Here is a 144,179-nt window from a genome sequence, read left to right as displayed (position 1 = left end):
ACATCACCCCATAGCTATGTGCGTGACGGTGGATTGTCGGTGACGCTACCAAGGAAGTGCAGATGGCTTATTATTACTGTTAATATTTCTTTCCCTTCTCAGACATTATGTCTGGTTAAAAATGGAAAGTGACGCAGACCTTGATCAAGCGTGACTTCCTTTTAACTGTACGGTATATGTTACATTGCATTTAGGAACTTTTGGGTAATTTAACATGTATCAATAATTACAGATTTCTGTAGTTGTATATTTACGTTTGGATGTAGCCGTCTTTCGTTGATGTACTAGTCGATATTGTGTGGTCTGACTCCTACAATTAATAGTGTAATTGATATAATGTCAACTTTATGCTGATGCCACATGTCCTTGACTTCCTCAGCGAGTTGGATGTATTTTTCAATTTTTCACCTGTTATCTTCTGTATATCTGTTGTATTTGGTATGGATATTTCGATTAGATGTGTTAATTTCTTATTTTTATTGGTGAGTATGATGTCAGGTTTGTTATGTGGTGTTGTTTTATCTGTTACAATGGTTCTGTTCCAGCATAATTTGTATTTATCATTCACCAGTACATTTTGTGGTGCATCCTTGTATGTGGGAACGTGTTGTTCTATTACTTTATGTTGTATGGCAAGTTGTTGATGTGTTATTTTTGATACACTGTCATGTTTTTTGGTGTGTTCTGTATTTGCTAGTATTGTACATCCGCTTGTGATTTGATCTACTGTTTCTATTTGTTGTTTGCAAAGTCTGCATTTATCTGTTGTGGTATTGGGATCATTAATAATATGCTTGCTGTAATATCTGGTGTTTATTGTTTGATCCTGCATTGCAATCATGAATCCTTCCGTCTCACTGTATATATTGCCATTTCTTAGCCATGTGTTGGATGCGTCTTGACTGATGTGTGGCTGTGTTAGATGATATGGGTGCTTGCCATGTAGTGTTTTCTTTTTCCAATTTACTTTCTTTGTATCTGTTGATGTTATGTGATCTAAAGGGGTGGAGAAGTGGTTATGAAATTGCAATGGTATAGCCGATGTATTTATATGAGTGATTGCTAGGTTCTGCTCGTTCTATAAAGAATTCTCTTAAATTTTCTACCTGTACATAATGTAGGTTTTTTATGTCGATAAATCACCTTCCTCCGTCCTTTCTGCTTAATGTGACTCTTTCTGTTGCTGAATGCATGTGCTATATTCTGTATTTTTGGCACTGTGATCGTGTAAGTGTATTCAGTGCTTCTAGGTCTGTGTTACTCCATTTCACTACTCCAAATGAATAGGTCAATATTGGTATAGCATAAGTATTTATAGATTTTGTCTTGTTTCTTGCTGCCAATTCTGTTTTCAGTATTTTTGTTAGTCTTTGTCTATATTTTTCTTTTAGGTCTTCTTTAATATTTGTATTATCTATTCCTATTTTTGTCTGTATCCTAGATATTTATAGGCATCTGTTTTATCCATCGCCTCTATGCAGTCGCTGTAGTTATCCAGTACTATGTAATCTTCTTGTTTAGTGTGTTTTTCCTTGACTATGCTATTTTTCTTACATTTGTCTGTTCCAAAAGACATATTTATATCATTGCTGAATACTTCTGTTATCTTTAGTAATTGGTTGAGTTCTTGATTTGTTGCTGCCAGTAATTTTAGATCATTCATGTATAGCAAATGTGTGATTTTGTGTTGGTATGTTTCTGTAATATTATATCCTTAATTTGTATTATTTAGCACGCTGGATAGTGGGTTCAGAGCAAGGAAGAACCAGAAAGGATTTCATGAGTCTCCTTGGTATATTCCACGCTTAATCTGTATTGGCTGTGATGTGGTATTATTTGAATTTCTTTGGATATTAAATGTGGTTTTCCAATTTTTCATTACTATGTTTAGGAACTGTATCAATTTAGGATCTACTTTGTATATTTCTAATATTTGTAGTAACCATGAGGGGGATACACTATCAAAAGCTTTTTGGTAATCAATGTGTGCATAGTGTAGCGACCTTTGTTTAGTTTTGGCTTGATATGTCGCCTCTGCATCTATTATCAGTTGCTCTTTACATCCTTGTGCTCCTTTGCAGCAGCCTTTTTGTTCTTCATTTATAATATTGTTCTTTGTTGTATGTGTCATTAATTTCTGTGTAATGACTGAAGTTAATAGTTTGTATATTGTTGGGCTTGTTATGGGGCGATATTTAGCATCAGGGACTGTCTATGGGTCTGCAATGTAACTGTTAAATAATTTAGTTAGATGTGAATGTGTTGAGGTGAACTTCTTTGGCCAGAAATTTGCAATTTTTTCTTTTCCAGGGCCGCAGCTCGTGGTCTCGCGATAGCGTTCTGGCTTCTCGAGCACGGGGTCATGCGTTCGATTCCCAGCGGGATCTACATCTACATCTTCATCTACATCTACATCCATATTCCGCAAGCCACCTGGTGGAAAGAAGAATTGTCGGTATGCCTCTGTGTGGGCTCTAATCTCTCTGATTTTATCCTCATGGTCTCTTTGCGAGATATGCGTAGGAGGCAGCAATATACTCCTTGACTCCTCAGGGATTTTTACCTGCCTTGATATGACTGGGTGTTGTTGTGTCGTCTTCTTCATTATCATTCGTCCCCATTGCGGTCGGAGGAAAGCAATGGTAAACCACCTCCACTAGGACCTTGCCTAGTACGGCGGTGTGTCCAGCATGGGACTTCATTATCATTTATCTTTTCCAGGAGCTTTCCAGTTGTGCGTAGAATTAATTGCTCGGGTGACTTCATGTTGCAAAATTATCACTTCAGGCATTTGTGGTATCATCTTGTATGTGTCTGTTTCTGCTTGTATCCACCGTGCATGTCTGTTATGTTGTACCGTGTTTGACCATATGATGCTCCAGAAGTGTTCCATGTCTGTTATGTTTGGTGGATTGTTTATTTTAATGTGTATGTTATCTATTGTATGGTAAAATTTCTTTTGGTTTGTGTTGAATGTTTGGTTTTGTTTCCTTCTATTTTCACATTTTTTGTATCTTCTAAGTCGTTTGGACAATACTTGTAATTTCTGCTTCTTTTCATCTAATTGCTCTATCGCTACTTGTTGTGAGATTTTAATTAACCTTTTATCTTTTTTGTCTGATATTTCATTTCTTATAAATTGTGCTAGCTGTCCGAGGTCTTTTCTCAGTTTTTCTATTCTGATCTGTAGCCTGTGTTGCCATGCCCGTTTTGTGGGTTTCTTCCTGGTATTGGTTGGTTCTGATCTCTGCCTAGTGTGTATATTTAGTGTATTGAGTGCTCCTATATAAACCAGTAGTTGCAACTCTTCCATAGTCGCATTTTCATTTATTTTGTTGTGTAAGATTGTGTTGATAGTTGTTATTGTTGTTTCGACTTGTGGGTTATTTGGTGGTCTGTGCAAGAATGGTAAAATGTCTGTATTTGTGTCTTTGTATTCTATATGGGTCAGGTAAAATTTTTCTTCTATATCTGAGATGTGTATCACTTCGTGTTCTGTTTGTGCTTGTTCTGGTGGCTGTCTTAAGATTTCGTTTTCCTGTGATTGTGTAATTGATGCGTGTTGTTCTTTGTTTTATTATTATTATTATTACTATTATTATTTTGGAACTGAAGGATTTAGGTGATTAACAGTTTGAGTCCCTAGTTAGATCGGAGGTTCGAACAGGCTTTGTCTGAAGCCATGCAGTGCAAATGATCATTAATGAGTTCTGGGAGCTAATTCGTTTTAAATAATTTGCACGCCCACGCTGGACATGAGCTAACCAGCAGTTATAAATCACTGATGCATAGCCGTAGCCGTGGCCTCGCAATTAAATAGCCGCGTTGCTAACTGTGACGTCACTGGTGCTCTGTTCCAGTCCAAATAAGGCAATACATTTGAAGTACCGCACGCATCTGAAAGCCCAGGAAGATTTTATGAATTCACACCACTGCGAGACCATGCAGCCGTACTGCTAGAATGGTATATTAACAGAATCGAAGACATCGCTTGAAGCTTGTGTTTGGGTTTTAGCGAAGGTCAAACAGTTGAAAATATCTTTGAAAGGGAGCGACTAGTGACCACTTTGGAGTCCTGTTTTGTGACTAAGCATAAAGCTTATGTCAGTTAGAAGATTTAGTGCTTCGTATGCAGGGTATAAAGTATGCTCACCAAAAAATGGGAGGAACGTTATGGTTATAGTTAATAAAAAAACTTCAGATAATAAATGAAGCCGGAGGAGGCATGCTTCAATGATAAAATGTTTAAGTGTGTAGTGGGTGAACACATAGCAAGGGACTGTAAAAGCCAGGAAAGCTCTAGCGATAGCTGACGGTATATTAAGGGGATCACAAATCCCATTTTGCAGGATTATTGCTATTCCTAGTGGCCGAGTCCGCTTCACACATTTACATATAGTGCCTTTCTCGATGTCTAAATTCCTTTTCACTGATCATTGAAGAACGGGCCTCCACTTGTGATGAGTGGTACAAACTCGCGGAAATGTCAGGCAAGGTTGAGCTTTGTCTGCAGGCCAGTTCAGCAGAGATAACTCGGAGTTGGTGAACTATTAAAGTTAAGGCTCGAGTTGGTGATTTTACATGGGAATTCCGAGTTGAGGTGGCACAATTCTGTCGGTGTCGGCTTTTATAGGTTCTGACTTCATCCGTAAGTTTGGTTTACTTCCCAAGTGCAGACAGAGTTTTCAGTTTTGTATACATGTGATGAAAAGGAAGTCAGTTACTGACTCAGTCGATACCGATGTTCCAGCTAATGACTTTAAACATTTACCAGCAGACATAGGGAACTGATTGCGGATTTGTGTCCATAATTCAGGGATGTGCTTACTGACAGATTATGTGAGGTTCAAGTGACAAAGGGTCGTCCGCTAATTTACTTTTATATACTTGTATGGGGGATGCCTCACAAACTCTCCGCACCTAGAATGAGACAGTTAATGACGACTATAGATGAGATGTTTCCTGGGGGATTTGTTATTCCATCCAAATTCCCACACTTCTCCTACGTTTGTGACGTATAAAATACAGGGCGGCGTGAGACCGGCTGTTGTTTATCAGGCTGAGAATATGGAACTGATTCCCCTATCTACATCCCTCCCCATTTTGCACCTGCGCTCCTCATGGTTCCAATGGACAAAAGTCTTTATCACGTTTGTCCTAACTCAAGCCTACTATCACATTCCTCCGGCTGAGGAGTCTACGCCAGTCACTGCCTTCACAATGTATTGGTCACTGTGTGAAAATAATAGTGTGCCATTCAGGTTGTCTATACGCGTAACTGTGCTGTCCAATGCGTTTTATAGGTTAAAGTTAAAGCGATTACAGCCCACGGTCACAAAATTTAAGTCTTTTGACTAGTTTTTAACTCTTCTATGAGTGACTTCATCAGAAATTAAAAATTTAACTTGGCCTATAAGATAATCACACATTTGTGGGAAAATTTTTTTATACAAAAATGTAAGTGCTGACTAACAGTACAAGAAAGAAGCTGCACTTACATGTCACGTATAAGATAAATATCAAGCGAGAGAGGCTTTAGTCACAAAAATTTAAAAAAAATACATGGAAGGCGAGCTGCTATGGGGTGCTCATACTTCTAAAGCCACAGTTAGCAACAGACTGAGGCGCCCGCGCTAGCAAGTGCGCGCAGGTGAAGATTACACCAATAATGCCATCTAGCAGCCGTAAATATAAGTAGGCTACTTAGCATTTAAAATATAGACAGCTGGATGTTAAGATGAACAGCATTTAGTACTAAGAGGCAAATTGTTATTTGACAGCAGCAAACATGGGAACTTTTTGTTTAAGTAAAAGCTAAGTAATACATTTGAAGACTGAAAACTAATTAACAGTACAAAAAGAAGCAGTACTTACACGTCACTTATAAAATCAAAACTAGATTTAATTTCTGATGTAGGAACTCATAGAAGTGTTGACACCTGGTCAAAAGAGTTAAATTTTGTGATCGATGGCTGTCATTGCTTTAACTTTAATTTGTAAACGGTCACTGAACTACGTAGCCATGTTTAAAACTTTAAGTTTTATAGGGTTTTTCTGATAGCAGATTTGAGGGAGTTTGTTATCATCCTAATGATTTGATGACCTTCACTGAGCTATTATAGCAATATATACACCACTCTAGGGAGGTGCTTCAGCGGTTGTGTAGGTGCAGGTTTACGGCTAAACGTTCAAAAGTTGAGTTTGCTCAGCCTGAACTATCATTCATAAGCCATACTGTTTGTAATCAAGGTATTAGAATACATCAGAGTCGGATACAGGCTACTTATTCATGATGGATACTGAAAAATGTAAAAGCAGTGTCCTATTTCGTGGGATGATATACAACTTGAGTAAATTTATTTGTAATGTGGCACATCTAGCAGCACCTTGAAACTAGCTTCCGAAGAAACAAAGAAAATGAGTGGGGTCCTTCCTAACAAGCAGCCGTTGAGGCTTTATAGAAAACCCTAGTAAACACACCCATATTAGTCATGGTACACTTTAGCAAGGAATTTAGTGTTCAAACTGACGCCTCTATGTCAGGAGGCGCTTCCATCCTTTTGCTGCAACTGGTGGCCGGAAGAGAGCCTAGTGCGTATGTCTCGCATAACCTCCATCCACCTGAGGTAAATATTCCACATGCGGGCTGGAGGTGATGGCAGTTTTGTTTGCTCTCAGGTAGTTTAAATTACGTCTGGAACATCAACCATCTCTCTTAGAAATCCACTACCAGGCACACATTTGAGTACTAGCTAAACCAAGGGCTTAGGGGGTGAATCTATAGTTTGAGTTACGCATAATTGTGACACTGAAAATGTCGTGGCCGTCGACTTGAGTTGTAAGTTTAACCAAGAGGCGGATGAACACACTGATGAAGGCTTCCTGGGAAAGAGCTCATCAGAAGAATCATGTAATCAAAACTGTGTTACTATTAGCGGTTTTCTACTTCTCTTTAAAGATATTGTAGTGCAGTATCGTGTAGACCATGAGTAAAGTCCAGTTAAGTATAGGGTAAGGAAGGGGGAGACGGTTAAGCCTATTGTTTGAAGGGAAACGTATTGTAGTGGCGGGATCCGATGTGATACGGTCGTACTGTGGGCTGTTTGTTTTCCCTTAGTAATTAAGTATTGTAATGAAACACTAGTGGTCTGTCATCTGGTCTTTTTCAGAACGCGGATTTAGATTGGAGCGAATTTCATTTCAAATGGGGATGGAGTAACAGATTAAGTCATTGATACTGTGGTGTAGAACTGCGCTATTAGCAATTATGCATTAAATACGCTGCTAGTGGTCTATCGTGGGGCATGGTCAATGAGTAAGTCAGAAATTCCCAAAGAGGGTAGCTGGTACGTCGTCGGGTGTGTGTATGCATTTACACGCTTCTGCTGCTTGATACGTACCAGCAATATAACCCAGCAGGAGTGAATGAGCTGTTTGTCAGGGGTAGTTGGGATCTATGGCCTTCATGCGCTTTCGTTTCCCATAATGCAGGGGAGTTTACGTCTGATGCCTTTCACAGTTTCTGTTTTTAAGTGGTGGTGGCCCACAGTACCACTGGCACCACATTACCTGAACCATTCCTCTGCGGAACGTGTGAATTACTACTTGGGAGCAGCTTTGATTTGCTTCCGTCATAGCCACCATGCTACACAGGATAGTCCTTTTTTGTGGTTGGGGTATGTCTTTAATAGTGTGGTACACGAACACCACAAAGCAACACCTGGTAGCCTTGAGATTGCCTTTAAACCCATCTCCCCATCAGGCATTTATGGTCGTTAATCGACATGTTCGCGGATGAGAGGGATGCTGCTCTGATCTGTGCTGATTGGAATTGAGCCCAAAATAATTGTAAAGTAGCTCATGAAAGGATTGAGGTGCGTTGTATTGCTGTAAGAAGCCAAGTCTCCCTGAAACCAGCGAATGGGCATCGGATAAACAATTATGGCGCAGCGAGAGGAGGCGACGAGAAGCATATGGGAAAGCTCTTCCCCAGACTTTAAGAGCATGCTTATATTCTACGCTTCGTAACCACATTCACCATGATTGTAAGTAGTTCCCCAAACTAAAATAAAACACATGTTATATGTAGTGCAGTTCAGTAAATACTGTCACTCTATAAACCTAGCTCCATTGTCTCCGTAAACTACACAGGAGTAACATGAAATCTTGCCACACTTTCAGTAGCTAGTTAGTATTAAGGTTAGGCCGAAGTACTGAGAGCACGATATTTTAAATTTCTTAAGTTGAGTATTTAAGTATTTGGATACAGATGTTACATAGAGAAGATTATTACTAAATGAAATTGGGAAAATAATACCTTAAGTTTGGGCACAACTGAAAAGAGACATTATTGACACTGCAGAAGAAATTATCCCTTTTAAAAAGAAATGGAAACTTACTTGGTGATATTATGATAGTGATGAGGTAACTGCCAAGAGACAAGTAGCTGAATTTCTGGAAGGCAAGTAAAAGTAAGAGGAACAGGAAAAATTATATAGAAGCAAGGAAACATGCTTTATAAGGTCTCAAAAAGATCACAGTAAAATATATAAAAGAACAGCTAACGTCGACTGAGTCACACATTAAGCTGAACAATAAAACTAACTTTTGTAAAACATTGAAAAGCTGTTTAATGAAGTTCACATCACCAAGTTTACAGTTCATAGATACATAAACACAGGAAATTGTATATATAATGACACTGAGAACTGCAGGTTACTTGCAGACTACTTCAAAGAACTACACAACTGCGATCCACCAAAAGGTGAAATTCATTTTGATAGCGTAATCCAATCAGACTTAAGGCTACCATCATCTGAGGCAATCATAAGATCAAGTTATAGATAACGAAACATCGTGAGCAAACATTATAGTTGCTAATTTAAAGAAAAACACTACTGACAACATTATTCTATGCCTAACAGAAATCATTACTGAAATTTTAATAAACAGCTTACAATGAAATGGACGAAGGCATTAATACAGTCACTACTTAAAAATGAAAAGAGAACTGATTCTAACTATTGTAGAGGTGTCTTCCTCTTGCTACTGACATAGAAGATTTTGTCCATGGCACTTTTAAAAGGAGCTGATGGAATACCCGACACAAAGTTACGAAAGCGTCAAGTAGTATATAGGAATGGAAGGTTGTTTGCAGAGCAAATACTACGTCTAGAGAAGATAAAAGGAATGAGGCAAACGAAAAATTTTAAATACGTGATGATTCTTGTGGATTTTACGAAGGCACAGGGCTCAACTGAGAGAAATGCACTAATCAAGATTATATTAGAATTTTGACTCGACAGTAAAACAACAGAAATATTTAACGGAACTTTAAGAAATAAAAAAACAACAAAGAAAATTTAAGAGGGAACTTTCAAAACCTTCAGACATACAGTCAAGGGTAAGACATGGGAGATGGTTTACCGCTGTTAATTTTTAGCTGTGCTTTCGAGAGGGCTATGAGAGAATGGAGGCATGCGTCGTCACTAAGGGTCTTGAACTAAGAAGAATCCCAAGTAAAATCAGCATAGACAGTCTAGCTTTTGCAGATTACAAGGCACTAATTACTGACTCACTGGATAGTGGCAAAGAACATATCAGACAAACTACAGAGACAAGGATACACAATACGACGATAATATCGTTTGAAAATACTCTTTTCATAACAAATATCAATGAAATACTTCCAAATCTTAAAATGCGTTACCACACAATATCTAAAACTAACGGTTTTAATGCCCTGGAGAATGTATAACAAGCAATGCAAGGGACAATATAACAATAGCAAAATAGGATACATAAAACGGGAAGGGCATTCCAAATGGCAATACACATGCAAAACAAAACAAAAACTTCGTCCTGAAACAGGAAACTAAGGCACCACCAAACAGTGGTAAGGCTTGGAGCAGCGCATGCAACGAAAACATTTAAATTAACAAGATTTGGGGATTTCGAAACAATGGAGAGAGTTAAAAGAAGAATTATAACGTACTACTGGGACCTAGAGGTAAGAGAAATATAGAATAGAAATTGATATCAAACAGACAGCTCTGCATGAAAATGGAAATACCATCTGAGGCAATGTGGAAAAGAAGACTACAGATTTTCAATTTACTAAACAACTACAAATCCAAACCCACATGGTTCACTGAAATTGAGAAAGACGTGAAAAACACAGGAATTAGAAATGGTATAATAGATAACAGAATAATTTTAAGAGAACCAACACAAAAGCAGGATTTCAGGAAAGAACGAGGTCTGAGAAAGGAAGAAAATGGATCCAGGGACAAAAGGAACGACACACTCGATGGTTAATGGGACTCTGGGAGCAACGAAAATTAGACACAAAGAAGCAAGACCGAAGTTGATTGATCGAATCCTCCAAAAGGATTATTTGAATAAACATATAAGTAAAATACGTGGATTATAGGTTCTTATTTATTCTGTATTGTGGTGACAGCAGTTTGCATAGGGTACTATCTCCCCACATCCACCATCAGCGCTTACAGTTTAGGCGGTGTATTGGATGTCGACACAGAAGTCGCCACTGTTCCAATGCATTCGAACTCCAGCTACGTTCCCAGCTTCCTAGACGAAGTGGCCTGCCGTCTGCTGTGGCGTGACGTTTTCATCCGCCACTAGCTGTGAACGAGCAGCGCCCGTCCGCGGAGTCAACCCCGTAGAAGTCCTCGCTGGACGTATTTGTTTTTGTGGCCTCCGGATTGTCAACAGCGGTGCCTACCATGGAGTGACTCATTTTCCTAATTGTCGCCAGCTTGGGGTTGTTAACACCACTGTACTTCCACCTGTGCGTGGAAGTGCTGAGTGGATAATTTGTGATCTGGTGCCCTCCTTCTCATTCAGAAACCGTTGGTATGGGTGACAAGAGGGAAGTTCGTTGACTTAGGATGATGACTGCGGTGGCTACACTCATTTTGGTTGCCCAGTTTTGGAAGAAATTACAACAAAAAAATGGTTCAGATGGCTCTGAGCACTATGTGACTTAACTGCTAAGGTCATCAGTCGCCTAGAACTTAGAGCTACTTAAACCTAACTAACCTAAGTACAGCACACACAACCATGCCCGAAGTAGGATTCTAACCTGCGACCTTAGCGGTCGTTCGGTCCCTAGAACCGCACGGTCACACCGGCCGGCAAATTATAACAAATTTTGTAAACAGTGTTCTTTAATGTGGATAGTTGTTTATGTAAAAGATTTTTTTTATTTTCCTGGGGCTTAGTACTATTCATGTCACAGCAGTATTTTTAGATGCATCGATAATTGTGGATTATAAAATTGTTGTTTAGAATTTATGGTATTATCATGTTTTCTTTAAATTACTGTAGTTACATTTTGTAATTTTTGAGGAAGCTTAAGAGATGTATACTCTTGTTTTCCACTAAACGTAGTTTTTTAAATAAACTATTTATGTGGTTTGAAGAAAAGAATTACACTCATCTGAATTTGGACCTTCCACTCGCTTACAAAGTATCAAATTTTCAATTATTGCAAGTCTTACTAAACTTTAGAAAGAGTCTTTATGTTAATATGTGTTCCGCGATGGGCGGATGGATATTACCTCCACCTGCCCTGATTCATTTTCTTCGTTCACATTGTCAGACACGTAGATTTCTTATGCGTTTTCGAAGTTGCTTTCTTTATACTACCCATTAACATGCGGATAAAACTGGTTTGTACATTCCTTTCCTCTACCCTGTTGACCACATAGTACGAGAAGTGAATAAACAAAATTAAGCCATATGTTACAGCGACGAAAAACTTTACGGCATCAAGATTGTTTGGAAGAGAAAACGGCAAGTACGTAAGGTGAGACTGTAGATGTTCTTGGTGAATCTGCACAATAGCTGATAAGTATGAGTTACTAACCGATAAAACTGTCAGTATTTTATCCACTGTTCGCAAAACCACGTAAAACGTACTTCTGTTATGGCTGAGAGCACCACGTGTACTCTTTTGCGAGAGTCTGCTACTGAAGTCGTGGAGGACTGTATTATGTCATATACTGACATTCATGAAATATAATAATCAGCTATCTAATAAATTTAGGTCAACTATTTTCTGGGCCATTTTCACCTGTGTTTCAGGAACCCAAATGTCTACTTAATTAGATGTATAGGAGAAAGAAAACAGAAGATGAAATGGACGCTACGCCTGAGATTAGAGACCAATGTATTGGCTGCCAACAGGGAAGCCTTTCAAACATGACGCAGCAATTAAAACGATCACATGAAGAGCGTTCACGATGATATCTGTTAATAGGTGCAAAACTGTTCCAGAACTGCGAAAATGGCTTATGAGCTGTGTGCGGCTCGCGTTCTTGTCGTTCATAATTTGGCGTCTTGTAATAGCAGTAGTGACGTCTCGATTCCTTCTTGTGTTAATGGTGCCACTGCCTTTGCTAGTATTGTTTGTCTGTGAGTGGCAGCAGCAGCAGTTATCGATAGCCAGTAGTATCCTAGGTGCCACGGCTAGTATTTCTGGATCGTCTTGCGTGTCAGGCAGTTGGGCTTCAGATGGAGCAGCGAGGAGGTCTACAGCGCAAGGGCAGACCGGGACCACTGGCGGCGAGCAGGCACTGTCGGATTGACGGACTGTAGCCGATGACTGAACCCAGGACGTTTGTAGTTGAGTGAAACTTATCCAGTAGTGAAACCTCCACTGTTTGAGACCTTGCTGTTGTTTACACGTTGCTGCTCCCAGGGTCGGTGAGACCAACTGAAACGAGCGGAGTCTGTCAGGTTGGCGGAAGTTATTAGCCGCCTTCTACTGCGTGATGTTAGTTTGGATTTAGTGTTATTCTTGCTGAAGTGCAACCAGCGGTATCTCACTGCCCAGTTGCCGCTAACACCCCAGTTGCCTGCCCTGGAGGTTAGTGTATTTTCGGCAGTGTACTTTTCCTCGTCTTGCTGATGCTGTCCAGTATGGCGCGTAATTTAACAGCTTCCTTGATTGGGGTATGGATAATTGTTTTCCTTGTTTACTTGGGTTAAAGTGGTTCCTTCTGCCTTTTTGTGTTTTAAACACCGAATTTTGGAGACGCTCTCACCTGAATTATTCCATCGTTGTACTGGTTATCTGACGTTAGGTGGTTTTGTTAAGAAGGTTGATCGCTGTTTATACTGTCTCTAGTTTGAGTTGCCTTCCTTAGGTGAACATTACTCTTGGCTGCCTGTCTCACCGCTTACACAGCTGTAGCAGTAGTAGTAGAGTAGTAGAGAGGATTTTTGGGCGCACGACAGCAAGGTCTTCAGCGCCCGTTCAGTAACATAGTGAGACGGGTGTCAAGAAAAACCTCAAAACATTTATAAGAAACGGAACATAAAACACGGGGAACAATCATTGAAAAATATGTACTCACCTGCACCGAAGCGTGGGATGAAGCAGGGCGTCAGCAGTAAAACATGGACAACACAGGAAGAAAATGGTAGAGGGAGCTAAAACAATGTAGCAGATGGATGCGGCTGGCTGACCGCACGGAAAAAAATGGAGGAGTCAGCCACTCTGCAATACACTAAAACCTCCAGCCAAAAAGTTTAGGCCAGAGTCCAGACACATCACAAAACTTAAAAACCCTAGACACACACGTCTCATCGTTAGCTAAAACACAAGGCAGATCCCCATCAACTTGTGCTTCTGCCCTTGCATCACGGTATAAAATGCAGTCTGTTAAAATGTGCCGGACAGAGATGTGCACACCACAAGCATCACAAAACGGAGGAGTCTCCCGCCGTAATAAAAAGCTATGTGTGAGAGGACAGTGCCCGATCCGAAGACGTGTGAGGGCCACCTCTCCCCACCTGAGCAACCGGCAGGAGGAACGCCACGGCCGAATGGTTGACTTTACCGACCGCAGTTTATTGGCCGTCACCGCCAGCCATTCGTCCTCCCACAACTCCATGCACTTCCTGTGGAGTGCAGCGATGACTGACTGCAAGGGGAGAAGACACTGGACCACATCCTGCTCTCTGCAGGCCTCCTTCGCAGCCCGATCAGCCTGTTCATTGCCCCATATGCCGACATGACCAGGCACGCAGCAGACGGATACCTCTTTACCCCGCCGTTGGAGCAAGTACAGTTGGTCATATATCAGCTGGACCATCTCCACAGTCGGGTATAGGTTCTGCAGTGATTGTAAGGCACTAAGAGAATCGGAGCAAAGAAGAAATCTATTGCCCCGAACACGATTCATCTGCTCCAGTGCCTCCAGGATCGCGTGGAGCTCCGCTGCGAAAACCGTACATTCATCAGGGAGGCGAAGCCGTGTAACATGATCAGGGAACACCACAGAACAGCCAAGGAAATTCTCCTATTTGGAGCCATCAGTGTAAACGACAGTGAAACCGTGATGCACATCTAAAATGTTAAGAAACAGAGATTCGAATTTAAAATCTGGTGTGCTATCTTTCTTAAAATTAGTCAAATCTAAAATAAGTTTGGGTCTCCGGAGGAGCCAAGGTGGAGATCTGCTCCAACCGCGACGTAAAACACGAAGACCAGCCATAGACATCGCAGCGAGGCAATCCTGTGCGAGGAATCCCATAGGGCTGCGTCGCACGTTGCCTGTGATGAAATAGCCGTGACAGAGGAGGCTGAGCAACGGTATGGTATGCAGGTGTGTATGGCGTGGACAGAGTTTTATACGCCTGGCGCGCTCTAAGTAGCCGTCGCCGCAGATGAAGTGGCGGTTCACCAGCCTCCGCACAGAGGCTCGGTATGGGGCTAGTTCGGAATGCCCCAGTGGCCAACCGAAGCTCTTCATGGTGCACAACGTCCAGCATCTTTAAGTACGAAGGCCTCGCAGACCCATACACCGTGCATCCATAATCGAGCCGAGATCGCACAAACGCCCTGTAAAACTGGAGCAGACAAGTCCTGTCAGCTCCCCATGTACTGTGGCTAAGACATTTTTAAATACTTAAAGCCGTAAGTGACCGTAGTTTCAGGTCTTTAAGATGAGGTCACCATGTAAGCTTCGAGTCAAAAATGAGACCCAGAAATCTCACCGCGTCTTTAAAAATAAGAATAGTGTCCCTCATCCACCACTCAGGAAAGGTTAAAATCGAGCGAGAACGGTGAATAAGAACACATACACACTTCTCGGTGGAAAACTTAAAACCACTCTTCTGCACCCAGTTATCCAAACGTCTAAGAGTAATTTGCAACTGACGCTTTGTCGTTGCAAGGCTTGAAGAAGAGTAAAACAAAGAGAAATAATCCACAAACAAGGAACACTGGACAGGACTTTTCACTATGGACGTAATGTATTAACAGCGATGGCAAAGAGAGTCACACTTAAAACGCTACCCTGAGGGACCATGTTCTCCTGCTCAAAGCGATCAGATAGGTCGTCACCAATTCGGTATCTAAAATATCGTGGCGAGAGAAAAGACTGAATAAAAAGAGGAAGACAACCGCGAAAACCCCATTCGTGAAGCTGCTCCAGGATGAGACGCCTCCAAGTGGTATCGTAGGCATTCTCGATATCGAAAAATACACCTAGAAGATGATGACGGCGTAGGAAAACTTGTTGTATAGCCGCCTCGAGAAGGGCAAGGTTATGGAAGGTGGAACGAAACCTCCTGAACCCACACTAAAAGCGACTAAAGAGTTGCCGGGATTCTAACATCCAGACAATGCGGCGGTTGTTGCATTAATTTTGGTCACCAGTGTATTAAAGATATCTTGTTTCTCAATCAAGAACTTGTACATGTATTCACTGGTGGAAGATAAAAAGAAGACGTAATTCTCAGAAACATCTACTAAATCTGACAATAGTAAAGTTAAACATATTAGTAAAGTTGAACACATCAGTAAAACATCCTAACACACTACGATAATCTGTTACTAACACAATTGTAACGAAACTTCGTTTGTAACAAACGTGGCCATGTGATACGAAATGGTAGATAAGAATCTGGCTTAATAAATCTACGTGTCCGACACTGTCAATAGATACATCCAGTCAGAGGAAAGGTGTGTAGGACTCCATGCCAAATATGCAGAAGACTTGTGTTCACAGAGGCGTGTGCAAACCCTTCCGTAGGATCAGCGAGCGTGGGACTGCCTCGCCATCTCATGTGTTTAAAGCGGACTGACTGCCCGTAAAAACAGTGTGTCTAGTAAGCTTTTTCTTGCTCCTTTCGGCTCTTGTTTCAGTGGCCGATGCAGGTGTTGCAAGAAGCTGTCAAGCAAATCAAGAGACCATAAGAGTAGAATACTTCATTCGGTAACACATTTCATCTACCGTTGCACATGTGTGAACCAGCCGGATGGAGTGGCCGAGCGGTTCTAGGCGCTGCAGCTGGAACCCCGCGACCTCTACAGTCGCAGGTTCGAATCCTGCTTCGGGCATGGATGTGTGTGATGTCCTTAGGTTAGTTAGGTTAAAGTAGTTTTAAGTTCTAGGAGCCTGATGACCTCAGGTGTTAAGTCCCATAGCCCTCGAATGGAGAGACGAGGAGTGATGTTACGAACTATAATGTCGAAGCAAGATGTAAAATTCTGCACGTGATACAGAGTCGAATATACTAGTTCTCATATTTGCAGTACAATCTTGATTTCAGAATTTCTCTCTACTCTGGCTCTCATTGAAATGATTAACAACTTATATGAGGAAGTTACACGTGAAAGCTCTAAGTAATACGTCCTTGTGGAAAGTTTGACCCCTATGCAAGTGCCAAATACGAACATATCGCTATGGCCCATCATTATCGCAGCTGTGATTTTGTGTTATGTACTTGTTAAACTAGCTTGTAAAATTTTTCATTAACGTCATACTACTTTAACATGCTGTCTGGAAGCTAGTAATACAATACCTCACAACGAATTCTCTCAAACAACCGTAAAAATATGTTTTTTCTGGAATTTTAATTGTCAGTTTCGTATCGAAGCAAAAGTCGTTTTTGGTGAGGATACTTTACAGCATACATACGAAGCACAAAATTTTCTAAGACACGTAAGCTTTGTGGCTAATCACAAAACAGCACTCCAAATTAGTCACTAGGATTCCCTCTTACATAGGTATTTTCAGCTATTCGCCCTTCGCTAGAACACAAACTTCAAGCGATGTCTTTTATTCTATTAATATAACATTCAAGCTGTGCGGCTGCATGGTATCGCAGTGCTGTCAGTTTATAAAATCTTGCTTGGCTTCCAGATGCGTGAGGTACTTAAAATGTATTACCGTATTTGGACTGGAACAGAGGACCAGTGACGTCGCACATAGCAGTGCGGCTATTTAACGGTGAGGACAAGGCGGCACATTAATGATTCATAACTCCACAATGGCCGACAGAGCTAGGTTGAAAGCTCTTGGGAATTTAAGTACCTGACGTTGCTGGATGCCCAAGAAGAACTTGTTAATGCCATTCTAACTGTTCTTCATGTCGTTGCATCTCAAAATAGTCCTAGCCGGTTAGCCCATGTCCCGCATGGGCATGCAGATTATTTCGACGAATTAATTCCCAGAATTCATTAATGACAGTTTCCACCGCTTGGCCTCAGACAAAGCCTGCTGGAAAATACGATCTACCTAGGGACTCAACAAGTATTAACAGACTTCAGTTATTGATTCAAATAATTCGCCTACACCATTTAATTCCAAAATAATTGTTGTATAGCTAGAGAAGGCCGATATGCACGCGTTAAACTCAAGCAGGCTGGCGTGAGGTCTGAAACAGGATACGGAATGAATGCTATAAAGAAAAGTACGTAGCTGCTGGAATACTTATCTTTAATCCATCATTTGTATACATCGTTCTTGATGAGACATGCTTCATACGTTAATTATCAATTGCTATGGCGCCTTGCTAGGTCGTAGCCATTGACTTAGCTGAAGGCTATTCTATCTTCTCTCCAAATAAACGAGGCTTCGTCAGTGTTGCATCGCTAGCTAAGTCGTCCGTACAACTGGGGCGAGTGCTAGTAAGTCCCTCGAGACCTGCCGTGTGGTGGCGCTCGGTCTGCTATCACTGACAGTGGCGACACGCGGGTCCGACATGTACTAATGGACCGCGGCCGATTTAAAGCTACCACCTAGCAAGTGTGGTGTCTGGCGGTGACACCACAATAATAATAAGCCCTGTGCACTTCCTTCGTAGCGTCTACTGACAATATGTTTAGCTGTGGGGTTAGGTACTTTCCAAACACATCAGCAATAGCACACGACGAGTGTATGTTGACTTCAGAGTGTGCTTGATTTTACTTTGGACAACTTCTCCACTGGGTTCGTACCAGTACATTACTCAGCCGTTCAAATAGTAACTTACACTCAGAATCGAACTGATACTGCACATAACCGGAACCCTGATATCACAATGAAAAATGCGGGCTCTAATTGTATTAAACTCCATGTAATTTAGATTCTGTACTCTCCTCAAAGACAGCAGACCAACTCCTCTGAGGCATTCTTAATGCTGGAGATGACATCGTTCACCTCTGATTTCTGTTAAGTCTGGCAGACCCCTGGGAAGTGCAACATCACAGGGACAGCTACCACCTCGGGCACATAACCCAACATGTCACGTGTTAAATAAACTTGTCTCCACACCTCGTCGACACTGCGCACCTCCCAGCCTTCCATGTTGGAACAGAGCAGTAACAAGGAACTTACGCTATATGAAACACAAGTCTAAGTAGCCTGTATCAAACAGTAAAAAATTACTGCTTCCCCATGACCAAGTAATTTTTTTACTACCACACACACCTCGCCGCTCTCTAACTACGCTCTGCTACCACAAGATTATGAAAGAAGTGCATGGAATGGCTAGGCTGAGGTGTATGTGATACTTTCCTCCAGAAGATTTTACACTTTTGTTAAGAAAATACCATTAAAGGATAACAAAACATTCAACTCGACAACGTTCCCGGCAATTAAAAATGGAACTACATCAATTTATGAGACTTTATAATAGAATAAATGCAAGAAGAAAAATTTATGAATACTCAATCGTAGGTGAATGCTAAATACTGCTCTGACACGTATGATATTAAGCCTCAACACCACAAAAAATTCTTCTTTTACATAAACAGCGCTCCCCGATTATGAACACAGCTTAAAATACTTGCTATAACTTTTGAATAAAATTTCTGCCATTTGACAGTCGAGATCGTTTACGGTAGTGTACGGTAATGATTTTGGGCTCTGGTGATTTTCAAGTACCACAATATCGCAAGTGCTCATACCTCCATTAACAAAGTCATCTTGGAAATATATTGCTCATTGTTACATAACGTAGGTGTCAAAGAAAACGGGTTTAATGTACATTTCCCGTAATGCGTCGGTGTTTACGTCTGCTGCCTTTGGCACTTCCTGTTTGTAAGTGGTGGTTGCGCACAGTACCACTGCACCACATTACCTGAACCATTCCTTTGCGGAATGTGTGAGTTACAACTTCGGAGTAGCTTTGATTGCGTCCCATCATAGCGACCTTGCTATACTGGATACTCCATTTTCGTGATTGGGGTATGCCTTTAATAGTGTGGTACACTAAGAGCACAAGGCGACACCTGTTAGTCTTGTGATTGCCTTTAAACCTAACACCCCATCAGGCATTTGTGGTCGTTAATCGGCCTGCTCGAGGATGAGAGAGACGCTGTACGGATTTGTACTGATTGGAAATGCACTGAAATAATTTAAAACTAGCTCATGAAAGGATGAAGATACACTGTATTGCTGTAAGAAGGAAAATATGACTGAAACAAGGGAATGGGCATTGAGTAAACAAATATGGCGCAGTAAAAGGCGGTGACAAGGATATGCGAAAGCTCTTCCTCAGACTTTTAGGGCATGCTTAGATTCTACACGTAGTGACCTCATTCACCTTCATTGTAAGTAATTCCCCAAACTAAAATAATACACAGGTTAGATACAATGCAGGTCAGTAAGTATTGTCACTTTATAAACGTATCTCCAATGTCTCTGCAAACTACTCGGAAGTAACATAAATTCTTTCGACACTTTTGGTAGATAGGTAGTATTAAGATTAGGCCGAAGTACTGAGAATATCATATTTAAAATTTTTAAAGTTAATTATTTAAGTATGTGGATGCAGAAGTCATATAGTGAGGATTATTACTAAATGAAGTTGGGAAAAAGAACACCTAAATTTTGGGAACAACTGAAGAAAGACATTACTGAGCCTGCAGAAGAAATTATCCATTTTAAAAAGAAATGGAAACTTAAATGGTGATGTTATGATACTGATGAGCCAACTACGCGAGACAACAAGCTCTGAATGTCTGGAACGATAACGAAAGTCACAGGAAGAGGAAAAATTTCATAGAAGGAGCTAAACATGCGTTAGAAGGTCTCAGAAAGAACACAGTACAACATACAAACAATAAGCTAGCGTCGACTGAGTCACACTTTAAACTGAACAATAAAACGAACTTCTATAAAACAATGAAAAGCAATTTAATGAAGTACACATCACCAAATTTACAGTTCATAGAAACAAGGACACCGAAAATTGTATATACTGACACTGAGGACCGCAGGTTACTTCAAAGAACTAAACAACTGCGATCCACGGAAAGGAGATATTTATTTTGATAACGTAATCCAAATACAACGAGACTCGCAGCTACCAACATTACAGAAAATCAGAGAAATCATAGAAGCAAGGCAAAAATAACAAAACGTCAGGTGAAAACAGTATAGCTGTTGATTTACAGGAAACCTCTAGTGACAACATTATTCTATGTCTAACAGAAATCATTAATGAAATTTGGATAAACAGCTTACCATGAGAATCGACAACGGCATTAATACAAACACCACATAAAAATGGAAAGAAAACTGATCCCAACTATTATAGAAGTGTCTTCTTCTTGACACTGACATGTAAGTTCTTGACAAAGAACATACAAAACGAAAACTTCTTCCTGGAAGAGAAAACGAAGACACGACCAGCGAGTGGTGAGTCCTGAAACATTGCATGCATCAAAATCCCTTAAACTAACAAGATTTGGGGATCTCGATAAATTGGAGAAAGTTGAAAGAAGTTTCAAAGGAACTACTGGGACCTAGAAGTTGTGGCAATATTGAATGCAAATTAAGATCAAACAGACAGCTCCATATGAAAATGGAGAAGACATCTGATACAATGTGGAATAGAAGACTACAGATTTTCAATTTACTAAAAACCTACTAATTCAAACACACATGGTTCACCGAAATTGAGAAACACGTGAAAAACACACGGATTATAAATGACCTAATAAATAACAGAATACTTTTAAGAGAAGCAACATAAAATCTTGATTTTAGGAAAGAACGAGGTCAGAAATGGAAAGGAAGTGGATTCAGGGAGAAAAGAAACGACACTCTCTAAGGGTTATGGATCTCTGGGACCAAAGAAAATAAAGCACAAAGAAGCAAGACCGACGTTGACTTATCGTATCCTCCAAAATCATTATTCGAATAAATAAATAAGTAAAACATGTGGATTATAGCATCTTAGTTATTCTGTATTGTGGGGACAGCAGCTTGCATGGGGTACTCCCTCCGCAGACCCATAATCACCGCTTACAGTTTAGGTGGTGAAGGGGATGTCGACACAGAAGTCGCCACTGTTCCGATGCATTCCAACTCCAGTTAAGTCCCCAGCCTCCTAGACGAAGCCACCTGCCGTCTGCTGCGGAGGGACAACACGAGTTTTCATCCGCCACCAGCTGTGAACGAGCAGCGCCCATGTGCGGAGTCCACACCTAGAAGCCCTCCCTGAACATATTTGCTTTTGTTGCCTACGCAATGCAAACAGCGGTGCCTATCATCGAGTGACCTGGCTTGCTAACAGAATTATTGAATGTAATTGATATTGCTAGTGTTAAGGTTAGCGCAAGTGGACTTAAAACGATTCAGTTCCAAACACAGGATGACGATTGTTTTAATGGTGACAACACAGAAGAATAGTTTAGATTTCAACATGAGAACAGCCAGACTTTAAACTTTGCGCAGCTCTGGTAGCAAGATTTTTAATTCGAGTGCTCTCAGCAACAAATTTTTGAACTAAATATAATTGAATCTGAATCTTAATCTAAAATAACACGATTCCGACTCACAAAACTGAGGTCGAGATTTCGTTTTGTTTCAGAGAAATAGAGTATGAACGAGATTAAAGTGTTTAATTTCGCATAAATATGATGATTAGAAATTCTGTAGTGGGTAATGAAGTAGAAAACAAGTTAACTGTTTCATGCTAAATATTGATGTCATATCGCAGCAGGAAGTACATTACTTACACCTGATACATGTCCACTAAGTGGCCACTACGATACAGCTACGTAGCTGCAACTTGACTGATAATTTTTTTATTTTCCATGGTGGTTCATACGAAGTCTGCAAAGTTCACTGAAGGTCTTAGAAAAATAAAGGGAGCAAGAATTACAGGTCTAATGCCCTTCCTGGCCTTCAAAATTATCACCACTAGCTACAAGGCCAATCTCACGTCGTTTTTAATGCTGTTGGAAACTGTCCTTGCAGAATCGCTATAAGCACCATGGACACAAGTTTGTGAAAACTCGTGAATACATTGCTTACATTCTCTTTTCAAATCTTCAGCTCTCATTCTCAAGGATAGCGGCCGAACCTCTGTAAGCATCCATCGCACTCGTTCGATGTCATTTGGGATACTTCTTGTTAATTCACACGCGGCTCATCGTCGACACGGTCCTTTCAGTCTCTGATGCGTTTATACTACTCAGACACAAACTTTTCACTCACTGCTTCAACATCGTACATTTGTACAAACATTCCATGTCTCTGTTGACTCTTTCTCTAGTTTTAAAAGGCCGGCCCTAGTGGCCGTGCGGTTCTGGGCGCTACAGTCTGAAGCCGAGCGACCGCTACGGTTGCAGGGTCGAATCCTGCTTCGGGCATGGATGTGTGTGATGTCCTTAGGTTAGTTAGGCTTAATTAGTTCTAAGTCCTAGGCGACTGATGACCTCAGCAGCTAAGTTGCATAGTGCTCAGAGCCATTTGAACCATTTTCTAGTTATAAACACTACTTCAAGAGAATGTGTTGCTCCATTTTGCAGTGGTACGAATGCACGCGTTGTTTCGGATTATCTATGGCGGCGTTTTAGAATGAGAGCAGAATAGCTGAAGATAAGCAGATACAGTATATGCGCTATTGTTAACGAACATATGCAACACTGGCGGGTATCCATCAATGCCTGGGCTTGCGACTCCCAAAGATTCAACAAGAAGCATTTGGTGACAGTTTCCAACAGCGTGTATTGCAGCTAATGGTAGTAATTATGAAGGCCAGTAAAAGTACTTTGTCCGGCCCCGGTGGTCTAACGGTTCAAGGCGCTCAGTTCGGAACCGCGTGACTGCTACGGTCGCAGCTTCGAATCCTGCCTCGGGCATGGATGTGTGTGATGTCCTTAGGTTAGTTAGGTTTAAGTAGTTCTAAGTTCTATGGGACTGATGACCACAGATGTTAAGTCCCAGAGTGCTCAGAGGTATCTGAACCAAAGGTACTTTGTTTGTAACTCTTGACGCCTTCATTTTCTGCGACTATTTCCCGTGCTTCTCAGACCCAGCTCGTACATTTAGTCCAGACGATGTAATCCTTCGAATGTTTTCCCTGTCTGCAGTGCGCGAAGTTGTTAAGAGGTCTCCACACTATTTTTATGTAGAGTCATTTTCGTTACTGGAATATAAAGTTTCAGTTGACGTTGCTGTGTCTCAGAGTTAAGAATTCTTCGTTTCTTTCCCGCGTGACCGAAACAGAAGATGTGTTTCCCAGAATTATCGACGAACCCTGAAAGTTACTGTTGTAAATTAAAAATTGAAGCTACTAAAGGTATTAGTAAAACATGGTAATATACAGGGTGAAGGGTAACTCGCGCACTCGGGATTCGCAGCACGATTCCTCACATGACAGCGATAAAAAATGTCAGTCCTAAAATTTCGTGTGGCGAGTACATCGGGCAGATAAAGATGTTAAAGAGTGGGAATGTGGCAACACTGTAACCACATGTATGGTGACTACCTCTGGCAGCCCAAATCTGTTGTACTGTGCAGTTGGTGCAGTGTGTAACGTTCTTGGTTAGCACGCAATAGGTCGGGTTCCTTCCTTCGTTGGGGCGTATATATGTATGTCCATATTTATGAACACATGACCCTCACAACAAAATACATTGTCCTCAGAACAACAGGTGCTCAAACCGACCTCCCTCCACGTCCAAATATTCTTCAACTCACCACATCATACAGCTCTGGTCCCTTCGCACCAAAGGTGCACCCAAAGTAAAGAGAGAAGCATGAACACGCACTGCCAATTATTCCACATTCGTCGCCAGAGAAGAGTACATGTGCTGCTACAGGTGTCCGCACAGGAAGAAATCCAGGATATTTAGATTAGACGAAAGCGGTGGCCATACAGCTGGACCTCCACGTCCAAGCCACTTCCCTGGAAATGTTCTGTCCAAATACTGTCACACATTAATTCCAGAATATGGAGGTGCACGATCATCCTGGAACCTTATCCTCCGCTGAACATGCACTGGAAAATCTTCCAGCTCATCAGGCATATAGTTCGAGAAGAATGAATGATACCTTCGTGCAGCCAACCAGTTAGGAAACATGTAGGGGCCCAACCGCCTGTCGCCCAATGTTCTGGAACAGACGTTGATACCAAAGCGAACTTGATATCTTGATATCCACAGACGTGCGTGACGTGTGGGTTAACCTCACACCAATGGTGGGAATTGTGCATATTGAAGACACCCTCACGAGTAAAATCAGGTTCATCAAACCACATTACAGTGTTCACAAAGTCATAGTTGGCTTCCTGTTGTTGTTGGAACCATTCACAGAATTGCATCCAAATGGTCCAAATGTCTCGGAGCACTATGGGACTTAACATCTGAGGTCATCAGTCCCCTAGAACTAAGAACTACTTAAACCTAACTAACCTAACCCATGCTCGAGGCAGGATTCGAACCTGCAACCGTAGCGGTCACGCGGTTCCAGACTGAACCGCCTAGATCCGCTCCGCCACATCGGCTGGCGATTTGTATCCTCTGATGCCGATGTGCAGGATGCAAGTGTTGTGTGAAATCATAATGTTAGGGGTGTAGCCCATACTAGTGCAGCATGTTTACGACCGTGCTTTGTAAGACACGCAACTGCCTTTCTACGCTACGTGTACTTCACTGAGGTTCTTGGTGTATGACCTCTAGAATAGCTTCCTCAGTAGCTGGAGAACGTCGAGTCCGCGCAGACCTCTGTCACCCGATGGTGTAAGGAGAGAACCTGGCTCCCGAAGGCACACCTCCAGATGGCAAAACACATTTTTATCTGGATGGTGTCGACTGCGACCACAAATTCACGTGTGGCAACACCAGCCCGGTTATTAGATGCGCCAAAGATAAGAAGCGTATCTACATGTTCATCGTTTGTCTATGCCATATGTCTGCCACACAGATTTAGATGTTTACAATCAGACAATTAAATATGTTTATTCATATACACTGGAGTCTGTCACAAACGCGTTACACCGCTTGCAACTAGTCCCTGTCAGGTGGACAGCGCATACTGTATAAATACGCTGTCAGTCCTGTGCTCTACTCCACCTAATGCACAGTACCCCTCTGATGGCGGTGTCGGGATGAATCATGCAGAACTGTATGTAAGTGTGAAGTGTTCGGTTTCCAATTACACTGTTTCCCTAACGGTAATAGACGTGATGTTTCCACAATCCTGTGGATAGAACAATAATAATAATAATAATGCATTGAGGTACGTACTAAACAGCATGCGGTTACCAGACTAAATATTGGAAGGTATAATTAGTGTTACCATGGTGATTTCACATACAAATAGTAACCGAGTTCGGAGATTATTCACAAAGCACGTTGCTAGTCCTACTGGTAACGTAAGGCCCTAACGAAATGTGATGGACCTGAACGAGGCAAATAATAGGTGGTACTGATCTATGGCACCATTGGAGGAGGGCACAGAGAAAACGGGTTTCGCATCTAGTAGATGAAGTGGTGCAAATAAATTCACCCCCATTATCTGGAAAGGACTTCTTCCAAAGCTGACAAGTCTTCCATATCGACGATTGTAGTGTGTAAGTGTAAATGTTTTCTAGAGAGCCCACTGCAATCGCTGTTGACGATTAACATGCCAGATACCGTACCACCTGGACTACATTTACCAAATAAAGAACATATGCTTCAACTTAGGATCGAAACCACGACCCCCTGCATGCTAACCAAAAACACTATTTAATGCACCAACTTTACAGCGTAACTGATTTGTGATGGAAGAGTTTGTCGGCATACATGTGGTTACAGTGTTGCTAGATTGTCACTCCTCAACGTCCTTTTCCTGTCAGCTGAACTCGACAGACGAAATTTTGGGAAAGCCTTTTAATATCGCCGGCGTGTGTGGAGTCGCGCTGCGAAGCCAGAGTGCGCGAATTTCGCTTCTCCCTGAATAACTGCCAACTGTTCAGAAACACTTCATTCCTAACAATCCTGGTCGCTGCAGTATACAAAATACTTAATACTGGAGGAGAATATAACTTAAGAACTCTATGTGTCTCGCACTGTCAACAGAGTCAACGAATTAGAGGCAGCGTTCCTTAAACTCCATGTTCTGGCCAACAAATATAAGAGTTGTGTGCGTGGCACTGTGTGTCAAGCACTACAGCAGGATATCTGGCTCGCTGGCTATCTAGTCTCTTCCAAAAGGAAGGGCGTGTCCCGTAATTTCTTGCAGATTCACATGACGTAGATAAGTTTTTTTCGTTCATTTCGAAACTTGTTTCACAGGCAAGTGCAGGTGTCATACAAAGCAGTATATTTCTTTCAAGAATGCACTACATCCACAAATGGAGATGTGGCAACTGATTCACTTGTTTCTTTCTACATTTGAATACAATGATCATCACGAAATTGTCTTTCTTCCCTCCCATATTAATTTGTGAAATATCCCTATTGTATCCAAAATTATTCCTCATCTATGTCTGGCTCTTGTCACTAGTTACGCAATAGCTGACTGTTCAGCACGAGTGTGACAAAACAGTTCTTGTACAAGGAAACTAGAAATGTGAATGGGAATCGGAGGTACAGTAAAATCCAGACCGATTCCTTGGTTGCACAATATCAGTAACAGTCCACCACCACAACTGCGACACCACGAAGAAACCAATAGAGAACTGAGATAGTTGCATCACCCCGTCCCCCAAGACCTTCCAAGTTACACAGTCTTAAATAACCCTCATCCAGACAGTTACATATCACGCTCAGCTCTGTGGCGTAATGAAAGAAACAACGAAAAGTTTAACATTAAAGAAGAGCTGGGCAAGATACGAAATGCATCGACAATAAAAGAGCAAGATTTCGAGATCTGTGTGCCAGTCTGCCAGTATTTGACCTGAAGAGAAGTGAGTGAACAAGACTGAACAGAATAAGAACTGGTCACGCATAGTGCAATGCTATGTGGCACAAGTGTGAACTCCAAAATTCCAGCCTCTGTTTGGGGAGCCCAAGAACAAATCGTTCAGCATATTGTCAGAGACTGCGCTCTAAGAAGATTCCTAGGACCAATCAGTGACTATTAATCCTGCTTCCTCTGCTATCAACTGATTTCTTCACGAAACGCTGAATTCTGATTAAATGCATCAATTTTAATTCACAGTCTTAATTTTAAGTACAAATGATCTTCTTTTAGGTATTATTATAACGTCAGCTTCCAGAATTTGAACATTTTATCTTTGGGAGTCTAATTCCTTAAATGTAGAATCGCAAGTTATTTTTTAATACTTGCAGTTAATACTGTAAGATAAATAAGTAAATTGTATTAATTTACCTAATGAAGTCTTTGTATACAGCAACGTTCGTAGCTTCCAACTGCCGCATTGTTAAAAATAATGCATTACCACGAGAACGAATTCTAAACTGATAGAGTTGGATAAGCGAGCTAGAATGCCTCTCACATTTACAGCATCATTCCCATTTTAAAATACATTTTCTGTATTTTCTACATACGTCACAAAAGATTTCGATGGCCCCGATTCCCAGAGCTCCTGAAGACAGACCTTGGTTGTGGATATTGTATCACATACACAGTCCGTTTGACTGTTCAGAGATGGAACTACACCCGCCCAAACATATAAACAACTATGCATGAGCAGCGCCTATTACAAGGAAGGCGTCTGACAGCCGATCAGTTCCAGTCATTCCACCAGGAAGGAGGTACACGGCTCGTGTTGTCTGTAGTTAATTCATGTCTAGACGATCAATACCGCGGTTCGATCGCATCAGCATTGTTACTTTGTTCCAGGAAGGGCTCCCAACAAGCGAATTCTCCAAGTGTCTTGGAGTGAACCAAAGCGATATTGTTTGCACATGGAGGAGATACAGAGAGACAGGAACTGTCGATGACAAGTCCCGCTGAGGCCGCCCAGGGGATAGCAATGCCGTGGATGACCGCTAATTCCGGATTATGGCTCTGAGAAACCCTGACAGCAACGCCACCATGTTGAATGATACATTCAGTGCAGGCACAGGACGTCGTGTTACGACTCAAACTGTGCGCAATAGGCTGCATGATGTGCAAATTCACTCTCAACGTCCGTGGCGAGGTCCTTCTTTGCAATCACGACAACATGAAGCGTGGTCCAACAACATGCCTAATGGATTGCTCAGGATTGGCATCACGTTCTCCTCAACGAGACAATCGTCGGAGACGTGTTTGGAGACAATCCGGTCAGGTTGAACACCTTAGACACACCATCCACCGAGTGCAGCAAGGTGGAAGTTCTCTGATGTTTTGGGGTATCATTATGTGCGGCCGACGTACGCCGCTGGTGGTCATTGGAGGTGCTGTAACGGCTGTACGATACGTGAATGCCATCCTCCGATCGATACTGCAGACTTACCGGCAGCATATTGGCGAGGCATTCATCCTCATGGACGAAAATTCGCGCCGCCCATCGTGTACGTCTTGTGAAAGACTTCCGTCGAGATAACGACATCGTTCTACTAGAGTGGCCAGCATGTTCTCCAGACATGAGCCCTATCGAACATGCCTGGAATAGATTGAAAATGGCTATTTAAGGACGACGTGACGCACCAACCACTCTGAGGGATCTACGCCGAACTGCCCCCTAGGAGTGGGACAATCTTTGCTTATTGTGCCGTGATGAACTTATGGATAGTATGCCACGACGAATACAGACCTGCATTAATGCAAGAGTCAATGCTATTATGGGTACCCGCGTGTACAGCAATCGGGACCACCACCTCTGAAGGTCGAGCTTTACCGTGGTATAACATGCAATGATAGGTTTTCATGAGCAATAAAAAAGGCAGAAATGATGTTTATTTCGATCTATATTCCAATGTTCGGTGCAGGTTCCGTACCCAAGGTGACGCAAAACATTTTCTGATTTATGTATATCCGAATTTTTAGTAACTTATGTGAAGATACTGTACTGATCAGTTCACATCAGACAAATATGGTGTACCAACGTTTCGATACTGCCTATCATACTGCCATCTCAAATTATGTGCAGGGTCATAGAATACTTGGTAAACTACTTTGGATAACTTCGCAATTACTTCGCTAATTTCTATTTACTACATAACACTTTGTCTGATGGCTATACTTATCAGTAATATTACTCAGCTGAACATGGATTTATGTGTCATTCGCATTTTGTATGTATATTTACAATTACTGCATAGCTTCCTTCCCAGTTCCGTCACTACAGAAAGAGACAGTATGTGATTATATGTGTGCACTAAGGTGCAGATGGATCTTAGCTTCATCTAACCGTGGTTCATTTTCTCCATCGACATTGTCAGAAAAGTAGATCTGTTAAGTCAGATCACATCATTCGAATTTTCCAGAATGTTCTTTAAATCGATAGGAAAAAAATATGGCCCGGTGAAATGGCGCATTTTCATGGAAATATTAAGTCAACGATTGTCTGTAAATGGTCTCCGACTAGCCGAATATAAGCATTTCAAGTAAATGATCGGTTCAGCTCGACCAGAGGACCCAGTCAGTTCTCTGTAAACACAGCCCACAACATTATGTGGCTAAAACAAGCTTGTGGAAGGCCTTGTTGACAACTTAGTATCATCGCTTTGTGGAGTCTGAACTATACTCGATCCCTACCATAACCTCTTACCAACTGAAATCGGACGTATCTGAGTAACCCACGGTTTTCCAGTCTTCTAGGGTCCAACCGAAATGGTCACATGATAAGGAGAGGGCATGATAAGGAGAGGGCCGTAAACGATGTCGTGCTTTTGCAAAAGGCACTCCCGTCGGTCTCTGCTGTCATATCCCAAAAGCCACATTTCGCCTAACTGACGCGTTCGACGTGGGTCCCACATTGATTTCCGCGCTCGCTTCACGCCGTGTTGCGTGTGTATTACTACTGACAGCTCCAAATATAGGCGGCTATTATCCGTCGTTAAGTGCAGGCTGTCAGCCACTGCTTTGTCCGTGGTAAGACGTAATACGCCAAATTTAGTCTATTCGGCACATCCTTGACACCGTGGTTCTTGTAATATGGAATTCCATAACTATTTTCAAACACAATGTTCCATGTGGTAGCTCTATCATTCCGCGTTGAAAGTATGTTTATTAACGTCGCGCGGCTATAATTATGTCGGAAACATTTTCGCACGAATCACCTGAGTACACATGACAGCACCGCGAAGGCAGAGCAGTTATATGCCTTCTGTAAGCCATCTCTTTATATACTTATCAATGTCCCATCACTTCTCAATGTAGTGTGGCTAAGCATTCAAGCAAAATAAAGATTTATGCTACGCAGTCCAAAACAAGTTTACGATGCATGTTTCAGTATATGCGAGTTTTCAAGGACGTAAGAGGTAACTGTAGATATCATTTGATGACTCTGTTAAGTTTGAATTACTTTCCGCTCAAATTTTTAGTATTTTGGTGTATGTATTGCTTCTAAATAACCGTAAAATATACTTCTGTAATGGCTAAAATCACCGATTAAGCTCTACTAAGATTCTGTCATGGAAGTCATGTAGTAATATGTTAGGTCATACAGAGATGTTCAATAAATATTACAACCAGATTTGTAAGAATTTTAGTTCAGTTATTTTATGGGTCACATTTTTTGCGTCATTTCGCAACAGAAATGAACTATCAATCTTAGTCAACTGACATTCGAAAACAAAAAATAAAAGACTTGCCTTATATATGAAACTACTGACTTTTTTACCAATGGTTTATTCTGTCAAGCCCGATGCGCCTGTCATTATTATCGTACTCGATACATCGATGATAATAATTATAAACATGCCAATACTGCTTTGGCAATGTGAAATTCTTGGAAATTCTCTTTCATTGTTTAACGTTTTGTAGCTATTGAATTTACCGTCCCAAATAGCAACAACCAAGCACTGATTGTAACGTTTGCATTAAAAAGACCGTCTCTGCACTGCTGCCCATAGTCGACGAGCGACTACGCCAACAATAGGTATTTGTAGCAAACAGCGTGTGCCGTTGCCTAGAAACAGTCTGAGGCTAGCTAACGAAGAAAGCGGTTTGTTCGTAGCCAAGTTCTTCTTGCCTTGCCTGTGAAGACTCTTCTAGTGCGAGGTAAGCAACAAATATTTCTTGTTTATTTGACTGCCTAGACTGTCGATAGTTATTTTCACTGATAGACTTGATTTATGAAACAGTGTGATGAGAAGCGACATCAGTTCGTATTTCATAATACAGAACACGCAGTTCTGAAATCCTACTACATGTCGCTTGTAGATAATTTGCTATTTGCTTCTGAGCTATGAGGAAAAACTTACAATGCCCGCAAACAGATCTACGAAAATTTGACAAATGCTTACCTATCGCTTAAAATATTGTGGAGTGGTAGATAGTTGTTATGTTTTGCTAAAAGTTGGAGTAAGGTGCTACTGGCTCAGAAACTGACTTAACAGATCTGTTAGTTAAATGAGTGAATTTCAACGATTGTATTTTTGCCACACTGTACATTTTGTTCGGAAGAGAGACAGAAATTAGTGATCATGCTTTCCGGTAGAAAGGCATGTTTTGACTTATTTATCTGTTCCTTTCCGATTGTAAATGCTTGAAACTTTTTCCTGAGGCGGTTGGCCGGCCGGTGTGGCCAGGCGGTTAAAGGCGCTTCAGTCTGGAACCGCGCGACCGCTACGGTCGCAGGTTCGAATCCTGCCTCGGGCATGGATGTGTGTGATGTCCTTAGGTTTAAGTAGTTCTAAGTCTAGGGGACTGATGACCAAAGATGTTAAGTCCCATAGTGCTCAGAGCCAGCCATTTGAGGCGGGTGATAGACCAGTTTCAGTTACTATAACCTGATGTCATTAAGTGTGGTGACTTGTGTTAGCCGGCCGTTGTGACCGAGCGGTTGTAATCGCTTGAGTCTGGAACCGCGCGACAGCTACGGTCGCAGGTTCGAATCCTGCCTCGGGTATGGATGTACGTGATGTCCTTAGGTTAGTTGGGTTTAAGTTGTTCTAAGTTCTATGCGACTGATGATCTCAGTTGTTTAGTCCCATACTGCTCAGAGGCATTTGAACCATTTCAAACATTTGAACGGCTGTGTTTTCCTGATCACTCCAGGTACCTATGCGGACGTTCTTGGAAGCGGTCGTTCCGTCAGGATGTCGTCTGTGTGCTGTAATTACCTAAATTTTGCACATGTATACTGCGTTTACCACCATTTTCTTGCTTTCTATGGGTGTTTAATACGCAGGGCATTTCGTTTTGCTTTATCACGACGTCAGTGTTTTGCAACGCTAGGAAGTTAGTTCTTCAACGTTTGATATCGGACGCCATTCATTAACGTGTACATTCATATCGTGTAATTGCTGAAGTAAGAATTTCATTTTGGTATATTAACGCATCTCATTCAGTACCATAAACCTGTGTCCAAGCTGTACTAACAGTTTTGTATATTTGTTTCCGGACAGTCCACTAGCTCTTTGATCAAATTAATGAAAAGTAATTGACTGGCGTAAACCACATTGCTGCATTGTTTTCGCAAATTCGGAATTCAAAATGGGAAAATAATAGTCGAAGGTGCTGTAGAAATTTAACTACTTTTTCAGTTTTTGTAAGCACTTTCGTGTAACATTCAGATTCAGTATTGTGAGAAAGAACTGAGCTTGCTTACAATAAGCAACCCTAATTTTTTTATGGGTACGTATGTGCTTCAAAAATACATTTCTGACTTTGAATGTAACGCATTTCACATTAATGATACAAAATTTTGTTTTTACTGTGTGAGTAGGGATTCAAGAATATGAATTTTTCCTGTAAGCCTCAATTACACAGCCCGCGCGTAGAATGTGCCACAGCAATATATTTCCTTCAAATTCTATAAGGTATCATTCGAAGAGGCCAAAATTCCACATGGAAAATACGATGGCTTAGATACCACACAGCATTCAAATAATTATTTGGAAATTGTTTTCTCTGACACATAACGAAATAAATTATTTTAAATGGATGACTTAATTTTTTTGATCCAGTTCTCCACTACTTGAAGAGATTCAAGTATATGTGACTCGATGAACGGCTTAAGAATGTAACATCTATGGTAGTATTTCAATGAATCGAATAATTCCTAACTGCCAGAGGTCCGTATGTAGCTCCTACATATTTGAGCTCTCCGTTACAAAACAATGGGATTCTGTATGGCGACAAAAAATCTTCGGAAAACTGAAGAAAGTTGCAAAAACAGTTTGCAAACAATCCTTAGTGGTAGAATGAGTGGGAACTGAATAATCCAATATAACGCCTGTGAACAGATCTCATGCGCAATGTTCGTCTGCAGAACTGGTGACAAGTTGCAGAGCCGGCCGCGGTGGCCATGCGGTTCTAGGCGCTCTAGTCCGGAACCGCGCGACAGCTACGGTCGCAGGTTCGAATCCAGCATCGGCCATGGATGTGTGTGATGTCCTTAGGTTAGTAAGGTTTAAGTAGTTCTAAGTCTAGGGGACTGATGACCTCAGCAGTTAAGTCCCATAGTGCTCAGAGCCATTTTTGCTCAGAGCTGGATAAGGAAGAAAGCGATTTTCTCATAGCCAAGTTTTTCTTGCATTGCCTGTGAAGACTCTTCTGGTGCGAGGTAAGCATCAGATACCTCTCGATTTTTAATTGATTGCCCAGGCGGTTTGCAGATGTTTTCACTGATAGACCTGAGGTATTGAACGGTGTGACAAGAAACTGTTCCAGGTCGACTTGCGTGAAGCACGGCAAGCAGTTCTGAAAGCTCAGCTCCATATCGCACATAGATAAAATACTATTTACTTCTAAGTTATTAGTAGAAACCAACAATGCACGCTCATACGAATGTGCGAAAATTTAACAATTAATTACGTATCACTTAAAATACTACAGTCTTAATTATCCGTGATGTTAGAGTAAATTGTCGGCATGATTCAAGGGGCAAGTGAAGCATTCGTGTTGCATGTTTACACTCAGGACACATTTGGTATTTAGTGTAAGATATATCGGGTACCATAATTTCAGCTGCAAACTAAGGAAGTTAAGTATACAGATGTGTCAACTAGACGATGCTAATCCTGACACCAGCCCTTACGCCATCGTGAGTGTCTCTGACGTAAAATATATTAGTTACGATTCTGTATAAGAATTATTTTCATTTTTGTACTTCACTGCAATAAAAATTTGTTGTCATGTTTTATGAAAGAGGCAGTTATGGAGGAAGTGTGCCATTATTCTCGTATTACACATGTTTATAACGTCATTCTGAGGCTGTAGCTGCTTTACGATGTCACAGGTTTGCCCATCTAGAGGAAGTAAATATATAAAAATAGCTCAAACCATTACAATCCCTTCCTTAATAATCTCCCCTAACACATATGTTAGATAGGTATGTTATTTCCTTTTCCTCATTGTCACGTCATAGGGTTTTACCCACATTAAAATTTAATTCCGCCGTCTGTTATATTAGAGATACCTACACTCTGTGAACATTCAAATCGTGTTTTGAATTACTGAATTAATTACAATAAGTCAGAGATAAAGTGAAAACTGTATTTTAGGGCAGAAACGTAAGTCATGCAGTATCAAACCCTTTCCGGAGCCAAGCCGCCGTACCACCACTCCTCTAAAACAGGGGTTCAGATTTTTTTCATTGTTCCGAGCAAACTAATTAATAGGAATAGACTGATATAACTCACGATGTTGCGTTTTTATAGCAACTTCAGGAATGTAATACCTAAGAATTTGTCAAAAGGGGAAAATTAATTATTTAAATTTCTTCAGCGATTCAGTATATTACACCGATTCAACATTCTCAAAACTTAGTTCTCGTACTGACGAACATAATGCGTTTACACAAAAGACACCAAGTCTTTGTATGAATATAGATGTCCAAAAATAATGCATTTTTAATTCTGAATTTAAATGAAATATTATTTCATTCATATTAACAATACAAATTGTCTATATCCCTCCCGAGCAGAAATTGTAACACAAGAGCTCTAAAGCCTGTTTTCATCAACCTATGAGTATCACATGATTCCACAGTGAGCAAGTGGACCACGATTTTCAGATCTTTCAGTTAACAGAAAAGAGTCAAGTAAAACCAAATCGGTTTTAGAAACAAAATTGTACGGAAGTTGCTGACTGTTCATCATCTAGTGTATATTGGAGACAGTAAAATGAAGAATAATCGAACTCTAGAACAGTGTTAAAGGTTGTTCAAAACTACACACAGACTTTGACATACGGTAAACAAGCAAGAACACACATTATTTTACAGTAGACGAAATTCAACAAATGTAATCTTTTGCAACAATATCAAAGATAAACACTTCGTCGATACAAACTACAATAAATTTATCTCTGAACTAATTATACTAGAAAACTCATTCAGCATTTTAAATGAAACAGAAAAGAATGTTATCAGCTCCACGGGAATTGTGTAAGGAAACAAACCGTTACCGCACTGTGGACAAAACCTATTGTATTTCTCAGTCTGGGGTCGAACAAATAGCGTCATAACTGGTTTCTAGTTACAAACAAATATTCATCAGAAAATCTGTTTGGACGGAAAGACAAATGAGGTTGCTCAAGTACTAGTAAACTAAATTACAAACTCAGGTTGACATCCATCCACGAATATACGCATCTCGGTACGTCACACAGCAACGATCCGTTTCCGATGTACTTTGACGACTGACTACGCAACGCATTCGAGTTCAGGTAGCTTTATACGGGAGTTACTTTTATTTTGAGAATAGTTCATCGATATTCACTATTCCCATCTCACGTCTTATTAAAGAAATCATCTGATGACGATTTCACGAAACCGGTATTTATTTAATTTCTGTGATCCAAGGCTGAAAAAATGCAATGAATATAAAAAATGATATACTTTTGACACGATTTATAACAGGTGGCAATCTTTGTTTAGTATACAATCTTCGCAGGCATCAGGGAGGAGATTAGGAGCCATCATTCAATTTGTGAAAAAATTCCTGACACAGTCACAGACAATAATTGTATGTTCCAGACCTGTGATTAATAATTCCAGTTTCGCTCAACTTTAGATTGAAACGGTATGATTGCACGTATTCGCCATAAGGTACAGTTACTAGGGAGTCTGGATTTCCGTTACGCTCGTTTAATTACGCTCATTTTAGTTGAAGGGTGTCTTGTAATCTTTGCACCAAACTCTGATCACTTAAAATTTATCCAGACGTCATAACAATGTTCTAAGTACCCGCCCTCCATGCGTAATGCCATCGAACAAAAGAAACACTTATCACTTTTCTTACAACATGTACGTATGCCGTTGACAGTAATAACAGAATCACTTGAAGCAACTTAAATCTTACGTCCGCTACAGGTGACAATGACATCAAATCAATAGATGCAACACTAATTTTTTGTTAGGAAGCATCAGTTCTTGCACACAGATAGAAAATTTCTAGAGGAGGAGAGGCACGGTTTCTCTATGATCTGCACACTTCTTGGTATGCAAATTAACAATCGGAATGATCATTCAGTTATGACAGCCGACTGACCTGCATCACGATATTTTCTGTTACTGATTTCTAAGAGGCAAACAATGTCGCTCTCTCTAGTTATTTCTCAGAGACTCGGCACTCATCTCGCCTTCTTAGAAATGATATGAGCCAAAGTATTCTGCAGCATAATAGGACAAATCAATGTTTCACGCCATTACCCAGCTTGTGATACATACCTCTGATTTCACAGATGTTTCGGAGCTTGTTCCGGAGTTTGCTGTGCAAGAAGGGAGGATGCTGCCTCTGGGTGTTCCTCAGGCGTAGGCAGCCCTTCTATGAGGATGACGATGACGAGATGATCTGCGACCCGGGCATGAACATCGCGATGTCGCATTGGTGCGGTGCCTCGCTACCTGAAGAGGTATGTCGCAACGCTTGCGCAACAACAGTCATACCGCGGTAAAAGTGATTAATTATATACTACATCAAGTTAACGTTTGCTATACAGTGCAAAGTCGTATCTCCCTAACTCGTATATCTATATTAGGATCAAGAATTAAATACCGAAGTAAATTTTTGCTAGTAATAACTCTTGTATTACACTCTCATACTTGAATAGGCTAAAAGTGCAGGCGTGTGCACTCCCCACGTACGCGCACATCTTAGAGCTCTAAACAAACGGCAGGATGATCTTCCAGTAAAATTGTAGTAAGCAGAGCATACACGATGATAAACATCTTCACTGCGCTTCATTTGAATTATCTGACACCGCTCCGTCATTTTAACAGACAATCCATTGGAATATCAGGGGCATCTGAATCGTCTGTTTAAAAATTTGTAAGATTATGCTGCAATAAAGATTAATAGATTAACTTTCGGACCTTTTTGGACACATTATGACAGGTTGTATTACACGATACTGCATAGCAGAACAAAAATTAGCAAGAATTCTCTGCAATCTGGGCACACGCTTGCTTGTCACAGAACTCGGAACTGAGTTTTTGTGTTCTAATGGCCAAGCCGGTTTGTGTTGTCAATGACAGTCAGCAATTTTTCGAGGATCTAGAATTTATCTGGGTTATCACACTTGTAAATAGATGTTGATAAATTATCTGTTTTCCAGTGTTCGTTTTCCTTAATGACCATTTCTTTTTCAGGCACCCACTTGGTATGAGTGTACTCTTGGAGAAGTATATGAGCACATATCAACGATCAGTAGCGGCAGTGACGTCACAGCACAGATGTATGAGGACGCGGTCGCGAATATAGAAAAGTTAGTGACAGAAGAAAGGAGTACGTCCCGGCTATTGGCATGCAGGGATCTGTGCAACATTTATGGACGTGTTACTCCCACAGTAAGAGGTAATTAACCAAATTTGACGAATAGAATTTTTTAATTTAATCGAAAATTACACCTCTGTAGCCATCTATTATATAAAAATAAAGTTGTTTTCATGTTTCTTTCTTTTCCAGAACACCTAGGTCAAATATATCATCGCCTGTGTCTTGATGAGGATTTGCTAGTGCGAAGAATGGCACTATCTATGTTCACTGACATAGCTGAAGAAGCTGATGTCACATTCTATGCTACCCACCTTGTGCCTATTTTGGAGACGTTTCTGGAAGATAAGGTACATAACGATACTTTTTATCGACATACTTTCTTTAACTAACACACAAAGTAAATCAATTTCTACAACCTAAGTCAATTGTTACAGATTGGGCTTCGCTTGGAGGCGACAAAGCTTTTAATCGCCTTGTTTAAATCTAAGGAACTATCTGATGATGTATACTGGCACCTTCTTCCAGTGTTCTATAAATATGCGGTGGATCCGTATTGGCAAGTTCGGTTCTTAATTGCCAGCAGCATTAATGATGTAAGTATGTCAAACATTTGTTTTTATTAGCGTTGGATACGTACCTATAACCTATACAATACTTGTTTTGTATCACTAACACACTCATTACCACATTGTAAAATATCAAACATTCAAACTCAGCTCAAGAAGGCCTTCATAGGAATGTTAAGATGTGACGGTTGAATGGAAGTACTGTATTTCGATATTCTGATGCGAATCATTTTCGGGTGCCCGGAGACAGTATTTTGACATTACAATCAACAAAATAAATTATTGACTTACATTTTTTGCTTTAGGATGCAGCACTTACACTAGAAGTGCCACCTTATCCAACATATTATACAGGCTGACTATGGGACACGAGAGGAGTAAGGAAACACTCTTACAAATCAGTCTGTTTTTTTGAGAGACCAAAAAACTTCTCACTGTTACAAATCTGTACTATTAATGTTACGTAGTACCGATCTCTCAATGTCGATGACAAATAAGAATTCCGATTACGAGTGGGAATAGCTGCGGCGCTGGCGTAGTTTCTGCATTAAGTAACAAATGGACAATGTAGCTCATGCAACAAAACATTTTTAATATTATATTCCAACAATTTAATTTGTTAGTACTAAATAACACGTTCATCAAATTATATCATTATTACAATACTGTCTGTCTTCTTTCGTAGGTTCACAAATCGGTGAACACTCGAAGCTTGAAATCAAGCTTCATCCCATTGATCTCGAAATTCTTGAAGGACGCAGAACCCAGGGTGAGATCGGTGGCGGGTCGGCAGTTTCAAGATGTTTGAATTATTTGGCGACAAGAAGTGAGGTGTAGGTGTCCTGAACTTCATATTGGCACACTTCGAGAGAAATTCTCAGCAGTCACATTTCGGAAATAACGCCACATCACAGACTGTTATGTTGGGCCCAGTTTACTAAAGTACAAGTGAACAATCTAAAAAGTTTATTATGAAATTTTTGGCAATAAACTAAATTTTAAGTAAATTCTGAGGAATGTTTTATTGTAGAAAATAGCAGTAGTTTGCAAACCATATCGGAGTATGTGTTAAACATAATTCTCATATCCAGTTAATGGTATTCACTTTTAAAGATGTATTTACTGGAAAGTCAGTTACACTACTACTATACTGCATAAATTGTCCTCTTATTTTTCTTGGATTCTACCAAAAATGGTGACATACAAGCAAAACAAAAAAAAGAGCCAAAAAAACAAGCCAAAAAAAACGAGCCAAAGAAAACAGCAAAAAAAAAAAGCGAGCAAAAAAGCAAGCCAAACAAAAAGCGAGCCAAAAAAAGCGAGCCATAATAATAGCGAGACGAAAAAAATAGCAAGCCAAAAAAAAGCGAGCCAGACAAAAAGAAGTGAGCCAGACAAAATGAAGCGAGTCATACAAAAAGAAGCCAGCCAGACAAAAAGAAGCGAGACAGACAAAAAGAAGCGAGCCAGACATAAAATAGCGAGCCAAAAAAAAAAAAAAGCGCCAGACATAAAAAAAGCGCCCCAGACAAAAAAAAAGCGAGCCAGACAAAAAAAAACCAGCCAGACAAAAAAAACGAGCCAGACAAAAAAACGAGCCAGACAAAAAAACCAGACAGACAAAAAAACAAGCCAGACAAAAAAACAAGCCAGACAAAAAAACGAGCCAGACAAAAAAAACGAGCCACAGACAAAAAAAGCGAACCAGACAAAAAAAAGCATCCCAGACAAAAAAAAGCATCCCAGACAAAAAAAAGTGAGCCAGACAAAAAAAGCGAGCCAGACAAAAAAATGAGCCAGACAAAAAAAACGAGCCAGACAAAAAAACGAGCCAGACAAAAAAACGAGCCAGACAGAAAAACGAGCCAGACAGAAAAACGAGCAAGACAAAGGAAACGAGCCAGACAAATAAATGCGAGCCAGACAAGAAAAGCGAGCCAGACAAAAACAAGCGAGCCAGACAAAAACAAGCGAGCCAGACAAAAAAAAAAAGAGCCAGACAAGAAAAACGAGCCAGACAAAAAAAACGAGCCAGACAAAAAAAACGAGCCAGACAAAAAAAACGAGCCACACAAAAAGAAACAGCCAGACAAAAAAGCGAGCCAGACAAGAAGAACGAGCCAGACAAAGGAAACGAGCCAGACAAAAAAACCAGCCAGAGAAAAAAACGAGCCAGACAAAAAAGCGAGCGAGACGAAAAAAACGAGTCAGAGAAGAAAAACGAGCCAGACAACAAAAAACGAGCCAGACAACAAATAACGAGCCAGACAAAAAACGAGCCAGAATAAAATCGAGCCAGACAAAAAACCGAGCCAGACAAAAAACCGAGCCAGACAAAAAACCGAGCCAGACAGAAAAACTAGCCAGACAAAGGAAACGAGCCAGACAAAAAAATTTGAGCCAGACAAGAAAAGCGAGCCAGACAAAAACAAGCGAGCCAGACAAAAAAAAGTGAGCCAGACAAGAAAAACGAGCCAGTCAAGAAAAACGAGCCAGACAAGAAAAACGAGCCAGACAAAAAAACGAGCCAGACGAAAAAAACGAGCCACACAAAAAGAAACAGCCAGACAAAAAAGCGAGCCAGACAAAAAACGAGCCAGAATAAAAACGAGCCAGACAAAAAAACGAGCCAGACAAAAAAAACGAGCCACACAAAAAGAAACAGCCAGACAAAAAAGCGAGCCAGACAAGAAAAACGAGCCAGACAAAGGAAACCAGCCAGACAAAAAAACCAGCCAGAGAAAAAAACGAGCCAGACAAAAAAACGAACCAGACAAAAAAGTGAGCGAGACGAAAAAAACGAGTCAGACAAGAAAAACGAGCCAGACATCAAAAAACGAGCCAGGCAACAAAAAACGAGCCACACAACAAAAAACGAGCCAGACAAAAAACGAGCCAGAATAAAAACGAGCCAGAATAAAAACGAGCCAGAATAAAAACGAGCCAGACAAAAAACGAGCCAGACAAAAAGCGAGCCAGACAAAAAGCGAGCCAGACAAAAAGCGAGCCAGACAAAAAACGAGCCAGACAAATAACGAGCCAGACAAATAACGAGCCAGACAAATAACGAGCCAGACATGTACGTGACAGACATGAATGAACCAGACATAAACGAGCCAGACATAAACGAGCCAGAGAAACAAGCCAAACAAACATGCCAAACAAACGTCCCAAATCAAGCAACAACAAGCAAAAACAACCAAAAACAACCAAAAACAAAAAAACGAGCTCTAAACAAGCAAAAACAACCAAAAACAAGCCCAAAACAGGAAAATAAATATATCTGGTTAAGATAGTATTTGCATCAGCATTTACAGTTCTTGGAGACTTTAATGAATAAGGACACAGTCCAGTATATTATGTTAGTAATGAATGTAGTACTCATTAGGTTTCAGAGATACATATTGATACAGCTTCACCATCAACTACTGTCAGAGTCTTTCTAAGTTATGTCTACAGACAGGAAATGTGTATTAGTGATATGTATGATAACAAGTGTTTGTATATATGAGACATAATGGCAGAGAAGGAAATACTATAAATGCTGTGCCAGGACTATGTTCGCTTTTTAGCCGAAAACAAGGTAATTTAGTAAACCTTCTGACAGCTGCTGATGATAAAGCTATCTACATCATTTATTAAACGTATTGCAGCTGTGGAGTGCCAAATTAATAATATAAACTTACGTTCATAAATCATGACACACAAAGTTGGCTGTTCTTGGAATTCGATATTAGAACAAGGAAGAGATGGAAAAGTAGTACACGAATGTGGAGTGAGGGTGGGGAATGAAAGAGGTGGCCGCCTGGCAGAATTTTGCACAGAGCGTATCTCAGTCATAGCTAACACTTGGTTTAAGAATCATGACAGAAGTTTGTATACGTGGAAGGGACATGGAGACACTGGAATCTTTTAGATAGATCATATAATGTAAGACAGTCATATACGAACAAGGTTTTAAATTTTAAGACATTTCCAGGGGCAGATGTGGACGCTGAGTACAATTTATAGTTATGAATTAAATATTGAAACCGAAAAACTGGAAAAAGGTAGGAATTTGTGGATTTGGGACCTGGATAACCAGAGGTTGTGGGGACTTTCAGGGGGAGCATTAGGGAACGATTGACAAGTACAGGAAAAGAAACACAGTCGGAGAAGAATGGGTGGCTTTGAGAAATGGAATAGTGAAGGTAGTAGAGGATCAAAAATGGTTCAAACGGCACTGAGCGCTATGGGACTAAACATCTGAGGTCATCAGTCCCCTAGAACGTAGAACTACTGAAACCTAACTACTCAAAGAACATCACACACTTCCATGCCCGTTGCAGGTTTCTAACCTGCAACTAGCCACTGCGGTTGGCTAGTAGAGGATCAAGCAGTAAAAAGAGGGAGGTCAGTAGACATCCTTGAGTAACACAAGAGATATTGAATTTAGTTGATGAAAGGAGAAAATTAAAATGCAGTAAATGAAGCAGGTGCAAACGAATACAAACGACAGAAAAATTACCTCGACAGAAAGTGCAAAATGACTAAGCAAGTCAAGCTAGAGGCCAAATGTAACGTTGTAGAGGCATATATATTACTAAGGATAACACAGATACTGCCTACAGGAAAATTAAAAGAGTCGTTTGGAGAATAGAGACCCACCTGGATGAAAACCAGGAGTTCAGATGGGAAAGCAGTTCTAAGTAAAGGAGGGAAACCAGAAAGGTGGAAGGAATATGTAGATGGTATATGCAAGGGCGATGTACTTGAAGACGTATATGAAGATTAAATGGGCATATAATACTGCATGAAGAATTTGATGTAGCACTGGAAGAGGTAAGTCAAAACAAGAGCCCAGTAGTAGACAACATTCCATTTTTACTACTGATAGCCTTGGGAGAGCCAGCACTGACAAAACCCTTCCGTCTGGTGAGCGAGATGTATGAGACCGGCGAAATACACTCAGACTTCAAGAAGAATATAATAATTCCAATCCCAAAGAAGGAAGGTGGTGGCAGGTGTGGAAATTACCAAACTATCAGTTTAATAAATCACTGCTGCAAAATATTAACTTTGATTCTTTACAGACGAATGGAAAATCTGATTGAAGCCAACCTTGGGGATGATCAGTTTCGATTCCGTAGCAATGTTGGAACACGTGAGGAAATACTGGCGGTACGAAGTATCTAAGAATAAAAGTTAAGGAAATGCAAACCTACGATTCTAGCATTTGTGCACTTAAAGAATGCTTTTGACAATGTTGATTGGAATACTTACTTTAAAATTCCGAGGGTGGCAGGGTTAAAATACAGAGAGCGAGGGACCGATGACCATAGCAGTCTCGTCCCTTTAATCCCACAACCCAACCAAGCAACAGTGAGCGAGAGGCTATTTACAATTTGTACAGAAATCAGATGGCAGTTATAAGAGTCGAAGGGCATGAAAGGGAAGCATTGGTTGAGAAGGAAGTGTAAAACAGGGGTGTAGCTTATCCCCCATATTATTCAATTTGCATATTGAGCAAGTAATAAAGGAAACTGAAGAAAAATCAGGAATTAAGATCCATGGAGAAGGAATTAAAACTTCGACATTTGTTGATGCATTGTAATTTTGTGAGAGACTGGCAAAGTACCTGGAAGAACAGTGTTTTCAAAGGAGGATATAAAATGAGTATCAACAAACGCTAAACAAAGATAATGGAGTGCAGTCGAATTACGTCAGCTGATGCTGAGGGCATTAGATTAGGAAATGAGACACTTAAAATAATACATTAGGTTTGCTATTTTGGAAGCAAAATAACTGATGATGGTCGAAGTAGATAGGATACATAATGTAGACTGGCTAACACAAGGAATGCGTTTCTAAAGAAGAGAATATCGTGTATAGATTTAAGTGTTAGGAAGTCCTGTCTGAAAGTATTTGCATGGAGTGTGACCACGTTTGGAAGTGAAACATGGACGATAAACAGATTAGACAAGAAGAGAATAGAAGCTTTAGAAATGTGGTGTTACATCAGAATGCTGAAGATTAGATGGGTAGATCACGTAACTAATGAGAAAGCACTGAATAATATTTGGTATAAGAGGAATTTGTGGCACAACTTGACTTAAAGAAGCGATCGGTTGATAGGATACATTCTGAGGCACCAAGGGATCACCAATTTGATATTGGAGGGATGCGTGGAGGGCAACATGTTAGAGTGTAATCAAGATATGAATACACTAAGCAAATAAGAAGGATGCATTTAACAGTAGCTATTTGGAGGTGAAGTCTGCATAGAATAGAGTAGAATGGAGAGCTACATGAAATCAATCTGAGTACTGAAGACCGCTACAACAACAACACCTTATTAACAGCAGCGACCAACGGCCAGTTTTCAGCTTGACAAAAGTAAGTGTCCCAATACTATAAGTAACAACAGTATTGGTTACAGGCATATAGTAATGGATTACTGCTTCTGACATAGACAGTATTCAGTAGGTGAGCGCAACACAAAATAAACAAATTTGTGGCGTTCCACCCTTTGAAATGAATGAGACGCAACAAAAAGTTAATAAGTCTTGTGAAAGAAACTGTGCCTCAACACAAAGAAGTAATGACATGGACAGTGAACACATTCAATAATCATGATTGTGTGGCGCCTACGTATGATAACACAGCCCCGAATGGTAACACATGACACTCACACAAATCGGCTAGTGGCTTACCCCAAAACATACTAAGAACTAGCCTAAACATATACAATAAATTAATAGTAAATAGCAAACGAACATTCACCTTTTGAGATAGCGGTAGCCACGACAGATAAATAGCCCCCAGTGTACAATGAGAAAAACCATTCCTTTGTGCCACCCAAGGTTCTGATGGTTCAGAAACTTGATGCCGTTTATGTCTGAAACTTACGACACGAGTTACACACAAGAAAGAAGCTGAACAGTATTACAATAAGTGTTCTGTCCCACACAGTATCATCGCTACACACATACGAAAACAATATATCTGCTCACTACAATTATGAACATATTACAACAGCAAAACAAATTAATAATTCGTAAAATGCCACTAAAGCATACGCTCCTTCTATATCCAGTGTACACAAAAATGTTACCTGGTGAACGCTGAGTTATTAGACACTGACTAAAACACAGCTCCGTCAGTAAGCAGAAATCGCATTCGTGAACGAGTCCACAGCGCGTCTGCTCAAGGATCCTTAATTCAAACTTAAGAGTCACAAGAACGCAGTTCCCAGCCTCGGCTGCCGCTAGCGGCACTGCTCGGCCAAAAGGGTAAACATCCATTGCCACCGCATTATACCCGCGGTCATGCAGCGCCTCATGTGTTTACATTCACAGCGTACATCTGGTCCCACTCCAACCGTCGTCTGCCAATTGTCCTCACCTCAAGCGCCAGCCAACCTTCGCAGAAGATATTCCACACCGCCGCTATATTGACACTATTCTCTAAAGGTATCGATGTATATGGTACACAGCAATGAATGGCATAAATGCCATAATCAAGTCCAAATGCTACTCTAACATCGGTTTTTCATCCTCTGAAACATTACCACTGAATGTAAATTATCGCATATCGATTAATTTTTACTTTGAAATACCGTGGTCGTGAGAATTCTCTCGTCGCGCTCAGGGATAGCAACAAATGCTGAACCAAGATAAAGTGAAACATAAGTTTCACAACACCTGTCTTGCATTTTATGAAAACTGAAGGTTCAGAGGGAGAAAGGAACGAAAACAAAGGGAAGGAACAAATTATGATGAAGCAAGACAAAAGTTTTCAACACAATATTGGGCCGCGTATGTGAGTTGGAAAGTATTTGAGATGTAAGTACTATCCTCATTTCAAAGTATCTCTCTGCTTTGGTCCTTTCTGGAATGGCTTGTAACTTAAATAAAAGTTGCATACATTAACCTACAATCTAATATGATATAATCGATAGTTTGACACACAGGCAAGCACGAAATACTAACATTTCGCTAGCTGTTGTTTTCAGCTGTTTCTTGAACTGCTTGGCAATGTGGCCTGGGGACGTACACAAACTAAAGAAGATGGGAACTATTGGAACAGTGGGCTAAAAACAAGAAGCTCCATTTAATCCACGATCCAAAACAGCCTCCACCATTCAACAGCGTCAGATGGAAAAGAGGCTATAATCCAAATCTACGTTTCACTAGCAATACTCTTGCTAACGTAAGCCAAGAGTTCATATTGAATCCCATGCCAAAGTCCCAGCACCGGCCAGTACTCTGCAAAATCAACCCAGTGATACAACCAACAGTGTTTCTCATTCGAAATAGGTTTACTTTCCAAATAGCTAACTGGGAAGCTTCCTGAAAAGGAATGGACAACAAAGTTTTATTTCTTCAACCTCTACCAGAAACCTACAGTGAGTTTGCTATGGCTTTAAAATACTGTGTGCGACAGAGTACACAGAGAGGATGTAGAAAATCGTACATTCCAGGTTACAGCGAAGAGACAAAAGAGAAATCCGAAATGTATTGTGACCTCCCCAGAAACAATGGAGGCGGGCGAAGAAGACATAACCACAATGATTGAAAATAGAAGACAGAAGTGGCAACACACTGTAGAAATCATTAACATGACCCACAATAGTCGGAAAGTGTAGAGACTGCTCAAAAAAGTAGATAGTAAATGTGCAGGTACAACAGGCTGTTTTGGCATTACAGCAAATCAAATAGCCTGAGCAAAGGGTATACGAGAAAACTAAATGCCTCCCAGGAACAAATAAATGAAACACTCGATCAAACATTTACATCATCAGAACTGAACGAAGCAATCAAAAGTTTAAATATTGGGAAGGCACCAGGTATAGATGATTTGAAAAACGAACAGCTGATACATCTTGGTGTTCGCTCTAAATTGTAGCTGTTGGAGTTTATGAACTGCTGTTGGGCAACTGGACGTATCCCTAAAATATGGAAGCAGGCAAAAGTAATTGTAATTCTTAAGCCTGGTAAGGACCCATAAGATCCTAAGTGTTATCGGCCAATCTCTCTGTTGCACTAGCCACAGTGGTGGTGTTTATAGATTTGACGGTAGCATATAATGCTATCAATCTCAGAAATCTCAAAAAAAAAAGAAGAAGAACCCCTCAACTCACTGCTGTACTCAAATTGGTTCACTTCTATTTAACAGAAGATATTTTGTTGAGTTACAGGGTCACAAGAGCAGATGGCGTCTACAAAAATGGGCTTCGCAAGTCAGTCTTCTTATACAAATGCGCAGCCTATTAGTCTCCGGTCTAGATCTTTTATTTATGCAGATGATCGGGCAACAGCAGTTCAGGCATTAAACTACAAGGCTATTGAGGATATACTAGCTGAGAACCTGGAAAATCTCACCAACTATTACAATAAAAATCAGCTGAAACCCAATACAAGTAAGACCCAGACTTGCCTATGCCCCTGTGACACACAAAGGGGTACTAACTGAACAGCAGCGCAGAAATCATAATCATGACTGAAACTGTGGTGGCGGCGCTACAATTCCAGTCCCGTCGAGAAGCAGCTCATAAGAGACGGAGCAAAATCTCGAATCAGGGAAGGATGGAAAGGAAATCGGCCTTGCCGTTTCGAAGGAGTCATCCCGCCATTTGCCTGCAGCGGCTTAGGGAAATCAGGGGAAATCCAAATGAAGATGGCTAGAGACGGGTTTGAACCGTCGTCCTCCCGAATGCGAGTCCAGTGATCTAACCACTGAGCGCTAGAGCAGTCCTGCCGTCACCGGCTACGTGGGTATGAAGACGAACAGGCAGCAGAATTGTACTTACCATCACAGGTTCCCTCCCCGTCGGAAATCCAGCCACCACCAGACGATGGAAAACAAACGCTAAAAACTCCACAATATCACAACAGTGGAAAACACCAACCATGATAATTTGTGAAAGTAATCTAGGGAAACACTTCGAAAGGTCACAAAAGATTTTTCAAGTGAAGTACATGGAAACGTCTCCCTTTTTCCTCTCCAGGGTAGGAGCCGGGCAACAGCCTGCTCTTAGAACAACTGAGGAAAAGTAAAACCGCCACGTCAAGAAACAAACAGCCAGCTAGCACATCTCCTGGGGCCCGTCTACATCCGTGGGAACGTTACACTCCCTATTGCAGTATCACCAATCCATCCTACTGCCCAGCACTGCTGACTGAGACATAAAAGAAATTATCAGCGATCACCGTGGCTACCAATCGTACTCCACCAAGTATTTCCAATATGATCTGCCTACCTTCTTCAACAGCAAAAGAAACTTTCAAACCCGTTTACAGAAAGCAAAGTCCTAGATTGTAATCTAGTTATCTGAACAGAGTAGGCATCTCACTTTACAAAAAATTTTGCATTATTTCTGGCTCTAAGAGTCTCCTACACTTCTGTCAACTGCAATAGTCTGCACAACACCTGTCGAAGTCGCTTGGACAACACAGATCCATTGCTCCCACGGGCGATATCTCGAATAGATACCTCCAACGCCTTGCACAGCCACCCTGCGCTTGGTGGCTTTCTTGGAGTCATGTCTGCAACTCCAAGGAGGAAAGCAAGATAGTTTCTCGACAGCTATAGCTAAAGCTGCAAGCACCGTCCCGGCACAACGCAAAATCATTCTGTCTACCTATTGAAGCACAGGTTTTGGATAGAGTCGAACTTAGTTGGTTGGTTGGTTGGTTTGGGGAAGGAGACCAGACAGCGTGGTCATCGGTCTCATCGGATTAGGGAAGGATGGGGAAGGACGTCGGCCGTGCCCTTTCAGAGGAACCATCCCGGCATTTGCCTGGAGTGATTTAGGGAAATCACGGAAAACCTAAATCAGGATGGCCGGACGCGGGATTGAACCGTCGTCCTCCCGAATGCGAGTCCAGTGTCTAACCACTGCGCCACCTCGCTCGGTCGAACTTAGTGCTGACGCTTGCGCAGAGATGAGCTTTGTTTATTACAGTATTTATTGTACCACACAAATTTAACACTATATACAATTATGCAAAAGAAATTATTCACACTAATAAGAAATCAACACTATTTTGCCCACAAATCTTTCTGATCAAAGGAGTGGCGTCACACAATAATCAATAAAAAATAAAGAATTTATCGTAAACAATTATAATAGGTACAACTCATATTTAACTAGTCCCTGTGACACACAAGTGGAAATCATCTAAGAATAACAATATACATGTCACAAACTTCAACATTTCTGCCCAAAGAATGTCGCTTTCAGAGAATCATAATAAAACAGTCTAATAAAGGAATTAAACTAATAAAGTATACTACCAATTATCCTCAGCAGTAACTGACTAATGCTATAGACAACAGGTTTACATCACTGTATCTTGGCTACAGGAGCAAACAACAACATCGAATTCAGAAACCCTGTAGGTAGGTGCAATAGTTGTGTGGTGTCACCGCCAGACACCACACTTGCTAGGTGGTAGCTTTAAATCGGCCGCGGTCCATTAGTACATGTCGGACCCGCGTGTCGCCACTTTCAGTGATCGCAGACCGAGCGCCACTACACGGCAGGTGTAGAGAGACTAACTAGCGCCCGCCCCAGTTGTACGGACGACGTAGCTAGCGATGCACACTGACGAAGCCTCGCTCATTTGCAGAGCTGATAGTTAGAATAGCCTTCAGCTAAGTCAGTGGCTACGACCTAACAAGGTGCCATTAGCAGTATATTGCCTGAATCTACAGAGTCTCACTTGTATCATCAAGAACGCTATATACAAATGATGGATTAAAGTTAAGTATTCCAGAAGCTACGTACTTTTCTTTATAGCATTCATTACGTATCCTGTTTCAGACCTCACGCCATCCTGCGTGAGTTTAGCGTGTGCCTTTCGGCTTCCTCTCATTGCGTCTAGGCTGTCTTGTCTAGACACAACAAGTTGAACTGGCTTCAGCTTGACTACAAAACACGATCTAGAATCCCTCTTGTACACGATGTAACGTGTCTTTCAATGGCCAGAGCGAATTTGCGTAGCTCTTGAACATCACTGAATATCGAGCCGTAAAGTTCACAGCTGTCACCATTCGTCACTGAGTGGTTGGAATTGTCCAATTCTTGGACAGGGAAAATATGTTCACGGGTTGATTATGTGCCATCAGGGACGGCATATAGATATTGGGATTTAGCAGTCAGTCGGATTCTGTGTGTGACCAGTAATTCATGTTGTCCATATGGCGGCCCACTTGGATCACTTACACTATCTGGAGTGTGAGTTGTAAATAGTCAGTCGACATTGCCTTCCGCATAAAACGAAACGAACCAGGTGCTGTCTTGTGAGGTGTCACAGCAGGATGGACTGAATGTGTATATTGAATATAGCATCCATGATCGTTCGTTCCTTCTTACAATGTCGTTTCGCGCTCTCCCGACATTCTCTTCTAACGATCCACTAACATTAGTGGAACGTAATGATTCTACACTGGTGTCCAAAATTAAAGCAAAAAACCGCTTTTCTCCTGACCTGTGTCTATGTCACGCCGGCCGGTGTGGCCGTGCGGTTAAAGGCGCTTCAGTCTGGAACCGCGTGACCGCTACGGTCGCAGGTTCGAATCCTGCCTCGGGCATGGATGTGTGTGATGTCCTTAGGTTAGTTAGGTTTAATTAGTTCTAAGTTCTAGGCGACTGATGACCTCAGCAGTTGAGTCGCATAGTGCTCAGAGCCATTTTGTCTATGTCACGATATAATCATACAAAGTGTCAACCAGATTTCCGTACGATCGTGTTCTGCGCGGAAGATAGCATTTCGGTCAACGGACAACCATGCCAACGATGACATCAGGGCACGTGTGAAAAGAGGTAATGTTTTCCAGGCACCTCTCATCCAGAACCGCTGTGTACACAGTCACAGATGCTGTAGTATGACACAGAGAAGATGTCTGCAACACTCTCTGCGGTGAAGGACCATAGAAAGAAAGTAAGAATGACAGTCACAAACTGATTTGGCCCGATGGCTTAATGTGAATCGTTCCGTTGTTTCTCGGATGTGGCGACAATTTACAGAAATCGAAACTGTAACCCGAAGACCAGGGCAGGGCCGACCACATGTGACTTCAGAAGAGAAGAAAATTATTTGGCTGCAAAGAAACGCCTTTACCGCTTTAGTGTTCCTCGAAATTTGGCGTGTGGGCTCGCAGCATTTACTGGAAGTGTTGTGTCGAGGCGAACGGTTTGCAGAAGGCCTCAGCAGAGTGGCCTTTATTGTCAGAGATATGGTGTGTGTCTACCTCTGACGCGTCTTCACACAAGAGAACGCCTAGAGTGTAGTCATCAACATAACACCTGGACGGTCGAAAAGGCTGCCAATGTTGTTTTCACAAATGAGTCTCGATGTAGTCTGGAGATCGATTGTCGAAGGATTTGCATCTCGAAGAAACGTAAACACGATTTTGGGACCCAATATATTGTGGAAAGGGACCGAGATCGAGGAAGATCCATAATTGTGGGAACAGAGGTTACATTTACCACTCTAACACTTCTTCATAAAATTGTACGGGTGAATCGACAAGTTTGAAGTACTGTCAGGTATCGTGACGAGATCTTCCGACCTCGTGTGCGGTTGTTGCGAGGTGCTGTGGGCCCAGGCGTCTAATTGATGGGCTATATAATGGGCCTCATGTAGCACAGGTTTTTTTGGAAACGGAATATATTGCACTCATATCGTGGCCTGATCCCTCTCACAATTTGAATCCCGTACATCAAGTCTAAGAGGCATAATGTCTGAGAAGCATGCAGTAACCACTCTCCAAGACTGCAAGCAGATGTGCAGGAGGGATGTGCGTTATTGCTTCAATATGATGTCATCAGACTGATGACATCATTCACAGCATGCCCGGTCGTTGTCAGGCCTGTACTGCTGCCATGGGCGGTCACACCCCTTACCGAGCACATTAACCGTTTGTTGGAACATGCGTACAACTCCCTAAGTTCATGTAAGACAAAGAATATTTTCGTTCATCGTTATGTATGTTACAGCTATTTACGTTCTGTATTCTTTAGATTCCTTCTACTTCACTATAACCCCTTAATACTCTTTTGTGACAAAATAAACGAAACCCTGGTAATTCTGCTTTGTTGTTTTAGTTTTGGACACCAGTGTATTAACGATGTCTTGTTTCCCAATGAAAAACTTTGGTGTTTCTTCACTGGTGCAAAATAAAAAGAAGACGTACTTCTCAGAAACATCTATGAAAAGTGACAATAGTAATGTACGTTAAAACTGATGCAACTGAACACATTAGTAAAACATCGTAATACACTACGATAGACTGTTACTGACTCATCTACAACGTACCTTCGTGGTCATTGCAGTACATGTGATACGTAATGGTAAATAAGAATCTGACTTAATGAATCTATTTGTCTGTCAATAGATAAACCCAGTCAGGTGAAAGGTGCATTCTACTCCATGTCAAACATGCAGAAGGCTTGTGTACATAGAGTCGTGTGCAAGCCGTCTGGTAGGATCAGCGAACATTTGACTGGCTCACCACCTCATGTGTTTCAAGATGATTGACTACCCGTAGAAACAGTGTGTGTAGTACACGTTGAACCGTAGATTTACTTCCAAAATCTTTTCGTAAAGAATTTACTTTATTTAGTAGAGATCCAACAACAAAATTAACACATTTAATCACACTATTTGAGCGTGGAAGTAGTTGCCTGTGGTTAACTGATGAAAACAAATTTCTTCCAACAAATGGAAATTTTATTCCTAAAAACCCTTTCCTTTTTTTTAAAAAAAACAGATTTACAAATTATTATCAGAAAGCACCCTCCAAATATCAAGTTACAATTTATTCAGAGGCAGATATAACTTACTTTTTTACATTATGAGCTTTCGGGCTGAGAACCTTGCCACTCCCTTTTAACACTGCCGTAGTCACAACCGCTCGCAACAACCTCTGAAAGACTACATTGGTGGAAATCTGTAACACACAAGATTACTTTAAACTAAAAATTTTAACAAATCACACAAACACACAAACCATTCACCCCGTAGGAGGGACGAAAATGGTACAAAACACCAACATTAATGTGGTGTCACCGCCAGACACCACACTTGCTAGGTGGTAGCCTTTAAATCGGCCGCGGTCCGGTAGTATACGTCGGACCCGCGTGTCGCCACTGTCAGTGATTGCCGACCGAGCGCCGCCACACGGCAGGTCTAGAGAGACTTCCTAGCACTCGCCCCAGTTGTACAGCCGACTTTGCTAGCGATGATTCACTGACAAATTACGCTCTCATTTGCCGAGACGATAGTTAGCATAGCCTTCAGCTACGTCGTTTTCTACGACCTAGCAGGGCGCCATTATCAATTGCTATTTATCTTGTGATGCATGTACCGTCAGACCGATGTTCACCAATTATGGATTAAAGTTAAGTATTCCCGCAGCTACGTACGTTCTTTGCTACTATAACTTCCTTTACCTGTTCCAGACCTCACGCCAGCCTGCGTGAGCTTAAACGCATGCCTTTCGGCTACCCGTCGTTTTGGATTGGCTGTCTTACGAGTCCACAACAATTAAAAACATTACTTGCCACCGAAAGTGCAACTTGTTTTTAAAAGAAACTCTTACGGTCGAAGGGTGGCAATTTTATACACTAAAATGACAATTCAAATAAAAACCTATGAAATTCAGTCTTACATAAAATGTACTAACATTACATTACACATATACCGCCTCCAAAGGTGATAGGCAAGATAAAAACATACTTCAGGAATTCGGCTTTATACCTTAAGCAATAAATTCGTTAACACCGAACCCGACAAACATGACAGGGGCAGCTATTAACGTACGTCAGACCGAGAGACAGACAGACAGACAGACACCAACTACCTAAGAAATGCGGACGGGAGACAGACGAGCAAGCTGGGGACGAGAGACTGACCAAGAAAACAAGTAGGATTTAACAAGTAAATGAAACAACATATCACGAATCACTTAACTTCTAATAAACTGTGATGTCTTGCGAAGACCTGGCGCAGCACCCCCAAAACGCTCTCACGAACCGTCCGCCGCCAGCCGCTTCAACGGACGCAGGAAGGCGCGCCGATCTCCCGTCTCACGGCGTCGCAGCTCGCGCCGACCAGACCGATGTCGTGGGTTTACTCCTGTTGCTCTCGTGTCGGCCGCGAAGCCACCGCCCCTCGCTATACGGCGCGACCCACTGGACTGACGTGGCGACCTCACATGCGGCGACGCTCAAGACGGAGAAGTCATCCTGTGTCCCAGTGCGTGACCCACAAACCGATCGATTCGACCGCCAACGACCATTGCCTGAACAAATTCGAGCAGACTGGTGGCCCAACACATACTAGCACTCCGGACGACAGACAGACACTGACTGCCCCACACTGACCCGGCTGACGAACCACTCGACCCCTTAAATGCACGTGAACAGACAACCTTTCCCCTTTTCCACCAGAGGGAGACACCAATGCTGCGATTGCGACAGCGGCGCCACCGCCAGAAACGAAGGGGCCTGCTTTACATTACGCGCTGTTCAAAACAGAAAATTTTACCACGACTGACTCCTTTTTTTGCTCCTTTCGGCTCTTGCTTCAGTGGCCGATGCAGGTGTCGTAAGAAGCTGTCAATCAACTCAAGAGACCATTAAAGTAGAATACTTCCTTCGATAACACATTTCATCATTTCATCTACCTATGCAGATGTTTGAATCAAATGAATTGTTTCTATTTTTGAATTCTATGCCCGACACGAAAGTATCTTGCTTGTATCACATATCAAGTTATTTAACAAAGGCATGGAGTAGAGTAGCGAGGAGTGACGTTACGAACCCTAACGGCGAAGCAAGACGTAAAATTCTAAATGCAATACAGCAGGGCCGCAAAAGGTGCACGCACCGGTGCATCGCACAGTGCAGAGTGCATAAGACGGCTGCGCTATGTTGACGACGGTGCAGACCAGCCACTCCTTGGCTTTGCGCAACAGCGCTGCCTCTCACTTCCTTAGCTTGTGTCGCTCGCGCCGCCTGTCTCGACCTATTTCAAAGCTTTTACCCTGTTGTCTTCGTCATTGCCAAATAGTAATGTACACTAGGTGGAGAGCTTAGTTTGGTGTACCGGTACAAAAGAGATATATATATAATAACTGTAATGGTAACAATTTTAAATTTGGTTTCAACACAAATGTGTCTTCCTATGTGCTCTTTATTTTATTTGCAATTATGCTACTAAGATCTGGAACAAGAGATTGGCTGACAGCAATTCTGAGACAATTTTTTAAATTACAACTAGAAATACTCGCAAGCAATCTAGTTTTTGTACAAGGCAAAACAGAAAAAAACCTTTCACATACACAAGTGGAACCAAACATAGAAATAATCTTCGTTGCTTCTCTGTGTAACTTGGGAAATTCTGCCTTCGGCAAATACTGGTAGAATTGGAGCAAACCTTTTGTACCGTAAAACACATCCTTTCGGTGAACATCGCTTTGCAAATCAATTAGTTCTAAATGTTAAGTCTGAAGGCGCACTTTCAATATCCGTCGAAAAAGGTTTCACAAAAACATCGAGAATTGGCTGCAGGTAGGTAATTTCCTGAAACAATAACAAAGCAAATGTTAATAAATGAAAGTAATGTAAGCCGTTGTTTCGAAGTACTAAAATGCGACAGATTTTAATAAACATGTAATGTGTACTATTGGTTTTAATGTAATGTTACACTTGCATATGTAACGCAATCTCCTTTATTTAGCTGTATGTCATATACCGGCACATTACCTGGAATCGGTCGTTAAACGCATTTTCAAGGGATTGTAGCACCTCGACGTATTTTTCAAAGGGCGCTCCATCCTGCACAGATGCTGTCAAACAAAAACATAGTACCGTTTTGATTAGAGCGGTTATAAAAATCAGGCTGTTTTAATAAAGGTACTCCAACGTAATTTGAATCGCGCGCCAACACAAGACAACCAATCAGAGACTGTGCTCGACCTGCTTACCTAGTTCAGGAAAGTGTTGCGCATTTTTCTCTGATACTTTGTTTTTGAGGAGCTTCAGTTTATACTGGATATCGTTTATTTTGCTGATCATATCGTTGATGAGACTGTTTTATTTTTGGAGTTTCAGACTTAAATCATTTAGGAGAGCCATAATGTCTGCTAAAAATCCTAAATCAGCTATCCATTCAGGGTCATGAAAAAGTGGCTCTGGACGTCCTTTGCTCTCCAAAAACTGAGCCACAGTGTGACGTAGTCGAAAAATACGGGAAATCACTTTCCCTTTGCTCAGCGTGGTAGGGAATATCTGGATACTCCTCTTCAAAGCAAATCAAAAATTCTTTGAACTGACGATGAGTGAGTCCATGAGAACGAATGTAGTTCACGATACGCACCACAACCTTCATCACATCTTGAAGACCGATAACTTTAGCACAAAGAGCCTCTTGGTGTGCAAAACAATGAACGGATGGTAAACTCGACATTTTAAGTTTTTTCCGTAGTAAGCCAATAAACCCTTTTGCTATACCGCACATTGCTGGTGCCCCGTCTGTTGTTACGGAAAACAGCTATTCCCAAGGAAGTCCTATCCCTTCAGCTGCCATTTCAACAGCTGCTAAAATATCCGCCTTCAACGAAATCATATCCAGGAGCTCTTCCGTTGCATGTAGGTCGTCGTCCACGCCACGCAAAAATATTGCTAACTGAGCCGTGTCGTTAATATCCGTGGACTCATCAAGTGCGATGGAGTACGCTAGGATGTTTTCAATTTTGGCTACCAGTTGTTCATGTAAATTCTCAGCAATGTCGTTGATTCTCCGATGTATTGTCATTCTGGAAAGTGGTATTCTGCTGTACGCGGGAGTTAATGTGGGATTCATTGTCTCTACTACGTCCAACATAATGTTTTTTTATTAATGGTCGTTCCATAAATGGCCTCCCAGCTCTTGCTAAACGTAGAGCAACTTTGTAACTAGCTCTGAGAGTCCTTCCGCAACACCCCTCATCTTCTTCACCCTAAAGTAGACAAAAAAATATATGTTAGAAATAATTTATGCGGAAACGAAAACTAAGGAATCTAAACAAATGTTATTTCGTTTCGCATGACCTTGAACCAAAACTTACATGCTAAAGTACTTGCAACAAACCTCGTTTGTAGATACAGAATTCTCTTCTGCAAGAGTTTGCAACTTCCGTAATTCTTCCTCTCTGGCATCCCCTGTTGTATCACTATACTTTTCTGAATGCAATTTGCTGTAGTGCCTTTCAATACACGATTTTCTGTCACACGTAATTAGTGTACCGCAGATTAGACATTTGGCTTTATCGTCACAACGCACAAAAAAGTAGGAGAGTTCCCATTCCGGTTTAAATTAACTTTCGGGAATATTCCCTTTTTTTGGAGCAGATGGTTCCATTATTCCGGTAATTGTCTTGCGCTTACGTATTCCAATGTTGACTAAGCCGTCTGGCAGCGCATTCGGCAGCGCACAGCGTCGGCCTCACCTAGCAAGCCGAATTGAGGCGAAGTATGCCGAGTTGAACCGATGCACTGTGCAGGCACATCCGGATTTCAGAATCTCTCTCTCTCTACTATTCTGGGCCTCACTGAAATGATTAACAACTTATATGGAACAGTTATTCGCCAAAGCTCTAAGTAGTACGTGAACCTGGAAAGTTTGACCCATATGCTAGTGCCAAATACGAACATATCGCTATGGCTCATCATACTCCCAGCAGTAATTTTGTGTTGCGTACTTGGTAAACTAGTTTGGAATACTTTTCACTAACATCATACTACTTTAATATGATGTCTGAAAGCTAGTAAAACAATACCTCGCAACAAACTCGCTCAAACAACCGTAAAGTATGTTTTTCTGGTGTTTTAAATGTCAGTTTTGTGTCGAGGCAAAAGTCGCCACGGTTCCATTGCATTCGAGCACTTGTGCATGCCTCTTGGTCTTAGGGAAGTTGGATGGCGCTATGGGCAATGTGACAGTGGGGCCTCCTATGCGAAGCTGTCTACCGTCTGTTGTAGAGTGACAACGCGAGTTCCATTCCGTCACCAGCTTGGAACGCGCAGCTACTACCGGTGCAGTCAACACCGCTGGAACCCTGGCTGGACATATTTGTTTTTCCCAGCTCCGTGACGTCAAAGGTAGCGTCTACATTGGGTGATCCAATCTACCAATGGTAGCCTGCTTATTGTTGTGAGCTTTGTTGCACGTTGTTGCGTATACAAAAGCAATGGATGCTTTATTTGTTATCCAGAAATGCTTTGGTCGAGAATCAGGAAGGTTTTCGTGTCGGTGGTCAAAGGAAAGTCTACTGTATTAAGCTTATGACTGTAGTGTCTCTAGTCATATTGGTTGCTTATTTAGCAGAAGCTCAGTTCTGGGACAGGTAGTAATCACTGTATGGGATCACAGTCATTTTAAATGAAAGTTCCACCATTTGATTGTATATATCGTTTATGCAACTATACAGTTGGCCTATAGCCATTCTCAAGTACTACAATGTTGGGCATCATCGAACTTTCACGAACGACCTCATCGTCTAAGTATATTACACTTGTTTTCTTTTACACTTGCATTATATAGCAAGGTGTAAGATATTTTCAAGATGATTTTGTTAATAAAAGTCTGATCACTTGCAATATTGTGGTACTTAAAAATGGCCAAAGCCCAAAATCACGATTGTACAATAACGTCAACGATCTTGACAGTCAAATGGCAGAAATTTTATTCAAAATTATAGTAAGTATTATAAGCTGTGTTCGTAAATGGCGAGCGCTGTTTATGTAAAAGAAAATTTTTTTGTCCCGTTGAGGCTTAATGTCATTCATGTCACAGCAGTATTTTGCATTCACGTATAGTTGGGTATTTATAAATTTTTCCTCTTGAATTTATTCTGTTATAAAGTCTTTCATAAATTGTTGTAGTATCCTTTTTAATTGCCGAGAAAGTTGTAGAGTTTAATGTTGTTGTTGTTTTCCTTTAATGGTAGTTTTTGAAACAAACGTGTAAAATGTTTTGGAGGGAAGTACCACATACACCTCAGCCTAGACCTTCTTTCACTATACTGTGGTAGCAGCACGTGCTTAGAGAGTGGCGAGGTGTGTGCGGCACTAAAAAAATTATTTGGTCATGGGGAAGCAGTAATTATTTTGCTGTTTAATACAGGCTATTTAGACTTGTGTTTCATATACCGTAAATTCCTTGTTACTGCACTGCTGCAACATGGAAGGCAGGGGGGTGCCCAGTGACGAAGAGGTGTGACGAGGAGAGCTCACTTAACATATTAAAGATTATTGGCAATGACATGTCGGGCTGGGTGTCCAAGGTGGTAGCCGTCCCTGTAATGTTGGTGCACTTTTCATGGTCCTGCCACACTTGCAGGAAGCAGCGATGTGTGACGCCATCTCCACCATTAAGATTGTCTTAGTAGAGCTGGTTCACTAACTTTTAGGAGAGTACAGAATCTAAGCTACACTCAAGGTAATAGAATTAGAGCCCGCATTATTCATTGTGACATCAGGGTTCCGGATTTCTGCAGTGTCAGACTGTCCGACCCTCTGTGTAAATCACCGTCGGAATCGCTTGGCAATTTGCTGGTACGGACCCAGGGTATATTAGCTCAAGTGTGGAAGTTGCCCAAGGTGAAATTAAGCACACTCTGAAGTTAACGCATATGAGAGGAAACTCGTCATGTGTTCCACGCTATAGCTGTGGCTGATGTGGTTGGCAAGTACATCACCCCATAGCTATGTGCGTGACGGTGGATTGTCGGTGACGCTACCAAGGAAGTGCAGATGGCTTACTATTAGTGTTAATATTTCTTTCCCTTCTCAGACATTATGTCTGGTTAAAAATGGAAAGTGAATGGAAAGTGACGCAGACCTTGATCAAGCGTGACTTCCTTTTAACTGTACGGTATATGTTACATTGCATTTAGGAACTTTTGGGTAATTTACCATGTATCAATAATTACAGATTTCTGTAGTTGTATATTTACGTTTGGATGTAGCTGTATTTCGTTGATGTACTAGTCGATATTGTGTACTCTGACTCCTACAATTAATAGTATAATTGATATAATGTCAACTTTATGCTGATGCCACATGTCCTTGACTTCCTCAGCGAGTTGGATGAATTTTTCAATTTTTTCACCCGTTATCTTCTGTATATCTGTTGTATTTGGTATGGATATTTCGATTAGTTGTGTTAATTTCTTATTTTTATTGGTGAGTATGATGTCCAGTTTGTTATGTGGTGTTGTTTTATCTGTTATAATGGTTCTGTTCCAGCATAATTTGTATTTATCATTCACCAGTACATTTTGTGGTGCATACTTGTATGTGGGAACGTGTTGTTCTATTAGTTTATGTTGTATGGCAAGTTGTTGATGTGTTATTTTTGATACACTGTCATGTTTTTTGGTGTGTTCTGTATTTGCTAGTATTGTACATCCGCTTGTGATTTGATCTACTGTTTCTATTTGTTGTTTGCAAAGTCTGCATTTATCTGTTGTGGTATTGGGATCTTTAATAATATGCTTGCTGTAATATCTGGTGTTTATTGTTTGATCCTGCATTGCAATCATGAATCCTTCCATCTCACTGTATATATTGCCATTTCTTAGCCATGTGTTGGATGTGTCTTGACTGATGTGTGGCTGTGTTAGATGATATGGGTGCTTGCCATGTAGTGTTTTCTTTTTCCAATTTAATTCTTTGTATCTGTTGATGTTATGTGATCTAAAGGGGTGGAGAAGTGGTTATGAAATTGCAATGGTTTAGCCGATGTATTTATATGAGTGATTGCTTTGTGTATTTTGCTAGTTTCTGCTCGTTCTATAAAGAATTTTCTTAAATTGTCTACCTGTCCATAATGTAGGTTTTTTATGTCGATAAATCGCCTTCCTCCTTCCTTTCTGCTTAATGTGACTCTTTCTGTTGCTGAATGTATGTGCTATATTCTATATTTTTGGCACTGTGATCGTGTAAGTGTATTCAGTGCTTCTACGTCTGTGTTACTCCATTTTACTACTCCAAACGAGTAGGTCAATATTGGTATAGCATAAGTATTTATAGATTTTGTCTTGTTTCTTGCTGCCAATTCTGTTTTCAGTATTTTTGTTAGTCTTTGTCTATATTTTTCTTTTAGGTCTTCTTTAATATTTGTATTATCTATTCCTATTTTTGTCTGTATCCTAGATATTTATAGGCATCTGTTTTTTCCATCGCTTCTATGCAGTCGCTGTAGTTATCCAGTATGCAATCTTCTTGTTTAGTGTGTTTTTCTTTGACTATGCTATTTTTCTTACATTTGTCTGTTCCAAATGACATATTTATATCATTGCTGAATACTTCTGTTATCTTTAGTAACTGGTTGAGTTCTTGATTTGTTGCTGCCAGTAATTTTAGATCATTCATGTATAGCAAATGTGTGATTTTGTGTTGGTATGTTTCAGTAATATTATATCCTTAATTTGTATTATTTAGCACGTTGGATAGTGGGTTCAGAGCAAGGAAGAACCATAAAGGACTTAATGAGTCTCCTTGGTATATTCCACGCTTAATCTGTATTGGCGGTGATGTGATATTATTTGAATTTGTTTGGATATTAAGTGTGGTTTTCCAATTTTTCATTACTATGTTTAGGAACTGTATCAGTTTAGGATCTACTTTGTATATTTCTAATATTTGTAGTAACCATGAGGGGGATACACTATCAAAAGCTCTTTGGTAATCAATGTATGCATAGTGTAGCGACCTTTGTTTAGTTTTGGCTTGATATGTCTCCTCTGCATCTATTATCAGTTGCTCTTTACATCCTTGTGCTCCTTTGCAGCAGCCTTTTTGTTCTTCATTTATAATTTTGTTCTTTGTTGTATGTGTCGTTAATTTCTGTGTAATGACTGAAGTTAATAGTTTGTATATTGTTGGTTGGCATGTTATGGGGCGATATTTAGCTGGGTTTGCTGTGTCTGCTTGACCTTTAGGTTTCAGATAAGTTGTTCCTTGTGTAAGTGTATCAGGGACTGTCTATGGGTCTGCAATGTAACTGTTAAATAAGTTAGTTAGATGTGAATGTGCTGAGGTGAACTTCTTTGGCCAGAAATTCGCAATTTTATCTTTTCCAGGGCCGCAGCTCGTGGTCTCGTGATAGCGTTCTGGCTTCTCGAGCACGGGGTCCCGCGTTCGCTTCCCAGCGGGATCTACATCTACATCTTCATCTACATCTACATCCATATTCCGCAAGCCACCTGACGGTGTGTGGCGGAGGGTACCTTGAGTACCTCTATCGGTTCTCCCATCTATTCCAGTCTCGTATTGTTGGTGGAAAGAAGAATTGTCGGTATGCCTCTGTGTGGGCTCTAATCTCTCTGATTTTATCCTCATGGTCTCTTCGCGAGATATGCGTAGGAGGGAGCAATATACTCCTTGACTCCTCAGGGATTTTCACCTGCCTTGAGATGACTGGGTGTTGTTGTGTCGTCTTCTTCATTATCATTCGTCCCCATTGCGGTCGGAGGAAGGCAATGGTAAACCACCTCCACTAGGACTTTGCCTCGTACGGCGGTGCGTCCAGCATGGGACTTCATTATCATTTATCTTTTCCAGGGGCTTTCCAGTTGTTCATAGAATTAATTGCTCGGGTGACTTCATGTTGCAAAATTATCACTTCAGGCATTTGTGGTATCATCTTTTATGTGTATGTTTCTGCTTGTATCCACTGTGCATGTCTGTTATGTTCTACCGTGTTTGACCATATGTTGCTCCAGAAGTGTTCCATGTCTGTTATGTTTGGTGGATTGTATATTTTAATGTGTATGTTATCTATTGTATGGTAAAATTTCTTTTGGTTTGTGTTGAATGTTTAGTTTTGTTTCCTTCTATTTTCACATTTTTTGTATCTTCTAAGTCGTTTGGACAATACTTGTAATTTCTGCTTCTTTTCATCTAATTACTCTATCGCTTCGTGTTGTGAGATTTTAATTAACCTTTTATCTATTTTGTCTGATATTTCATTTCTTATAAATTGTGTTAGCTGTCCGAGGTCTTTTCTCAGTTTTTCTATTCTGATCTGTAGCCTGTGTTGCCATGCCGGTTTTGTGGGTTTCTTCCGGGTATTGGTTGGTTCTGATCTCTGCCTAGTGTGTATATTTAGTGTATTGAGTGCTCCTATATAAACCAGTAGTTGTAACTCTTCCATAGTCGCATTTTCATTTATTTTGTTGTGTAAGATTGTGTTGATAGTTGTTATTGTTGTTTCGACTTGTGGGTTATTTGGTGGTCTGTGCAAGAATGGTAAAATGTCTGTATTTGTGTCTTTGTATTCTATATGTGTCAGCTAAAATTTTTCTTCTATATCTGACTTGTGTATCACTTCGTGTTCTGTTTGTGCTTGTTCTGGTGGCTGTCTTAAGATTTCTTTTTCCTGTGATTGTGTAATTGATGCGTGTTGTTCTTTGTTTTATTATTATTATTATTACTATTATTATTTTGGAACTGAAGGATTTAGGTGAATTATGCGAATTAATCACTGAAGATTTTTTCAGTTTGAGTCCCTAGTTAGATCGGAGGTTCGAACAGGCTTTGTCTGAAGCCATGCAGTGCAAATGATCATTAATGAGTTCTGGGAGCTAATTCGTTTTAAATAATTTGCACGCCCACGCTGGACATGAGCTAACCAGCAGTTATAAATCACTGATGCGTAGCCGTGGCCGTGGCCTCGCCATTAAATAGCCGCGTTGCTAACTGTGACGTCACTGGTGCTCTGTTCCAGTCCAAATAAGGCAATACATTTGAAGTACCGCACGCATCTGAAAGCCCAGGAAGATTTTATGAATTCACACCACTGCGAGACCATGCAGCCGCACTGCTAGAATGGTATATTAACAGAATCGAAGACATCGCTTGAAGCTTGTGTTTGGGTTTTAGCGAAGGTCAAACAGTTGAAAATATCTTTGAAAGGGAGCGACTAGTGACCACTTTGGAGTCCTGTTTTGTGACTAACCATAAAGCTTATGTCAGTTAGAAGATTTACTGCTTCGTGTGCAGGCTGTAAAGTATGCTCACCAAAAGATGGGAGGAACGTTATGGTTATAGTTAATAGAAAACTTCAGATAATAAATGAAGCCGGAGGAGGCATGCTTCAATGATAAAATGTTTAAGTGTGTAGTGGGTGAACACATAGCAAGGGACTGTAAAAGCCAGGAAAGCTCTAGCGATAGCTGACGGTATATTAAGGGGATCACAAATCCCATTTTGCAGGATTATTGCTATTCCTAGTGGCCGAGTCCGCTTCACACATTTACATATAGTGCCTTTCTCGATGTCTAAATTCTTTTTCACTGATCATTGAAGAACGGGCCTCCACTTGTGATGAGTGGTACAAACTCGCGGAAATGTCAGGCAAGGTTGAGCTTTGTATGCAGGCCAGTTCAGCAGAGATAACTCGGAGTTGGTGAACTATTAAAGTTAAGGCTCGAATTGGTGATTTTACATGGGAATTCCGAGTTGAGGTGGCACAATTCTGTCGGTGTCGGCTATTATAGGTTTTGACTTCATCCGTAAATTTGGTTTACTTCCCAAGTGCAAACAGAGTTTTCAGTTTTGTATACATGTGATGAAAAGGAAGACAGTTACTGACTCAGTCGATACGGATGTTCCGGCTAATTACTTTAAACATTTACCAGCAGACATAGGGAACTGATTGCGGATTTGTGTCCATAATTTAGGGATGTGCTTACTGACAGATTATGTGAGGTTCAAGTGACAAAGGGTCGTCCGCTAATTTAGTTTTATATACTTGTATGGGGGATGCCTCACAAACTCTCCGCACCTAGAATGAGACAGTTAATGACGACTATAGATGAGATGTTTCCTGGGGGATTTGTTATTCCATCCAAATTCCCACACTTCTCCTACGTTTGTGACGTATAAAATACAGGGCGGTGTGAGACCGGTTGTTGTTTATCAGGCTGAGAATACGGAACTGATTCCCCTATCTACATCCCTCCCCATTTTGCCCTTGCGCTCCTCATGGTTCCAATGGACAAAAGTCTTTATCACGTTTGTCCTAACTCAAGCCTACTATCACATTCCTCCGGCTGAGGAGTCTACGCCAGTCACTGCCTTCACAATGTATTGGTCACTGTGTGAAAATAATAGTGTGCCATTCAGGTTGTCTATACGCGTAACTGTGCTGTCCAATGCGTTTTATAGGTTAAAGTTAAATCAATTACAGCCCTCGGTCACAAAATTTAAGTCTTTTGACTAGTTTTTAACTCTTCTATGAGTGACTTCATCAGAAATTAAAAATTTAACTTGGCCTATAAGATAATCACAAATTTATGGGAAAAATTTTTTATAAAAAAATGTAAGTGCTGACTAACAGTACAAGAAAGAAGCTGTACTTACATGTCACGTATAAGATAAATATCAAGCGAGAGAGGCTTTAGTCACAAAAATTTAAAAAGAATACATGGAAGGCGAGCTACTATGGGGTGCTCATACTTCTAAAGCCACAGTTAGCAACAGCCCGCGTTAGCAAGTGCGCGCAGGTGAAGATTACACCAATAATGCCATCTAGCAGCCGTAAATATAAGTAGGCTACTTAGCATTTAAAATATAGACAGCTGGATGTTAAGATGAACAGCATTTAGTACTAAGAGGCAAATTGTTATTTGACAGCAGCAAACATGGGAACTTTTTGTTTAAGTAAAAGCTAAGTAATACATTTGAAGACTGAAAACTAATTAACAGTACAAAAAGAAGCAGTACTTACACGTCACTTATAAAATCAAAACTAGATTTAATTTCTGATGAAGGAACTCATAGAAGTGTTGACACCTGGTCAAAAGAGTTAAATTTTGTGATCGATGGCTGTCATTGCTTTAACTTTAATTTGTAAACGGTCACTGAACTACGTAGCCATGTTTAAAACTTTAAGTTTTATAGGGTTTTTCTGATAGCAGATTTGAGGGAGTTTGTTATCATCCTAATGATTTGATGACCTTCACTGAGCTATTATAGCAATATATACACCACTCTAGGGAGGTGCTTCAGCGGTTGTGTAGGTGCAGGTTTACGGTTAAACGTTCAAAAGTTGAGTTTGCTCAGCCTGAACTATCATTCATAAGCCATACTGTTTGTAATCAAGGTATTAGAATACATCAGAGTCGGATACAGGCTACTTATTCATGCTGGATACTGAAAAATGTAAAAGCAGTTTCCTATTTCGTGGGATGATATACAACTTGAGTAAATTTATTTGTAATGTGGCACATCTAGCAGCACCTTGAAACTAGCTTCCGAAGAAACAAAGAAAATGAGTGGGGTCCTTCCTAACAAGCAGCCGTTGAGGCTTTATAGAAAACCCTAGTAAACACACCCATATTAGTCATGGTACACTTTAGCAAGGAATTCAGTGTTCAAACTGACGCCTGTATGTCAGGCGCTTCCATCCTTTTGCTGCAACTGGTGGCCGGTAGAGAGCCTAGTGCGTATGTCTCGCATAACCTCCATCCATCTGAGGTAAATATTCCACATGCGGGCTGGAGGTGATGGCAGTTTTGTTTACTCTCAGGTAGTTTAAATCACATCTGGAACATCAACCATCTCTCTTAGAAATCGACTAGCAGGCACACATTTGAGTACTAGCTAAACCAAGGGCTTAGAGGGTGAATCTATAGCTGGCAGTTTGTATTTCAGGGTTTCGATTTTGAGTTACGCATAATTGTGACACTGAAAATGTCGTGGCCGTCGATTTGGGTTGTAATTTTAACCAAGATGAAGGCTTCCTGGGAAAGAGCTCATCAGAAGAATCATGTAATCAAAACTGTGTTACTATTAGCGGTTTTCTACTTCTCTTTAAAGATATTGTGGTGCAGTATCGTGTAGACCATGAGTAAAGTCCAGTTAAGTATAGGGTAAGGAAGGGGGAGACGGTTAAGCCTATTGTTTGAAGGGAAACGTATTGTAGTGCGGGATCCAATGTGATAAGGTCGTCGTGTGGGCTGTTTGTTTTCCCTTAGTAATTAAGTATTGTAATGAAATTTCATTTCAAATGGGGATGGAGTAACAGATTAAGTCATTGATACTGTGGTGTAGAACTGCGCTATTAGCAATTATGCATTAAATACGCTGCTAGTGGTCTATCGTGGGGCATGGTCAATGAGTAAGTCAGAAATTCCCAAAGAGGGTAGCTGGTACGTCGTCGGGTGTGTGTATGCATTTACACGCTTCTGCTGCTTGATACCTACCAGCAATATTACCCAGCAGGAGTGAATGAGCTGTTTGTCAGGGGTAGTTGGGATCTATGGCCTTCATGCGCTTTCGTTTCCCATAATGCAGGGGAGTTTACGTCTGATGCCTTTCACAGTTTCTGTTTTTAAGTGGTGGTGGCCCACAGTACCACTGGCACCACATTACCTGAACCATTCCTCTGCGGAACGTGTGAATTACTACTTGGGAGCAGCTTTGATTTGTTTCCGTCATAGCCACCATGCTACACAGGATAGTCCTTTTTTGTGGTTGGGGTATGTCTTTAATAGTGTGGTACACGAACACCACAAAGCAACACCTGGTAGCCTTGAGATTGCCTTTAAACCCATCTCCCCATCAGGCATTTATGGTCGTTAATCGACATGTTCGCGGATGAGAGGGACGCTGCTCTGATCTGTGCTGATTGGAATTGAGCCCAAAATAATTGTAAAGTAGCTCATGAAAGGATTGAGCTGCGTTGTATTGCTGTAGGAAGCCAAGTCTCCCTGAAACCAGCGAATGGGCATCGGATAAACAATTATGGCGCAGCGAGAGGAGGCGACGAGAAGCATATGGGAAAGCTCTTCCCCAGACTTTAAGAGCATGCTTATATTCTACGCTTCGTAACCACATTCACCATGATTGTAAGTAGTTCCCCAAACTAAAATAAAACACATGTTATATGTAGTGCAGTTCAGTAAATACTGTCACTCTATAAACCTAGCTCCATTGTCTCCGTAAACTACACAGGAGTAACATGAAATCTTGCCACACTTTCAGTAGCTAGTTAGTATTAAGGTTAGGCCGAAGTACTGAGAGCACGATATTTTAAATTTCTTAAGTTGAGTATTTAAGTATTTGGATACAGATGTTACATAGAGAAGATTATTACTAAATGAAGTTGGGAAAATAATACCTTAAGTTTGGGCACAACTGAAAAGAGACATTATTGACACTGCAGAAGAAATTATCCCTTTTAAAAAGAAATGGAAACTTACTTGGTGATATTATGATAGTGATGAGGTAACTGCCAAGAGACAAGTAGCTGAATTTCTGGAAGGCAAGTAAAAGTAAGAGGAACAGGAAAAATTATATAGAAGCAAGGAAACATGCTTTATAAGGTCTCAAAAAGATCACAGTAAAATATATAAAAGAACAGCTAACGTCGACTGAGTCACACATTAAGCTGAACAATAAAACTAACTTTTGTAAAACATTGAAAAGCTGTTTAATGAAGTTCACATCACCAAGTTTACAGTTCATAGATACATAAACACAGGAAATTGTATATATAATGACACTGAGAACTGCAGGTTACTTGCAGACTACTTCAAAGAACTACACAACTGCGATCCACCAAAAGGTGAAATTCATTTTGATAGCGTAATCCAATCAGACTTAAGGCTACCATCATCTGAGGCAATCATAAGATCAAGTTATAGATAACGAAACATCGTGAGCAAACATTATAGTTGCTAATTTAAAGAAAAACACTACTGACAACATTATTCTATGCCTAACAGAAATCATTACTGAAATTTTAATAAACAGCTTACAATGAAATGGACGAAGGCATTAATACAGTCACTACTTAAAAATGAAAAGAGAACTGATTCTAACTATTGTAGAGGTGTCTTCCTCTTGCTACTGACATAGAAGATTTTGTCCATGGCACTTTTAAAAGGAGCTGATGGAATACCCGACACAAAGTTACGAAAGCGTCAAGTAGTATATAGGAATGGAAGGTTGTTTGCAGAGCAAATACTACGTCTAGAGAAGATAAAAGGAATGAGGCAAACGAAAAATTTTAAATACGTGATGATTCTTGTGGATTTTACGAAGGCACAGGGCTCAACTGAGAGAAATGCACTAATCAAGATTATATTAGAATTTTGACTCGACAGTAAAACAACAGAAATATTTAACGGAACTTTAAGAAATAAAAAAACAACAAAGAAAATTTAAGAGGGAACTTTCAAAACCTTCAGACATACAGTCAAGGGTAAGACATGGGAGATGGTTTACCGCTGTTAATTTTTAGCTGTGCTTTCGAGAGGGCTATGAGAGAATGGAGGCATGCGTCGTCACTAAGGGTCTTGAACTAAGAAGAATCCCAAGTAAAATCAGCATAGACAGTCTAGCTTTTGCAGATTACAAGGCACTAATTACTGACTCACTGGATAGTGGCAAAGAACATATCAGACAAACTACAGAGACAAGGATACACAATACGACGATAATATCGTTTGAAAATACTCTTTTCATAACAAATATCAATGAAATACTTCCAAATCTTAAAATGCGTTACCACACAATATCTAAAACTAACGGTTTTAATGCCCTGGAGAATGTATAACAAGCAATGCAAGGGACAATATAACAATAGCAAAATAGGATACATAAAACGGGAAGGGCATTCCAAATGGCAATACACATGCAAAACAAAACAAAAACTTCGTCCTGAAACAGGAAACTAAGGCACCACCAAACAGTGGTAAGGCTTGGAGCAGCGCATGCAACGAAAACATTTAAATTAACAAGATTTGGGGATTTCGAAACAATGGAGAGAGTTAAAAGAAGAATTATAACGTACTACTGGGACCTAGAGGTAAGAGAAATATAGAATAGAAATTGATATCAAACAGACAGCTCTGCATGAAAATGGAAATACCATCTGAGGCAATGTGGAAAAGAAGACTACAGATTTTCAATTTACTAAACAACTACAAATCCAAACCCACATGGTTCACTGAAATTGAGAAAGACGTGAAAAACACAGGAATTAGAAATGGTATAATAGATAACAGAATAATTTTAAGAGAACCAACACAAAAGCAGGATTTCAGGAAAGAACGAGGTCTGAGAAAGGAAGAAAATGGATCCAGGGACAAAAGGAACGACACACTCGATGGTTAATGGGACTCTGGGAGCAACGAAAATTAGACACAAAGAAGCAAGACCGAAGTTGATTGATCGAATCCTCCAAAAGGATTATTTGAATAAACATATAAGTAAAATACGTGGATTATAGGTTCTTATTTATTCTGTATTGTGGTGACAGCAGTTTGCATAGGGTACTATCTCCCCACATCCACCATCAGCGCTTACAGTTTAGGCGGTGTATTGGATGTCGACACAGAAGTCGCCACTGTTCCAATGCATTCGAACTCCAGCTACGTTCCCAGCTTCCTAGACGAAGTGGCCTGCCGTCTGCTGTGGCGTGACGTTTTCATCCGCCACTAGCTGTGAACGAGCAGCGCCCGTCCGCGGAGTCAACCCCGTAGAAGTCCTCGCTGGACGTATTTGTTTTTGTGGCCTCCGGATTGTCAACAGCGGTGCCTACCATGGAGTGACTCATTTTCCTAATTGTCGCCAGCTTGGGGTTGTTAACACCACTGTACTTCCACCTGTGCGTGGAAGTGCTGAGTGGATAATTTGTGATCTGGTGCCCTACTTCTCATTCAGAAACCGTTGGTATGGGTGACAAGAGGGACGTTCGTTCACTTAGGATGATGACTGCGGTGGCTACACTCATTTTGGTTGCCCAGTTTTGGAAGAAATTACAACAAAATAATGGTTCAGATGGCTCTGAGTACTATGTGACTTAACTGCCAAGGTCATCAGTTGCCTAGAACTTAGAGCTACTTAAACCTAACTAACCTAAGTACAGCACACACAACCATGCCCGAAGTAGGATTCTAACCTGCGACCTTAGCGGTCGTTCGGTCCCTAGAACCGCACGGTCACACCGGCCGGCAAATTATAACAAATTTTGTAAACAGTGTTCTTTAATGTGGATAGTTGTTTATGTAAAAGATTTTTTTTATTTTCCTGGGGCTTAGTACTATTCATGTCACAGCAGTATTTTTAGATGCATCGATAATTGTGGATTATAAAATTGTTGTTTAGAATTTATGGTATTATCATGTTTTCTTTAAATTACTGTAGTTACATTTTGTAATTTTTGAGGAAGCTTAAGAGATGTATACTCTTGTTTTCCACTAAACGTAGTTTTTTAAATAAACTATTTATGTGGTTTGAAGAAAAGAATTACACTCATCTGAATTTGGACCTTCCACTCGCTTACAAAGTATCAAATTTTCAATTATTGCAAGTCTTACTAAACTTTAGAAAGAGTCTTTATGTTAATATGTGTTCCGCGATGGGCGGATGGATATTACCTCCACCTGCCCTGATTCATTTTCTTCGTTCACATTGTCAGACACGTAGATTTCTTATGCGTTTTCGAAGTTGCTTTCTTTATACTACCCATTAACATGCGGATAAAACTGGTTTGTACATTCCTTTCCTCTACCCTGTTGACCACATAGTACGAGAAGTGAATAAACAAAATTAAGCCATATGTTACAGCGACGAAAAACTTTACGGCATCAAGATTGTTTGGAAGAGAAAACGGCAAGTACGTAAGGTGAGACTGTAGATGTTCTTGGTGAATCTGCACAATAGCTGATAAGTATGAGTTACTAACCGATAAAACTGTCAGTATTTTATCCACTGTTCGCAAAACCACGTAAAACGTACTTCTGTTATGGCTGAGAGCACCACGTGTACTCTTTTGCGAGAGTCTGCTACTGAAGTCGTGGAGGACTGTATTATGTCATATACTGACATTCATGAAATATAATAATCAGCTATCTAATAAATTTAGGTCAACTATTTTCTGGGCCATTTTCACCTGTGTTTCAGGAACCCAAATGTCTACTTAATTAGATGTATAGGAGAAAGAAAACAGAAGATGAAATGGACGCTACGCCTGAGATTAGAGACCAATGTATTGGCTGCCAACAGGGAAGCCTTTCAAACATGACGCAGCAATTAAAACGATCACATGAAGAGCGTTCACGATGATATCTGTTAATAGGTGCAAAACTGTTCCAGAACTGCGAAAATGGCTTATGAGCTGTGTGCGGCTCGCGTTCTTGTCGTTCATAATTTGGCGTCTTGTAATAGCAGTAGTGACGTCTCGATTCCTTCTTGTGTTAATGGTGCCACTGCCTTTGCTAGTATTGTTTGTCTGTGAGTGGCAGCAGCAGCAGTTATCGATTGCCAGTAGTATCCTAGGTGCCACGGCTAGTATTTCTGGATCGTCTTGCGTGTCAGGCAGTTGGGCTTCAGATGGAGCAGCGAGGAGGTCTACAGCGCAAGGGCAGACCGGGACCACTGGCGGCGAGCAGGCACTGTCGGATTGACGGACTGTAGCCGATGACTGAACCCAGGACGTTTGTAGTTGAGTGAAACTTATCCAGTAGTGAAACCTCCACTGTTTGAGACCTTGCTGTTGTTTACACGTTGCTGCTCCCAGGGTCGGTGAGACCAACTGAAACGAGCGGAGTCTGTCAGGTTGGCGGAAGTTATTAGCCGCCTTCTACTGCGTGATGTTAGTTTGGATTTAGTGTTATTCTTGCTGAAGTGCAACCAGCGGTATCTCACTGCCCAGTTGCCGCTAACACCCCAGTTGCCTGCCCTGGAGGTTAGTGTATTTTCGGCAGTGTACTTTTCCTCGTCTTGCTGATGCTGTCCAGTATGGCGCGTAATTTAACAGCTTCCTTGATTGGGGTATGGATAATTGTTTTCCTTGTTTACTTGGGTTAAAGTGGTTCCTTCTGCCTTTTTGTGTTTTAAACACGGAATTTTGGAGACGCTCTCACCTGAATTATTCCATCGTTGTACTGGTTATCTGACGTTAGGTGGTTTTGTTAAGAAGGTTGATCGCTGTTTATACTGTCTCTAGTTTGAGTTGCCTTCCTTAGGTGAACATTACTCTTGGCTGCCTGTCTCACCGCTTACACAGCTGTAGCAGTAGTAGTAGAGTAGTAGAGAGGATTTTTGGGCGCACGACAGCAAGGTCTTCAGCGCCCGTTCAGTAACATAGTGAGACGGGTGTCAAGAAAAAACTCAAAACATTTATAAGAAACGGAACATAAAACACGGGGAACAATCATTGAAAAATATGTACTCACCCGCACCGAAGCGTGGGATGAAGCAGGGCGTCAGCAGTAAAACATGGACAACACAGGAAGAAAATGGTAGAGGGAGCTAAAACAATGTAGCAGATGGATGCGGCTGGCTGACCGCACGGAAAAAAATGGAGGAGTCAGCCACTCTGCAATACACTAAAACCTCCAGCCAAAAAGTTTAGGCCAGAGTCCAGACACATCACAAAACTTAAAAACCCTAGACACACACGTCTCATCGTTAGCTAAAACACAAGGCAGATCCCCATCAACTTGTGCTTCTGCCCTTGCATCACGGTATAAAATGCAGTCTGTTAAAATGTGCCGGACAGAGATGTGCACACCACAAGCATCACAAAACGGAGGAGTCTCCCGCCGTAATAAAAAGCTATGTGTGAGAGGACAGTGCCCGATCCGAAGACGTGTGAGGGCCACCTCTTCCCGCCTGAGCAACCGGCAGGAGGAACGCCACGGCCGAATGGTTGACTTTACCGACCGCAGTTTATTGGCCGTCACCGCCAGCCATTCGTCCTCCCACAACTCCATGCACTTCCTGTGGAGTGCAGCGATGACTGACTGCAAGGGGTGAAGACACTGGACCACATCCTGCTCTCTGCAGGCCTCCTTCGCAGCCCGATCAGCCCGTTCATTGCCCCATATGCCGACATGACCAGGCACGCAGCAGACGGATACCTCTTTACCCCGCCGTTGGAGCAAGTACAGTTGGTCATATATCAGCTGGACCATCTCCTCAGTCGGGTACAGGTTCTGCAGTGATTGTAAGGCACTAAGAGAATCGGAGCAAAGAAGAAATCGATCGCCCCGAACACGATTCATCTGCTCCAGTGCCTCCAGGATCGCGTGGAGCTCCGCTGCGAAAACGGTACATTCATCAGGGGGGCGGAGCTGGGTAACATGATCAGGGAACACCACAGAACAGCCAAGGAAATTCTCCTATTTGGAGCCATCAGTGTAAACGACAGTGAAACCGTGATGCACATCTAACATGTTAAAAAACAGAGATTGTAGTGTAAAATCTGGTGTGCTATCTTTCTTAAAATTAGTCAAATCTAAAATAAGTTTGGGTCTCTGGAGGAGCCAAGGTGGAGATCTGCTCCAACCGCGACGTAAAACACGAAGACCAGCCATAGACATCGCAGCGAGGCAATCCTGTGCGAGGAATCCCATACGTCTACGTCGCACGTTGCCTGTGATGAAATAGCCGTGACAGAGGAGGCTGAGCAACGGTATGGTATGCAGGTGGGTATAGTGTGGACAAAGTTTCATACGCCTGGCGCGCTGTAAGTAGCCGTCGCCGCAGATGAAGTGGCGGTTCACCAGCCTCCGCACAGAGGCTCGGTATGGGGCTAGTTCGGAATGCCCCAGTGGCCAACCGAAGCTCTTCATGGTGCACAACGTCCAGCATCTTTAAGTACGAAGGCCTCGCAGACCCATACACCGTGCATCCATAATCGAGCCGAGATCGCACAAACGCCCTGTAAAACTGGAGCAGACAAGTCCTGTCAGCTCCCCATGTGCTGTGGCTAAGACATTTTTAAATACTTAAAGCCTTAAGTGACCGTAGTTTCAGGTCTTTAAGATGAGGTCACCATGTAAGCTTCGACTCAAAAATGAGCCCCAGAAATCTCACCGTGTCTTTAAAAGTAAGAATAGTGTCCCTCATCCACAACTCAGGAAAGGTTAAAATCGAGCGAGAACGGTGAAAAAGAACACATACACACTTCTCGGTGGAAAACTTAAAACCACTCTTCTGCGCCCAGTTATCCAAACGTCTAAGAGTAATTTGCAACTGACGCTTTGTCGTTGCAAGGCTTGAAGAAGAGTAAAACAAAGAGAAATAACCCACAAACAAGGAACACTGGACAGGACTTTTCACTATGGACGTAATGTATTAACAGCGATGGCAAAGAGAGTCACACTTAAAACGCTACCCTGAGGGACACCGGTCTCCTGCTCAAAGCGATCAGATAGGACGTCACCAATTCGGTATCTAAAATATCGTGGCGAGAGAAAAGACTGAATAAAAAGAGGAAGACAACCGCGAAAACCCCATTCGTGAAGCTGCTCCAGGATGAGACGCCTCCAAGTGGTATCGTAGGCCTTCTCGATATCGAAAAATACACCTAGAAGGTGATGACGGCGTAGGAAAACTCGTTGTATAGCCGCCTCGAGAAGGGCAAGGTTATGGAAGATGGAACGAAACCTCCTGAACCCACACTAAAGGCGACTAAGGAGGTGCCGGGATTCTAACATGCGGCGGTTGTTGCATTAATTTTGGTCACCAGTGTATTAAAGATATCTTGTTTCTCAATCAAGAACTTGTACATGTATTCACTGGTGGAAGATAAAAAGAAGACGTAATTCTCAGAAACATCTACTAAATCTGACAATAGTAAAGTTAAACATATTAGTAAAGTTGAACACATCAGTAAAACATCCTAACACACTACGATAATCTGTTACTAACACAATTATAACGAAACTTCGTTTGTAACAAACGTGGCCATGTGATACTAAATGGTAGATAAGAATCTGGCTTAATAAATCTACGTGTCCCACACTGTCAATAGATACATCCAGTCAGAGGAAAGGTGTGTAGGACTCCATGCCAAATATGCAGAAGACTTGTGTTCACAGAGGCGTGTGCAAACCCTTCCATAGGATCAGCGAACGTGGGACTGCCTCGCCATCTCATGTGTTTAAAGCGGACTGACTGCCCATAAAAACAGTGTGTATAGTACGCCTTTTCTTGCTCGTTTCGGCTCTTGTTTCAGTGGCCGATGCAGGTGTTGCAAGAAGCTGTCAAGCAAATCAAGAGACCATAAGAGTAGAATACTTCATTCGGTAACACATTTCATCTACCGTTGCACATGTGTGAACCAGCCGGATGGAGTGGCCGAGCGGTTCTAGGCGCTGCAGCTGGAACCCCGCGACCTCTACAGTCGCAGGTTCGAATCCTGCTTCGGGCATGGATGTGTGTGATGTCCTTAGGTTAGTTAGGTTTCAGTAGTTTTAAGTTCTAGGGACCTGATGACCTCAGGTGTTAAGTCCCATAGCCCTCGAATGGAGAGACGAGGAGTGATGTTACGAACTATAATGTCGAAGCAAGATGTAAAATTCTGCACGTGATACAGAGTCGAATATACTAGCTCTCAGATTTACAGTACAATCTTGATTTCAGAATTTCTCTCTACTCTGGCTCTCACTGAAATGATTAACAACTTATATGAAGAAGTTACACGTGAAAGCTCTAAGTAATACGTCCTTGTGGAAAGTTTGACCCCTATGCAAGTGTCAAATAGGAACATATCGCTATGGCCCATCATTATCGCAGCTGTGATTTTGTGTTATGTACTTGGTAAACTAGCTTGCAAAATTTTTCATTAACGTCATACTACTTTAACATGCTGTCTGGAAGCTAGTAATACAATACCCCACAACGAATTCTCTCAAACAACCGTAAAAATATGTTTTTTCTGGAATTTTAATTGTCAGTTTTGTATCGAAGCAAAAGTCGTTTTTGGTGAGGATACTTTACAGCGTACATACGAATCACAAAATTTTCTAAGAGACGTAAGCTTTATGGCTAGTCACAAAACAGCACTCCAAATTGGTCACTAGGATTCCCTCTTACATAGGTATTCTCAGCTATTTGCCCTTCACTAGAACACAAACTTCAAGGGATGTCTTTTATTCTTTGAATATAACATTCAAGCTGTGCGGCTGCATGGTATCGCAGTGCTGTCAGTTTATAAAATCTTGCTTGGCTTCCAGATGCGTGAGGTACTTAAAATGTATTACCGTATTTGGACTGGAACAGAGCACCAGTGACGTCTCACATAGCAGTGCGGCTATTTAACGGCGAGGACAAGGCGGCACATCAATGATTCATAACTCCACAATGGCCGACAGAGCTAGGTTGAGAGTTCTTGGGAATTTAACTACCTGACGTTGCTGGATGCCCAAGAAGAACTTGTTAATGCCATTCTAACTGTTCTTCATGTCGTTGCATCTCAAAATAGTCCTAGGCGGTTAGCCCATGTCCCGCATGGGCATGCAGATGATTTCGACGAATTAATTCCCAGAATTGATTAATGACAGTTTCCACCGCTTGGCGTCAGACAAAGCCTGCTGGAAAATACGATCTACCTAGGGACTCAACAAGTATTAACAGACTTCAGTTATTGATTCAAATAATTCGCCTACACCATTTAATTCCAAAATAGTTGTTGTATAGGTAGAGAAGGCCGATATGCACGCGTTAAACTCAAGCAGGCTGGCGTGAGGTCTGAAACAGGATACGGAATGAATGCTATAAAGAAAAGTACGTAGCTGCTGGAATACTTATCTTTAATCCATCATTTGTATACATCGTTCTTGATGAGACATGCTTCATACGATAATTATCAATTGCTATGGCGCCTTGCTAGGTCGTAGCCATTGACTTAGCTGAAGGCTATTCTAACTATCTTCCCTCCAAATAAACGAGGCTTCGTCAGTTTTGCATCGCTAGCTAAGTCGTCCGTACAACTGGGGCGAGTGCTAGTAAGTCTCTCGAGACCTGCCGTGTGGTGGAGCTCGGTCTGCTATCACTGACAGTGGCGACACGCGGGTCCGACATGTACTAATGGACCGCGGTCGATTTAAAGCTACCACCTAGCAAGTGTGGTGTCTGGCGGTGACACCACAATAATAATAAGCCCTGTGTACCTCCTTCGTAGCGTCTACCGACAATATGTCTAGCTGTGGGGTTAGGTACTTTCCAAACACATCAGCAATAGCACACGACGAGTGTATGTTGACTTCAGAGTGTGCTTAATTTTACTTTGGACAACTTCTCCACTGAGTTCGTACCGGTACATTACTCAGCCGTTCAAATAGTAACTTACACTCAGAATCGAACTGATACTGCACATAACCGGAACCCTGATATCACAATGAAAAATGCGGGCTCTAATTGTATTAAACTCCATGTAATTTAGATTCTGTACTCTCCTCAAAGCCAGCAAACCAACTCCTCTGAGGCATTCTTAATGCTGGAGATGACATCGTTCACCTCTGATTTCTGTTAAGTCTGGCAGAACCCTGGGAAGTGCAACATCACAGGGACAGCTACCACCTCGGGCACATAACCCAACACGTCACGTGTTAAATAAACTTGTCTCCACACCTCGTCGACACTGCGCACCTCCCAGCCTTCCATGTTGGAACAGAGCAGTAACAAGGAACTTACGCTATATGAAACACAAGTCTAAGTAGCCTGTATCAAACAGTAAAAAATTACTGCTTCCCCATGACCAAGTAATTTTTTTACTACCACACACACCTCGCCACTCTCTAACTACGGTCTGCTACCACAAGATTATGAAAGAAGTGCATGGAATGGCTAGGCTGAGGTGTATGTGATACTTTCCTCCAGAAGATTTTACACTTTTGTTAAAAAAATACCATTAAAGGATAACAAAACATTCAACTCGACAACGTTCCCGGCAATTAAAAATGGAACTACATCAATTTATGAGACTTTAATACAGAATAAATGCAAGAAGAAAAATTTATGAATACTCAATCGTAGGTGAATGCTAAATACTGCTCTGACACGTATGATATTAAACCTCAACACCACAAAAAATTCTTCTTTTACATAAACAGCGCTCCCCGTTTATGAACACAGCTTAAAATACTTGCTATAACTTTTGAATAAAATTTCTGCCATTTGACAGTCGAGATCGTTTACGGTAGTGTACGGTAATGATTTTGGGCTCTTGTGATTTTCAAGTACCACAATATCGCAAGTGCTCATATCTCCATTAACAAAGTCATTTGGGAAATATATTGCACATTGTTACATAACGTAGGTGTCAAAGAAAACAGGTATAATGTACATTTCCCGTAATGCGTCGGTGTTTACGTCTGCTGCCTTTGGCACTTCCTGTTTGTAAGTGGTGGTTGCGCACAGTACCACTGCACCACATTACCTGAACCATTCCTTTGCGGAATGTGTGAGTTACAACTTCGGAGTAGCATTGATTGCGTCCCATCATAGCGACCTTGCTATACTGGATACTCCATTTTCGTGGTTGGAGTGTGCCTTTAATAGTGTGGTACACTAAGAGCACAAGGCGACACCTGTTAGTCTTGTGATTGCCTTTAAACCTAACACCCCATCAGGCATTTGTGGTCGTTAATCGGCCTGCTCGAGGATGAGAGAGATGCTGTACGGATTTGTACTGATTGGAAATGCACTGAAATAATTTAAAACTAGCTCATGAAAGGATGGAGATACACTGTATTGCTGTAAGAAGGAAAATATGACTGAAACAAGGGAATGGGCATTGGGTGAACAATTATGGCGCAGTAAAAGGCGGTGACAAGGATATGCGAAAGCTCTTCCTCCGACTTTTAGGGCATGCTTAGATTCTACGCGTAGTGACCTCATTCGCCTTCATTGTAAGTAATTCCCCAAACTAAAATAATACACAAGTTAGATACAATGCAGGTCAGTAACTATTGTCACTCTATAAACGTATCTCCAATGTCTCTGCAAACTACTCAGAAGTAACATAAATTCTTTCCACACTTTTGGTAGATAGGTAGTATTAAGATTAGACCGAGGTACTGAGAACATTAAATTTAAAATTTTTTAAGTTAATTATTTAAGTATGTGGATGCAGATGTCATATAGTGAGGATTATTACTAAATGAAGTTGGGAAAAAGAATACCTAAATTTTGGGAACAACTGAAAAAAGACATTACTGAGCCTGCAGTAGAAATTATCCCTTTTAAAAGGAAATGGAAACTTATATGGTGATGTTAAGATAGTGATGAGCTAACTACGGGAGACAACAAGCTCTGTATCTCTGGAACGATAACGAAAGTCACAGGAAGAGGAAAAATTTCATAGAAGCAGCTAAATATGCGTTATAAGGTCTCAGAACGATCACAGTACAACATACAAAAAATAAGCTAGCGTCGACTGAGTCACACTTTAAACTAAACAATAAAACGAACTTCTATAAAACAATGAAAAGCAATTTAATGAAGTAGATATCACCAAATTTACAGTTCATAGAAACAAGGACACCGAAAATTGTATATACTGACACTGAGGACCGCAGGTTATTTCAAAGAACTAAACAACTGCGATCCACGGAAAGGAGATGTTTATTTTGATAACGTAATCCAAATACAACCAGACTCGTAGCTACCAACATTAGAGAAAATCAAAGAAATCATAAAAGCAAGGCAAAAATAACAAAACGTCAGGTGAAAACAGTATAGCTGTTGATTTACAGGAAACCTCTAGTGACAACATTATTCTATGTCTAACAGAAATCATTAATGAAATTTGGATAAACAGCTTACCATGAGAATCGACAACGGCATTAATACAAACACCACATAAAAATGGAAAGAAAACTGATCCCAACTATTATAGAGGTGTCTTCTTCTTGACACTGACATGTAAGTTCTTGACAAAGAACATACAAAACAAAAACTTCTTCCTGGAAGAGAAAACGAAGACACGACCAGCGAGTGGTGAGTCCTGAAATATTGCATGCAACAAAATCCCTTAAACTAACAAGATTTGGGGATCTCGATAAATTGGAGAAAGTTGAAAGAAGTTTCTAAGGGAACTACTGGGACCTAGAAGTTGTGGCAATATTGAATGCAAATTAAGATCAAACAGACAGCTCCATATGAAAATGGAGAAGACATCTGATACAATGTGGAATACAAGACTACGGATTTTCAATTTACTAAAAACCTACTAATTCAAACACACATGGTTCACCGAAATTGAGAAACACGTGAAAAAAACACGGATTATAAATGACCTAATAAATAACTGAATACTTTTTAGAGAAGCAACATAAAATCTTGATTTTAGGAAAGAACGAGGTTAGAAAAGGAAAGGAAGTGGATTCAGGGAGAAAAGAAACGACACTCTCTAAGGGTTATGGATCTCTGGGACCAAAGAAAATAAAACACAAAGAAGCAAGACCGACGTTGACTTATCGTATCCTCCAAAATCATTATTCGAATAAATAAATAAGTAAAACATGTGGATTATAGCTTCTTAGTTATTCTGTATTGTGGGGACAGCAGCTTGCATAGGGTACTCCCTCCGCACACCCACCAACACCGCTTACAGTTTAGGTGGTGAAGGGGATGTCGACACAGAAGTCGCCACTGTTCCGATGCATTCCAACTCCAGTTAAGTCCCCAGCCTCCTAGACGAAGCCACCTGCCGTCTGCTGCGGAGGGACAACACGAGTTTTCATCCGCCACCAGCTGTGAACGAGCAGCGCCCATCTGCGGAGTCCACCCCTAGAAGCCATCCCAGAACATATTTGCTTTTGTTGCCTACGCAATGCAAACAGCGGTGCCTTTCATCGAGTGACCTGGCTTGCTAACAGAATTATTGAATGTAATTGATATTGCTAGTGTTAAGGTTAGCGCAAGTGGACTTAAAACAATTCAGTTCCAAACACAGGATGACGATTGTTTTAATGGTGACAACACAGAAGAATAGTTTAGATTTCAACATGAGAACAGCCGGACTTTAAACTTTGCGCAGCTGTGGTAGCAAGATTTTTAATTCGAGTGCTCTCAGTAACAAATTTTTGAACTAAATATAATTGAATCTGAATCTTAATCTAAAATAACACGATTCTGACTCACAAAACTGAGGTCGAGAATTTCGTTTTGTTTCAGAGAAATAGAGTATGAACGAGATTAATGTGTTTAATTTCGCATAAATATGATGATTAGAAATTCTGTAGTGGGTAATGAAGTAGAAAACAAGTTAACTGTTTCATTCTAAATATTGATGTCATATCGCAGCAGGAAGTACATTCCTTACACCTGATACATGTCCACTAAGTGGCCACTACGATACAGCTACGTAGCTGCAACTTGACTGATATTTTTTTTTATTTTCCATGGTGGTTCATACGAAGTCTGGAAAGTTCACTGAAGGTCTTAGAAAAATAAAGGGAGCAAGAGTTACAGGTCTAATGCCCTTCCTGGCCTTCAAAATTATCACCACTAGCTACAAGGCCAATCTCACGTCGTTTTTAATGCTGTTGGAAACTGTCCTTGCAGAATCGCTATAAGCACCATGGACACAAGTTTGTGAAAACTCGTGAATACATTGCTTACATTCTCTTTTCAAATCTTCAGCTCTCATTCTCAAGGATAGCGGCCGAACCTCAGTAAGCATCCATCGCACTCGTTCGATGTCATTTGGGATACTTCTTGTTAATTCGCACGCGGCTCATCGTCGACACGGTCCTTTCAGTCTCTGATGCGTTTATACTACTCAGACACAAACTTTTCACTCACTGCTTCAACATCGTACATTTGTACAAACATTCCATGTCTCTGTTGACTCTTTCTCTAGTTTTAAAAGGCCGGCCGGAGTGGCCGTGCGGTTCTGGGCGCTACAGTCTGAAGCCGAGCGACCGCTACGGTTGCAGGTTCGAATCCTGCTTCGGGCATGGATGTGAGTGATGTCCTTACGTTAGTTAGGCTTAATTAGTTCTAAGTCCTAGGCGACTGATGACCTCAGCAGCTAAGCTGCATAGTGCTCAGAGCCATTTGAACCATTTTCTGGTTAATCAGACTAAGAGCAGCCGACCAGTTGCAAAGGATAAAGTAATCTTTACCTAGGTTTCAATAGATATAAATCTATCTTCTTCAGAAGACGGCCTAGGGACAATGAACATCGTAATATACACTCCTGGAAATGGAAAAAAGAACACATTGACACCGGTGTGTCAGACCCACCATACTTGCTCCGGACACTGCGAGAGGGCTGTACAAGCAATGATCACACGCACGGCACAGCGGACACACCAGGAACCGCGGTGTTGGCCGTCGAATGGCGCTAGCTGCGCAGCATTTGTGCACCGCCGCCGTCAGTGTCAGCCAGTTTGCCGTGGCATACGGAGCTCCATCGCAGTCTTTAACACTGGTAGCATGCCGCGACAGCGTGGACGTGAACCGTATGTGCAGTTGACGGACTTTGAGCGAGGGCGTATAGTGGGCATGCGGGAGGCCGGGTGGACGTACCGCCGAATTGCTCAACACGTGGGGCGTGAGGTCTCCACAGCACATCGATGTTGTCGCCAGTGGTCGGCGGAAGGTGCACGTGCCCGTCGACCTGGGACCGGACCGCAGCGACGCACGGATGCACGCCAAGACCGTAGGATCCTACGCAGTGGCGTAGGGGACCGCACCGCCACTTCCCAGCAAATTAGGGACACTGTTGCTCCTGGGGTATCGGCGAGGACCATTCGCAACCGTCTCCATGAAGCTGGGCTACGGTCCCGCACACCGTTAGGCCGTCTTCCGCTCACGCCCCAACATCGTGCAGCCCGCCTCCAGTGGTGTCGCGACAGGCGTGAATGGAGGGACGAATGGAGGCGTGTCGTCTTCAGCGATGAGAGTCGCTTCTGCCTTGGTGCCAATGATGGTCGTATGCGTGTTTGGCGCAGTGCAGGTGAGCGCCACAATCAGGACTGCATACGACCGAGGCACGCAGGGCCAACACCCGGCATCATGGTGTGGGGAGCGATCTCCTACACTGGCCGTACACCACTGGTGATCGTCGAGGGGACACTGAATAGTGCACGGTACATCCAAACCGTCATCGAACCCATCGTTCTACCATTCCTAGACCGGCAAGGGAACTTGCTGTTCCAACAGGACAATGCACGTCCGCATGTATCCCGTGTCACCCAACGTGCTCTAGAAGGTGTAAGTCAACTACCCTGGCCAACAAGATCTCCGGATCTGTCCCCCATTGAGCATGTTTGGGACTGGATGAAGCGTCGTCTCACGCGGTCTGCACGTCCAGCATGAACGCTGGTCCAACTGAGGCGCCAGGTGGAAATGGCATGGCAATCCGTTCCACAGGACTACATCCAGCATATCTACGATCGTCTCCATGGGAGAATAGCAGCCTGCATTGCTGCGAAAGGTGGATATACACTGTACTAGTGGCGACATTGTGCATGCTCTGTTGCCTGTGTCTAGGTGCCTGTGGTTCTGTCAGTGTGATCATGTGATGTATCTGACCCCAGGAATGTGTCAATAAAGTTTCCCCTTCCTGGGACAATGAATTCACGGTGTTCTTATTTCAATTTCCAGGAGTGTATATTAAGGTATGAAACATGAGTCAAGAATAAAGTTTAACATATATTAGGAAAATATTGTATTACAAGATGTGAGAAAGATTCCTGGTACTTACAGTATTATAACAACATGAAGTGATATGTCATTATCGTTTAGGCAAACATCTGCATAGTTACATTAATCATATAAAATATAGCCCTGAAAACAGGGTTTGTCAGACAAATAAAATATGTACATGGAAGTTGGAGAGCGCCTAAGCGACTGAGTAAAATCGGCCAGCGTAGTAGCACAGCGGCCAGGGCAGGTGGCGCTCATGTCGCGAACTATGTGCCGATAGGCGTACTGAAGTAACATTTGAAACATCAGTATTAAATGCGTTCTTAAATAGAGTGATAATAAATAAAATGGCAATCATTTAACACTCCCGTTATGACATTGTGGGAGGTGTAGGAACAATAACGTAGATACATACATCAAAAAGACAGGTGGCGCTTCCGCCGTGAGTTACATGCAGTGGTCTATATAGCCAGAATATAAAAGTTATATTACCATATTAGTGAAGCCCATAGAACGTATATAAGTCAAAACATCAAGAACAATCTGTAATGGCTCTTAAGAAAATTACGAGACCTGGTCCACAATCCAGTTACTACGTAATATAGAATAAGAGAAAATTACATGAGGGCCGCTGTAGTGGCAGCCATACATCGTGAGAAGAACACATTATATAAACGGTAGTAAACTGAAAGATTTGAAAGTGCATTATAGCTCCCTGAGGAAATAGACTACTGAGGTTACTAGCATTAATGTTATATATTAAACAGTACGGGTTTAAAGCCTTCAAAAAATTGTTTACAGGCAAGGTTCAACTGATCATTCAGTATATTGCCGTCTTTGAGCTCTAGATGTTTAAAAATAAATAGCTCTTCCCACAGATCTAGTCTCCGTCCTTTGACCTGTCTATGTAGGATAACCGTGTCTTCTAACTGTTTAGGCGTATGGCCGGTTATCAAGAGGTGTTCAGCAAAGGTAGAGTTGCGAATATTCGTTCCTTTTTTACCTAAAAGATGTTCTTTATATCGTGTTTTCACAGCTCTGCCGGTTTGACCAATATAATAAGAGGGGCAGTTATTACAGGTTAGCTTGTAAATACCTGAATTAGAAAACCAAACGCTGGCAATCTCTACTGACTGTACAAGATTTCTTTTTAAACTGTTATCTGTAGAAAAGGAGACGTTACAGTTATATTTTTTATTTAGAAGACGTTTAATCCTATACGATAAGTTACCCAGGAAAGGGATGGAAATAAATTTTTTAGTTTCTGTGGTATCCGTGGGGAGATTGTTTCTCAAAGTCGAACATTTCTGGGAGATTTTCTTATTGAGCAGGTAATCGATCATATTCTGGTTATACCCATTATTAACCGCAATCGCTTTGATGACATTCAATTCCTTTTTTTGATTCGCAGGTGATAAAGGAGTGGTTACCATTCGGTGAATGGCGGAATGAAAAAATGCCAATTTATGAGCTTCTGGATGGGTTGAGTCAGCAGGAATGACATTATCTGAATATGTTTCCTTGCGGAAGATATTAAAATGGAAGGAATTATCTTCTATAGAAATTGTTAAATCGAGAAAATTAAGTTCACGTTTATCATTTTGAAGTTCTTTTGTGAAGGAAATTTTTTCATGTAAACCGTTGAAAGCGTTAAAGAGATGCTCTAACTCATGATCAGTGCCATCAAAAGCAATGAAAATGTCATCAACATACCGTGCATAATAGCGGATTTTGTGGCGTAATTCTGAACTTGAATTGAAGAACGTTGTTTCCAGGGCGTTAATGAAAACCTCTGCTAGAATACCGGCGAGGGGGCTACCCATTGCTAGACCATCTGGCTGTACATACATTTTTCCGTTAAATGTGAAGTAATTGTATTTTAAAATGACCTTAAGCAAACCAATGAGTTCGGCAATCTGAGTTTCACTTAATTTTTTATGTTTAAGAAGATTCTCTTTTACAAGGTCTATGGAAGTGTGGCAACACTGTAACCACATGTATGGTGACTACTTCTGGCAGCACAAATCTGTTGTACTGTGCAATTGGTGCAGCGTGTAACGTTCTTGGTTAGCACGCAATAGGTCGGGTTCTTTCCTTCGTTGGGGCGTATATGTGTATATATATATATATATATATATATATATATATATATATATATATATTATTCGATAATTTCATTCTGCCACTTTACTCCACAATATACATCATTTCTTAGGTGATGAGTATCCTAAATTTACGACATTTTGTAACGCTGAACATAACAAATACATTGTTACACTAATAAGAAACAGACAGTTGGAGCAAATGATCTTTCATAGGGCAGAATAACTACAGAAACAATATCAGTTTCTAAATTCTAAAGGTAACAGCACAGTACAATAACACAAAATCTACTTGTCATTTACACTAGATGTAATATGAGCGCTCGACAATTAGCAACCAGTGACAATAATAATGTCCATATTTATGAACACCTGACCCTCACAACAAAATACATTGTCCTCAGAACAACAGGTGCTCAAACCGACCTCCCTCCACGTCCAAATATTCTTCAACTCACCACATCATACAGCTCTGGTCCCTTCGCACCAAAGGTGCACCCAAAGTAAAGAGAGAAGCATGAACACGCACTACCAATTATTCCACATTCGTCGCCAGAGAAGAGTACATGTGCTGCTACAGGTGTCCGCACAGGAAGAAATCCAGGAGATTTAGATTAGACGAAAGCGGTGGCCATACAGCTGGACCTCCACGTCCAAGCCACTTTCCTGGTAATGTTCTGTCCAAATACTGTCACACATTAAATCCAGAATATGGAGGTGCACGATCATCCTGGAACCTTATCCTCCGCTGAACATGCACTGGAAAATCTTCCAGCTCATCAGGCATATAGTTCGAGAAGAATGAATGATACCTTCGTGCAGACAACCAGTTAGGAAACATGTAGGAGCCCAACCGCCTGTCGCCCAATGTTCTGGAACAGACGTTGATACCAAAGCGAACTTGATATCTTGATACCCACAGACGTGCGTGACGTGTGGGTTAACCTCACACCAATGGTGGGAATTGTGCATATTGAAGACACCCTCACGAGTGAAATCAGGTTCATCAAACCACATTACAGTGTTCACAAAGTCATAGTTGGCTTCCTGTTGTTGTTGGAACCATTCACAGAATTGCATCCAAATGGTCCAAATGTCTCGGAGCACTATGGGACTTAACATCTGAGGTCATCAGTCCCCTAGAACTAAGAACTACTTAAACCTAACTAACCTAACCCATGCTCGAGGCAGGATTCGAACCTGCAACCGTAGCGGTCACGCGGTTCCAGACTGAAGCGCCTAGATACGCTACGCCATATCGGCTGGCGATTTGCATCCTCTGATGCCGATGTGCAGGATGAAAGTGTTGTGTGAAAGCATAATGTTAGGGGTGCAGCCCATACTAGTGCAGCATGTTAACGACCGTGCTTTGTAAGACACGCAACTGCCTTTCTGCGCTACGTGTACTTCAATGAAGTTCTTGGTGTATGACCTCCAGAATAGCTTCCTCAGTAGCTGGACAACGTCGAGTCCGCGCAGACCTCTGTCACCCGATGGTGTAAGGAGAGAACTTGGCTCCCGAAGGCACACCTCCAGATGCCAAAACACATTTCTATTTGGATGGTGTCGACTGCGACCGCAAATTCACGAGTGGCAACACCAGCCCGGTTATTAGATGCGCCAAGGATAAGAAGCATATCCACATGTTCATCCTTTGTCTATGCCATATGTCTGCCACACAGATTTAGATGTTTACAATGAAACAATTAAATATGTTTATTCATATACACTGGAGTCTGTCACAAACGTGTTACACCGCTCGCAACTAGTCCCTGTCAGGTGGACAGCGCATACAGTATAAATACGCTGTCAGTCCTGTGCTCTACTCCACCTAATGCACAGTACCCCTCTGATGGCGGTGTCGGGATGAATCATGCAGAACTGTATGTAAGTGTGAAGTGTTCGGTTTCCAGTTACACTGTTTCCCTAACGGTAATAGACGTGATGTTTCCACAATCCTGTGGATAGAACAATAATAATACTAATAATAATAATGCATTGAGGTACCTACTAAACTGCATGCGGTTACCAGACTAAATATTGAAAGGTATAATTAGTGGGACCATGGTGATTGCACATACAAATAGTAACCGAGTTCGGAGATTATTCACAAAGCACGTTGCTAGTCCTACTGGTAACGTAAGGCCCTTGCGAAATGTGATGGACCTAATCGAGGCAAATAATAGGTGGTACTGATCTATGGCACCACTGGAGGAGGGTACAGAGAAAACCGGTTTCGCATCTAGTAGATGAAGTGGTGCAAATAAATTCACGCCCATTATCTGGAAAGGACTTCTTCCAAAGCTGGCAAGTCTTCCATATCTACGATTGTAGTGTGTAAGTGTAAATGTTTTCTAGAGAGCCCACTGCAATCGCTGTTGACAATTAACATGCCAGATACCGTACCACCTGGACTACATTTACCAAATAAAGAACATATGCTTCAACTTAGGATCGAAACCTCGACCCCCTGCATGCTAACCAAAAACACTATTTAATGCACCAACTTTACAGCGTAACAGATTTGTGATGGAAGAGTTTGTCAGCATACATGTGGTTACAGTGTTGCTAGATTGTCACTCCTCAACGTCCTTTTCCTGTCAGCTGAACTCGACAGACGAAATTTTGGGAAAGCCTTTTAATATCGCCGGCGTGTGTGGAGTCGCGCTGCGAAGCCAGAGTGCGCGAATTTCGCTTCTCCCTGAATAACTGCCAACTGTTCAGAAACTCTTCATTCCTAACAATCCTGGTCGCTGCAGTATACAAAACACTTAATACTCGAGGAGAATATAACTTAAGAACTCTATGTGTCTCGCACTGTCAACAGAGTCAACGAATTAGAGGCAGCGTTCCTTAAACTCCATGTTCTGGCCAACAAATATAAGAGTTGTGTGCGTGGCTCTGTGTGTCAAGCACTACAGCAGGATATCTAGCTCGCTGGCTATCTAGTCTCTTCCAAAAGGAAGGGCGTGTCCCGTAATTTCTTGCAGATTCACATGACGAACATAAGTTTTTTTTCGTTCATTTCGAAACTTGTTTCACAGGCAAGTGCAGGTGTCATACGAAGCTGTATATTTCTTTCAAGAATGCACTACATCCACAAATGGAGATGTGGCAACTGATTCACTTGTTTCTTTCTACATTTGAATACAATGATCATCACGAAATTGTCTTTCTTCCCTCCCATATTAATTTGTGAAATATCCCTATTGTATACAAAATTATTCCTCATCTATGTCTGGCTCTTGTCACTAGTTACGCAATAGCTGACTGTTCAGCACGAGTGTGACAAAACAATTCTTGTACACGGAAACTAGAAAAGTGAATGTCTTTTCTACATCCGTCACAAAAGATTTGGATTGCCCCGATTCCCAGAGCTCCTGAAGATAGACCTTGATTGTGGATATTGTATCACATACACAGTCCGTTTGATTGTTCAGAGATGGAACTACAGCCGCCCAAACTTATAAACAACTATGCATGAGCAGCGCCTATTACAAGGAAGGCGTCTGACAGCCGATCAGTTCCAGTCATGCCACCAGGAAGGAGGTACACGGCTCGTGTTGTCTATAGTTAATTCATGTCTAGACGGTCAATACGGCGGTTCGATCGCGTCAGCATTGTTACTTTGTGCCAGGAAGGGCTCTCAACAAGCGAAGTCTTCAAGTGTCTTGCAGTGAACCAAAGCGATATTGCTTGCACATGGAGGAGATACAGAGAGATAGGAACTATCGATGACATGCCTCGCTCAGGCCGCCCAGGGTTAGCAATGCAGTGGATGACCGCTAATTCCGGATTATGGCTCTGAGAAACCCTGACAGCATCGCCATCATGTTGAATGATGCATTCGGTGCAGGTACAGGACGTCGTGTTACGACTAAAACTGTGCGCAATAGGCTGTATGATGTGCAAATTCACTCTCGACGTCCATGGCGAGGTCCTTCTTTGCAACCACGACAACATGAAGCGTGGTCCAACAACATGCCTAATGGATTGCTCAGGATTGGCATCACGCTGTCCTCAACGAGACAATCGTCGGAGGCGTGTTTGGCGACAATCCGGCCAGGTTGAACACCTTAGACACACTATCCAGCGAGTGCAGAAAGGTGGAAGTTCTCTGATGTTTTGGGGTAACATTACGTGCGGCCGACGTACGCCGCTGGTGGTCATGGGAGGTGCTGTAACGGCTGTACGATACGTGAATGCCATCCTCCGATCGATAGTGCAGACTTACCGGCAGCGTATTGGCGAGGCATTCGTCTTCATGGACGAAAATTCGCGCCACCCATCGTGTACGTCTTGTGAATGTCTTCCGTCGAGATAACGACATCGCTCTACTAGAGTGGCCAGCATGTTCTCCAGACATGAGCCCTATCGAACATGCCTGGAATAGATTGAAAATGGCTATTTAAGGACGTCGTGACGCACCAACCACTCTGAGGGATCTACGCTGAACTGCCCCCTAGGAGTGGGAGAATCTCTGCCAATAGTGCCGTGATGAACTTATGGATAGTATGCCACGACGAATACAAACCTGCATCAATGCAAGAGTCAGTGCTATTAGGGGAACCCGTGTGTACAGCAATCGGGACCACCACCTCTGAGGGTCGAGCTGTACGGTGGTATAACATGCAATGATAGGTTTTCATGAGCAATAAAAAATGGCAGAAATGATGTTTATTTCGATCTACATTCCAATTTTCGGTGCAGGTTCCGTACCCAAGGTGACGCAAAATATTTTCTGATTTATGTATATCTGAATGTTTAGTAACTTATGTGAAGATACTGTACTGACCAGTTCACATCAGACAAATATGGTGTACCAACGTTTCGATACTGCCTATCATACTGCCATCTCAAATTATGTGCAGGGTCATAGAATACTTGGTAAACTACTTTGGATAACTTCGCAATTACTTCGCTAATTTCTATTTACTACATAACACTTTGTCTGATGGCTATACTTATCAGTAATATTACTCAGCTGAACATGGATTTATGTGTCATTCGCATTTTGTATGTATATTTACAATTACTGCATAGCTTCCTTCCCAGTTCCGTCACTACAGAAAGAGACAGTATGTGATTATATGTGTGCACTAAGGTGCAGATGGATCTTAGCTTCATCTAACCGTGGTTCATTTTCTCCATCGACATTGTCAGAAAAGTAGATCTGTTAAGTCAGATCACATCATTCGAATTTTCCAGAATGTTCTTTAAATCATAGGAAAAAAATATGGCCCGGTGAAATGGCGAATTTTCATGGAAATATTAAGTCAACGATTGTCTGTAAATGGTCTCCGACTAGCCGAACATAAGCATTTCCAGTAAATGATTGGTTCAGCTCGACCAGAGGACCCAGTCAGTTCTCCGTAAACACAGCCCACAACATTATGTGGCTAAAACAAGCTTGTGGAAGGCTTTGTTGACAACTTAGTACCATCGCTTTGTGGAGTCTGAACTATACTCGATCCCTACCATAACCTCTTACCAACTGAAATCGGACGTATCTGAGTAACCCACGGTTTTCCAGTCTTCTAGGGTCCAACCGAAATGGTCACATGATAAGGAGAGGGCCGTAAACGATGTCGTGCTTTTGGAAAAGGCACTCCCGTCGGTCTCTGCTGTCATATCCCAACAGCCACATTTCGCCTAACTGACGCGTTCGACGTGGGTCCCACATTGATTTCCGCGCTCGCTTCACGCCGTGTTGCGTGTTTATTAGTACTGACAGCTCCAAATATAGGCGGCTATTATCCGTCGTTAAGTGCAGGCTGTCAGCCACTGCTTTGTCCGTGGTAAGACGTAATACGCCAAATTTAGTCTATTCGGCACACCCTTGACACCGTGGTTCTTGTAATATGGAATTCCATAACTATTTTCAAACAAAATGTTCCATGTGGTAGCTCTATCATTCCGCGTTGAAAGTATGTTTATTAACGTCGCGCGGCGATAATCATGTCGGAAACATTTTCGCACGAATCACCTGAGTACACATGACAGCACCGCCAAGGCAGAGCAGTTATATGCTTTCTGTAAGGCATCTCTTTATATACTTATCAATGTCCCATCACTTCTCAATGTAGTGTGGCTAAGCATTCAAGCAAAATAGAGATTTATGCTACGCAGTCCAAAACAAGTTTACGATGCATGTTTCAGTATATGCGAGTTTTCAAGGACGTAAGAGGTAACTGTAGATATCATTTGATGAATCTGTTAAGTTTGAATTACTTTCCGCTCAAATTTTTAGTATTTTTGTGTATGTATTGCTTCTAAATAACCGTAAAATATACTTCTGTAATGGCTAAAATCACCGATTAAGCTCTACTAAGATTCTGTCATGTAGTAATATGTTAGGTCATACAGAGATGTTCAATAAATATTACAACCAGTTTTGTAAGAATTTTAGTTCAGTTATTTTATGGGTCGCATTTTTTGCGTCATTTCGCAACAGAAATGAACTATCAGTCTTAGTCAACTGACATTGGAAAACAAAAGATAAAATGAAAGACTTGCCTTATGTATGAAACTACTGACTTTTTTACCAATGGTTTATTCTGTCAAGCCCGATGCGACTATCATTATTATCGTACTCGATGCATCGATGATAATAATCATAAACACGCCAATACTACTTTGGCAATGTGAAATTCTTGGAAATTCTCTTTCATTGTTTAACGTTTTGTAGCTATTGAATTTACCATCCCAAATAGCAACAACCAAGCACTGATTGTAACGTTTTCATTAAAAAGACCGTCTCTGCACTGCTGCCCATAGTCGACGAGCGACTACGCCAACAATAGGTATTTGTAGCAAACAGCGTGTGCCGTTGCCTAGAAACAGTCTGAGGCTAGCTAACGAAGAAAGCGGTTTGCTCGTAGCCAAGTTCTTCTTGCCTTGCCTGTGAAGACTCTTCTAGTGCGAGGTAAGCAACAAATATTTCTTGTTTATTTGACTGCCTAGACTGTCGATAGTTATTTTCACTGATAGACTTGAGTTATGAAACAGTGTGATGAGAAGCGACATCAGTTCGTATTTCATAATACAGAACACGCTGTTCTGAAATCCTACTACATGTCGCTTGTAGATAATTTGCTATTTGCTTCTGAGCTATGAGGAAAAACTTACAATGCCCGCAAACAGATCTACGAAAATTTGACAAATGCTTACCTATCGCTTAAAATATTGTGGAGTCGTAGATAGTTGTTATGTTTTGCTAAAAGTTGGAGTAAGATGCTACTGGCTCAGAAACTGAGTTAACAGGTCTGTTAGTTAAATGAGTGAATTTCAACGATTGTATTTTTGCCACACTGTACATTTTGTTCGGAAGAGAGACAGAAATTAGTCATCATGCTTTCCCGTAGAAAGGCAGGTTTTGACTTATTTATCTGTTCCTTTCCGATTGTAAATGCTTGAAACTTTTTCCTGAGGCGGTTGATAGACCAGTTTCAATTACTATAACCTGATGTTATTAAGTATGGTGACTTGTGTTAGCCGGCCGTTGTGACCGAGCGGTTGTAATCGCTTCAGTCTGGAACCGCGCGACAGCTACGGTCGCAGGTTCGAATCCTGCCTCGGGTATGGATGTGCGTGATGTCCTTAGGTTAGTTGGGTTTAAGTTGTTCTAAGTTCTATGCGACTGATGACCTCAGTTGTTTAGTCCCATACTGCTCAGAGGCATTTGAACCATTTCAAACATTTGAACGGCTGTGTTTTCCTGATCACTCCAGGTACCTATACGGACGTTCTTGGAAGCGGTCGTTCCGTCAGGATGTCGTCTGTGTGCTGTAATTACCTAAATTTTGCACATGTATACTGCGTTTACCACCATTTTCTTGCTTTCTATGGGTGTTTAATACGTAGGGCATTTCGTTTTGCTTAATCACAACGTCAGGGTTTTCCAACGCTAGGAAGTTAGTTCTTCAACGTTTGATATCAGACGCCATTCATTAACGTGTACATTCATATCGTGTAATTGCTGAAGTAAGAATTTCATTTTGGTATATTAACGCATCTGATTCAGTACCATAAACCTGTGTCCAAGCTGTACTAACAGTTTTGTAGATTGGTTTCCTGACAGTCCACTAGCTCTTTGATCAAACTAATGAAAAGTAATTGACTGGCGTAAACCACATTGCTGCATTGTTTTCGCAAATTCGGAATTCAAAATGGGAAAATAATAGTCGAAGGTGCTGTAGAAAGTTAACTACTTTTTCAGTTTTTGTAAGCACTTTCGTGTAACATTCAGATTCAGTATTGTGAGAAAGAACTGAACTTGCTTACAATAAGCAACCCTAATTTTTTTATGGGTACGTATGTGCTTCAAAAATACATTTCTGACCTTGAATGTAACGCATTTCACATTAATGATACAAAATTTTGTTTTTACTGTGTGAGTAGGGATTCAAGAAAATGAATTTTTCCTGTAAGCCTCAATTACACAGCCCGCGCGTAGAATGTGCCACAGCAATATATTTCCTTCAAATTCTATAAGGTATCATTCGAAGAGGCCAAAATTCCACATGGAAAAATACGATGGCTTAGATACCACACAGCATTCAAATAATTATTTGGAAATAGTTTTCTCTGACACATAACGAAACAAATTATTTTAAATGGATGACTTAATTTTCTTGATGCAGTTCTCCACTACTTGAAGAGATGCAAGTATATGTGACTCGATGAACGGCTTAAGAATGTAACATCTATGGTAGTATTTCAATGAATCGAATAGTTCCTAACTTCCAGAGGTCTGTATGTAGCTCCTACATATTTGAGCTCTCCGTTACAAAACAATGGGATTCTGTATGGCGACAAAAAATCTTCGGAAAACTGAAGAAAGTTGCAAAAACAGTTTGCAAACAATCCTTAGTGGTGGAATGAGTGGGAACTGAATAATCCAATATAACGCCTGTGAACAGATCTCATGCGCAATGTTCGTCTGCAGAACTGGTGACAAGTTGCAGAGCCGGCCGCGGTGGCCATGCGGTTCTAGGCGCTGTAGTCCGGAACCGCGCGACAGCTACGGTCGCAGGTTCGAATCCTGCATCGGCCATGGATGTGTGTGATGTCCTTAGGTTAGTTAGGTTTAAGTAGTTCTAAGTCTAGGGGACTGATGACCTCAGCAGTTAAGTCCCATAGTGCTCAGAGCCATTTTTGCTCAGAGCTGGATAAGGAAGAAAGCGATTTTCTCATAGCCAAGTTTTTCTTGCATTGCCTGTGAAGACTCTTCTGGTGCGAGGTAAGCATCAGATACCTCTCGATTTTTAATTGATTGCCCAGGCGGTTTGCAGATGTTTTCACTGATAGACCTGAGGTATTGAACGGTGTGACAAGAAACTGTTCCAGGTCGACTTGCGTGAAGCACGACAAGCAGTTCTGAAAGCTCAGCTCCATATCGCACATAGATAAAATACTATTTACTTCTAAGTTATTAGTAGAAACCAACAATGCACGCTCATACGAATGTGCGAAAATTTAACAATTAATTACGTATCACTTAAAATACTACAGTCTTAATTATCTGTGATGTTAGAGTAAATTGTCGGCTATGATTCAAGGGGCAAGTGAAGCATTCGTGTTGCATGTTTAGACTCAGGACACATTTGGTATTTAGTGTAAGATATATCGGGTACCATAATTTCAGCTGCAAACTAAGGAAGTTAAGTATACAGATGTGTCAACTAGACGATGCTAATCCCGACACCAGCCCTTACGCCATCGTGAGTGTCTCTGACGTAAAAAAAAATTAGTTACGATTCTGTATAAGAATTATTTTCATTTTTGTACTTAACTGCAATAAAAATTTGTCGTCATGTTTTGTGAAAGAGGCAGTTATGGGGGTAGTGTGACATTATTTTCGTATTACACATGTTTAAAACGTCATTCTGAGGCTGTAGCTGCTTTACGATGTCACAGGTTTGCTCATCTAGAGTATGTAAGTATATAAAAACAGCTCAAACTATTACAATCCCATCCTTAATAATCTCCCCTATCACATATGTTAGATAGGTATGTTAATTCCTTTTCCTCATCGTTACGTCATAGGGTTTTACCCACATTAAAACTTAATTCCGGCGTCTGTTATATTAGAGATACCTCAACTCTGTGAACATTCAAATCGTGTTTTGAATTACTGAATTAATTACAATAAGTTAGAGATAAAGTGAAAACTGTATTTTAGGGCAGAAACGTAAGTCATGCAGTATCAAACCCTTTCCGGAGCCATGCTGCCGTACCACCACTTCTCTAAAACAGGGGTTCAAATTTTTTTCATTGTTCCGAGCAAACTAATTAATAGGAATAGACTGATATAACTCACGATGTTGCGTTTTTATAGCAACTTCAGGAATACAATACCCAAGAATTTGTCAAAAGGGCAAAATTACTTATTTAAATTTCTTCAGCGTTTCAGTATATTACACCGATTCAATATTGTCAAAACTTAGTTCTCGTACTGAAGAACATAATGCGTTTACACAAAAGACACCAAGTCTTTGTATGAATATAGATGTCCAAAAATAATACATTTTTAATTCTGAAGTTAAATGAAATATTATTTCATTCATATTAACAATACAAATTGTCTATATCCCTCCCGAGCAGAAATTGTAACACAAGAGCTCTAAAGCCTGTTTTCATCAACCTATGAGTATCACATGATTCCACAGTGAGCAAGTGGACCACGATTTTCAGATCTTTCAGTTAACAGAAAAGAGTGAAGTAAAACCAAATCGGTTTTAGAAACAAAATTGTACGGAAGTTGCTGACTGTTCAACATCTAGTGTATATTGGAGACAGTAAAATGAAGGATAATCGAACTCTAGAACAGTGTTAAAGGTTGTTCAAAACTACACACAGACTTTGACATACGGTAAACAAGCAAGAACACACATGATTTTACAGTAGACGAAATTCAACAAATGTAATCTTTTGCAACAATATCAAAGATAAACACTTCGTCGATACAAACTACAATAAATTTATCTCTGAACTAATTATACTAGAAAACTCATTCAGCATTTTAAATGAAACAGAAAAGATTGTTAACAACTCTGTGGGAATTGTGTAAGGAAACAAACCGTTACCGTACTGTGGACAAAACCTATTGAATTTCTCAGTTTGGGGTCGAACAAACAGCGTCATAACTGGTTTCTAGTTACAAACAAATATTCATCAGAAAATCTGTTTGGACGGAAAGACAAATGAGGTTGCTCAAGTACTAGTAAACTAAATTACAAACTCAGGTTGACATCCATCCACGAATATACGCATCTCGGTACGTCACACAGCAACGATCCGTTTCCGATGTACTTTGACGACTGTCTACGCAACGCATTCAAGTAGCTTTATACTGGAGTTACTTTTAATTTGAGAATAGTTCATCGATATTCACTATTCCCATCTCACGTCTTATTAAAGAAATCATCTGATGACGATTTGGCGAAACCGGTATTTATTTAATTTGTGTGATCCAACGCTGAAAAATGCAATAAATGTAAAAAATGATATACTTTTGACACGATTTATAACAGGTGGCAATCTTTGTTTAGTATACAATCTTCGCAGGCGTCAGAAAGGTGATTAGGAAGCATTATTCAATTTATGAAAAAATTCCAAACACAGTCATACAAAATAATTTTATGTCTCAGACCTGTGTTTAATAATTCTAGTTTCGCTCAATTTTAGATGTAAACGGTATGATTGCACGTTTTCGCCATGAGGTACCGTTACCAGCGAGTCTGGATTTCCGTTACGCTCGTTTAATTACGCTCATCTTAGTTGAAAGGTGTCTTGCAATCTTTGCACCAAACTCTGATGACTAAAAATTTCTCCAAACGTCACAACAATGTTCTAAGTACCTGCCCTCCATGCGTAATGCCTTCGAACAAAAGAAACACGTATAATTTTTCTTACAACATGTACGTATGCCGTTGACAGTAATAACAGAATTACTTGAAGCAACTTAAATCTTACGTCCGCTACTGGTGACAATGACATCAAATTAATAGACATAACCCAAATTTTTTGTTAGGAAGCATCTATTCCTGCACACAGGTAGAAAATTTCTAGAGGAGGAGAGGCACGGTTTCTCTATGATCTGCACACTTCTTGGTATGCAAATTAACAATCAGAATGATCATGCAGTTATAACAGTCGACTGACCTACATCACGATATTTTCTGTTACTGATTTCTAAGAGGCAAACAATGTCGCTCTCTCTAGTTATTTCTCAGAGATTCGGCACTCATCTCGCCTGCTTAGTAATGACATGAGGCAAAGTATTCTGCAGCATAATAGGACAAATCAATGTTTTATGTCATTACCCAGCTTGTGATATATACCTCTGATTTCACAGATGTCTCGGAGTATGTTGCGGAGTTTGCTGTGCAAGAAAGGAGGATGCTGCCTCTGGGTGTTCCTCAGGCGTAGGCAGCCCTTCTATGAGGATGACGATGACGAGATGATCTGCGACCCGGGCATGAACATCGCGATGTCGCATTGGTGCGGTGCCTCGCTACCTGAAGAGGTATGTCGCAACGCTTGCGCATCAACAGTCATACTGCGGTAAAAGTGATTAATTATATACTACATCAAGTTCATGTTTGCTATACAGTGCAAAGTCATATCTCCCTAACTCGTATATCTATACTAGGATCAAGAATTAAATACCGAAGTAAATATTTGCTAGTAATAGCTCTCGTATTACACTCTCATACTTGAATAGGCTAAATGTGCAGGCGTGTGCACTCCCCACCTACGCGCACATCTTAGAGCTCTAAACAAACGGCAGGATGATCTTCCAGTAACATTGTAGTAAGCAGGGCATACACGATGATAAAGGTCTTCACAGCGCTTCATTTGAACTATCTGACACCGCTCCGTCACTTTAACAGACAAACCATAGGAATATCAGGGGCATCTGAATCGTCTGTTTAAAAATTTGTAAGATTATGCTGCAATAAAGATTAATAGATTAACTTTCGGACCTTTTTGGACACATTATGACAGGTTGTATTACACGTTACTGCTTAGCAGAACAAAAATTAGCAAAATTCTCTGCGATCTGGGCACACGCTAACTTGTCACAAAACTCGGAACTGAGTTTTTGTGTTCTAATGGCCAAGCCGGTTTGTGTTGTCAATGACAGTCAGCAATTTTTCGAGGATCTAGAATTTATCTGGGTTATCACACTTGTAAATAGATGTTGATAAACTATCTTTTTTTCAGTGTTCGTTTTTCTTAATGACCATTTTTTTTCAGGCACCGACTTGGTATGAGTGTGCTCTTGGAGAAGTATATGAGCACAAATCAACGATCAGTAACGGCAGTGACGTGACAGTGCAGATCTATGAGGACGCGGTCGCGAATATAGAAAAGTTAATGGCAGAAGAAAGGAGTACGTCCCGGCTATTGGCATGCAGGGATCTGTGCAACATTTATGGACGTGTTACTCCCACAGTAAGAGGTAATTAACCAAATTTGACGAACAGAAATTTTGAATCTAATCGAAAATTACACCTCTGTAGCCATCTATAATATAAAAATCAAGTTGTTTTCATGTTTCTTTCTTTTCCAGAACACCTAGGTGAAATATATCATCGCCTGTGTCTTGATGAGGATTTGCTAGTGCGAAGAATGGCACTATCTATGTTCACTGCCATAGCTGAAGAAGCTGATGTCACATTCTATGCTTCCCACCTTGTGCCTATTTTGGAGACGTTTCTGGAAGATAAGGTACATAACGATACTTTTTATCCACATACTTTCTATAACTAACACATACAGTAAATCAATTTCTACAACCTAAGTCAATTGTTACAGATTGGGCTTCGCTTGGAGGCGACAAAGCTTTTAATCGCCTTGTTTAAATCTAAGAAACTATCCGATGATGTATACTGGCACCTTCTTCCAGTGTTCTATAAATATGCGGTGGATCCGTATTGGCAAGTTCGGTTCTTAATTGCCAGCAGCATTAATGATGTAAGTATGTCAAACATTTGTTTTTATTAGCGTTGGATACGTACCTATAACCTATACAATACTTGTTTTGTATCACTAACACACTCATTACCACATTGTAAAATTACAAACATTCAAATTCAGCTCAGGAAGGCCTTCATAGAAATGTTAAGCTGTGACGGTTGAATGGAAGTACTGTATTTCGATATTCTGATGCGAATCATTTTCGGGTGCCCGGAGACAGTATTTCGACATTACAATTAACAAAATAAATTATTGACTTAAATTTTTTGCTGTCAAATGCAGCACTTACACTAGAAGTGCCACCTTATCCAACATCTTATACAGGTTGACTAAGGGGCATGAGAGGAGTAAGGAAACACTCTTACAAATCAGTCTGTATTTTGAGAGACCTAAAAACTTCTCACCGTTACAAATCTGTACTGTTAATGTTACGTAGTACCGATCTCTGAATGTAGATGACAACCAAGAATTCCGATTGCGAGTGTGAATAGCTGTGGCGCTGGCGTAGTTTCTGCATTAAGTAACAAAATAACAATGTAGCTCATGCAACAGAACACCTTTAATTTTATATTCCAAAAATTTAATTTGTTAGTACTAAATAACACGTTTATCAAATTATATAATTATTACAATACTGTTTGTCTTCTTTCGTAGGTTCACAAATCGGTGAACACTCGAAGCTTGAGATCAAGCTTCATCCCACTGATCTCGAAATTCTTGAAGGACGCAGAAACCAGGGTGAGATCGGCGGCGGGTCGGCAGTTTCAAGATGTTTGAATTATTTGGCGACATGAAGTGAGGTGTAGGTGTCCTGAACTTCATATTGGCCACATCGAGAGAAATTCTCAGCAGTCACATTTCGGAAATAACGCCACATCACAGCCTGTTATGTTGGGCCCAGTTTACTAAAGTACAAGTGAACAATCTAAAAAGTTTATTATGAAATTTTTGGCAATAAACCAAATTTTAAGTAAATTCTGAGGAATGTTTTATTCTAGAAAATAGCAGTAGTTTGCAAACCATATAGGAGTATGTGTTAAACATAATTCTCATATTCAGTTAATGGTATTCACTTTTAAAGAAGTATTTACTCGAAAGTCAGTTACACTACTACTATACTGCATGAATTGTCCTCATATTTTTCTTGGATTCTACCAAAAATGGTGACATACAAGTAAAACAAAAGAAACGAGCTAAGAAAACGAGCGAAAAAAACCGAGCCACAATGAACCGACCAAAAGAAACGAGCCAAAAAGCGAGGCAAAAAAATCGAGTCAAACAAAAAACGTGCCAAAAAATAGCCAGACAAAAAAACGAGCCAGACAAAAAGCGAGCCAGACAAAAAAACGAGCCAGACAAAAAAACGAACCAAACAAAAAAACGAACCATACAAAAAAAACGAGCCAGACCAACAAACGAGCAAAACAAAAACGAGCCAGAAAAAAATCGAACCAGACAAAAAACGAGCCAGACAAAAAAACAATCAAGACAAAAATATGAGCCAGACAAAAAAACGAGCCAGACAAAAAAACGAGCCAGACAAAAAAACGAGCCAGAGAAAAAAACGAGCCAGACAAAAAAATGAGCCAGACAAAAAAACGAGCCAGACAAAAAAACGAGCCAAACAAAAAACGAGCCAGACAAAAAAACGAGCCAGAAAAAAACAAGCCAGACAAAAACACGAGCCAGACAAAAAATCGAGCCAGACAAAAGAACGAGTCAGACAAAAAAACGAGCCAGAAAAGAAAACTAGCCAGACAAAAAAACGAGCCAGTCAAAAAATCGAACAAGACAAAAAACGAGCCAGACAAAAAAACGAGCCAGTAAAAAAACCAGCCAGACAAAAAACGAGCCAGCCAAAAAAACGAGCCAGACAAAAAATCGAACCAGACAAAAAGCGAGGCAGACAAAAAACGAGGCAGACAAAAAAACAACCCAAGCAAAAATATGTGCCAGACAAAAAAAAGGAGCCAGACAAAAAAAGGAGCCAGACAAAAAAACGAGCCAGACAAAAAAACGAGCCAGACAAAAAAACGAGCCAGACAAAAAACGAGCCAGACAAAAAACGAGCCAGACAAAAAACGAGCCAGACAAAAAGACGAGCCAGACAAAAAGACGAGCCAGACAAAAAGAGGACCCAGACAAAAAGAGGAGCCAGACAAAAAGACAAGCCAGTCAAAGAAACGAGCCAGACAAAAAACGAGCCAGACAAAAAAACGAGCCAGTAAAAAAACGAGCTAGACAAAAAAACGAGCCAAGCAAAAAAACGAGCCACACAAAAAAACGAACCAGACAAAAAACGAGCCAAACAAAAAAACGAGCCAGACAAAAAAACGAGCCGGACAAAGAAAGGAGCCAGACAAAAAAAGGAGCCAGACAAAAAAAGGAGCCAGACAAAAAAAGGAGCCAGACAAAAAAACGAGATTGCCAAAAAAACCAGCCAGACAAAAAAACGAGCCAGACAAACAAACGAGCCAGACAAAAAAAAACAACGAGTGAGACAAAAAACGAGCCAGGCAAAAAAACGAGCCAGGCAAAAAAACGAGCCAGGCAAAAAAACGAGCCAGGCAAAAAAACGAGCCAGGCAAAAAAACGAGCCAGACAAAAAAACAAGCCAGACAAAAAAACAAGCCAGACAAAAAAACAAGCCAGACAAAAAAAGCGAGTCAGACAAAAAACGAGCCAGACAAAAAACGAGCCAGACAAAAAACGAGCCAGACAAAAAGCGAGCCAGACAAAAAACGAGCCAGACAAAAAACGAGCCAGACAAAAAACGAGCCAGACAAAAAAAACGAGCCAGACAAAAAGACAGGTCAGATAAAAAAAAAACGAGCCAGACAAAAAAACGAGCCAGACAAAAAAACGAGCCAGACAAAAAAACGAGCCAGACAAAAAACGAGCCAGACAAAAAAACGAGCCAGACAAAAAAACGAGCCAGACAAGAAAACGAGCCAGACAAAGACTGAGCCAAACAAAAAACGACCCAGACAAAAACTGAGCCAGACAAAAAATGAGCCAGACAAAAAATGAGCCAGACAAATAACGAGCCAGACAAATAACGAGCCAGACAAATAACGAGCCAGACAAAAAACGAGCCGGACAAAAAAACGAGCCAGACAAAAAAACGAGCCAGACAAAAAACGAGCCAGACAAAAAACGAGCCAGACAAAAAACGAGCCAGACAAAAAACGAGCCAGACAAAAAACGAGCCAGACAAAAAACGAGCCAGACAAAAGACGAGCAAGACATAAACGAGTCAGACATAAACGAGCCAGACATAAACGAGCCAGACATAAACGAGCCAGACATAAACGAGCCAGACATAAACGAACCAGACATAAACGACCCAGACATAAACGACCCAGACATAAACGAGCCAGACATAAACGAGCCAGACAAACAAGCCAGAAAAACAAGCCAAACAAACGTGCAAAAACAACCAAAAACAACCAAAAACAACCAAAAAAAACAAGCCCAAAACAAGCAAAAACAACCAAAAACAAGCCCAAAATAGGAAAATAAATAATATCTGGTTAAGATAGTATTTGCATCAGCATTTCCAGTTCTTGGAAACGATAATGAATAAGGACACAGTCCAGTATATTATGTTAGTAATGCATGTAGTACTCATTAGGTTTCAGAGATACATATTGATACAGCTTCACCATCAACTACTGTCAGAGTCTTTCTAAGTTATGTCTCCAGTCAGGAAATGTGCATTTGTGCTATGTATAATAACAAGACTTAAGTGTTTGTATATATGAGACATAATGGCAGAGAAAGAAATGCTATAAATGCAGTGCTAGGACTATGTTCACCTTTTGCCGAAAACAAGGTAATTTAGTAAAACTTCTGACAGCTGCTGATGATAAACCTATCTACATCTTTCATTAAACGTATTGCAGCTGTGGAGTGCCAAATTAATAAAATGAACTTACGTTCATAAATCACGATGCACAAAGTTGGCTGTTCTTGGAATTCGATGTTAGAACAAGGAAGAGATGGATAAGTAGTACGTGAATGTGGAGTGAGGGTGGGGAATGGAAGCGGAGGCTGCCTGGAAGAATTTTGCACAGAGCGGATCTCAGTCATAGCTAACACTTTGTTTAAGAATCATGACAGAAGTTTGTGTACGTGGAAGAGACATGGAGACACTGGAATCTTTCAGATAGATCGTATAATGTAAGACATTCATATACGAACAAGGTTTTAAATTTTAAGACATTTCCAGGGGCAGATGTGTACGCTGACCACAATTTATTGTTATGAATTGGATATTGAAACAGAAAAACTGTAAAAAGGTAGGAATTTGTGGATATGAGACCTGGATAACCTGAGGTTGTGAGGACTTTCAGAGGGAGCATTAGGGAACGATTGACAAGTACAGGAAAAGAATCCCAGTCGGAGAAGAATGGGTAGCTTTGAGAAATGGATTAGTGAATGTAGTAGAGGATTAAAATGTTTCAAACGGCTCTGAGCACTATGGGACTTAACATCTGAGGTCATCAATCCCCTAGAACGTAGAACTACTAAAAACCTGACTACTCTAAGGACATCACACACCTCCATGACCGAAGCAGGATTCTAACCTGCAACTGGCCACTGCGGTTGGCTAGTAGAGGATCAAGAAGTAAAAAGAGGAAGGTCAGTAGACATCCTTGAGTAACAGAAGAGATATTGAATTTCATTGATGAAAGGAGAAAATGAAAATGCAGTAAATGAAGCAGGTGCAAACGAATACAAACGACAGAAAAACTACTTCGACAAAACGTGCAAAATGTAAGGTTGTATAGGCATATATTACTACGGATAACACAGATACTGCCTACAGGAAAATTAAAGAGACGTTTGGAGAAAAGAGACCCACCTGCATGAAAATCAAGAGTTCAGATGGTAAAGCAGTTCTAAGTAAAGAAAGCAAACCAGAAAGGTGGAAGGGATATGTAGATGGTATAAGCAAGGGCGATGTACTTGAGGACGTACATGAAGATGAAATGGGCATACAATACTACATGAAGAATTTGATGTACCACTGGAAGAGGTAAGTCGAAACAAGAGCCCGGGAGTAGACAACTTTCCATTTGTACTACTGATAGCCTTGGGAGAGCCAGCACTGTCAAAACCCTTCCGTCTGGTGAGCGAGATGTATGAGACCGGCGAAATACCCTCAGATTTCAAGAAGAATATAATAATTTCAATCCCAAAGAAGGAAGGTGGTGGCAGGAGTGAAAATTACCGAACTATCAGTTTAATAAATCACGGCTGCAAAATATTAACTTTGATTCTTTACAGACGAATGGAAAAACTGATAGAATCAGTTTGGATTCCTTAGCAATGTTGGAACACGTGAGGCAATACTGGCCGGACGACGTATCTAAGAAGAAAAGTTTGTGGACTTAGAGAAAGCTTTTGACAATGTTGATTGGAATACTTTCTTTCAAATTCCGAGGGTGGCAAGGTTAAAATACAGTGAGCGACGGACCGATGACCATAGCAGTCTGGTCCCTTTAATCCCACAAACCAACCAACCAACAGTGAGCGAAAGGCTATTTACAATTTGTACAGAAACCAGATGGCAGTTATAAGAGTCGAAGGGCATGAAAGGGAAGCATTGGTTGAGAAGGAAGTGTAAAACAGGGGAGTAGCTTATCCCCCATATTATTCAATCTGCATATTGAGCAAGTAATAAAAGAATCTGAAGAAAAATCAGGAATTAAAATCCATGGAGAAAGAATTAAAACTTTGACATTTGTTGATGCACTGTAATTTTGTGAGAGACTGGCAAAGTACCTGGAAGAACAGTGTTTTCAAATGAGATATAAAATGAGTATCAACAAAAGATAACAAAGATAATAGAGTGCAGTCGAATTACGTCAGCTGATGCTGAGGGCATTAGATTAGGAAATTAGACACTTCGAATAATACATTAGTTTTGTTGTTTGGCAAGCAAAAATAACTGATCGAAGTAGATAGGATACATAATGTAGAGTGGCTAACGCAAGGAATACGTTTCTAAAGAAGAGAATATCGTGTATAGATTTAAGTGTTAGGAAGTCCTATCTGAAAGTATTTGTACGGAGGGGTGGCCACGTATGGAAGTGAAACATGGACGACAAACAGATATTAGACAAGAAGAGAATAGAAGCTTTCGAAATGTGGTGCTACAGCAGAATGCTGAAGATTAGATGGGTAGATCACGTAACTAATAGTAGTAGTGGTTGCAGAGGGGTTTTTGGGCGCACGACAGCAAGTTCTTCAGCGCCTGTTCAGTAACATAGTGAGACGGGTGTCAAGAAGAATCCCAGAACAGGAATATAAAATGGAACATAAAACACGGGGAACAATCGTTGAAAAATATGTGCTCACCCACACCGAAGCGTGGGATGAAGCAGGGTGTCAGCAGTAAAACATGGACAACACAGGAAGAAAATGGTAGAGGAAGCTAAAACAATGTAGCAGATGGCAGTGGCTAGCTGACTGCAAGGGAAAAAGGGGAGGAGTCAACCACTCTGCAATACAATAAAACCTCCAGCCTAAAAGTTTAGGCCAGATTCCAGACACATCACAAAACTTAAAAACCCTAGACACACACGTCTCATCGTTAGCTAAAACACAATGCAGATCCCCATCAACTTGTGCTTCTGCCCTTGCATCACGGTATAAAATGCATTCTGTTAAAATGTGCCGGACAGAGATGTGCACACCACAAGCATCGCAAAACGGAGGATCCTCCCGCCGTAATAAAAAGCTATGTGTGAGAGGACAGTGCCCGATCCGAAGACGTGTGAGGGCCACCTCTTCCCGCCTGAGCAACCGGCAGGAGGAACGCCACGGCCGAGTGGTTGACTTTACCAACCGCAGTTTATTGGCAGTCACCGCTAGCCGTTCGTCCTTCCACAACTCCATGCACTTCCTGTGGAGTGCAGAGATGACTGACTGCAAGGGGAGAGGACACTGGACCACATCCTGCTCTCTGCAGGCCTCCTTGGTAGCCCGATCGGCGTGTTCATTGCCCCATATGCCGACATGACCAGGCACCCAGCAGAAGGACACCTCCTTACCTCGCTGTTGGAGCAAGTACAGTTGGCCATATATCAGCTGGACCATCTCCACAGTCGGGTACAGGTTCTGCAGTGATTGTAAGGCACTAAGAGAATCGGAGCAAAGAAGAAATCGATTGCCCCGAACACGATTCATCTGTTCCAGTGCCTCCAGGGTCGCGTGGAGCTCCGCTGTGAAAACGGGACATTCATCAGGGGGGCGGAGCTGGGTAACATGATCAGGGAACACCACAGAACAGCCAAGCAAATTCTCCTGTTTGGAGCCATCAGTGTAAACGACAGTGAAACCGTGATGCACATCTAAAATGTTAAAAAACAGAGATGGGAATCTAAAATTTGGTGTTCTGTCTTTCTTAAAATTAGCCAAATCTAAAATAAGTTTGGGTCTCCGGAGGAGCCAAGGTGGAGATCTGCTCCAACCGCGACGTAAAACAGGAAGACCAGCAATGGACATCGCAGCGAGGCAATCCTGTGCGCGAATCCCATAGCGCTGCGTCGCACGTTGCCGGTTATGAAATAACCGTGCCAGAGGAAGCTGAGCAACGGTATGGTATGCAGGTGTGTATGGCGTGGACAAAGTTTCATACGCCTGGTGTACCGTAAGTAGACGTAGCCGCATATGAAGTGGCGGTTCACCAGCCTCTGCACAGAGGCTTGGTATGGGGCTAGTTCGGAATGCCCCAGTGGCCAACCGAAGCCCTTCATGGTGCACAACGTCCAACATCTAAGTAAGAAGGCCTCGCAGACCCATACACCGTGCACCCATAATCGAGCAGAGATCGCACAAACGCCCTATAAAACTGGAGCATACAAGTCCTGTCAGCTCCCCATGTACTGCGGCTAAGACATTTTAAAATACTTAAAGCCTGAAGTGACCGCCATTTCAGGTCTTTAAGATGAGGTACCCACGTAAGCTCCGAGTCAAAAATGAGCCCCAGAAATCTCACCGTATCTTTAAAAGTAAGAATAGTGTCCCTCATCCTCAACTCAGGAAAGGTTGAAATCGAACGAGAACGGTGAAAAAGAACACATACAGACTTCTCGGTGGAAAACTTAAAACCACTCTTCTGCGTCTAATCATCCAAACGTCTAAGAGTAACTTGCAACAGACGCTTTGTCGTTGCAAGACTTGAAGAAGAGCAAAACAAAGAGAAATTATCCACAAACAAGGAACACTGGACAGGATTTTTCACTATGGACGTAATGCTATTAACAGCGATGGCAAAGAGAGTCACACTTAAAACGCTACCCTGAGGGACACCGTTCTGCTGCTCAAAGCTATCAGATAGGACGTCACCAATTCGGCGAGAGAAAAGACTGAATAAAAAGAGGAAGACAACCGCGAAAACCCCATTCGTGAAGCTGTTCCAGCATGAGACGCTTCCAAGTGGTATCGTAGGCCTTCTCGATATCGAAAAATACACCTAGAAGGTGATGATGGCGTAGGAAAACTTGTTGTATATCCGCCTCCAGAAGGGCAAGGTTATAGAAGGTGGAATGAAACCTCCTGAACCCACACTAAAAGCGACTAAAGAGTTGCCGGGATTCTAACATCCAGACAATGCGGCGGTTGTTGCATTAATTTTGGTCACCAGTGTATTAACGATATCTTGTTTCTCAACCAAGAACTTGTACATTTATTCACTGGTGGAAAATAAAAAGAAGACGGAATTCTCAGAAACATCTACAAAATCTGACAATAGTAAAGTTAAACGTATTATTAAAGTTGAACACATCAGTAAAACATCTTAACACACTACGATAATCTGTTACTAACACAATTATAACGATACTTCGTTTGTAACAAACGTGGCCATGTGATACGAAATGGTAGATAAGAATCTGGCTTAACAAATCTACATGTCCGACACTCTTAATAGATACATGCAGTCAGAGGAAAGATGTGTAGGACTCCATGCCAAATATGCAGAAGACTTGTGTTCACAGACGCGTGTGCAAACACTTCCGTAGGATCAGCGAACGTAGGACTGCCTCGCCTTCTCATGTGTTTAAAGCGGACTGACTGCCCGTAAAAACAGTGTGTCTAGTACGCCTTTTCTTGCTCGTTTCGGCTCTTGTTTCAGTGGCCGATGCAGGTGTCGCAAGAAGATGTCAAGCAAATAAAGAGTAGAATACTTCATTCGGTAACACATTTCATCTACCGTTGCACATGTGTGAACCAGCCGGATGGAGTGGCCGAGTGGTTCTAGGCGCTGCAGCTGGAACCCCGCGACCTCTGCGGTCGCATGTTCGAATCCTGCTTCGGGCATGGATGTGTGTGATGTCCTTAGGTTAGCTAGGTTCAGTAGTTTTAAGTTCTAGGGGCCTGATGACCTCAGGTGTTAAGTCCCATAGCCCTCGAATAGAGAGACGAGGAGTGATGTTACGAACTATAATGTCGAAGCAAGATGTAAAATTCTGCACGTGATACAGAGTCGAATATACTAGTTCTCATATTTACAGTACAATCTTGATTTCAGAATTTCCTTCTACTCTGGCTCTCACTGAAATGATTAACAACTTATATCAAGAAGTTACACGTGAAAGCTCTAAGTAATACGTCCTTGTGGAAAGTTTGACCCCTATGCAAGTGCCAAATACGAACATATCGCTATGGCCCACCATTATCGCAGCTGTAATTTTGTGTTATGTACTTGGTAAACTAGCTTGCAAAATTTTTCATTAACGTCATACTACTTTAACATGCTGTCTGGAAGCTAGTAATACAATACCTCAGAACGAATTCTCTCAAACAACCGTAAAAATATGTTTTTTCTGGAATTTTAATTGTCAGTTTCGTATTGAAGCAAAAGTCGTATTTGGTGAGGATACTTTACAGCGTACATACGAAGCACAAAATTTTCTGAGAGACGTGAGCTTTGTGGCTAGTCACAAAACAGCACTCCAAATTGGTCACTTGGATGCCCTCTTACATAGGTATTCTCAGCTATTTGCCCTTCGCTAGAACACAAACTTCAAGCGATGTCTTTTATTCTTTTAATATAACATTCAAGCTGTGCGGCTGCGTGGTATCGCAGTGCTGTCAGTTTATAAAATCTTGCTTGGCTTCCAGATGCGTGAGGTACTTAAAATGTATTACCGTATTTGGACTGGAACAGATGACCAGTGACGTCTCACATAGCAGTGCGGCTATTTAACGGCGAGGACAAGGCGGCACATCAATGATTCATAACTCCACAATGGCCGACAGAGCTAGGTCGAAAGCTCGTGGGAATTTAACGACCTGACGTTGCTGGATGCCCAAGAAGAACTTGTTAATGCCATTCTAACTGTTCTTCATGTCGTTGCATCTCAAAATTGTCCTAGCCGGTTAGCCCCTGCCCCGCATGGGCACGCAGATTATTTCGACGAATTAATTCCCAGAATTCATTAATGATAGTTTCCACCGCTTGGCCTCAGACAAAGCCTGCTGGAAAATACGATCCACCTAGGGACTCAACACTTATTAACAGACTTCAGTTATTGAGTCAAATAATTCGCCTACACCATTTAATTCCAAAATAATAATAAGCCCTGTGCACTTCCTTCGTAGCGTCTACCGACAACATGTCTAGCTGTGGGGTTAGGTACTTTCCAAACACATCAGCAATAACTATGGCACGAAACACACGACGAGTGTATGTTGACTTCAGAGTGTGCTTAATTTTACTTTGGACAACTTCTCCACTGGGTTCGTACCAGTACAATACTCAGCCATTCAAATAGTAACTTACACTCAGAATCGAACTGATACTGCACATAACCGGAACCCTGATATCACAATGAAAAATGTGGGCTCTAATTGTATTAAACTGCGTGTCATTTAGATTCTGTACTCTCCTCAAAGCCAGCAAACCAACTCCTCTGAGGCATTCTTAATGCTGGAGATGACATCGTTCACCTCTGATTTCTGTTAAGTCTGGCAGAACCCTGGGAGGTGCAACATCACATGGACAGCTACCACCTCGGGCACATAGCCCAACATGTCACGTGTTAAATAAACTTCTTTCCACACCTCGTCGACACTGGAACCTCCCAGCCTTCCCTGTTGGAACAGCGCAGTAACAAGGAATTTACGCTATATGAAACACAAGTCTAAGTAGCCTGTATCAAACAGTAAAAAATTACTGCTTTCCCATGACCAAGTAATTTTTTTACTACCACACACACCTCGCCACTCTCTAACTACGCTCTGCTCCCACAAGATAATGAAAGAAGTGCATGGAATGGCTAGGCTGAGGTGCATGTGACACTTTCCTATAAAAGATTTTACACTTCTGTTCCAAAAAAACCATTAAAGGATAACAAAACATTCAACTCAACAACTTTCTCGGCAATTAAAAATGAAACTACATCAATTTATGAGACTTTATAACAAAATAAATCCAAGAAGAAAAATTTATGAATACTCAATCGTAGGTGAATGCAAAATACTGATGTGACATGTATGATATTAAACCTCAACACCACAAAAAATTCTTCTTTTACATAAACAGCGCTCCCCATTTATGAACACAACTTAAAATACTTGCTGTAACTTTTGAATAAAATTTCTGCCACTTGACAGTCGAGATCGTTTACGGTAGTGTACGGTCATGATTTTAGGCTTTGGTGATTTTCAAGTACCACAATATTGCAAGTGATCATACCTCCATTAACAAAGTCATCTTGGAAATACACTCCTGGAAATTGAAATAAGAACACCGTGAATTCATTGTCCCAGGAAGGGGAAACTTTATTGACACATTCCTGGGGGCAGATACATCACATGATCACACTGACAGAACCACAGGCACATAGACACAGGCAACAGAGCATGCACAATGTCGGCACTAGTACAGTGTATATCCACCTTTCGCAGCAATGCAGGCTGCTATTCTCCCATGGACACGATCGTAGAGATGCTGGATGTAGTCCTGTGGAACGGCTTGCCATGCCATTTCCACCTGGCGCCTCAGTTGGACCAGCGTTCGTGCTGGACGTGCAGACCGCGTGAGACGACGCTTCATCCAGTCCCAAACATGCTCAATGGGGGACAGATCCGGAGATCTTGCTGGCCAGGGTAGTTGACTTACACCTTCTAGAGCACGTTGGGTGGCACGGGATACATGCGGACGTGCACTGTCCTGTTGGAACAGCAAGTTCCCTTGCCGGTCTAGGAATGGTAGAACGATGGGTTCGATGACGGTGGGGATGTACCGTGCACTATTCAGTGTCCCCTCGACGATCACCAGTGGTGTACGGCCAGTGTAGGAGATCGCTCCCCACACCATGATGCCGGGTGTTGGCCCTGTGTGCCTCGGTCGTATGCAGTCCTGATTGTGGCGCTCACCTGCACGGCGCCAAACACGCATACGACCATCATTGGCACCAAGGCAGAAGCGACTCTCATCGCTGAAGACGACACGTCTCCATTCGCCCTTCCATTCACGCCTGTCGCGACACCACTGGAGGCGGGCTGCACGATGTTGGGGCGTAAGCGGAAGACGGCCTAACGGTGTGCGGGACCGTAGCCCAGCTTCATGGAGACGGTTGCGAATGGTCCTCGCCGATACCCCAGGAGCAATAGTGTCCCTAATTTGCTGGGAAGTGGCGGTGCGGTCCCCTACGGCACTGCGTAGGATCCTACGGTCTTGGCGTGCATCCGTGCGTCGCTGCGGTCCGGTCCCAGGTCGACGGGCACGTGCACCTTCCGCCGACCACTGGCGACAACATCGATGTACTGTGGAGACCTCACGCCCCACGTGTTGAGCAATTCGGCGGTACGTCCACCCGGCCTCCCGCATGCCCACTATACGCCCTCGCTCAAAGTCCGTCAACTGCACATATGGTTCACGTCCACGCTGTCGCGGCATGCTACCAGTGTTAAAGACTGCGATGGAGCTCCGTATGCCACGGCAAACTGGCTGACACTGACGGCGGCGGTGCACAAATGCTGCGCAGCTAGCGCCATTCGACGGCCAACACCGCGGTTCCTGGTGTGTCCGCTGTGCCGTGCGTGTGATCATTGCTTGTACAGCCCTCTCGCAGTGTCCGGAGCAAGTATGGTGGGTCTGACACACCGGTGTCAATGTGTTCTTTTTTCCATTTCCAGGAGTGTATATTACACATTGTTATATAACGTAGGTGTCAAAGAAAACAGGTTTAACGTACATTTCCCGTAATGCATCGGTGTTTACGTCTGCTGCCTTTGGCACTTCCTGTTTGTAAGTGGTGGTTGCGCACAGTACCACTGCACCACATTACCTGAACCTTTCCTTTGCGGAATGTGTGAATTACAACTTCGGAGTAACTTTCATTGCGTCCCTTCATAGCGACCTTGCTGTACTGGACACTCCATTTTCATGGTTGGAGTATGCCTTTAGTAGTGTAGTACACGAAGAGCACAAGGCACACCTGTTAGTCCTGTGATTGCCTTTAAACCTAACACCCCATCAGGCATTTGTGGTCGTTAATCGGCCTGCTCGAGGATGAGAGAGACGCGGTACGTATTTGTACTGATTGGAAATACAATGAAATAATTTAAAACTACCTCATGAAAGGATGGAGCTACACTGCATTGCTGTAAGAAGGAAAATATGACTGAAACAAGGGAATGGGCAGTGGGTAAACAAATATGGCGCAGTAAAAGGCGGTGACAAGGATATGCGAAAGCTCTTCCTCAGACTTTTAGGGCATGCTTAGATTCTACGCTTAGTGACCTCATTCACCTTGATTGTAAGTAATTCCCCAAATTAAAATAATACACAGGTTAGATGCAATGCAGTTCAGTAAGTAATGTCACTCCATAAACCTATCTCCAGTGTCTCTTCAAACTACTCAGAAGTAACATGAATTCTTTCCACACTTTTAGTAGATAGGTAGTATTTAGATTAGGCCGAAGTACTGAGAATATGATATTCAAAATTTTTAAAGTTAATTATTTAAGTATGTGGATACAGAAGTCATAGTGAAGATTATGACTAAATGAATTTGGGAAAAAGAATACCTAAATTTTGAGAACAACTGAAAAAAGACATAACTGAGCCTGCAGAAGAAATTATCCCTTTTAAAAAGAAATGGAAACTTAAATGGTGATGTTATGATAGTGATGAGCTAACTACGGAGAGACAACAAGCTCTGAATGTCTGGAACGGTAGGGAAAGTTACATGAAGAGGAAAAATTTCATAGAAGCAGCTAAACATGCGTTATAATGTCTCAGAAAGATCACAGTACAACATACAAAAAATAAGCTAGCGTCGACTGAGGCACACTTTAAACTGAACAACAAAACGAACTTTTATAAAACAATGAAAAGCAATTTAATGAAGTACACATCACCAAATTCACAGTTCATAGAAACAAGAACACCGAAAATTGTATATACTGACACTGAGGACCGCCGGTTACTTCAAAGAACTAAACAACTGCGATCCACGGATAGGAGATATTTATTTTGATAACGTAATCCAAATACAACCAGACTCGTAGCTACCAACATTAGAGAAAATCAGAGGAATCATAAAAGCAAGGCAAAAATAACAAAACGTCAGGTGAAAACAGTATAGCTGTTGATTTACAGGAAACCTCTAGTGACAACATTATTCTATGTCTAACAGCAATCATTAATGAAATTTGGATAAACAGCTTACCATGAGAATCGACAACGGCATTAATACAGACACCACATAAAAATGGAAGGAAAACTGATCCCAACTATTATAGAGGTGTCTTCTTCTTGACACTGACATGTAAGTTCTTAACAAAGAACATACAAAACAAAAACTTCTTCCTGGAAGAGAAAACGAAGACACGACCAGCGAGTGGTGAGTTCTGAAACATTGCGTGCATCAAAATCCCTTAAACTAACAAGATTTATGGATCTCGATAAATTGGAGAAAGTTGAAAGAAGTTGCTAAGGGAGCTACTGGGACCTAGAAGTAGCTGCAATATTGAATGCAAATTAAGATCAAACAGACAGCTCCATATGAAAATGGAGAAGACATCTGATACAATGTGGAATAGAAGACTACAGATTTTCAATTTACTAAAAAACTACAAATTCAATCACACATGGTTCAGCGAAATTGAGAAACACGTGGAAATCACACAGATTGTAAATGACCTAATAAATAACAGAATATTTTTAAGACAAGCAACATAAAATCTTGATTTTAGAAAAGAACGAGGTCGCAAATGGAAAGGAAGTGGATTCAGGGAGAAAAGAAACGACACTCTCTAAGGGTTATGGATCTCTGAGACCAAAGAAAATAAAACACAAAGAAGCAACACCGACGTTGACTTATCGTATCCTCCAAAATCATTATTCGAATAAATAAGTAAAACATGTGGATTATAGCATCTTAGTTATTCTGTATTGTGGAGACATCAGCTTGCATAGGGTACTCCCTCCGCACACCCACCATCACCGCTTACAGTTTAGGTGGTGAATGGGATGTCGACATAGAAGTCGCCACTGTTCCGATGCATTCCAACTCTAGTTAAGTCCCCAGCCTCCTAGACGAAGCCACCTGCCGTCTGCTGCGGAGGGACAACACGAGTTTTCATCTGCCACTAGCTGTGAACGAGCAGCACCCATCTGCGGAGTCCACCCGTAGAAGCCCTCCCTGGACATATTTGCTTTTGTTGCCTACGCAGTGTCAACAGCGGTGCCTATCATTGAGTGACCTGGCTTGCTAACAGAATTATTGAATCTAATTGATATGGTTAGCGCAAGTGGACTTTTTTTTTGTTTTTTTTTTGGGGAGCTTAAGGGCGCTTAACTACTGAGGTCATTAGCGCCCAGTCACAATTGTTAGAGCACATAGAATCTAGTAAAACTCAAAGGGGGGGGAGGACCCCAGAAAGTTCTTACAAAGATGCAGATAAAATAAGTGAAGGAGTTAGATGCCTTTGGACAATCCAGTGAAAGTAATGAAACGAAGATCACGAGCAGCTGCTCGAGCGTCATCAGTTAAAATATCCTCTAAAGTAGGTGGCACAGACAGGGCAACACGAGATTGACTAAAACGGGGACACGACAATAAAACATGGCGCACTGTTAATGCATGACCACAAGGGCACTGCGGGTCTGGGTCACCGGAGGGCAGGTAGCGGTGGCTAAACCGGCAATGACCAATCCGCAACCTGGTCAGAAGGAACTCTTCTCGCCGAGATGGTCGGGAGGAGGTCGTCCAAGCAGTTGGGAATGGTTTTACTGCCCAGAGCTTGTTTCCTTGAAGTGATAACCAAGTAGCCCACCACAAAGACACAAGCCGCTTACAAACAACCCCACTAATGTCAGATGATGGGACACAATGGGAGGTTGGCCGAGGCAGGAGGACTGCAGCCTTAGCTGCAGCATCAGCAGCCTCATTCCCAAGTACTCCTACATGGCCAGGAACCCACAGAAAGCTGATAGGAGGGCCATCAGCAGCAGAAGAATGGAGGGACTGCTGGATCCGTTGCACCAAGGGATGGACCGGATATGGAGCTCCAAGGCTCTGAAGAGCACTGAGTGAATCAGAGCAGAGTACATACGATGAATGGCGGTGGGGGCGGGCATAATGAACGGCCTGATGGAGAGCAAAAATCTCGGCTGTGAAGCTGGAACACTGGTCGAGGAGCCGGTATTTAAAGGTGCCGGCCCCGACGACAAAGGCACAGCCGACACCATCGTCGGTTTTGGAGCCATCAGTGTAAATAAAGGTGTGACTGGGAAGTCGCGCACGAAGTTCGACAAACCGTGAGCAATACACTGCAGCCAGAGTACCCTCCTTTGGGAGCGAGCTGAGGTCGAGATAAATATGAACCGGAGCCTGGAGCCACGGAGGTGTCGGGCTCTCACCCTCTCTGAAGGTGGTAGGGAGGGCAAAATCCAATTGTCGAAGCAGGCGACGAAAGCGGACTCCAGGGGGCAGCAGGGCAGACACATACAACCCATACTGACGGTCGATGGAATCGGCGAAGAAGGACTGATAAGAGGGGTGGTCGGGCATTGACGACAGCCTGCAGGCATACCGACAAAGCAGTATGTCTCGCCGTTAGGTCAATGGTAATTCGGCAGCTTCAGCATAAAGGCTCTCAACGGGACTAGTGTAGAATGCTCCAGTCGCAAGACGTAACCCCCAATGGTGGATGGAGTTGAGACGGCGTAAGGAGGACGGCTGAGCAGACGAGTAGACGAAGCTCCCATAATCCAGCGTTGATCGGACTATGGACCGATACAAGCGAAGCAGGACAGTGCGATCCGCTCCCCAAAATGAACCACTAAGAACTCTGAGGACATTAAGGGAATGTGCACAATGGGCAGCCAAATAAGAGACGTGCGGAGACCAACAAAGTTTCCTGTCCAGTGTGAGCCCTAGAAACTTAGTTGTGTCCACGAATGGGAGAACAACGGGACCGAGATGTAAGGATGGGGGAAGGAACGCTTAATATCGCCAAAAGTTGATGCAAACCGTCTTCTCTTGAGAGAACCGGAAGCCATTTGCCACACTCCATGAGTATAGGCTCTCTAGACAACGCTGAAGGCAGCGCTCCAGGAGGCATGTTCTCTGGGCACTGCAGTAGATCGCGAAGTCATCGACAAAAGGAGAGCCTGAGACAATAGGTGGAATGCAATCCATAATTGGATTGATCGCTATGGCAAAAAAGGCTACGCTCAATACGGAGCGCTGAGGCACTCCGTTCTCCTGGAGGAAGATGTCGGACAATACGGAACTCACACGTACCCTAGACTTTCGATCTGTTAAAAAGGAATCAATAAAAAGGGGCAGGCGACCGCGTAGACCCCACCGGTGCATAGTGCGGAGGATACCTCCTCTCCAACAGGTATCATAAGCCTTCCCCAAATCGAAGAACACGGCTACCGTTTGGCACTTTCGCAAAAAGTTGTTCATGATGAATGTCGACAAGGTCACAAGGTGGTCAACAGCGGAGCGGAGTCGACGAAAGCCGTATTGAACATTGGTAAGTAGCTGTCGAGATTCAAGAATCCAAACTAACCGAGCGTTAACCATGCGCTCCAGCGCCTTACAGACACAGCTTGTAAGAGGAATGGGGCAGTAACTAGAAGGAAGGTGTCTATCCCTCCCGGGTTTGGGTATCGGAACAACGACGGCGTCACGCCAACGCATGGGGACTGGACCTTCGGTCCAGACGCGATTGTAGGTACGAAGAAGGAAGCTTTTGCCTGCCAGAGAAAGGTGGGCCAGCATCTGAACGTGAATGGCATCTGGGCCCGGAGCAGAGGACCGGGACAGTACTAGTGCACGTTCGAGTTCCCACATAGTAAAGGGGGCACTATAATTTTCCAGATTCAGCGAGTGGAAGGAAGGTCGCCGAGCCTCTTCTGCCTCTTTCCTGGGAAGGAAGGCAGGGTGGTAATGGACGGAGCTTGAAACCTCCGCATAAAAGCGGCCGAAGGCGTTGGAGACATCCACAGGATCAACAAGGACCTCATTACCTGAAGCCAGGCCAGGTACCGAGGAGTGGGCCTTAATGCCCGACAGCCGGCGCAGGCCACCCCAGATGACAGAAGAGGGAGTAAAACAATTAAAGGAGCTGGTGAAAGAGGCCCAACAAGCTTTTTTACTGTCTTTGATGACTCTACGGCATTGCGCTCGGAGTCGTTTGTATCCAATACAATTCGGCAACGTAGGATGGCGGCGAAAGGCGCGTACAGCACGCGTCGAGCACAGATAGCGTCTCTACAAGCCTCATTCCACCAGGGGACGGAAACGCGACGTGAAGAAGAGGTAGTATGAGGAATGGAACGTTCGGCAGCATGGATGATAACAGCTGTGAGGTATTCGACCTGACTGTCACAACTGAGAAAATCGTGGTCCGAAAAGGTCGCCAGGGAGGAGTAAAGTCCCCAGTCAGCTTTCGGTATGTTCCAGCTCGAGGGACGTGGGGATGGGGTGTGGTGCAGGAGACGAACGACACAGAGGAAGTGGTCGCTCCAATAGGTGTCAGAAAGGACATACGACTCGAACCGATGGGCAAGAGTGGTAGAACAGATCGAGAGGTCCAAGTAGGAGTGGGTATGAGTAGAGTCCGAGAGGAAAGTCAGGGGGCCAGTATTGAGGCAGACAAGACTGAGATGGTTGAAGACATCCGCCAAGAGGGAGGCTCTCTGACAGTATGCAGGAGAGCCCCAAAGGGGATAATGGGCATTGAAGTCGACAAACAATAAAAACGGCGGAGGAAGCTGAACAATCAGGTGCATCATGTCAGCCCGACTAATTGCGGATGACGATGGAGTGTAGACGGTACAAATGGAAAAAAGTAAAGGCAGAAAGACTAACACAGACAGCTATTGCTTGGAGTGGGGTGGTCAATGGGATGGGATGGTAATAGACATCGTCCCAAACGAGCAACCTGACCCCACCATGAGCTGGAATACCGTCCACAGGGGTGAGGTCAGACCGCTCCGAGGTATAGTGGGGAAAAGCAATACGGTCAGTTGGGCGCAACTTCGTTTCCTGGAGACCCAGGACGAGCGGACAGCACAGGCGGAGGAGCAGTTGTAATTCCTCCCAATTAGATCGAATACCTCGTATGTTCCAATGTAACAAAGCCATCGCTAGTCAGAAAAAAGGGGGAAAGAAACGGGTGAAGAGCTGGTCACCTCGACGGCCGCGGAGGACCAGGTTTCGAGGGAACAACGCTACAACCGGCGGGAGGCGGATCCTGTTCCATCGAGTCGTCGCCAGCTGCGGCCGCTTTCCCGGGTTGCGTAGGAGGGGCAGCATCATTCGCCGACGAGAGACCAGCTGAGCGCCTGACAGCAGAGCGTCCCGGCGAAACTGAGGACGGCCGGGAGCAGCGACTCACGGATGGAGCGGCAGACGAAACGCGCCGGAGTGGAGAGGGGGATAAAGACTTCTTCTTGGAGGCCTTCTGGGAAGTCCGATGAGGCACGGGGATGGTGGGCTGGGCCCAAAGTAGGTCCTCACGCGCGGGGTCCGCTTTGGAACGCCAGACCTCGGAAGCCGGGATCCGGAACGTTTCCCCGATGGACGCCTGAGAAGAGGATCGCTTCTCAGGCGGCGGAGGGGGAGGAGGAGGAAGGGTGGCCCCTAGGGCAGAGGTGGCAGGGGCTGTGAGGGAGGAGGATTTGGAAGGGAGGGATTTGGGAGGCGGAGGCATAGACCCCGGATGGGATGAGGAGGTGGAGGGGGGACAGGATAGGGGTGAGGATACTGTGGAAGGAGTGGACACGACTGAGGCAATCGAAGTTGTCAACGTCACGGGATGGAGGCGGTCATACTTCTTCCTGGCCTCAGAATAAGAGAGGCGATCCAAAGTTTTTAATTCTTGAATCTTCTTCTCCATCTGATACGCGGGGCAGTCTAAAGATCTAGGCGAGTGGATGCCAGGACAATTGACGCACTGAGGTGGTGGGGTGCATGTATGTTCCTCACGAAGAGGACGTCCACAATCGCCACAAAAGGGCTCAGCCTCACACTGTGACGACATGTCCCCAAAGCGCAAACACCGAAAGCAGCGCTTAGGAGGCGGGACATAAGGTCGCACGTCGCACTGGTAGCACATCACCTTTACCTTCTCTGGGAGAACGTCCCCCTCGAAGGCGAGGATAAAGGCCCCGGTGTCTTTGGGGCCACGCTGGACTCGCCGGACGAAACGCACCCCTCGGCGCCCCAGGTTGGCCCTGAGCTCCTCATCTGATTGCAGCAGGAGGTCCTGATGAAAAATAACCCCCTGCATCCTATTCAGTGCCAGATGCGGGACAATGGACACTGGGATGTCCCCTAGTCAGTCGCACGCCTGGAGTGCCGCCGACTGAATGGCGGAGGTGGTCTTTATAAGAACGGACCCCGAACGCATTTTACTGAGAGCCTCGGTTTCACTGAAGATGTCCTCGATGTGCTGGACAAAGAACATGGGCTTGGATGTGGCGAACGTCCCCCCATCGGTCCGAGAACAGACTAAATAGCGGGGGAAGTACTTCGCCCCAAGCCGGCGGGCCTCTCCTTCCTCCCAGGGAGTGGCCAAGGGGGAAAGGGCAGGAGAACCAGAACCAGAGACAGTACCTTTCTTTTTAAAAGACTCGGCCGCAGAGCGACCCGATACATGTTGACGTTTCATCTGCGAAACGTGCGCCCCGATACCACCCACTCCGACCAGGGGCTCTCCCCTCGGGCGCCACCCAGCCTCAGCAAGGGCCACCTGACAGGATGACCGTTGCCGGGAGTCCTGATGCCCCAAGGGGACGGGCATCTACTCCTTGGCTGATGTGGGGAGGGTGCAGCTCAGGTATCGGCAGTACGATCCCTGTGTTGTCAGGGGGCTACAACCTAGAGGGTACATGACGACCCCACCACAACGGGCTGGGTACCGTGCTGGATTTCGGGTGCCATGGAAAGTCCATCATGATCGTAGGTGCAGATGGGGACGCACTATGGGCGTAACTTGTGCAACCCATCAGGCGTTTAGGCCCAATTTAAGGAATAGTGGGTGTGGTTACAACGCTGGTACAATGCCGAGTGCCAAGGTCTTAGTGCACTGAGGACCAGTGAGACACCACGTAAGGCGTCCTTCCCCCAAAAGCCTCATACTTCTGTAGAATTTTGAAAAATGGAGGTCAAACCCCAAGGTGGACCATCACATGGAAGGCCGAAACGGTTGAAACTCCTCTTAGTCGCCTCTTACGACAGGAAGGAATACCTCGGGCCTATTCTTACCCCGGACCTGCAGGGGGGCAAGTGGACTTAAAACGATTCAGTTCCAAACACAAGATGACGATTGTTTTAATGGTGACAACACAGAAGAATAGTTTAGATTTCAACATGACAGCAGCCAGACTTTAAACTTTGCGCAGCTGTGGTAGCAAGATTTTTAAATTCGAGTGCCATCAGTAACAAATTTTTGAACTGAATATTATTAAATCTGAAATAACACGATTCGGATCACATATGTGAGATTTCCTTTCTTTTTTTTATGTTTCATCATTTTAAACTTAGTACACAACCATGTATGCTGGGCCAGTATACATTAGGAGCACCATCTTGGATTCGGCTTCAGCATGTTTGTAAGTAGCACACTGAAAAGTAAACCAGGGCCACATAAAACTGAAGTCGACAATTTCGTTTTCTTTCAGAGAAATAGAGTTTGAACGAGATTAAAGTGTTTAATTTCTCATAAAATGATAATTAGAAATTTTGTACTGGGTAATGAAGTAGAAAACAAATTAACTGTTTCATGCAAAATATTGATGTCATATCGCAGCAGTAAGTACATTCCTTACACCTGATACACGTCCACTAAGTGACCACTACGATACAGGTACGTAGCTGCAACTTGACTGATAATTTTTTATTTTCGATGGTGGTTCATACGAAGTCTGGAAAGTTCACTGAAGGTCTTAGTAAAATAAAGGGAACACGAGTTACAGGTCTAATGCCCTTCCTGGCCTTCAAAATTATCACCACTAGTTACAACGCCTGTCTGACGTCGTTTTTAATGCTGTTGGAAACTGTCCTTGCAGAATCGCTATAAGCACCATGGTCACAAGTTTGTGAACACTCGTGAATACATTGCTTACTTTCTCTTTTCATATCTTCAGCTCTCATTCTCAAGGATAGCGGCCGAACCTCAGTAAGCATCCATCGCACTCGTTCGATGTCATTTGAAATACTTCTTGTTAATTCGCACGCGGCTCATAGTCGACACGGTCCTTTCAGTCTCTGATGCGTTTAGACTACTCAGACACAAACTTTTCACTCACTGCTTCAACATCGTACATTTGTACAAACATTCCATGTCTCTGTTGACTCTTTCTCTAGTTTTAAAATGCCGGCCGGAGTGGCCGTGGGGTTCTGGGCGCTACAGTCTGGAGCCGAGCGACCGCTACGGTTGCAGGTTCGAATCCTGCTTCGGGTATGGATGTGTGTGATGTCCTAAGGTTAGTTAGGTTTAATCAGTTCTAAGACCTAGGCGAGTGATGACCTCAGAAGCGAAGTCGCATAGTGCTCAGAGCCATTTGAATCATTTTCTAGTTTCACTACTTCACTACTTCAATTGAATGTGTTGCTCGATTTTGAAGTGGTACGAATGCACGGGTGCTTTCGGATTATCTGTGGCTGCATTTTAGAATGAGAGCAGAGGAGCTGAAGATAAGCAAATACAATATATGAGCTATTGTTAACGAATATATGCAACAGTGGCGGGTATCCATCAATGCCTGGGCTTGCGACTCCCAAAGATTCAACAAGAAGCGTTTGGTGACAGTTTCCAACAGCGTGGATTGCAGCTGATGGTAGTAATTATGAAGGCCAGTAAAGGTACTTTGGCCGGCCGCGGTGGTCTAGCGGTTCTAGGCGCTCACTCCGAAGCCGCGCGACTGCTACGGTCGCAAATTCGAATCCTACCTCGGGCATGGATGTGTGTGATGTCCTTAGGTTAGTTAGGTTTAAGTAGTTCTAAGCTATAGGGGACGGATGACCACAGATGCTAAGTCCCATAGTGCTCAGAGCCCTTTGAACCATAGGTCCTTTGTTTGTAACTCTTGACGCCTTCATTTTCTGCGACTGTTTCCTGTGCTTCTCAGACCCAGCTCGTACATTTAGTCCAGACGGTGTAATCCTTCGAATGTTTTCCCTGTTTGCAGTGCGCGAAGTTGTTAAGAGGTCTCCATACTATTTTTATGTAGAATCACTTTCATTACTGGAATATAAAGTTTCAGTTGACATTGCTGTGTCTCAGAATTAAGAATACTTCGATTCTTTCCCGCGTGACGGAAACAGAGGATGTGTTTCCCGGAATTACCGACGAACCCTGAGAGATACTGTTCTAAATTAAAAATCGAAGCTACTAAACGTATTAGTAAATCATCGTAATATACTGGGTGAAGGGTAACTCGCGCACTCGGGATTCGCAGCACGACTCCTCACATGCCAGCTATAAAAAATGTCTGTCCCAAAATTTCGTGTGGCGAGTACATCGGGCAGATAAAGATGTTAAAGAGTGGGAATGTGGCAACTCTGTAACCACATGTATGGTGACTACTTCTGGCAGCACAAATCTGTTGTACTGTGCAGTTGGTGCAGTGTGTTACGTTCTTGGTTAGCACGCAATAGGTCGGGTTCTTTCCTCGGTTGGGGCGTAATATATATATATATATATATATATATATATATATATATATATATATATATATATATATATTATTTGATAATTTCATTCTGCCACTTTACTCCATAATATACATCATTTCTCAGGTGATGAGTATCCTAAATTTACGACATTTTGTAAGGCTGAACATAACAAATACATTGTTAGACAAATAAGAAACAGACAGTTGGAGCAAAAGATCTTTCATAGGACAGAATAACTACAGAAACAATATCAGTTTCTAAATTCTAAAGGTAACGGCACAGTACAATAACACAAAATCTACTTATCATTTATACTAGATGTAATATGAGCGCTCGACAATTAGCAACCAGTGACAATAATAATGTCCATATTTATGAACACATGACCCTCACAACAAAATACATTGTCCTCAGAACAACAGGTGCTCAAACCGACCTCCCTCCACGTCCAAATATTCTGCAACTCGCCACATCATACAGCTTTGGTCGCTTCACACCAAAGGTGCATCCAAAGTAACAAAAGAAGCATGAACACGCACTACCAATTATTCCACATTCGTCGGCAGAGTACAGTACATGTGCTGCTACAGGTGACACCTCAGGAAGAAATCCAGGAGATTTAGGTTAGACGAAAGCGGTGGCCATACAGCTGGACCTCCACGTCCAAGCCACTTCCCTGGAAACGTTCTGTCCAAATACTGTCACACATTAATTCCAGAATGTAGAGGTGCACGATCATCCTGGAACCTTATCCTCCGCTGAACATGCACTGGAAAATCTTCCATCTCATCAGGCATATAGTTCGAGAAGAATGAATGATACCTTCGTGCAGCCAACCAGTTAGGAAACATGTAGGGGCCCAACCGCCTGTCGCCCAATATTCTGGAACAGACGTTGATACCAAAGCGAACTTGATATCTTGATATCCACAGACGTGCGTGACGTGTGGGTTAACCTCACACCAATGATGGGAAATGTGCATGTTGCAGACACCCCCACGAGAGAATGCTGATTCATCAAACCACATTACAGTGTTCACAAAGTCATAGTTGGCTTCCTGTTGTTGTTGGAACCATTCACAGAATTGCATCCAAATGATACAAATGTCTCGGAGCACTATGGGACTTATCATCTGAGGTCATCAGTCCCCTAGAACTAAGAACTACTTAAACATATCTAACCTAACCCATACTCGAGGCAGAATTCGAACCTGCAACCGTAGCCGTCACGCGGTTAAAGACTGAAGCGCCTAAATCCGCTCCGCAACATCGGCTGGCGATTTGCATCCTCTGATGCCGATGTGCAGGATGCAAGTGTTGTGTGAAAGCATAATGTTAAGGGTGCCGCCCATACTAGTGCAACATGTTAACGACCGTGCTTTGTAAGACACGCAAATCCCTTGCTACGCTACGTGTACTTCGCTGAGGATCTTGGTGTATGACCTCCAGAATAGCTTACTCAGTAGCTGGAGAACGTAGAGTCCGCGCACACCTCTGTCACCCGATGGTGGAAGGAGAGAACCTGGCTCCCGAAGGCACACCTCCAGATGGCAAAACACATTTTTATCTGGATGGTATCGACTGCGACATCTAGCCGCAAATTCACGAGTGGCAACACCAGCCCGGTTATCAGATGCACCAAAGATCAGAAGCATATCCACATGTTCATCGTTTGTCTATGCCATATGTCTGCCACACAGATTTAGAGGTTTACAATGAGACAATTAAATATGTTTATTCATATACATTGGAATCTGTCACGAACGCGTTACACCGCTCGCAACTAGTCCCTGTCAGGTGGACAGCGCATACAGTATAAATACGCTGTCAGTCTTGTGCTCTACTCCACCTAATGCACAGTACCCCTCTGATAGCGGTGTCGAGATGAATCATGCAGAACTGTATGTAAGTGTGAAGTGTTCGGCTTCCAATTACACTGCTTCCCTAATGGTAATAGACGTGATGTTTCCACAATCCTGTGGATAGAACAGTAATAATGATAATAATAATAATGCATTGAGGTACGTACTAAAGAGTATGTGGTTACCAGACTAAATATTGAAAGGTATAATTAGTGGGACCATGGTGATTGCACATACAAATAGTAACAGAGTTCGGAGATTATTCACAAAGCACGTTGCTAGTTCTACTGGTAACGTAAGGCCCTAACGAAATGTGATGGACCTGAACGAGGCAATTAATAGGTGGTACTGATCTATGGCACCATTGGAGGAGGGTACAGAGAAAACCGGTTTCGCATCTAGTAAATGAAGTGGTGCAAATAAATTCACGCCCATTATGTGGAAAGGACTTCCTCCAAAACTGACAAGTCTTCCATATCTACGATTGTAGTGTGTAAGTGTAAATGTTCCCTAGAGAGCCCACTGCAATCGCTGTTGACGATTAACATGCCAGATACCGTACCACCTGGACTACATTTACCAAATAAAGAACATATGATTCAACTTAACATCGAAACCTCGACCCCCTGCATGCTAACCAAAAACACTATTTAATGCACCAACTTTACAGCGTAACTGATTTGTGATGGAAGAGTTTGTCAGCATACATGTGGTTACAGTGTTGGTAGATTGTCACTCCTTAGCGTCCTTTTCCTGTCACATGTACTCGACAGACGAAATTTTGGAAAAGACTTTTATTGTTGCTGGCGTGTGCGGAGTCGCGCTGCGAAGCCAGAGTGCGCCAATTTCGCTTCTCCCTGTATAACTTCCAACTGTTTCTGACTCATTTATAGCACACCTCATTCCTAACCATCTTGGTCGCTGCAGTATACAAAATACTTAATACTGGAGGAGAAAATAACTTAAGATCTTGCTTCCTTGCAGCTTCACATGAAGTACATATGTTTTTTTCGTTCATTTCGAAACTTGCTTCACAGGCAAGTGCAGGTGTCCTACGAAGCTGTATATTTCTTTCAAGATCGCACTACATCCACAAATGGAGATATGGCAACTGATTCACTTGTTTCTTTCTACATTTGAATACAATGACCATCACGAAATTGTCTTTCATCCCTCCCATATTAATTTGTGAAATATCGATATTGTATCCAAAATTATTCCGCATCTATGTCTGACTCTTGTCACTAGTTACGCAACAGCTGACTGTTCAGCACGAGTGTGACAAAACAGTTCTTGTACAAGGAAACTAGAAATGTGAATGGGAATCGGAGGTACAGTAAAATCCAGACCGACTCCTTGGTTGCACAATATCAGTAACAGTCCACCACCACAACTGCGACACCACGAAGAAACCAATACAGAACTGAGATAGTTGCATCACCCCGTCCCCCAAGACCTTCCAAGTTACACAGTCTTAAATAACCCTCATCCAGACAGTTACATATCACACTCAACACTGCGGCGTAATGAAAGGAACAACGATAAGTTTAGCATTAAAGAAGAACTGGGCAAGATACGAAAAGCATCAACAATAAAAGAGCAAGGTTTCGAGATCTGTGTGCCAGTCTGCCAGTATTTGATCTGAAGAGAAGTGAGTGAACAAGACTGAACAGAATAAGAACTGGTCACGCATAGTGCAATGCTATGTTGCACAAGTGTGGACTCCGAAATTCCAGGCTCCGTTTGGGGAGCCCAAGAACAAATCGTTCAGCATATTGTCAGAAACTGCGCTCTAAGAAGATTCCTAGGACCAATCACTGACTATTAATCCTGCTTCCTCTGCTATCAACTGATTTCTTCACGAAACGCTGAATTCTGATTAAATGCATCAATTTTAATTCACAGTCTTATTTTTAAAGTGCAAATGTCCTCCTTTAGGTATTATTATAACGTCAACTTCCAGAATTTGAACATTTTAGCTTTGAGTCTAATTCCTTAAATGTATAATCGCAAGTTATTTCTTAATACTTGCAGTTAATGCTGTACGATAAATAAGTAAATTGTATTAATTTACCTAATGAAGCCTTCGTATACAGTAACGTTCGTAGCTTCCAACTGCCGCATTGTTAAATATGCCTCTCATATTTACAGCATCATCCCCATTTTAAAATACTTTTCTGTCTTTTCTACATACGTCAAAATGTTTTGCATCGCCCCGATTCCCAGAGCTCCTGAAGATAGACCTTGATTGTGGATATTGTATCACAGACACAGTCCATTTGACGGTTCAGAGATGTCACTACACCCGCCCAAACATATAAACAACTATGCATGAGCAGCGCCTATTACAAGGAAGGGGGTCTGACAGCCGATCAGTTCCAGTCATTCCACCAGGAAGGAGGTACACGGCTCGTGTTGTCTGTAGTTAATTCATGTCTAGACGATCAATACCGCGGTTCGATCGCATCAGCATTGTTACTTTGTTCCAGGAAGGGCTCTCAACAAGCGAATTCTCCAAGTGTCTTGGAGTGAACCAAAGCGATATTGTTTGCACATGGAGGAGATACAGAGAGACAGGAACTGTCGATGACAAGTCCCGCTGAGGCCGCCCAGGGGATAGCAATGCCGTGGATGACCGCTAATTCCGGATTATGGCTCTGAGAAACCCTGACAGCAACGCCACCATGTTGAATGATACATTCAGTGCAGGCACAGGACGTCGTGTTACGACTCAAACTGTGCGCAATAGGCTGCATGATGTGCAAATTCACTCTCAACGTCCGTGGCGAGGTCCTTCTTTGCAATCACGACAACATGAAGCGTGGTCCAACAACATGCCTAATGGATTGCTCAGGATTGGCATCACGTTCTCCTCAACGAGACAATCGTCGGAGACGTGTTTGGAGACAATCCGGTCAGGTTGAACACCTTAGACACACCATCCACCGAGTGCAGCAAGGTGGAAGTTCTCTGATGTTTTGGGGTATCATTATGTGCGGCCGACGTACGCCGCTGGTGGTCATGGGAGGTGCTGTAACGGCTGTACGATACGTGAATGCCATCCTCCGATCGATACTGCAGACTTACCGGCAGCATATTGGCGAGGCATTCATCCTCATGGACGAAAATTCGCGCCGCCCATCGTGTACGTCTTGTGAAAGACTTCCGTCGAGATAACGACATCGTTCTACTAGAGTGGCCAGCATGTTCTCCAGACATGAGCCCTATCGAACATGCCTGGAATAGATTGAAAATGGCTATTTAAGGACGACGTGACGCACCAACCACTCTGAGGGATCTACGCCGAACTGCCCCCTAGGAGTGGGACAATCTTTGCTTATTGTGCCGTGATGAACTTATGGATAGTATGCCACGACGAATACAGACCTGCATTAATGCAAGAGTCAATGCTATTATGGGTACCCGCGTGTACAGCAATCGGGACCACCACCTCTGAAGGTCGAGCTTTACCGTGGTATAACATGCAATGATAGGTTTTCATGAGCAATAAAAAAGGCAGAAATGATGTTTATTTCGATCTATATTCCAATGTTCGGTGCAGGTTCCGTACCCAAGGTGACGCAAAACATTTTCTGATTTATGTATATCTGAATTTTTAGTAACTTATGTGAAGATACTGTACTGATCAGTTCGCATCAGACAAATATGGTGTACCAACGTTTCGATACTGCCTATCATACTGGCATCTCCAATTATGTGCAGGGTCATAGAATACTTGGTAAACTACTTTGGATAACTTCGCAATTACTTCGCTAATTTCTATTTACTACATAACACTTTGTCTGATGGCTATACTTATCAGTAATATTACTCAGCTGAACATGGATTTATGTGTCATTCGCATTTTGTATGTATATTTACAATTACTGCACAGCTTCCTTCCCAGTTCCGTCACTACAGAAAGAGACAGTATGTGATTATATGTGTGCACTAACGTGCAGATGGATCTTAGCTTCATCTAACCGTGGTTCATTTTCTCCATCGACATTATCAGAAAAGTAGATCTGTTAAGTCAGATCACATCATTCGAATTTTCCAGAATGTTCTTTAAACCAATAGGACAAAACTGTGGCCCGGTTAAATGGCGCATTGTCATGGAAATATTAAGTCAACGAATGTCTGTAAATGGTCTCCAAGTAGCCGAACATAAGCATTTCCAGTAAATGATCGGTTCAGCTCGATCAGAGGACCCAGTCAGTTCTCTGTAAACACAGCCCACAACATTATGTAGCTAAAACAAGCTTGTGGAGAGCCTTGTTGACAACTCAGGTGCATCGCTTTGTGGAGTCTGAACTATACTCGATCCCTACCATAACCTCTTACCAACTGAAATCGGACGTATCTGAGTAACCCACGGTTTTACAGTCGTCTAGGGTCCAACCGAAATGCTCACATGAAAAGGAGAGGGCCGTAAGCGATGTCGTGCTTTTGGAAAAGGCACTCCCTTGGGTCTCAGCTGCCATATCCCAAAAGCCACACTTCGCCTAACTGACCTAACGGACACGTTCGACGTGGGTCCCACATTACATTATGCGCTCGCTTCACGCCGTGTGCGTGTGTATTACTACTGACAGCTCCAAATATAGGCCGCTATTTTCGGTCGTTAAGCGAAGGCTGTCAGTCACTGCTTTGTCCGTGGTAAGACGTAATATGTCAAATTTGGTCTATTCGCCACAACCTTGACACCGTGGTTCTTGTAATATGGAATTCCATAACTATTTTCAAAACAGAATGTTCCATGTGTTTAGCTCTATCATTCCGCGTTCAAAGTATGTTTATTAACGTCGCGCGGCGATAATCATGTCGGAAGCTTTTACACATGAATCACCTGAGTACAAATGACAGCACCGCCATTATATACTTTGTGTAAACCATATATTTATATTCTTATCAATGTCCCATCACTTCTCAGTGCAGTGTGGCTAAGCATATAAGCAAAATAAAGATTTATGCTACGCAGTCTAAAACAGGTTTACGATATATGTTTCAGTATATGTGAGTTTTCAAGGACGTAAGAGGTAACTGTAGATATCATTTGATGAATCTACGGCGTAGCTGGTAAGATTGAATTACGTTCCGCTCAAATTTTTAGTATTTTTGTGAATGTATTGCTTCTAAATAACAGTAAAATATACTTCTGTAATGGCAAAAATCACCGACTAAGCTCTACTAAGATTCTGTCATGGACGTTATGTAGCAATAAGTTAGGTCATACAGAGATGTTCAAAAAATGTTACAACCAGTTTTGTAAGAATTTTAGTTCAGTTATTTTATGGGTCGCATTTTTTGCGTCATTTCGCAACAGAAATGAACTATCAGTCTTAGTCAACTGCCATTGGAAAACAAAAGATAAAATGAAACACTTACCTTATATATGAAACTACCGGCTTTTTTACCAATGGTTTATTCTGTCAAGCCCGATGCGACTATCATTATTATCGTACTCGATGCATCGATGATAATAATTATAAACACGCCAATATTACTTTGGCAATGTGAAATTCTTGGAAATTCTCTTTCATTATTTAACGTTTTGTAGCTATTAAATTTACCATCCCAAATAGCAACAACCAAGCACTGATTGTAACGTTTGCATTAAAAACACCGTCTCTACACTGCTGACCATAGTCGACGAGCGACTACGCCAACAATAGGTATTTGTAGCAAACAGCGTGTGCCGTTGCCTAGAAACAGTCTGAGGCTAGCTAACGAAGAAAGCGGTTTGCTCGTAGCCAAGTTCTTCTTGCCTTGCCTGTGAAGACTCTTCTAGTGCGAGGTAAGCAACAAATATTTCTTGTTTATTTGACTGCCTAGAATGTCGATAGTTATTTTCGCTGATAGACTTGAGTTATGAAATAGTGTGATGAGAAGCGACATCAGTCCGTATTTCATAATACAGAACACGCAGTTCTGAAATCCTACTACATGTCGCTTGTAGATAATTTGCTATTTGCTTCTGAGCTACGAGGAAAATTTTACAATGCCCGCAAACAGATATGCGCAAATTTGACAAATGCTTACCTATCGCTTAAAATATTGTGGAGTCGTAGATAGTTGTTATGTTTTGCTAAAGTTTGGAGTAAGATACAGGGAGCACTCCACAGTAGCCCGTTGGCGTGTTGGGACTCGCGACACATCTACAATTTCGTAACAGTAACATCAGTTTTCATGATTTTTGCTACTGGGTCGGAAACTGAGTAAACCGGTCTGTTTGTTAAATGAATGAATTTCAACGATTGTATTTTTGCCACATTGTACAATTTGTTCGAAAGAGAGACAGAAATTAGTCATCATGCTTTCCTGTAGAAAGGCAGCTTTTGACTTACTTATCTGTTCCTTTCCGATTGTAAATGCTTGAAACTTTTTCCTGAGACAGTTGATAGACCAGTTTCAATTACTATGACCTGATGTCATTAAGTATGGTGACTTGTGTTAGCCGGCCGTTGTGACCGAGCGGTTGTAATCGCTTGAGTCTGGAACCGCGAGACAGCTACGGTCGCAGGTTCGAATCCTGTCTCGGGTATGGATGTGCGTGATGTCCATAGGTTAGTTGGGTTTAAGTTGTTCTAAGTTCTATGCGACTGATGACCTCAGTTGTTTAGTCCCATACTGCTCAGAGGCATTTGAACCATTTCAACCGTTTGAACGGCTGTGTTTTCCTGAGCACTTCAGGTACCTATACGGACGTTCTTGGAAGCGGTCGTTCCGTCAGGATGTTGTCTGTGAGCTGTAATTACCTAAATTTTGCACATGTATACTGCATTTACCACCATTTTCTTGCTTTCTATGTGTGTTTCATACGCAGGGCATTTCGCTTTGCTGTATCACGACGTCAGAGTGTTGCCACACTAGGAAGTTAGGGTTCTTCAACGTTTGATATTGGACGCCATTCATTAAAGTGTACATTCATATCGTATAATTGCTGAACTAAGAATTTCATTTTGGTATATTAACGCATCTGATTCAGTACCATAAACCTGTGTCCAAGCTGTACTAACAGTTTTGTAGTATTGTTTCCGGACAGTCCACTAGCTCTTTGATCAAACTAATGAAAAGTAATTGACTGGCGTAACCCACATTGCTGCATTGTTTTCGCAAATTCGGAAATCAAAATGGGAAAATAATAGTCGAAGGTGCTGTAGAAAGTTAACTACTTTTTTAGTTTTTGTAAGCACTTTCGTGTAACATTCAGATTCAGTATTGTGAGAAAGAACTGAACTTGCTTACAATAAGCAACCCTAATTTTTTTATGGGTACGTATGTGCTTCAAAAATACATTTCTGACTTTGAATGTAACGCATTTCACATTAATGATACAAAATTTTGTTTTTACTGTGTGAGTAGAGATTCAAGAAAATTAATTTTTCCTGTAAGCCTCAATTACACAGCCCGCGCGTAGAATGTGCCACAGCAATATATTTCCATCAAATTCTATAAGGTATCATTCGAAGAGGCCAAAATTCCACAAGGAACACACAGCATTCAAATAATTATTTGGAAATAGTTTTCTCTGACACATAAGGAAACAAATTATTTTAAATGGATGACATAATTTTTTTGATCCAGTTCTCCACTACTTGAAGAGATTCAAGTATATGTGACTCGATGAACGGCTTAAGAATGTAACATCTATGGTAGTATTTCAATGAATCGAATAATTCCTAACAGCCACAGGTCCGTATGTAGCTCCTAAATATTTGAGCTCTCCGTTAGAAAACAATGGGTTTCTGTATGGCGAAAAAACAGTTTGCAAACAATCCTTAGTGGCGGAATGAGTGGGAACTGAATAATCCAATATAACGCCTGTGAACAAATCTCATGCGCAATGTTCATCTGCAGAACTGGTGACAAGTTGCAGAGCCGGCCGCGGTGGTCATGCGGTTCTAGGCGCTGTAGTCCGGAACCGCGCGACTGCTACGGTCGCAGGTTCGAATCCTGCCTCGGCCACGGATGTTTGTGATGTCCTTAGGTTAGTTAGGTTTAAGTAGTTCTAAGTCTAGGGGACTGATGACCTCAGCAGTTAAGTCCCATAGTGCTCAGAGCCATTTGAACCATTTTTGTGTCATACGAAGTACGGCTGATACAATCAAGTAAGATGTGATACGAGCGTCCCTTAAGGAAATAACACATTACAATATTACGTCTTCAACTGACGTTCATAAAATACCTCATTTATCTTTGGAAGAAATGTAACTTCATTTATTTTCTCGGTCGGATTAGCTTCGTAAATTCAAAACTAATATGTGCAGCAATCGCGGATAGTCCACGAAAGAATACAAAAGTGTAAGACGAAGCCACTTACTTTGACACAGATGGCGACACCTCGCATGTCCGTCGCAACTATCATCATAGTCACATTCAATACGTTCATGATAATAACAGTAAACAGGAAAAATACTACTTTGGAAATAAGAATGTGAAGGAAATTGGCTTTATGACTGAACCAAGCATGCCTCTAACACGTGAGTTGAAAAGACCGTTTCTCTACTGCTAAACTGAGGCGACGAGCGAAGACACCAACAATAGGAACTCGTAGAAAGTGACGTGTGACGTTGCCAAGAATCAGTCCGAGCCTGGATAAGGGACTGATGAACATAGCTGCTAAGTCCCATAGTGCTCAGAGCCATTTTTGCTCAGAGCTGGATAAGGAAGAAAGCGATTTTCTCATAGCCAAGTTTTTCTTGCATTGCCTGTGAAGACTCTTCTGGTGCGAGGTAAGCATCAGATACCTCACGATTTTTATTGATTGCCCAGGCGGTCTGCAGATATTTTCACTGATAGACCTGGGGTATTAAACGGTGTGACAAGAAACTGTTCGAGGTCGGCTTGCGTGAAGCACGGCAAGCACTTCTGAAAGCTCAGCTCCATATCGCACATTGATAAAATACTATTTACTTCTAAGTTATTAGTAGAAACCAACAATGCACGCTCATACGAATGTGCGAAAATTTAACAATTAATTACCTATCACTTAAAATACTACAGTCTTAATTATCTGTGATGTTAGAGTAAATTGTGGGCTATGATTCAAGGGCCAAGCCAAGCATTCGTGTTGCATGTTTAGACTCAGAACACATTTGGAATTTTGTGTAAGATATATCAGGTACCATAATTTCAGCTGCAAACTAAGGAAGTTAAGTATACAAATGTGTCAACTAGACGATGATAATCCCGACACCAGCCCTTACGCCATCGTGAGTGTCTCTGACGTAAAATATATTAGTTGCGATACTGTATAAGAATTATTTTCAGTTTTGTACTTAACTGCGATAAAAATTTGTCGTCATGTTTTGTGACAGAGGCAGTTATGGAGGTAGTGTGACATTATTTTCACATTACACATGTTTAAAACGTCATTCTGAGGTTGTAACTGCTTTACGATGTCACAGGTTTGCTCCTCTAGAGGGTGTAAGTATATAAACATAGCTCAAACCATTACAATCCCTTCCTTAATTATCTCCCCTAACACATATGTTACATAGGTATGTTATTTCCTTTTCCTCATCACCACGTCATAGGGTGTAACCCACATTAAAACTTAATTCCGCCATCTGTTATATTAGAGATACTTCATCTCTATAAACATTCAAATCGTGTTTTGAATTACTGAATTAATTACAATAAGTTAGAGATAAAGTTAAAACTGTATTTTAGGGCAGAAACGTAAGTCATGCAGTAACAAACCCGGTCCGGAGCCGTGCTGCCGTACCACCACTTCTCGAAAACAGGGGTTCCAATTTTTTTCATTGTTCTGAGCAAACTAATTAATAGGAATAGACTGATATAACTCGCGCTGTTGCGTTTTTGTAGCAACTTCAGGAATATAATACCCAAAGAATTTGTCAAAAGGGGAAAATTACTTATTTAAATTTCTTCAGCGTTTCAGTATATTACACCGATTCAATATTGTCAAAGCTTATTTCTCGTACTGACGAACATAATGCGTTAACACAAAAGACACCAAGTCTTTGTATGGATATAGATGTCCAAAAATAATACATTATTAACTCTGAATTTAAATGAAATATTATTTCATTCATATTAACAATACAAATATTCTGTATCCCTTTCGAGTAGAAATTGTAGCACAAGAGCTCTAAAGCCTGTTTTCATCAACCTATGAGTATCACATGATTCCACAGTGAGCAAGTGGACCACCATTTTCAGATCTTTCAGTTAACAGAAAAGCGTGAAGTAAAACCAGATCGGTTTTAGAAACAAAATTGTACGGAAGTTGCTGGCTGTTCAACATCTAGTGTATATTGGAGACAGTAAAATGAAGAATGATTGAACTCTAGAACAGTGTTAAAGGTTGTTCAAAACTACACACAGACTTTGACATACGGTAAACAAGCAAGAACACACATGATTTTACAGTAGACGAAAGTCAACAAATGCAATATTTTGCAACAATACCAAAGATAAACACTTCGTCGATACAAACTATAATAGATTTATTTCTGAACTAATTATACTGGAAAACTCATTCTGCATTTTAAATGAAACAGAAAAGAATGTTAACAACTCTATGGGAATTGTGTAAGGGAACAAACCGTTACCGTACTGTGGACAAAACCTATTGTATTTCTCAGTCTGGGGTCGAACAAATTGCGTCATAACTGGTTTCTAGTTACAAACAAATATTCATCAGAAAATCTATTTGGACGGAAAGACAAATGAGGTTGCTCAAGTACTAGTAAACTAAATTACAAACTCAGGTTGACATCCATCCACGAATATAAGCATCTCGTTTCGTCACACAGCAACGATCCGTTTCCGATGTACTTTGACGACTGAATACGCAACGCATTCAAGTTCAAGTAGCTTTATACGGGAGTTACTGTTATTCTGAGAATAGTTCATCGATATTCACTATTCCCATCTCACGTCTTATTAAAGAAATCATATGATGACGATTTGACGAAACCGGTATTTAATTTGTGTGATCCAAGGCTGAAAAATTCAATAAATATAAAAACTGATATACTTTTGACAGGTGGCAATCTTTGTTTAGTATACAATTTTCGCAGGCATCAGGAAGGTGATTAGGAGCCATCACTCAGTTTGTGAAAAAAATTCCTGACAAAGTCACAGACAATAATTTTATGTTCCAGACCTGTGTTTAATAATTCCAGTTTCACTCAATTTTAGATGTAAACGGTATGATTGCACATATTCGCCATAAGGTACAGTTACTAGGGAGTCTGGATTTCCGTTACGCTCGTTGAATTACGTTCATTTTAGTCGAAGGGTGTCATGCAATCTTTGCACCAAACTCTGATCACTTAAAATTTGTCCAGACGTCATAACAATGTTCTAAGTACCTGCCCTCCATGCGTAATGCCATCGAACAAAAGAAACACTTATCACTTTTCTTACAACATGTACGTATGCCGTTGACAGTAATAACAGAATTACCTGAAGCACCTTAAATCTTACGTCCGCTACAGGTGACAATGACATCAAATTAATAGATACAACATTAATATTTTGTTAGGAAGCATCAATTCTTGCACACAATAGAAAATTTCTAGAGAAGGAGAGGCACGGTTTCTCTATGGTCTGCACACTTCTTGGTATGCAAATTAACAATCGGAATGATCATTCAGTTATGACAGTCGACTGACCTGCATCACGATGTTTCCTGTTACTGATAGGACAAATCAATGTTTTACGCCACTACACAGCTTGTGATACATACCTCTGATTCCACAGATGTTTCGGAGTATGTTGCGGAGTTTGCTGTGCAAGAAGGGAGGATGCTGCCTCTGGGTGTTCCTCAGGCGTAGGCAGCCCTTCTATGAGGATGACGATGACGAGATGATCTGCGACCCGGGCATGAACATCGCGATGTCGCATTGGTGCGGTGCCTCGCTACCTGAAGAGGTATGTCGCAACGCTTGCGCAACAACAGTCATACTGCGGTAAAAGTGATTGATTAATTATATACTGCATCAAGTTAACGTTTGCTATACAGTGCAAAGTCGTATCTCCCTAACTCGTATACCTATATTAGGATCAAGAATTAAATACCGAAGTAAATATTTGCTAGTAATAACTCTCGTATTACACTCTCATACTTGAATAGGCTAAAAGTGCAGGCGTGTGCACTCCCCACGTACGCGCACATCTTAGAGCTCTAAACAAACGGCAGGATGAACTTCCAGTAAAATTGTAGTAAGCAGGGCATACACGATGATAAAAGTCTTCACTGCGCTTCATTTGAACTATCTGACACCGCTACGTCATTTTAACAGACAATTCATAGGAATATCAGGGGCATCTGAATCGTCTGTTTAAAAATTTGTAAGATCATGCAGCAATAAAGATTAATAGATTAACTTTCGGACCTTTTTGGACACATTATGACAGGTTGTATTACACGTTACTGCTTAGCAGAACAAAAATTAGCAAAAATTCTCTGCGATCTGGGCACACGCTTACTTGTCACAAAACTCGGAACTGAGTTTTTGTGTTCTAATGGCCAAGCCGGTTTGTGTTGTCAATGACAGTCAGCAATTTTTAGAGGATCTAGAATTTATCTGGGTTATCACACTTGTAAATAGATGTTGATAACTTATCTGTTTTTCAGTGTTCGTTTTTCTTAATGACCATTTTTTTTCAGGCACCGACTTGGTATGAGTGTACTCTTGGAGAAGTATATGAGCACAAATCAACGATCAGTAACGGCAGTGACGTGACAGCGCAGATCTATGAGGACGCTGTCGCGAATATAGAAAAGTTAGTGGCAGAAGAAAGGAGTACGTCCCGGCTATTGGCATGCACGGATCTGTGCAACATTTATGGACGTGTTACTCCCACAGTCAGAGGTAATTAACCAAATTTGACGAACAGAATTTTTTCATCTAATCAAAAATTACACCTCTGTAGCCAACTATTATATAAAAATCAAGTTGTTTTCATGTTTCTTTCATTTCCAGAACACCTAGGTGAAATATATCATCGCCTGTGTCTTGATGAGGATTTGCTAGTGCGAAGAATGGCACTATCTATGTTCACTGACATAGCTGAAGAAGCTGATGTCACATTCTATGCTACCCACCTTGTGCCTATTTTGGAGACGTTTCTGGAAGATAAGGTACATAACGATACTTTTTATCCACATACTTTCTTTAACTAACACATACAGTGAATCAATTTCTACAACCTAAGTCAATTGTTACAGATTGGGCTTCGCTTGGAGGCGACAAAGCTTTTAATCGCCTTGTTTAAATCTAAGAAACTATCCGATGATGTATACTGGCACCTTCTTCCAGTGTTCTATAAATATGCGGTGGATCCGTATTGGCAAGTTCGGTTCTTAATTGCCAGCAGCATTAATGATGTAAGTATGTCAAACATTTGTTTTTATTAGCGTTGGATACGTACCTATAACCTATACAATACTTGTTTTGTATCACTAACACACTCATTACCACATTGTAAAATTACAAACATTCAAATTCAGCTCAGGAAGGCCTTCATAGAAATGTTAGCTGTGACGGTTGAATGGAACTACTGTATTTCGATATTCTGATGCGAATCATTTTCGGGTGTACGGAGACAGTATTTCGACATTACAATTAACAAAATAAATTATTGACCTAAATTTTTTGCTGTCAAATGCAGCACTTACACTAGAAGTGCCACCTTATCCAACATCTTATACAGGCTGACTAAGGGGCATGAGAGGAGTAACGAAACACTCTTACAAATCAGTCTGTTTTTTGAGAGACCAAAAAACTTCTCACTGTTACAAATCTGTACTGTTAATGTTATGTAGTACCGATCTCTGAATGTACATGACAACTAAGAATTCCGATTGCGAGTGGGAATAGCTGCGGCGCTGGCGTAGTTTCTGCATTAAGCAACAAAATTACAATGTAGCTCATGCAACAAAACATTTTAATATTATATTCCAACAATTTAAATTGCTAGTACTAAATAACACGTTTATCAAATTATATCATTATTACAATACTGTGTCTTCTTTCGTAGGTGCACAAATCGGTGAACACTCGAAGCTTGAAATCAAGCTTCATCCGATTGATCTCGAAATTCTTGAAGGACGCAGAACCCAGGGTGAGATCGGTGGCGGGTCGGCAGTTTCAAGATGTTTGAATTATTTGGTGACATGAAGTGCGGTGTAGGTGTCCTGAACTTCATATTGGCACACTTCGAGAGAAATTCACAGCAGTCACATTTCGGAGATAACGCCACATCACAGCCTGTTATGTTGGGGCCAGTTTACTAAAGTACAAGTGAACAATCTAAAAAGTTTATTATGAAATTTTTGGCAATAAATCAAATTTTAAGTACATTCTGAGGAATGTTTTATTGTAGAAAGTAGCAGTAGTTTGCAAACCATATAGGAGAACGTATTAAACATAATTCTCGTATTCAGTTAATGGTATTCACTTTTAAAGAAGTATTTACTCGAAAGTCAGTTACACTACTACTATACTGCATGAATTGTCCTCATATTTTTCTTCCATTCTACCAAAAATGGTGACATACAAGCAAAACAAAAAAAACGAGCCAAGAAAAAAGAGCCAAAAATACACAAAGCGAGCCAAAAAAAACACAAAGCGAGCCGAAAAATAAATAGCGAGCGAAAAAAAATAGCGAGCCAAAGAAAAAAGCGAGCCAAAAAGAGCGATACAAAAAAAAGAGTCAAAAAGAAGCGAACCAATAAAAACGACCCAAAAAAAGCGAGCCAAAAAACTAGCCAAAAAAGCGAGCAAAAAAAAGCGAGCCAAAAACAGAGTGCCAAAAAAGCGAGCAAAAAAAAGCTAGCAAAAAAATAGTGAAATAAAAAGCAAGCCAAAGAAAAAGTGAACCAAAAAAAGTGAGCCAAAAAGAAAGTAAGAAAAAAAAGCGAGCCCGACAAAAAAGCGAGCCCGACGAAAAGCGAGCCCGACGAAAAGCGAGCCCGACGAAAAGGCGAGCCCGACGAAAAGGCGAGCCCGACGAAAAGGCGAGCCCGACGAAAAGGCGAGCCCGACGAAAAGGCGAGCCCGACGAAAAGGCGGGCCCGACGAAAAGGCGGGCCCGACGAAAAGGCGGGCCCGACGAAAAGGCGGGCCCGACGAAAAGGCGGGCCCGACGAAAAGGCGGGCCCGACGAAAAGGCGGGCCCGACGAAAAGGCGGGCCCGACGAAAAAGCGGGCCCGACGAAAAAGCGGGCCCGACGAAAAAGCGGGCCCGACGAAAAAGCGGGCCCGACGAAAAAGCGGGCCCGACGAAAAAGCGGGCCCGACAAAAAAGCGGGCCCGACAAAAAAGCGGGCCCGACAAATAAGCGGGCCCGACAAATAAGCGGGCCCGACAAATAAGCGGGCCCGACAAATAAGCGGGCCCGACAAATAAGCGGGCCCGACAAATAAGCGGGCCCGACAAATAAGCGGGATCGACACATAAGCGGGCCCGACACATAAGCGGGCCCGACACATAAGCGGGCCCGACCAGAAGGCGGGCCCGACCAAAAGGCGGGCCCGACCAAAAGGCGGGCCCGACCAAAAGGCGGGCCCGACCAAAAGGCGGGCCCGACCAAAAGGCGGGCCCGACCAAAAGGCGGGCCCGACCAAAAGGCGGGCCCGACCAAAAGGCGGGCCCGACCAAAAGGCGGGCCCGACCAAAAGGCGGGCCCGACCAAAAGGCGGGCCCGACCAAAAGGCGGGCCCGACCAAAAGGCGGGCCCGACCAAAAGGCGGGCCCGACCAAAAGGCGGGCCCGACCAAAAGGCGGGCCCGACCAAAAGGCGGGCCCGACCAAAAGGCGGGCCCGACCAAAAGGCGGGCCCGACCAAAAGGCGGGCCCGACCAAAAGGCGGGCCCGACCAAAAGGCGGGCCCGACCAAAAGGCGGGCCCGACCAAAAGGCGGGCCCGACCAAAAGGCGGGCCCGACCAAAAGGCGGGCCCGACCAAAAGGCGGGCCCGACCAAAAGGCGGGCCCGACCAAAAGGCGGGCCCGACCAAAAGGCGGGCCCGGCCAAAAGGCGGGCCCGACCAAAAGGCGGGCCCGACCAAAAGGCGGGCCCGACCAAAAGGCGGGCCCGACCAAAAGGCGGGCCCGACCAAAAGGCGGGCCCGACCAAAAGGCGGGCCCGACAAAAGGCGGGCCCGACGAAAGGCGGGCCCGACGAAAGGCGGGCCCGACGAAAGGCGGGCCCGACGAAAGGCGGGCCCGACGAAAGGCGGGACCGACGAAAGGCGAGCCCGACGATAAGCGAGCCAGACGATAAGCGAGCCAGACGATAGACGAGCCAGACGATAGACGAGCCAGACGATAGACGAGCCAGACGATAGACGAGCCAGACGATAGACGAGCCAGACGATAGACGAGCCAGACGATAGACGAGCCAGACGATAGACGAGCCAGACGATAGACGAGCCAGACGATAGACGAGCCAGACGATAGACGAGCCAGACGATAGACGAGCCAGACGATAGACGAGCCAGACGATAGACGAGCCAGACGATAGACGAGCCAGACGATAGACGAGCCAGACGATAGACGAGCCAGACAATAGACGAGCCAGACAATAGACGAGCAAGACAATAGACGAGCCAGACAATAGACGAGCCAGACAATAGACGAGCCAGACAATAGACGAGCCAGACAATAGACGAGCCAGACAATAGACGAGCCAGACAATAAACGAGCCAGACAATAAACGAGCCAGACAATAAACGAGCCAGACAATAAACGAGCCAGACAATAAACGAGCCAGACAA

The 144,179-nt window shown here is 42.1% G+C and overlaps 1 protein-coding gene across 1 annotated transcript; it reads left to right on the top strand.

Moving 5' to 3' along the window:
* The first annotated feature begins 102,893 nt into the window (after positions 1-102,893).
* LOC126416905 (proline-rich protein 2-like) lies at positions 102,894-143,686 on the top strand. Its single transcript, XM_050084788.1, has 3 exons — positions 102,894-103,115; positions 103,406-103,621; positions 142,898-143,686. Exons 1-3 carry the CDS (start codon positions 102,894-102,896, stop codon positions 143,684-143,686), a joined length of 1,227 nt encoding a protein of 408 aa, XP_049940745.1.
* Positions 143,687-144,179: the final 493 nt, after the last annotated feature.

Source organism: Schistocerca serialis, chromosome 8 (assembly GCF_023864345.2).
Source record: "Schistocerca serialis cubense isolate TAMUIC-IGC-003099 chromosome 8, iqSchSeri2.2, whole genome shotgun sequence".
NCBI lineage: Eukaryota > Metazoa > Arthropoda > Insecta > Orthoptera > Acrididae > Schistocerca > Schistocerca serialis.
Note: the sequence above shows the minus strand (reverse complement) of the source record. Positions and strands in the feature narration are given on the sequence as shown.

What these genes read in the sequence shown, in the direction of transcription:
- LOC126416905 (XM_050084788.1), top strand. Translation starts at nt 102,894, where the DNA reads ATGAGCCAGACAAAAAAACGAGCCAGACAAAAAAACGAGCCAGACAAA. An exon ending in CGAGCCAGACAAAAGAACGA is followed by an intron (nt 103,116 to 103,405) that starts GTCAGACAAAAA and finishes AAAACGAGCCAG; the next exon opens with ACAAAAAAACGAGCCAGACA. An exon ending in CCAGACAAAAAAACGAGCCA is followed by an intron (nt 103,622 to 142,897) that starts GTAAAAAAACGA and finishes CCGACACATAAG; the next exon opens with CGGGCCCGACCAGAAGGCGG.